Here is a 144,179-nt window from a genome sequence, read left to right on the forward strand (position 1 = left end):
GCCATCATCAGTCCTGACTTAGAGGACACTGGATGTGCCTCTAAGTGGGCTATAATGTTCAAAATCTCAGGAGATAATCTTTCCGAGGAATTTTAACACAAAGCATACAAAATGTATTAGTCTAACATCTATACTCTTGTCATGAACTGCCAACCTCTTTAACAGCCTCAAAGACTAGATGCTGTAAACGAGGACTCATTTGTCTGTTATAGGCACTGTTACATATACGGCAACGCAGAATATAATGTCTGAACCACAGGGATGTTGGTTAATCTTGCCTAAGGATAAAGACACTTGCATAGAGGACTTTCTATTTGCTTCTCCTCTCTCCTCCAACAAACCAGTGCACAAACACAGTGTGCACTCAAGGAATGGTTTTGGCCATTCCAAAACAACCAACCAATATTTCTTATTGTTAACCCTAACAACAAAAAGCCAACCAGTTTTTTTTTCTTTTCTTTTATAGGCAAAACAGGTTTATTCAGGAATAGCAAAGAATCCAGGACACAGCAAAACCATAGGCAAGTCTGGCAAAAAATGGAGAGGAACTTTATTCTCTGGAGAAGAAAGGGCAATTGGGAAGGGTTGTTTTGAAAAAAGTCCGTTGGGAGAAAAGCGAGAGTTCGGGGTGAGGACAGTTTCTCATTGGTTGAGTAGTTGTGGTAGTCTATTTCTTTACTTCTTTTTTTTTTTTTTTTTAATTTATTTGACAGAGGGAGAGATCACAAGCAGGCAGAGAGGAAGGTGAAGGGAGATGGGGAAGCAGGCTCAGAGAGCCTGACGTGGGACTCGATCCCAAGACCCTGAGATCATGACCTGAGCCGAAGGCAGAGGCTTAACCCACTGAGCCACCCAGGTGCCTGCATGGTAGTCTATTTCTTATAGGAGAAGAAATGACGTCTTTTCCTGTTGGGGCCTCTAACTGATGATTCCCTTCTGTTGACAATTTTTCTGCTGGGGTGTATAATTGACAATTCCTACTGTAATCAACCTGGAGTAATACTGAACCCACCTGGAGTAACACTGAACCCAACATCATCTTGTTAGTTCAGTCCCTAGAGGTCTGTTGTCCCTAGGCATAGCTAGACTAGCCAAGGAACTTGTAGGCCTACGTTCATGAGGCAGGAGTGCTTGTTTAGAATGGAAAGGAACATGAACGAATGCAACCCCACTAGCTTATGGATGTAATCAACACTACCCTAAAGATAAAATCTCCACACATACCTAACGAAATCTCCAAAGAACAAAGATATTTTTCAGATTCCAAACCTCTTTAATTTTTATTTTTTAATTTTTATTTTGAGAGGGAGAGAGAGAGAACGTACAGAAGGGGTGGGGAGGGGCAGAGGGTGTGGGAGAGAATCTTAAGCAGACTCCACACTGAGTGCAGAGCACAACTCCGGTCATGATCTCAGGATCTGAGGACCTGAGCTGAAATCAAGTGTCAGGTGCCTGACCGACTAAGCCACCCAGGCACGCCCAGATTCCAAGCCTCTTGAGATGTAACAGACGTCTCTGTGACCAGATGGAAGTGGCACAAGGAGTTATGAAGTCACATCTGTTAACATGACTTCCTGAGCCCCCAACTGACATGGGCCTCAGGAGACTGCTACCCCAAATGGTGCCTTTAAAATCCTCACAAACCATTAGGGAGCTCAGGACTTTGAGCCTAAATCCCCATTCTTCTGGAAGGCTCCGCACCAATAAATAGCTTTTCCTTGCAGCCAAAGCTCAGTGTCAGTTTCCTTTTTTTGGCTTGTCATGCATTAGGCAGAAGAATGCTCCTTTTGTTCAGCTACGGTATGAGCTCCTCTGTCTAGCTTCTTGTCTCCCTTTTACTGAGGTTTCATTTTATTTTCATATTATAAATCTGAACCAGAAAAATTGACATAATGAATTATTGCACAAACTTTAGTCTTAACCTTTATTAGGCACTTCCAGACATCTAGAATGAAAAGATATCTAAAAAAAAAATAATAAACTACTTAGTGCTGTCGATTGTATACAGTGAGGAATAAAATGCACTACATACAGAACAATGGCTTTAATGTGACAATGTTTCCTAAATATAGCCTGCCTGACTTAGAAGTTCCTTCGCTTTCTCTCCTTGAGGCCTTTAGCTCCCTGTCCTCCAACCAGGGAGTGACACGGAGGAGTGTCCCAAGGGATGTCGCTTCTAGAGATGGTCTAACAAGGCCTGGAGGCAGCAGAAGCTTTCTTTTAAAAGGTGAGGAGAGGGGAGGGGAACAGGAAGAGCTGGTTTTTCCTGTTTCAGGCACCAGCCTTCTGTAATCAGCCAGTAGACCTTCCTGAGGACAGCGGCCCTCCCCACAGGCCCAGGGTGCTGCCGCCTTCTGCCACCTGATGCTACCCATGGTTCCAATGGCTGTTGCCATACACCTGTTTGCCTCCCACTGGAAGGCATCTATCCACGCTATCTATAAAGAGGTTTGTTTAGTCCGAATGGGACCAAGGCATCAGGCCAAACCTGTTGGCCTGACGCAGGTGGCCCAGCTCGTGGCCCAGACCCGCCCTCTCCTCTGTCCTGCATTCCCATGTCTCCGTTACGCTCCCGGCCACGCATGCCATCCAAAGACACCGCATCCCAGGTGGCCCAATCCACACGAGCGGCCTGTTGGGGGGCCGTGGGGTGGAGGGTTGGCCACCTCAGGCGCAGGCCTCACGTCCCACCGTGCTATGCGCCCAAAATCGGCATCCTTACTGTTCCTTTTTTTCAACTGCAACAGAGCAAACAACACTCCGCTAAAGTTATTAGCATGAAATGACCTTGTGTGTCTACCCCTACCTTTTAGAATTACTCTGAGTCTGCAGGATCTGAGTTACTACACTGGGGAAGTGAAAGGAAGTGAAACTGGCATCCACGTGGTCAGACCCGAGGAAGGAATGAACACTAAAGGTCATGTTGTCCTCAGACTCAACATGACCTGCCAAGGAACATGTAGGCCTTGGTTCACCAGACAGGAATGCCTGCTTATTTAAAGGAACATTTAGGAACACAACCCCACTAGCTTAGGCATGTATAAATAGTTAGTTAGCTTACCCACTTAAGTAATCGGCACTACCTTAAAGATAATCTGCACATGTACCTAATGAAACTTCTAACCTAAAGAACAAAGATATTTTTCAGATTCCAGGTCTCTTGTGATGGAACAGACCCCTCTATGACCAGATGAAGTGGCATCAGAAGTTATTAATTAATATCTACTAACTCGACTTTAGGAGCCTCCAATCAATAACGTTTACTTTCTCAGGAGACCCCTGCCCCAAATGATGCCCTTAACTCTCACTTGTATCCTTTGCCTTTGGAGACATGTCTTGAAAGAAGGGAAATAAAAATGAAAATGAACTTTTGGGATTTCATCAAGATAAAAAGCTTCTACAAAGCAGAGGAAACAGTCAACAAAACAAAGAGGCAACCCAGGGAATGGGAGAAGATATTTGCAAATGACACTAGAGACACAGGGCTGATATCCAAAATCTATAAAGAACTCTTCAAACTCAACGCCAAAAAAAACAGACAATCGTGTCAAAAAATGGGCAGAAGACATGAACAGACACTTCTCCAAAGAAGACATACAAATGGCTAACAGACACATGAAAAAATGTTCATCATCATCAGCCACCAAGGAGATTCAAATCAAAACCACATTGAGATACCACCTTTCACCAGTTAGAATGGCCAAAATTAACAAGACAGTAAACAAGTGTTGGAGAGGATGTGGAGAAAGGGGAACCCTCGTACACTACTGGTGGGAACGCAAGCTGGTGCAGCCACTTTGGAAAACAGTGTGGAGATTCCTTAAGAAATTAAAAATAGAGCTTCCCTATGACCCTGCAATTGCACTACTGGGTATTTACCCCAAAAATACAGATTTAGGGAAAAGAAGGACCATCTGTACCCAAGTGTTCATAGCAGCAATGGCCACAGTCGCCAAACTGTGGAAAGAGCCAAGATGCCCTTCAACAGATGAATGGATAAAGAAGATATGGTCCATATATACAATGGAATATTATGCCTCCATCAGAAAGGGTGAATACCCAACTTTTGTATCAACATGGACGGGACCAGATGAGATTATGCTGAGTGAAATAAGTCAAGCAGAGAGTCAATTATCATATGGTTTCACTTACTGGTGGAGCATAAGGAATAACATGGAGGACATGGGGAGAAGGAAAGGAAAAGTGAATTAGGGGAAATCAGAGAGGGAGACGAAGCATTGGAGACTGTGGACTCTGAGAAACAAACTGAGGGTTTTGGATGGGAGGCGGAGTGGGGGGATAAGTGAGCCAGGTGGTGGGTATTAAGGAGGGCACAGATTGCATGGAGCACTGGGTGTGGTGCATACACAATGAATCTCAGAGCACTGAAAAAATAAAATTGAAATTTTAAAAACCTCTCAATTGTAAATCATTAGGGAGTTTGTGACTTTTGAGTATTAGCTCCCATTGGCAAGGAACCACAGCAATAAATAACCTACCTTTCTTCACTGCAAAAGCTCAGTTTTCAATTTTTATTGGTGTACTAAGCAACTGGGGCAGGGGGAGGGAGGTCTTATTTGGTTCAATTACAGGAACACTATTTTGTAATTACTAAGTTTTTCTAGATTTCCGGTACTTTGGGTTGTTCTTTGTTACTAGCAAAACATCCCAACTGATAAAAATCTGTCTTTTTTCCTGAAACAACTTCCCTTTTAGAACAACTTCCCGTTTAGAGCAACTTCCCATGAACCCATCATTTGGCAATTACTGTCAAAATGTGATGCATAGATAGCATTTAACTGAACACTTTTATCACTCCTAGGTCCTTAATTTCCAGAACTAGGACAAGACTGAAAAGATACTTATTATAATAGAAAAAAAGAGAGGGAATCATTTCATGTCCTCCAGTTTTGGTATCATTTCATGTCCTCCAGTAATTGGTTAAGTAAATTATGCCAACAAAATAGAACAGAACACAATGCATTTTTAAAGAAGAATGAGCTACCTCTACACTCTGACTTGGAAGGAGCTTCAAAATATTGCTTTTTCTTTTTTTTTCTCAGCAAGCGAGATAGAGAGCAAGAGCTAGAGCGAGAGCGAGAGCGAGAGCTAGAGAAAGAGAGAGAGAGAGAGACAGAAAGAGAGTACAAGCAGGGGGACTGGCAGACAGAGACAAAGCAGACTCCCCGCTGAGCAGGGAGCCTGACTTGGGACTCAATCACAGGGCCCTGGGGTCATGAACTGAGCTAAAGGCAGATGCTTAACAGACTAAGCTACCCAGGTGTCCCAATCTTTTTTTTTTTTTTAATATTATGTCTTGATTGATAAATAAAAGGTAAGATGAGCCCTTCCATGGAATAATAAAAACTCTAAATTTGTATGTGTCTATGTATAGAAGTGTGTGCACATATGTAAATAGCAAAAAGTCTGGAAAGTCATACACTATTTTGCAATTCCTAACTTTTTCTAAATTTGGGGCACCTGGGGGTTTTCTCTGTTACTTGCAAAACATCCCAACTGATAAAAATCTGTCTTTCGTCCTGGAAAAACTTCCTTTTTAGAGCAACTTCCCATGAATCCCATCATTTGGCAATTACTGTCAAAATTCGAAGTACAGATAACATTTAACTGAACAATTTTTTTTACTCATAGGTCCTTAATTTCCAGAACTAGTAGGAGAAGACTGAAAATATATTTATTAAAATAGAAAAAAAGAGGGCATTATTTCATGTCCTCCGGTTAGTAAATGGTTAAGTAAATTATGTCAACACAATAGAACATAATGCAGTTTTTAAGAAGAATGAGCTAGCTCTACATTGACGTGGAAAGAGCTTCGAAACATTTTGTCTCGACTGATAAATAAATGGTATGATGAGCGCATTCATGCAATAATAAAAACTCTAAATTTGCATGTGTCTACATATAGAAGTGTGTGCATGTATGTAAATAGGAAGAAGTCTGGAAAGTCATCTGGAAGGTTAGAGTAGGGGTGTGGGTAAGTTCAGTGGTGAAGAAGGGATTTCAATATTTTATCATATAGAGTGCTATAGCTTGCATTTCATAAGGATGCATACGAATAATAAGTGGGAACTTTTAAAAAATCAAAGGCATAAAACGGACTTGTAGTGGTTTTAAAATAAGCCTACGGGGTGCCTGGGAGGCACAGCTGATTAAGCATTCAACTCCTGATTTCAGATCAGGTCACAATCTCATGGCTGCTGAGATCAAGCCCTGCGTCGCCTCTGTGCTAGGTGTGGAGTCTGTTTGGGATTCTTTCTCTCCCTGTCCCTCTCTGCCCCTCTCCACGCTCACTCCCTCTCTCTCCCTTACTCTCTCTCTAAAGAAAAAGAAAAGAAGCCTACAAATTCTAGAATATTCCATTTAAGAGGTAAAATTTAATTTCCATCATGCATATCGGATGATTTGGGTTAAAACATACTTTTCTGCATAGACCTGGAATCAGCTATTCCTCCAAGAAGCTCTGGTTTCTTGCAGTGGGAAATTATAGAATGAGCACTGGATTGATGATGTTCGTTCTAGAATGCCACCAGATTGGTCATTGTTTCTCGGCTTTTCTATGGGGAAATTTAGAAATACATTATTTCTTTTGTTTTCAAAAGAAAACATTATGAATTCATAGTGTACAAAAAGCTATTTGGACGAAGGTGCTTTCATGAGGTAGATGAATAGGCAGTTCCCCATTCTTTTTTCAATGGTATTTTTAAAGTTTAGTTGCTAAGGACACACCATCAAATAATTTTTTCTTGTGGTAATGAATCTTCTATTTTAGTTGGAAAGACAGAAACAATTATCCTCTCTTTTTCTAATATAGTTACTTGTCTCTGAATCATTCAAATTAAATTGAGCTGTTGCATAACCAAAATTAGTATCTTTTTTTGGTCTAGCTAAATATTTTTAAAATAATATTTTTGAGACAGAAAAGTAAAAAGAACAAAAGTATTCTATAATCCTGGCACTCAGAGGACCACTATTACTATTTTTAATAAAAATTATACATATACATGATAAACAGTACTTGTCAAAGCATTAACTACTTATGGTTGGAAAGACTCGATATGGTTAAGATGTCAATTTTCCCATATTTGCCTATGTATTCAATACAATCAAAATCAAAATCACTGCAGTTTTGTTTTTTGTTTTTTTTTTTACATAAAGTAACAAGTGTATATATACAATTGTATGTATATATAGTGTTTATGGACCCAGAATAGGCAAATGATTTTGAAAAAGAAGAACAGATTTTTCAGGATTTATACCCTCTATATTTGAGGCCTATTATAAAGTCATAGCAATCAACGCCGTGGGATATTGGCAGGAGAATAAATCCATTAATCAATAGAAACACAGAGTCCACAAATAGATCCATATACATATAGTCAATTGCATTTGATAAAGGTGCCAAGTAATTCAAAGAAGGAAAGAACAGTGTTTTCAACAAATGTTACTGAAACATGGAAAAGCAGTCTGAACAAAAATATGACCCTTGATCCTAATCTCACACCATATACAAAAATTAACAGAAAATTGATCTAGATCTAAATACAAAGCTACAGCTATAAAATGTCTAAAAGAAAAGATAGGAGTGTATCTTTGCAACCTTGATTGCCAGGTTCAGCAAACTATGGACTACAGACCAAATCTGACCCACTACCTATTTCTGTTAATAAAGTTTTATTGGGACACAGTCATGCGCATTCAATTCTGTACTGTCTATAGTTGTTTTTACATTACAATAGCTGACTTAAACAGTCCTAACAGAGACCATACGACCCACAAAGCCTAAAAATATTTGCTTTCTGGCCCTTAGAAAAAACTTTTGCTGATCTTTGAAGTTAAGCATATATTTATTATATGACCTAAGAGTTCCACTCCCAGATAGGAAAAAAACAAAAACAAAAAACATATTCCCTGAAAGACCCATATGCAAATGTTCAGGGCAACTGTATTCATAATAGATGAAACTGGAAACAACCCAAATGCCCATCAGCAGCTAACTGGATAAACAAAGTGCAGTTCGTCCGTACAATAAGTGCTATGCCCCATTAAAAGAGAAAAAAAATATTAAACACGAACAACGTGGATGAATCTCAAAAACATTATGCTGAATGATATAAAAGAGTATATACTATGTAATTCCATTTATATGAAATTCTAGAATAGGAACAACTAATATATTTTTTATTGAAAGCAATTCAGGGGTTTCTTGGGACTGGGGATCAGAGTTAGGGTGTGACGGCAAAGGGCAAAAGGCAATTCGGGGGAGTAGAGTATTCTTGACCATGGTGGTAGTTACATATCTCAGAACTCACTGTAACTTAAAATGTATGTATTTTATTTCGTTATTTTTATACCCATAAAGTTGATTTTAAAAGTAAAAAATAAGGGGCATCTGGGTGGCTCAGTGGGTTAAAGCCTCTGTTTTCAGCTTAGGTCATGATCCCAGGGGTCCTGGGATCGAGCCCCGCATCAGGCTCTCTGCTCAGCAGGGAGCCTGCTTCCTTCTCTCTCTCTCTCTCTCTCTCTCTGCCTGCCTCTCTGCCTAGTTGTGATCTCTGTCTGTCAAATAAATAAATAATCTTAAAAAAAAAAAAGTAAAAAAAAAACATCGCGAATAACTCAAACTTGAACTCATACAACAGAAATAAATATTAAAGCAAGGTCACACTTTAGTACAACACTTGCAATCATCTATGCAGAAATGGATTTCCGTTCTGAAACCTACTTGTGATATAAGCACTTTGGAGATTAACCTTCGATTTCATTAAGACACTGGTCAGGAATGCGGAGTTGGTTTGTGCCAGTTACCAACTGACAAGCATAAAATAACGTAAATGTTTTGGGTTTTGCTGTATAGATTTCTCATCAAACACACTGGAGATCAGAGACAGAAGAAGCAAATGGTAAACAGGCAGACGTATAATATAAGTCTTCCTTCTAGGGAGGGCCATACGGGTATAAAAAGTCTCTCAGGTCAGGAGAGGGGAAAAGAAAAGCCTGGCAGAATCCTCGTTCTAGTGGGGGCCTTATCATCCACAGCCATACAACCAAAGGAAGGCCAGGGAACCAACCCGTGGTATCTTTGCCTATGCGTGTGTTTCCATAAACTTTCTCATCAAAGATACCTTACATTCTGTAACACTATCTGTGGGCATCTTTTAATCCCATCACTCTCCCTAACTCTGATACCCATGTGTGGTGAATCCCCCCCAACAAACGAGAACTTTGACAGGAATGGAATAATTTTGGAATTGGCAGGCTGAATGCATCCTAAACATATCTAAGCTCGTTCTATTTTAGTTGCTAAACGGATCATCCTGGATCAAGATTAGACTTAAAAGATATGTATGATTTGTTGTCTGGGAAGTCAGTAGGAAAGCATAAGAGTAGGACAATTCTATAGCCCCAATACCCTTGTATAATTCTATTTTCTGTTCTCTATTTCATCTATCTCTGCTCCAATTGTTATTATTTCTTTCCTTCTGCTGGCTTTTCATTTCAGTTTAGGAACTTCCTCCAGTTCTTTAAGGTGTAAAGTTTGGTTATTTATTTGAGATCTTTCGTCTCTTTTCATGCAGGCATTTAGAGCTCTAGATTTTTCTCAAAGCCCTGTTTTTGCTGCACCCCCTAAGTTTTGGTATATTGTGTTTTCATTCTTACTCATCCCAAAGTGTTTTCTGATTTCTTTTCTGATTTTTTCTTTGGTCCATTGGTTGTTTAAGAACATGTTGGTTAAGTTCCACATATGTGTGTGTTTTTCCAGTTTTCCCTCTGTTACTGATTCCTAGTTTTTTTCCCACTGTTGCCAGAAGAGATACTTTTGTGATTTCAATCTTCTTAAATGTTTTTGAGGCTTGTATTGTGGCATAACATCTGGTCTGTTCTGCAGAACTGTTCCACGTGCACTTGAAAATGCTTATTTTGCTGTATTGGTATGGGATACCCTTAATAGGTCTGAATTAGGTCTGGTTGGTTCATACTGTTGCTCAAGCCCTCTAATTACTTACTGACCTTCTTTTGGTTGTTCTATCCATTGTTGAAAAGGGTGTATTAAAGTCTACAATGATTCTTGCAGAATTTTCTATTTCTCCCTTCTGTACTGCTCATTTTTGATTCATATTATTTTTTAGCTCTGTTGTAAGGTATGGATATGTATATGACTGTTCCATTGTCTGGACGGATTGACCCTTTTATCAATATATAATGTCCTCCTCTGTCTCTTGCAACAGTTCTTGACTACAAATCTATTTTGTCTGATATTATTATAGCTACCCGACTTCTCTTTAGGTTGCTGTTTGCCTAGAATATCGATTTTTATCTATTTTTAATCTACTTGTGTCTTTAGATCTCAGCTGTGTCTCTTAGACAGCATAGAGTGGGATCATGGTTGTTGTTTTCTAATCTGTTCTGTCAAACTAGCTCTGCTTTTTTTTTAAAAGACTTTATTTATTTATTTAGAGAGAAAGTGGGGAGAAGCCAAGTGAGAGGAAGAGGGAGAAGAATCCCAAGCAGACTCTCTGCTGAGCACAGAGCCCAACCTGGGACTCAATCCCATGACCCTGTGATCATGACCTGAGCTGAAACCAAGAGTTGGACACTCAAGCAACTGAGCCCCTAGGCACCCCAATCTACCACTACTTTTAAAGAGAGTTTAATCCATTTACATTTAAAGTAGCTACTGACAAGGAAAATCTTACTGCTCTCAATTTGCTCTTCTTCTCAGCTTGCTATTTTTTCTTTTTTTTTTTTTCCTTATTGTTCTTCAATATCTCTATTCCCTTCTTCTATGTTTATATGATTTTTTTTTCTCATTTCTTTTCTCTGGAAATGTTAAAAGTTATTTTCTTATTGGTTACCCTGGGGGGATTACAATTAGACTCTTATACCTATTACAATCTACTTTGTATTATCATCATCTTAACTTCAGTAGTATATAGAAACCTTGCTCTTACACTGCTCCTTCCTTCCCCCTATATGTTAACACAAATTTCATCCTTACACATTGACTTTACCTGAAGTCAACTGATTCATAGCTGTCATTAAATCTAAAAACATATTTACAGCAACATCTAGAATAGTATTTGACAAAACAACTGGGCACACAGCCTTGCTAAGTTGACACATAAAATTTAACCATCATAATAATCATATTAAAAACAAAACTTCAAGATAATAAGAGATTGTCTAACTCCAGAGACATTTTTCACAATTGACAGTGCTGAGAACTATAAATAATCCCGACTTCTTTTTTTTTAAGATTTATTTATTTATTTTAGAGAGAGAATAAGAGAGAGTGATAGACCGAGAGCATGCAAGAGTGGGGGGAGGGACAGAGGAAGAAGAGAATCTGAAGCAGACTCCCCACTGAGAGTAGACCGTGATGTAGGGCTTGATCTCACCACCCTGAGATCATGACCTGAGCTGAAATTACCAGTCCAACATTTAGCCAGCTGAGCCACCTGGGCGCCCCTATAATCTTGGCTTCTAATGTTGTACTTTATGCCTGCTAAAACTCTCCAAAACACAAAGTAGTGACAATGTGCTTATGTCTTTTTCTAATCTTCTTTTTTTTTTAATTAAGTAGGCTCTACATTCAACGTGGCATTCAAACCCACAACTCAGAAACCAAGAATTGGACACTCTACCAACTGAACAGCTAGGAGCCCCAATGTGTTATGTTTTTAAGGTAGGAATGTTGATGGTAGGTTAGGAAAAAGAGAGAATAAACTGGTTTTGGTAGAACCCGTTTGGTAATCACCTGAATAGCCCTTTACAAAAAAACAGAAATAAACATTTATTGAGCACCTACTGTGTGTTAAATGCTTGATTAAACACTGTACATGGACTCAACTCATGTAATTTGATTCATGCAATAATTCTGAGGTTACTTTTTTTTTGTCTTTTTCTAAGAGGTTACTTTTTACCATGTTTCTTGTGTTATTGGTAATTTCCGCTCGACAGATAAGGAAACTGAGGTATTGGTTAGAGTACAGTCATGAAAATAGAAACCAATGTAGATATTTCAAGCATAATGTTATTTAGTACAGAGAATTAGGGGCTTAAAAGCCTTTTGGGCGGGGGCAAGAGGGTGGAAACCCTATGGAAGGGCTGCAAGAGCTATTGTCACAATGGTTTTCATTTGTGCCATGGCTTCTGCAGTCCAAAAAGTAGGGAAGTTGCTGCTTCTGTCAAAAAAGTTCAGAAAAAACACTGTTGATTGTCACAGCTGCCTTAAATCACTGAAGCAGGGCCAGGCAGGGAAGAGAGCCAAAGCTCAAACAAAATACACAGAACAATAATTTATATTTCTTCTTCCAAACCTCAGGAAGTACATCCGACTTGGCAAAATATCAATGAACCCAGAACACTGGCCATAGGGCATCTGGGAAATGTAGCTCCCAGGATTCCAGGCCAGCCTTGGGAATTGCTAACAGGAGCAGGAGAAAGAATGCTAGGATTCATTTTCTACTTTTTCCACAACGAGTTTCTACAAAGTTAGCAGCTTAAAACAACACTCAGTTGTGTCATAGTTTTATAAGTCCAAAGCTCAACGGACTCAGCCCATAGAGCATGCAGCTCCTGACCTTGGGGTTGTGAGTTCAAGTCCAACGTTAGGCATGGAGCTTACTTTAAAGGGAAGGGAAGAAAAAAAAAAAAAAAAACGCGCAAGATATACTATTACTCTAAATGAAAATGACATTTCTAAAGTCTACTTCTCACTGGTATTAAGTCTAAATTCTCATCTGACTCCAATTCACTTGCCTCCTACACCTTTTCTCTCAACAACTCTATGTACACCCTTCAACCATATTAGAAATTATTTTCCAAGCAAAAAAACTTGTGTAAATACTGGCACTGTTTTACATTTTTGCCAATTTCCTTAGTGTTTGACTTCATACAGTTGGATTCGTGTATCTGTTTCTGCGTTTGACATGTTGCAATATCACAGTGACACTTTTCCAGAAGTTTCTGGAAAATTCCAGGAACGCACCTGAGACCAACAGAATGAAAAAGGCAAATAACGTCTATTATTAAAATAATATTAATTTTGCGCACCCCTCAAAATCCCCAAACCACAGTCTGGGAACCCACTGGGTACGTTATTGTGTTCATGGCCGAGTTTTCTGGAATGTATGGTCTCCTCTCATTCTTCTCATAGCCAACAGCTCTTATAAAGGCCCACAGCACTCCCCTCAGCAACCAGAAGGGCTTTATCTCACAAGTGACCGTTGAGTCCATTCCCTGCCTTGAGCACAGAGAGGGCACTCAGAACTGACTGAACACACAGCAATCACTACGCGGGCCAATATGTGCCTCACGAAATCTGACGCAGCCCAAGGTGACAGGATCCCAGGACAATTTAGGAAAACTCAAGAAAACACAACTGGGCTAGGCCCACTCGCCTGGGTCGCAAAATTTAAGGAGTCGCCCCCAAACTCCGTAATCCAGGTAACTGAGATTTTAAAGGCAATATTCTAAAAATTCAAGTCGGTTTTTGCAAACAAAATTTCCCTGTTCACGACTTTCGGAAAACTTTCCACCGCGTCGCGCGAGTCCCTCAGATCAACGGCCCCGGCTCGCGGCGCCACCACCGGGCGAGCGCGGGCGACAGCCAGACAAAGAGGCAGCGTAACCGCCGGCTAGATGTCCGCACCCCGCAGCCGACTGCCACTTACCGGCCGCTTTTCCCCGCCCCCGCCCGGCCCTCTCCACCAGGGCACCCCTGATTGGCTGGGCCGCCTCACGTTCACGCTGCCATTGGCCGAGAGGCCGGCGGGGGCGGGCGCGGGTAGACTTACCTCCACAGGTCCTCGCGGGAGCGTTATTGTGCGCGGCTGTTGCTGTTCGTTGAGCTTCTGTTGAAAGAAGCGGCCGGCGCGGCGCCGCCGGAGGTACGTTGGGGCCGGGCGAGAGCCCCGCGCGAGCGGCGGTTGGTCGAGTCGGCGGTTGCGCGGCGCCGCGCGCCTGAGGGCCGAAGCCCCGGGACGCCGCGCAAGCAAAGCGGTCGCGGCGGCGGGGCCGACCGAGAGGCGCCCGCAGAGTGGCTCCGGGGCTGCGGCCGGGAAGACGCCCGCGACGGGCGAGAGCACGCGTCCGCGGCGCTTCCCAAGGGGGGCGGTGCGGGGAGCGGCGGCGGCCGCGGCGTGCGCCCCGCGTGGGGGTCGCGGCTGCGAAGGGACACGGCGACGGCCGCCACAGGGTTTTGTCCTTCCGAGTAAGTACGGGATCGGGGCCCGGCCGGACTACTTTTAGCGGCTCCGGGGTTAAGTGGGACCCCGCGCGGCGCTGAGCGGCTGGCTGAAGATCCAGGGGGCGGGAAGGCTATCGTGGCGCGGGGGGCCCGGGGACACAGGGGATCCCCAGAGATCCAGCGACCCAGGTCCTGGGGGGGCCCGGCGCGCAGATGTGGGCCGGACACCTGTTGGCGCTTAGGGGCGCTGGGGATGCTGTCGCCGAGTCGTCCCGGAGGTGGCTTTCCCTCTCGGGCCCAAGCTTGAATATAGATGCGTATCTACTTACGAGACCGTCTTCTTCTGACCGGCTTTCCCTCCCATTTGGGCAAAGTTGGAGGATGTGTGCGGTAGAGGAAGCGTTTAGTTTGCTTTTGTCTCTCCGACTCCAGTCCGACTGTACTTGGAAAATTGACCTCTTCCAGCTTTGCCTGCTACGGGGCCTGAAGACCAAGCCGCGGACGTGGTGAGCCGGCATCTGCCGTGGGCTCCAGGACGAGCTAACTTTCACTGCCCTAAAGACGTCGCGTGGTCAAGATCTAGAAGAAGGAGGGTGCTCGGTGGCCCTGTAGAGGAAAACGTTGGACGAATTTGCGTCTTGTCCACTGTAAACGGACTTCGTTTACGCCAGCCTGGGATTCCATACACTAACCGTGAGGATTTTGTCCTGTGTTTACTGGTAGCCAGGAACCGATCGGAGACATGGGTATTTAAAAAACGCGGTGAAGAACAGTCAAGACAAAGGTAACTTGTGTCACAGGAGAGCTACTGAAAAATGCAAAAATGAAGCCTCCGAATCAAGGAGTAATTACGTCAAGTTCAGCTTTTGTCAAATAAGCCTTCGTAGTTTATCCTTCAGTCCGGCGTTTAGAGACGCTGAGTCTCACCCTAATCAAACGAATCTACTTAATTCTCAGTCTTACCTGCAGATTTGTACAGACCACATCCTAAGACTGATTTCTGCCTCAACAGAAATGCAAGAACAGTGCCCTATCGGAAATGATTTACGTCCCTTAAGAACTGGTGTGTCTACGTACATCTTGAATTTTCTGCTCTGTTTGGCTCTCGTACCTCACCTCAGCTCTCAGTTCACTGTATTTCCTTGATCCTTGTATCTTGAATTCCGGTATGAAAATACTGTGTGACCCTCCCATCTTTGTGCATATCCTGTAATTCTCTTTTAGTGGGTGTTTACAGATGTATTTCATTTCATGTAATCAAATTTTAAGTAATATACTGGGTAGTTGTTACCAATAAAAATAAACTTTATAACTTTAAATGTGCAAGAGTGTTCTCATTGAATTGAGTGAGATTACATTAAATATAAAACTATCTTATTTTGTCTCATATTATTGCACCATTTAAATGCTCTGCTCTCTGAGTCTTTTTTTTTTTTTTTAAGATTTCATTTGAGAGAAAGAGCACATGAGCAGGTGGTGGGGGGAGTGACAAGCAGACCCCCCACTTAATGCTTGATCCTATGACAGGGAGATCATGACCTGAGCCAGAGTTAAGACTCTTTAACTGACTAAGCCACTCGGGCACCCCTGTTCTAAGAATCTTAAACCTTGATAGATACCTTTAAAATGCATTACTATAGACTCAGGTACCTAATTTCTTATCATTCTTCAGCTTTACCAATCTCAGGAAGCCAGAAAAATTGTAGTCAGGCTGTATTTGGAGAGAAATAACTGACTCTCTGAGTAGGGCAGATACTCGGATGTAGTTGGCATTTTTGAACTTCTGATTAAATTTCTTGGGATGTAAGGGGTGTTCTTATGAACAGATCTTACTAAATTTAACAATTATGTAGATGCACTAAATGTATCTACTAAATACGGTACCATTAATGTACCTCTGTGACACTGTGTATAGTGCTGCTGATACGAAATAGCTTAGAGATAACTATGGCAAAAGTTGCTGAGGCCTGTTTTGATACTTTAAGGAAAGAATGACCCAAGCTGGCTTTCCAGAAGTTAATTTTTGTAAGTTGGGTATACATTTAAGCAGCATCTTATATAGCTATATGAAAGTCCTCTTCCTGAGGATATAAAAGTAAACACACATCTCTGCCCTTAAAGCTCATCACTAAAAATATATGTTTGTAATAGGGTATTCAGATAAAGTTCTCTTGACGGGAAGCTTTTTTAAAGAGGTGATCTTTAAACATGACCTTGAAGGAATGAGGAAAAAGGGAAAACATCGATAGATGACAGTTCTGATAAATTTGAAAACAGTGAAAGGTTTATAGGAAATAATGAGATAAAATTCAATAGCTTCAGGAAAAAGAAAATAAAGGAAAGATAATCCAATCATGCTAGTCTGATTATGTAGAAAATACTTGCCTATAACAAGTTAAATACTGATTTAACTACAAATCTGATAAAAAGGTATAGAGAGCTAAATCTCATCTGTAAGTATAGAAATTTGATAATGGTTAGAATTTGTAACAAATAACTAGTGTGAACATATTACTTCAAAATATTGAGCTATTAAAACAAGTTGCTAAATTAGTTAAAATTGTCTGCCACTGGACATTAAGGAATGCTGACAAGCATCTACTTCATTTCATTATGAGCACTTTATAATGTTTCATTTTATGGTATTCCATTGATAAAAATGTTTAAAAGCAAAATTGTACTAGCACTTAGAAGGTGGCTGATGGCAGCTGGCCCATGGACCACTGAGAGGAGTAAGGATTAGTTCGTGCTCATTATGAGATTATCACCTGGCACATGATCAAGTTTTGTCATTTTGTTGATCATTATGTTGATCATTACTGGAGGTTCTAAATGTAGGAAGACAAGAAAAGAAAAAAATAAGGATTAGCAAGAAAAATCATGACATTGCCTTCATAGAAAATTCAAACAAGTGAATCTGATGACTTAATTGGAGATATGATCAGTTAAAACAGTGCTTATATTTCTCTGTAATAGGCAGACGTGAAATTTTAAAAATGTTTTATTCATTTGAGAGAATGAATTTGTAAGAAGAGTACAAGTAGGGAGGATAAAAGGGAGAGGAAGAGGCAGACTCTGCGCTGAGCGAGAATCTCAGTCCAGTGCTTGATTTGATCCCAGGACCCCAGAATCATGACCTGAGCCCAAGGCAGATGCTAAACCAACTGAGCCACCCAGGTACCCCATAAGTATGAAATTTTAAAATGCCACTTATAAAGCATTTTAAGCTGATACCTAGGGCATTAAAGGAAGGAATAGAGGATCAAAAGATACAAGTCATCTAAAGTAAAATGTAGACATAAATTGAACATCAGTAATGTCGAATGTGAATGGATTAAACGATCTAGTCACATAGAGATTTTCAGACTGGAGGAAAAACAGCATCCAAGTATGTGCTGTCTACAGGAGATACACCTTAGTTTGAAAAATACAAATATGTTGAAAGTGAGAGGATAGAAAAAGATCTGTCGTACAAAGAGCAACCATAAGAAAGAGTGGTTATACTGATGTCAAACAAAATAGACTTTAGAATAAAAATTTTACTAAAGGTAAAGAGGGATGTTTTATAATAAAAGGACTAGTCCCTTGGGGCGTCTGGGTGGCTCAGAGGGCTCTGCTTTCAGCTCAGGTCATGGTCTCAGAGTTCTGGGATGGAGCTCTGCATCGGGCTCTCTGCTCAGCATGGAGCCTGCTTCCCTCTCTCTCTCTGCCTGCCTCTCTGCCTACTTGTGATCTCGCTCTCTCTGTATGTATATATATGTGTGTGTGTGTGTGTGTGTGTGTGTGTGTGTGTGTGTGTGTATAGGACTAGTCCCCGAGGAAGTTGTAACAATTACATATATGTCCATATATGTGTGTATATGTATACGTTATATATACATATATATATAATAACAGCACCAAAATACATAAATACATAAAGCAAATATTGACAAGAATTGAAGGGAGAAATAAACAATTCAGTAATAATGGTTGGTGACTTCAATACAACGCTTTCATAATGGATAGAAAACTAGGCAGGAGATCAGTAAAGACTTGAGTAACACTGCAAACCAAGCAGACCTAGGAGACATCATGCAGTCAAAATAACAGCAGAAAACACATTGTTCTCATGTACGTAGAACATTCTCCGATATAGACATACTAAGCCATAAAACAAACCTCAGCAAATTTAAAAGGATTGAAATCAATGAAGTACATTTTCTGATTACAGTGGAATGAAATTAAGATTCAGTGCCAAGAAGAAATTTGAGAAATTCACAACTGTACCTAAATTAAAGAACTCCTAAGTAATCTATGGGTCAAAGAAACTCCTCAAGAGAAATTAGAAAATACTTAATGACAAAACATTCCAAGACTTTGAAGTGAAATTAAAGCAACTGTTTGAATGAAATTTATAGTCAGGGAGCCAGGGTGGTTCAGTCGGTTGAATGTCCAATTCTTGGTTTCAGCTCAGGTCTTAATCTCAGGATCGTGAGATTGGGGCCCAGCAACGGCTCCACATTCAGCAGGGAGTCTGCTTGAGATGCTCTTTCTCCCTCTCCCCTACTTGTGTGTGCTCGCGTGCTCTCTCGCTCTCAAATATTTTTTTTCTTAAACAGGAAACTTTTAGTGATGGACACCTATTTTAAAAAAGAAAGTCTCAAATAAAAAATTAAAAAAAAAAAAAAAAAAGAAAGTCTCGGGGTACCTGGGTGGTTGAGTGTCCAACTCAGTCTCAGCTCTGGTATTGATCTCAGGGTTTTGAATTCAAGCCCAGCATGGGGCTCCTACTTTAAAAAGGATAAATAATAAAGAAATAAGATCTCAAGTCAATCACCTGACCTTTAGTCTTAATACAAAAAGAAGAGCAAACTAAACCTAAGTCAGAAGAATGAAGGAATAATAAAGATTACAGCAGAAAGTAATAAAATTAAGAAAGAAAAAAAAAAAAACAGAGAAAATCAAGGAACCAAAAAGTTGTTTTTCAAAAAGACTGACAAACCTTTACCTAGACTGAATATGAAAGAGACTCAAATAACTGAAATCAGGAATGACAGAGGGAGTATTACTACCATCCTTCCAGAAGTTTAAAAAAATAAATTGATGAGAATACTATAGAACAATTCACTTCATACCAATCAAATAAATGGTTGAAATAGACAAATTTCTAAAGAGACCCAAATGAACAAAACTGACCCAAGAAGAAATAGAAAATCTGAACAAGCCTATAACAAGTATAGGAACTGAATTAGAACACAGAAAAGGCCAGTATCAGATGGCTATATTGTTGAATTCTACAAAACATAAAAAATACCAATTCTTTTTTTAAAAATATTTTATTTATTTATTTGACAGAGAGAGAGATCACAGGTAGGCAGAGAGGCAGGCGGCGGGGGCGGGGGGAGGGAGTAGGCTCCCCACTGAGCAGAGAGCCTGATGTGGGGCTCAATCCCAGCACCCTGAGATCATGACCTGAGCCAAAGGCAGATGCTTAACCCACTGAGCCACTGAGGTGCCCCCAAAATACCAATTCTTTGCAAATTTTTTTTACGAAACAGAGAGGAAGAAACACTTCCCTAATCATTCTGTGAGGCCAGGAGGCCAGTATTCTTCTGAAAACAAAATCAAAGACCTCACAAGAAAACTGCAGAACAGTATCTCTTACGAATATAGATGTAAGAATCCCCAGCAAAATACTAAAAAATTCAATCCAGCAACCCAGGGAAAGGATTATACACCATGACTATGTGATATTTATCCCAGGAATATGTATATGGCTGTTCTATCTTCTGGATGGATTGACACTTTTATCAATATATAATGTCCTCCTTTGTCACGTGTAAAAGTTCTTGACTACAAATCTATTTTGTCTGATATTATTATAGCTACCCCACTTCTCTTTCAGTTGCTGTTTGCCTGGAATATCTATTTTTATCTATTTTCAATCTACTTATGTCTTTAGATCTCAGCTGAGTCTCTTAGACAGCATATAGTGGGATCATGGTTGTTTTCTAATCTGTTTTGTCAAACTAGCTCTGCTTTTTTTAAAAAAGATTTTATTTATTTATTTACTTAGAGAGAAAGGGGGGAGGAGCCAAGTGAGAGGAAGAGGGAGAGAAGAGTCCCAAGCAGACTCTCTGCTGGCCCAACCTGGGACTCGATCATGACCCTGTGATCATGACTTTATCCCAGGAATGCAAGGCTGATTTCCCATCCAAAAATATATTAATGTAATCTACCATATCAATAGAATAGAAAACAGAGCCATATGATTTTGTTAATAGATGCTAAAATATTTTCTAACAAAATACAATGCTCCTTTACAATAAAAACATTAAACAAAGTAGAGATAGTTGGGAAATTCCTTATCCTGAAAGGTTATCTGTGAAAAATCCACAGCTAACGCCATACAGAATGGTTAAAGACTAAAGATTTTTCCCCTAAGTTAGAACAGGACAAGGATGTCAACTTTTGCCACCTCTGTTATTATACTGGAGTTTCTGGTCAGAATAGGCAAGAAAAATTAAATATAAGGCATCAAGACTGGGAAAGAAGAAATAAAACTACCAACATGTGACAGGCTCTTATTTGTAGATAATCCTAAGGAACACCCCCCCCCCCCAAAAAAAAGCTAGAGATAAAAATAAGGTCAACAATGTTGCATGCAAGATGAATATACAGTTTTCTGTTGTATTTCCATGTATTTGAAATGAAAAACCCAAAAATGAAATCAAGAAAAATAGTTTCATTTACAACAGTATCAAAAATAAGTGCAAAACTCTAAATACTACAATACACCTTTGAAAGAACTACATATCGAGGTAAATGGAAAGACTTCCTTGTTCTAGGATCAAAGTACTTGATAAAACTGAGGTAGCCATACACCCTAAATTGATCTATCTAGGTTCAACAAATCCCTATCAAAGTCGAGTAGGCTTCTTTGCAGAAATTGTTAATCTGATCCTGAAATTCACATACATATTTAAGGAACTCAGAATAGCCCAAACAATCCTCAAAAACAAAGTTGAGGACTGATATCCTAAATTTAAAACTAAACAGAAAGCTACAGTAATTGAAACCTACATATCAGTGGGATAAAACTGAGAATCCTGAAGTAAACCTTAAGATTTAAATTAATTGGTCTTGACAATAGTGCCACAACAATTCACAGGGGGACAGAATAGCCTTTTCAATATGGTGCTGGAACAGCTGTCCACATATAAAACAATAAATGAATGATCTTCACACTATTTATAATTAAAATGGATCAAAGCTATAAACCTTGAGACAGGAGTAATCTTCATGACCTTGGATTAAGCAGTGGTTTCTTAGATGTGACTCCAAAAGCTCAAGCTACAAATACAGAACTAGGTCACCTGGGTGGCACAGTCAGTTAAGCCTCTGATCCTTGGTTTCGCCTTAGGTTGTAATCTCAGTGTCATGAGATAGAGCCATTTGTTGGTCTCCACACTCAGCTCAGAGCTCCTTAAGACTGTCTCTTCCTCTGTACCCTCCCTAAGATAAATAAGTAAATCTTCTAAAAAACTAAAAATTGTAATTTTTCAAAGCATATGACCAAGAAGTAGAAAAGACCCACAGAATGTGAGAAAAGATTTGCAAATCATAAGTGAAAAGGGACTGAAATCTAGAATATATATATAATTCTTACAAGTCAATAATAAAAAGGCAAATAATTCAATTTTAAAGTGGGCAAATGATCTGAATAAATAAGACAAGTGGCCAATAAGCAGCATCATTAACCATCAAGGAAATGCTTATCAAAATGACAATGACATACCACATCATTCTCACCAAGATGACTCTATTGGAAAGACATAATAATGAGTGTTGATGAAGAGATTAAAACAAAATCCCTCATACACTCCTGTTGTGAATGTAAATTGGTCCAGATGTTTTTGAAAACAGTTGTTCCTCAGAAGGCTAAATAAGGAGTTACAGTATGATTCAGCAGTTCCATATAGGCATATAACCAAGAGAAATGATCACACAGAAACTTACAAGTGAACGTTTATAGCAGATTCATTAATAATAGCTTGTTTTGGCTCTGAAGTAGATTTAAATATCCAAAATTATTCTTGGAAGTATATCTAACATAAAAGTAAGGTAAAATCTGAGATGTAAAGTTCAAATCCTTTTTGTTTACTTAAGTAATTTCTATACCCGATGTGGTGATCCAACTCACAACCCAGAGACTGAGTCACGTGCTTTTCTGACTGAACTAGCCAGGTATCCCTTGAACACTTTAAGATAATATACATTTAAATAATCTTGGTTTACTCTTCAGTAGTTACTGAAACATTGGCTGAAATGCTTTTTTTTTTTAAGATTTTATTTATTTATTTGAGAGAGAGAGAGAGAGAGCATGAGAGGAGAGAGGTCAGTGGGAGAAGCAGACTCCCTGCTGAACAGGGAGCCTGATGTGGGACTTGATCCCAGGACTCCAGGATCATGACCTGAGCCGAAGGCAGTCACTTAACCAACTGAGCCACCCAGGTGCCCTGGCTGAAATGCTTTTAGAAAACTTCTAAATATACTAGAATTCATGGAATCGTGAAGCATATGAAGACCGTATAAAAAGGACATTTTCATGTTTGGGTAAAATGTGGAGATAACAACCAATAGAAAGTAAATATAATAGCAAAAAGCTATGAAAATTATAAGGCATAACACCAAGTATAAGTTAAAGCTTTAGTGGCAATATTAAATGTAAATGGATTAAATTCTATTAAAAGATTCATTAGGCTAAAATATTTTCAATAACTTACAAGAGACCTCTAAAATTGATGGGATGGACAACAGTATGGTCAGCAAGATTTACATCATCAGATAAATGAAAGATAACATTTTTAAAGTTCAAAATTAACAGGATACGGTCTAACAATTAATTATACACCTGAGGACAAAATGAAATTAGATCCCTTCCCCTCGGTATATTTTGAAATCAATTCTAGATGGATTAAGGACTTAAATTATGAAAGACAGATCTTTAAAACTTGAGAAAATATAGAGGACTTCTCTTTCCTACCTTGTGCTGCTGGACAGTACCATGATTCTAAAGATCTGTGTGAAATGTTGCTTATTTGACAGCAAAGGATTCATGCTGGTTGGAGAGAGTCAGAAGTTCTGATGATAGAAGGGATCCCCAGTTAGACTGTCTTTTTCTTTTTATTCTCCCAATAATAAATTTCACTAAACATCTCTACAATATGTCAACTGTCATTTGCCTGGAAGTTTTACTTATTTTTCCCTAAGCATACCAATGCAGAGGTTTTCCAAGTGAAAGACCTCTCCATAATGCCCTGAGTTTTACCAACTCACAAGTTGTACGCTGTTATGACCAATTTTCTCATGTTTATAAACTTAAAAATAATTCTCTCTGAGCAAGTACTCCTATCAGAGATTCACTCATGTCTGCTTTTATGTATTTTTAATAATTGCACATCCGTGATGCAGGTCTGTGTCCTGAGATAACTTAGAAGGTTTCTGTACCACCAGTCGGCCTCACTATTTCACATATTACCTAGGGGTGGGGAAGGATTTCTCAAGAGAGATTAAACTTTAGCCATTAAAGAAAACAAAGAAATCTCTCTATATTAAAATTAGGAAGATCCAAAGACAAGCCACAAATGAGAGAAGATACTTGTAACTCATACAACAAATGATTGACAGAGGATTATTATTCATAATAAGTTCTCTTAAAAAGTAAATTAGAAAAGATAACCCAATCAAAAACAAAATAAGCAAGATAAAACCAGGAATTTAGCAGATAAGGAAATATGTATAGCCAATAAACATAGGAAGATGCTACTAGTTAGGGAAATGCAAATTAAGACTGTGAGATATGTATCTATATCCAAGTAGATTTGTAAAAATTCAGTCTGGCAACACCAAAGCCTTGAGAGCATGTGGATAGTGGTAACTCAAACATTGCCCATAGGGATGTAAACTGATACACCTGCTTTGGAAAATAATTTAACTATCTTGAGAATTTAAACATTTGTGTATCTTATTGCTACCCAACAAATCCACTCAAAAAATGTTTGTAGACATGCTCCTTGAAACAGCAGTCATAGCAGTAATGTTAGTAACACTTACTGTTATTACTATCAGCGTCAAGTGCTGACAGCTGTGTTGAATCTATACTTTCACAATTTGAAATGTTAGTAAGAAAAAGAAAACTGAAGTGACTCAAATATACTTTACAGAGAACGAGATAAGTAACTTTTTTTATATTGGCCCAATGGATCATTATGATGCCATTAACATTGTATGAATTACTGCTATACACAATTTTATGAATGAGTCTGGGGATATGTGTGAAGACATGTTAGAAAACTCTATAGTTTGCTCAAAAGTAAGCAGAATAAAACTTGATTGTTTACACATCACATTTATAATGAAACTAATGTAAAAAGTAATAGAAGTATAAACTCAAAACTCTTGATCTGGGTTTAGGTCTTGATCTCAGGGTCATGAGTTCAAGCCCTTCATTGGGCTCCACACTGCTGGTCATGGAGCATACTTAAAAAGAAAAAAATTAATCAACCATGCCAGAAGAAAAACTTAGTTTGTTCATTCTCTCTATGGGAAATACTGCAAAAATTGTGTTCACGAAGAGGCAATCAAATATGTAGTCCTAGAGGGAAAAACCTTATATTGAGTCAGGCCTTAATTAATGAAGGTATGCTATTTTTTGGATTTTGTGATTTTCTTTCTTAATACATGACAGGTCTGTTTTTGTTTTTCGGAGTTAGGCTACAAGCCCAGCATGGCACCCAGCACAGGGCTTGAACTCATGACCTTGAGATAGAGTGTCGGTGCTTACTAGCTGAGTCACCCAGGCACTCCTAAACATGACAGACAGGTTTCTAAAATTTGAATTTGTTGTGATTTTTTTTTTCTTGTTCTAAATAAATATTCACCTCAATTTCAGGTCTCACAAATCTTAGAACTGTTCCTGATCAAATGACATGGTAAATTAAAAGGATATAGTAAAGGAAAGCTTCAAGTAAGATATAATGATAAATGAAAAAATTATTCAGGTAGCCTTTGACTGGGTTATTTGTGCCTTCAAAGGTCCTAGATTCTGTCTTTTCAGTTTAGTAACTTCTCTATAGTTTGTTGGATAACTGGCCTATTATGCCTGTACCTATGTATTTTTTTCTTTTTTTGTTGTTTTTATTATGCCTTTGATTGCCTTGTAACTTTATTTCCTTTAAACCATTTACCTACCTAGCTACAGCTTAGTTCAGACTTGATATAGAGATAAACAGTAAAATATTTTTCTCTGCCATGTAGATTTTTATTAAATTATGAAAAATAATTAAAAGCTAAATTAGCTTTCTTTTTTTTTTTATTATTTATTTATTTATTTATTTATTTGACAGAGAGAGAGAGAGAGAGAGAGATCACAAGTAGGCAGAGAGGAGGAAGCAGGTTCCCTGCTGAGCAGAGAGCCCGACGCGGGCCTCGATCCCAGGACCCTGAGATCATGACCTGAGCCGAAGACAGAGGCTTTAACCCACTGAGCCACCCAGGTGCCCTAAATTAGCTTTCTTGATGTGTATCTTTAAGCTCTCATTTTATACTCCTAACTATTGGGAATTACGCCTGCAGTACCATTTATTTTGGAAATTTGAACATTAGGAAAGCTTTATGAAGGTGCCACTAGGTGTAGAAAATGCAAAACTCTTCACAAAACCTTGAGTTTTGTTTTTATGAAGAAATGCAGTTAAATCTTTAGGTTATGTAAGGTATGGCCTGCTTGGATAATTGAAACCAGACTTTAATGGTTATGGCAGTGAGGTGATAAAAAACGTGGCCAGATAAAATTAAAGGCTTAGTATCAAGTAGAGGCTTACTGGTGATATAAAGTTTGAATTTATATAGAATAGATTTATAGAAAAAATTAAAATTACTTGTACATTTTCAGTGACCCATGAAAATGGATGTAATTTTCAAGAAAAATAATTATCTAAATCTCTAGAAATAATCTGAACATTAATATTACAAATAAATAGGCTTTTGTCTGTTAGAGAAGTGCACTTAAATGTGGCATTTTAAATTCTAGGGTATAAAAGATGGCAAGTCCAGATAGAAGTAAGCGGAAGATACTAAAAGCCAAAAAAACAATGCCTGCAAGTTGCCGGAAGCAAGCAGAGATGCTGAGTAAGTCAAAGAATGCCGAAGCACTGAAAACAGCAAACGGGAATAATGTGTCAAGTGATAATCAGAATTCAAGTACTGGTGTCATAAACAGCAAACGTGGACATTCTGAAAATGATGCTTCTTTATTGGACTCTAACAAAAATTCAGTATGCTCAGAGAAAAGTAAAGCATCTTCTCAAAAAGTAAGGAAACCACTAGAAATTGTTGATTCAGGAACAAGATTGGAATACACTGAAGAACAAGTTGTGTGCCCTTACCAAAAGCCAAGTAAAACAGTAGAATCTTCCAAGAAACTCTTTACCCAAAAGGCAAAAGATTCACAAAACACTTCTGAAAATGATACTGAATGTCAGACAGATGTAACAAAATCCTGTTTTGAACAACACAAAGAAGACTGTAATCTGAAATCCATTTGCTGTCCATCCAACGTATTGAGTGGTATGGTTCAAATGCCCAAAACTACGGTAAACAATACTTTGGATGATAAGAGAATTGACAAGATAGTTTCCTATTTAGAAACAAATTCCAATTCTGAGTCGTGTGATAAAAGACAACGTGACATTTTAAGTTCAGATACCCGTTTTGTGTCTATTGATAAAATACCCAAGTTGGTGAATTCAGTCCTTTCCAGTAACTGTGCTACTGACATTTTGAAAAGTGAAGAATCCTGTAGAACCTGTCATTCCAACATTTCAAATTGTGAAAGTATAGACTCAACACGGCTGTCAGCACTTGACGCTGATAGTAATAACAGTAAGTGTATACTTAAGCATATTTTGGGGAAACTAAAATAATCATAGTCAACTTTCCTTTTGGGTTCTTTTTTTTTTTTTTTTTTTTTTTTTAGCCTCAGATATAGAAACCATAGAGTATATAAAGCCAGGAAAAAAGTAAATGATGACAATAATCGTTTTGGAGTGTCTTGTTTCCAAACCATTTAGGGTGAGGAGGGGGAAATGGTATCCTCCGTATCTGAAGGGAAGTAAATTCTGCCAAAGAAAGAATCAGTCGTTTTCCCTTGAGAGTACAGAAAATCAAAACATGACTTACGGCAATTGTTTGATTTATTTCATCTACATGTCTTCTTATTTTGAAGTTTTATTTATTAATAAGGAGGCGAGCTGAAAGAGTGTTTTTTTAATTATTAGTAAACTCATTTCTTTCCATAGAATTGACCTGAATCATATGCCAAGTGTAAGCTGATAGATAATATGTATATTTATATACGTAAACATACATACATGTAGGCTTGGAGTGACAGAAACATCAAATAGTTAACCAATGAAATTCTAGAGTTATAAAATCATTAAAATAGCAAAAATAAATTTCATTCAAAGTAGAATATTTTTTGTAAGTTAATGATATATAAGAAAAAACATTTCATGGGATAAATTTTATTTGTGTTCTTGTCTAGGCTACATAGTGATTATTTAATAAGATAGATTTAAAATTGCTTAAAAATAACAGCATCACCTATTAAAAATATGTCAGACTGCCTAAGTAACTGTATAAAAAATAACGTGAGAACACTTAAGTAACTAGAGGTCTAAGTGCTATAAGTTATTCAGTTTTTGTCAGAATTAAATAGGTATTAAATAAAGTTGAAAGGGAGGTGTATCTGATACCAGAATCCTACCTATGAACCTAAGATAATAATTTTTGTTAAGGTTAGGTTTATCACAGTTTTTTAGACAATTACATTTCTTAAAAATGCTGCCTTGGTCACATTTTAGTTTTTCTATTTCCTTAGAGAGTCCCTGGATTAGAGAAGTCCCGATTCCTTCCTTAGAAGGAATATTTTTACTTTCTGATCTTTTCATTTCCCCAAGGCCATAATCAAAAGAAGAGGATGTTTTCAGAAAACAAAGAAAGTGTTAAGCGCGTGAAAACTTCAGAGCAAATTAATGAAAATATTTGTGTAGCTCTGGAAAAGCAAACAGCATTGCTGGAACAGGTAAAACATTGGTGCTTATATATTTGCTTCAGAAACTTCTGATTAGTATAAAATGATTAAAGTTCATAGACCTCCACGATGATTTAGTACAGAAGATTTTCACTTGGTGCAAAGGTGATACATACATGAAAACTGAATCAACCGATAGAGGTATTAAAGAAAGATAATTGTTTACATTACCAACACATATACAGAGTAACCTAGAGAATCATGTCAAGTAGAGTGCTATAGTAGAAAGAGAATGGAATTTTTAGTCACTATTACATTGAAATCTCCCAGAAAGTCAGACACCGCATGACTTGAAGCTTTGCTGAATAATTCAATCTCTTTTGTTCTGGTCTTGGGGTCCTCTGATCTGCCGCTACAGCCGTTTTGTGTATCTAATCACAACTGACCTCTACTTCATAGACTCAGACAACCCAGAAGTCCTGCTGCATTCGGATTTACTTGCCCTAACTTCCGGGTTTACAGAGAGAGGTTGGATTTTCTGATACTTCACTTTATAGCATCATCAAATGCACATTTTGCTTTCATTTTGCCCTATTTTATTTCATTGTCAGACAACCTCCCGTTTGATCAACTCTTGAGTTTAAGTGTAATGAACTTCAATTTTAATAGGTCCTGTAATGAGGACCTGTTTTAATGATCACGTTTTGCTATTTTACTACCTCTAGAATTATTCAACTGAAAGTTATTACGTGGTAGATTAATGTCTTATCAACATTATATAATGGACTTAAATGTCTGAAGCCAAACTATCCTGCCGTTTCAGAAACAGAAACACTACTGTTTTCTAAAGCAGACCATTATAGTTATATAGTTACATATTATATGAATATGTATTCACATAATAATTAAATGGAAACCTTTTTGAAAGAGTCATGCAGAACCAGCATGGAAGGTGAATCAGCAGTTTTTCCCTTTCTACTTTGTCTTTTCTTCCAGGAAGACCAAAGAAAACACTAATTTAAAAAGATGTAAATATTCTGTTATTGGCAGGAAAGGGGTAGCAGAATTATGGTGAGCATAGATTTAGCTTAAGAAAGAAGTTGGGGATTCCAGCTGTGTCTTATTCCCACTGATTAGTAGTTGAATTTAGAAATAAATTCTGATAGGGACATAAAGACAACATTTAATCTTTGAGTATTTTGGGGTCACCGGCATGGAAAAATCACACTTTTCATTCGTTACTATAATCTGTCTCACAAAACACTTGGTCTGAGTTGACAGAGAAAATGGTCCCTCCAACGAGGTTTGAGGAATGTGGTTTATTTTGTTTTCTCAACCACCACCTTCCCCGTCCGCGAAGTTTCTCACACATTCCTCAGAGACATCTTGGTTTTTAGCTAATTACTATGGTTTTACCTATCTCCAAATAGCTAGCTTCCCATCATTTGATATTTTAATTCCTATGCAGTTAACTCTCTAAACCACATCTATTTGGGTTTGGTTTTGTTTTGTGGTTTTAATCCCAGTGGAATAGGGCCTACCATTCTGACATTATTGTTCCCTGAGAGAGTCCCAGAGCCACTGACTCTTCTTTTTTAAGGTTTTTATAAGGATCTTGGCCTCATTGATTCCAATTAAATTACTGAAGTGGAGGAGTTTTTCTTGTAAAGTCCACGTTACTCACTCTACCCACCATCTTAGAAAGTTGAGGCAGATTGAAAATATATACTTGCTAGTCTTTCTCCAATCTTTAGGCAACTTTCACTGCCAACGGCAGACTGTACCTAGGATTTCCATCAGCTACCATAATTTTGGACACAGTACCATCAGCAGAAGACATTTATGAGGTATTTGGTGGAAGTTATTGTGTCTTCCTTCTTTATGAGTAACACTGCCACTAAATGAGAACATGTGTCCACTCTAACCAAAAGTAACAACCTATGAATGGAGATTTAGTCCTTTTAAATAACCAAGTTTTAAGAGTCTGCCTCCATCTGAATCACCCGGAGTACTTACTTATTTAAATTGTGGTTTATTGAGCTCACTAATAGTTGAAGACTGTTGTTTTAGGCTACTCTTTTCTCAAACTTACCTAATAAAAATTTCTGGTGGTACCTGTGAATTAGACAGCTTTCTAGGCCTTTTTTCAGGAAATTCTGTTTGGTAAATCCAGGCTAGGGCCTAGAAATCTGTGATTTTAACAAATACCCCATGTGTTACCAGGGAAGTTTCATAAACCCTGTGTGATCTCTGCTTGTTAGCAAAACAGTATTTCCACATTCAAAATATTTAGAAAGTTTCTCCAAGATTCATCTGAGTATCAGCTTTACATATTCACCCCAGCCACTGAACTGGCAAGCCTGTAGTACTCCATAAGAAACACACATGGGTCACAGGTGTCACCTGTCAGTAAAAATAGTATGTTATTTTGAGCACTTACTAGTTGAATCAAATACTTAAAAGTTTGACAGTAAAAATGGTGATCATGTCTAATGTTGAGAAATCACTGAAGAAATGCTAAGCATTACAGAAGAAATCAAGTAGATGATAATGTTGGAAAGCAAGAACAATTGAAAATGAGAAGGAAAAACCTGGGGAATAATCAAAATTGCTGAATACCCCTAATCATCCCAATGATAACCAGTATAAAAGAGTTAGAAACTTTGTGTTCAAAGTTCAAATTTCAAACACCGAGAAGCATGAATTTAGGGGAAGGATACAAATATTGCTAATAAATACTTGGGTATATCATGACAGGTTTTGTTATTAAGAGACATTACCTACTATGTTACAAAAGCAGCTTACTGGAGAATACCAATTCAGCAAAAAATTACAGTGAATATTTCTGAATAGATGGCTCAGGAGAGCTATTCATATCAGTGGGCATTGAGATTAATTATGCTTCCTGAAAACAGTCCCGTCTATTCTCTAAAACATAGCCAGATAATGAAATGCATTAATGTTTCATGTAATCACTACTACACACTGTTAGAACAGCGTGCATTATACCAAATAGCATTAGTCACTACCTAATTAGCCCCGACTTCCCTCCATTTTAGCAATAAAAAAGTCACCCCCTAAAAAAAACCTATGCAAGTAAAGCAGATTATCTTGCACATTTATTTCCTTTATATTAATTCACTATTTTCTATTTTTTGGAGCTCTTTCCAATATTAACCTTTTATACTCTTATAAAAATCTTATGAGCATCACATGTTCAAAATGTTGTATTACCTCCCCATATGTGGACAAGGAAGATGAAGCTGAGAGGTGTGACTTCCCAAAGGTCAGAGAGCTTTGTTAATGGCTGGGTCAAGGCTCAGACTTTCATAATTTGCTTCATATCTACTATAGGCCAACCAACCATTTTCACTGGGCTTTGGCTTTCAGATAAGTAGAGCTCCTTTTGATGGAATACTTGGTTTCAATTATGCTCATTAAAAAAATACAAATGCAATATAGGCTTTAACATTTTCTTTAATACGTATTATGGAATTAACTGAAACATTAGCAAATAAAAATTAGCACTGGGAGAATAAATGTATGTTCTAATGTATCCATATATTTAAATACTGGGTGTGTTTCACTAAATTTGATATTCAGACTACTGGTAACATAAATATAAACATAAAAATGTGAAAAATGTATATTTTATCGATTACAGTAAATCCAGAAAAGAACAAAGCTATTTTTAAGGAGTAGAAAATAAAATTGCTTTTAAGTTTGAAACATAGGGTGTTCTGGTTTTTATTTTAAAATTCTAGGTCAAACATTTGATTCGACAGGAGATCTGTAGTATAAATTACAAACTATTTGATAATAAGCTGAAAGAATTGACTGAGCGCATTGGGAAGACACAGTGCAGGAATAAACATGAAGCCATAGCTGATGAACTCTTCGTAAGTTTCTGATTTCATTTGATTTCATTTGAAGTAGAATCTGGTGATATTTTACGTGTTAGGAAAGGAAAACAATAAAGCAGACCCACATCATCCTTGACAGCAAGCTTGATGTACCATGCCGTAGGTAATAGAGTCTATTAGCAATATTTTTAGCAATACTTTTGGACTGTGTTCTTCTGTTATCAATATTCTGCGTCAGTTTAATAGGCTTAATATATAGACAGTTTCTTTTTTTTTTTTTTTAAGATTTTATTTATTTGCCAGAGAGAGAGATAGAGCAAATGAGTACACACAACCAGGCAGAGAGGCAGGCAGAGGCAGCGAGAGAAGCAGGTTCCCTGCCGAGCAAGGAGCCCGATGCGGGACTCGATCCCAGGACCCTGGGATCATGACCTGAGCCGAAGGCAGCGGCTTAACCCACTGAGCCACCCAGGCGTCCCTAGACAGTTTCTTTTAATTCGAAATATGTTCTATATTAGAGCTTGTATGGTGTATTTCAAACTGGGGGCTTTTGTTCTATGTTCCTAGGGTTACTCACTGATTGGTGTTTCCACCAACATTAATTTTATTATGGCTCAATTAAAAGTTTGATATTTTTATCTTTCATTCTTGTATGCCATACTGGCATCAAACATTTAAATCGTTGCTTCTCTAAGAACTTCTCAATTTTTTAAAAAAAATTTTATTTATTTATTTGACAGAGAGAGATCACAAGGAGGTAGAGAGGCAGGCAGAGAGAGAGAGAGAGAGAAGGAAACAGGCTCCCTGCTGAGCAGAGAGCCTGATGCGGGACTCGATCCCAGGACCCTGAGATCATGACCCAAGCTTTAACTCACTGAGCCCACCCAGGCGCCCAAGATTTTCTCATTTATTTGGGTAGATGCTTAAATCTTACAAGACCCCGTTAGCAGATACATAGTTTTTCCTTCCTCTTTATATATTATTTAGTACTCTGGTTTTGTATTTGTTTTTCTCTTTTTCTTCAGGCAAAAATATCAAAACTTCAAAGACGTATTAAAGCAGTATTGCAGTCTCAGAAGAATTGCTTGGAACCAAATGTATTAGCCAGTAATACAGCCTGCAAGGTTGGTATAAACACATAGGAGTTTTAATTGCTTCATTGACCCACCATTATAAGTAGTTGGATTTTAAGATATGAAATATATTTCCAAACTAAGAAGGCTTTAAAGAAAAATTTATATTCAGAATGTCCTGTGATGCTGTCTCTGGAGAAGATCAGCTTAGGTGGCCAAAAGTAAATGCCACTTGTATTTCTTTCATCAAGAGAGTAGAGAGGTGATTTGTGATTCCCACAATTTTATCATGATAAAATGTTTTGAACAGATACTACAACAAAGTTGACAAAATTTTACAGTGAACATTTGTATACACAGCACCAAAATTCTACCTTTACTTTTTAAAATATGTTTAATATTTTTGTCATATATCTGTCTATCTGTTCATCTCCTAAGCCATCTTTATGTTTGGTGCATTCACAAGTACTAATGTATTTTTTGTATCAAAATACACTTTGTAGCATACACTTCTAAAATATTTCAGCAGGGGTATTATTAGAGTTTGGTATCTGTTAATATTTTTATATAAAATGTAAGTATAATCTTTATTATACATTCACTGAATTTTTTTTCTCGTAGTGTCTTTATTTGCTTTGCATCATATTTATGCTAGCTTCAGTAAATGAATTGGGAAGCATTCTCTCCCGTTTTTTGAGTCTGTGTAAAATTTTCTTACTTCCTTAAATGTTTGATAGAATCCATGTCTGAAGACTATCTGGGCAAGGAGCTTTCTTTGTAGGAAGATTTTTTCTTGAAATTCAGTTCTTTAATAGGTAAGGGGCAATTCGGATTTTTCTATTTCTTCTCGTATCAGTTTTGTAAATTATCTTCACAAAGAATGTGTTCCTTTTATCTCAGTTGTTGAATTTGTTGACATAAATTATTGACAAAATTTTCCTGTCCTTTTAATATTTGTATATCTATAGTGATACACTATTTCATTTCTGATACCAGTAATCTGTGTTTTCTTTTTTTCTTGATCAGTCTTGACTAGGGTTTTAAAAATCTTACTCTCTCTTCCATGTCTCTTTTCTGTTTTTTATAATTTCCTTACTTTTACTTACATTGGATAGGATTTGTTCTTCTTTTTCCAGCTTAAGAGAAAGAGCATTAATTTTTAATCTTTTTGGGCGCCTGGGTGGCTCAGTGGGTTAAAGCCTCTGCCTTCGGCTCAGGTCGTGATCCCAGGGTCCTGGGATCGAGCCCCACATCGGGCTCTCTGCTCAGCAGGGAGCCTGCTTCCCTCTCTCTCTCTCTCTCTCTCTCTCTCTCTCTCTGCCTGCCTCTCTGACTACTTGTGATCTCTGTCTGTCAAATAAATAAAAACAAAATCTTTAAAAAAATTTTTTTTAATCTTTTCTACTAGAAAACATTTAAAGCTATGAATTTCCCTCTAAGCACTGCTTTTTCTAAGCATCTTCTCAGTGATTAGACATTGCACTTTTTTTTTTTTTAAAAGGTTTATTTATTTAGAGGGATGCCTGGGAGGCCCCGTCAGTTAAGCGGCTGCCTTCGGCTCAGGTCATGGTCCCAGGGTCCTGGGATCGAGTCCTGCATGGGGCTCCTTGCTCAGCAGGGAGCATGGTTCTCCCTCTGCCTGCTCTGACTACCACTCCTACTGCTTGTGCTCTCTCTCTCTCTGACAAATAAATCTTTTTAAAAAGATTCATTTATTTAAAGAGTTCATGAGCATGTGTGAGTGGGGGTAGGGGCAGAGGCAGAGCACCTCAAGCAGAGTCCATGGTGAATATGGACCCCAGTTTGGGGCTCAGTCTCACAACCCATGAGATCACGATCTGAGCTGAGACCAAGAGCCAGACCGCTAACCCACTGAGCCATTCAGGTACCCCTAGATATTGCATTTCTGACTACAAATATTATAATCTTTGATGTACTGGTTTTTGTTTTTTAAGATTTTACTTATTTGAGAAACAGAGCAGAAGCAGGGGGAGGGGCAGAGGGAGAGGGAGAAGCGGACTCCCACGGAGCAGGGAGTCTTACATGGGGCAGATTTTTAACCAACTGAGCCATGCAGACATCCATTTGGTTTTCATCAGTTGAAAATAATTTATAACTTCCCTTATGGTATTGTTCTTTGACCCGTGAATTATTTAGAAGTGTGTGTTTAATTTCCAAACATTTGGAACCTTTTTAAATATCTTTTATTGTACCTAATTTAATTTTGTTTTGATCTGAGAACACACTGTGTAAAATTTGTGTCGAGAGTTATTGACACTCACTTTGTAACCCAAGATATGCTTTCCTTGGTGAATGGTCCTTGTATCCTTGAATGCTGGATATAATGTGTAAATGTCACTTTTGTGTTAATTTTGCCACAGAGGTTGATAGTGGTGGATAATGACCCCCAAAAGAAATCCATGGATTAATCCCCAGAACCAGTGACTGTGTTGCTTTATGTGCCAAAAGAAGCTCACAGATGGGGAGATTCTCCTGGTGGGCTCAGTGTAATCACAAGGGTCCTTACAAAAAGGAGTCAGGAAGGTCAGAGGCAGAAAAAAGAGATGGGACAGTGGAAGCAGAGGTTGGGGTGACTGTGCTGAAGACGGAGGAAGGGGCTATGAGCCAAGGAATTCTGGCAGCTCCTAGAAACTGGGAAAAAGGAAACACTCCCCTGAAACCTCCAGAAAGGATGCAGCCCTGCAGCAATGCTGGTACTTCAGTAGTCCTTGCCCCTGGCTGTCCCAAATGAGGGATAATGGTCCTACTGCTGTTTCAGGTGTGGAGTCCTGGGGCTTGGTCCCTGGCTGGGCTTGGCCGATACTGCTACTGCAGCCGGTTACATCTACCACTGCCCCACGTGTCCGGTGGGGACCAAGATGACACTAGCACTGCAGTGAATATGGCTGCTGATTTTGCAGTGTGGAGTGGAGCTTCAGCCACCCCTGCTCTGGGTTTGGGGAGAAGAATGAGTCCCTGGCATTTGTGGCACCTGTTGCAGAAGATACATGGACAACAAAAAGAAAACCGAGAGGGCTCCCTGTGCTTCCTCTCCGCAATCTCAGGATCCTCGGGCAGTCTGCCCTTTTCTTTCCACCTTTCAGAGGCATTTTATGATTATCTGTTGAATTCTTTCCAGCGTTTTTCATTATGCTTAGATGAGAGTAGCAGGGAAAAGTGAGCCACTTTGTGCTGGCACTGAAAGGATACCAAATATTTTTTGCCATTGTTTTCCAGTGTTGTTTGAACCTATTTCTACATATAGAATCTGCAGCCTTAATAACACTTCAGAAGTCTGTCTTTGTGTACAGGCATCTTTGTTCACATTATACACCAGAAAAGCTCATGAGTTGGGCAACCAGTTTGACCCTTTTGTATTGTTTAAGATACACATATTTTTTTAAATACTGCACATTCTCAAAACAAAGCATAGACTAAAACGTCCAAGTTTTAAACAAAACTCAACTGGAAGAACAAGTTGGAAGTTTGATTTATTTCTGGTCTTCACTCATTATTAGTATAGTGAAAGTAAAAGTGTGCTTATTACAGTCGAATGTTTCTGAGTTCCTCAAACAGTCTCATAGGAACAAAATGTTGTCTAACTACTTCAGTATTTGTTTTTCCTTTCCACCCAAGCTAGGAAGTTGATTTGTACTGTCATTATTTTTATTTCTTATAAATATTTTTTAAATTCATTTTGGCAAAGACGCTGCCTGCATTGTCAAGAGCCATTGAAATACATATAATTTAACATATGTTTTGCCATATGTGTTCAAGAATATTTTGAGAACATTTTCCAAGTGAAATTTTACCTATCAAATTTGTGTGGAAGAACACAAGTGGTAACAGCCCCTTTAACTGCATTTTCTTCACCCAATTAACAGGCTACAAGTTCAGAGACCATGAATTTGGATAAGAATTCGGAGTCAGTCAGTAGTCCAGATGAAGGAAAGAATTCTGTGAGCTCTGAACCTTCTAACCCTTCAGAAGCAGCAAGTGAAAAGGTTAATTTATCACAGGATCATGATGAGGCTGTTTCGGAAAGGTAGGCCTTTCTACAAAAATGCATAAAGTTACCTAACTATGTGCTTGTAAACATACCATTTCTCAGTTAAGAATGAAACAGTTTAAAGGTTCATGTTCATTCTTGTCTGTTATGAAGGAATGGAATTGGTTGTCCAGAGCTTATATCATGGTGGTTTTAACAGTAACGAATAGAGGCGCCTGGCTGGTCAGTCCGTAGAGCATGCGACTCTTGATCATCTGGGCAGTGGGTTGAGCCTCACACTGCGGGTAGACTTTACTTAAAACAACAACAACAACAACAAGACCCCACCAGTACTAAATAAAATTTTGAATTGGCTAGGGGATTGGGTTTTCCATTGTGGTGTATTCCAACTTTGGTATGGTAAGCAGAGTGATCCCTTGGTCATTCCCATGGTTTGTGATCTATACATGGAAAAGTCAAGGTCCTATAATATAGTGGCTTACAAAAGTTACAGAGGAGAGTAAGGCTAGGAAAGTTAGGGTAGGAAAAAAGTGCCTAAAAGTATTTGATTCTTATAGGTTGAAAGCATTATCATGAATCATAACTTCACATGACAGTGAACAGGTTAATTTATTTAATTGAGTCGAAAAGCAGCCAAGACCTCTAACTTCTGATCTAGTCTAAAAGATCCAGGGCTGTTAGGGAAGAAGTCATTTAGTTTAACAGAGAAATATGAGTGGTGATTCCTGCCTTGATTAATGTTGGGGGAGGGGCATTTTAATGAGTTCTTTTCTTTGGTCTGGTGATTTGTAAGTTTTGGAGCTTTAGAGTATTATTTTATTTTTTTATTCTTACCATTAACTCCTTAAAATGTCCTCAGGTTTTCCTTTTATGTGATAAATTGTACTCCAGCTTTTAAAAGGGGAAAAATACATAACTCAAAATAAGAAATTATTTGAAGAACACCACCCTTTCCCCAAATAGCTATGCATACTCAAGGAGGCCACAAAATGAAGGAGAGGCATTACAAATCTGTACCATTTGCAGTGGCTCCTTGGTTAGGGGGAATTTACATGCAGTTTTGACTCTTCGAAGAAGCCCTAATATTGCATGATAGTGAGTCCTGAATTTTAGTTTTGTTGTTTTTTTTTTAAGATTTTATTTATTTATTTGTTAGAGAGAGAGAGAGCATGAGCACAGGCAGACAGAGTGGTAGGCAGAGGCAGAGGGAGAAGCAGGCTCGCCGCCAAGCAAGGAGCCCGATGTGGGACTCGATCCCAGGACGCTGGGATCACGACCTGAGCCGAAGGCAGCCGCTTAACCAACTGAGCCACCCAGGCGTCCCTGAATTTTAGTTTTGAACCAGGAAGCTGCTCTGAAGAAGGCATTTATTCAGTTTGTGAATGCAAGAGTCACATTTCAGTGAGTCTTTGTTGTTACCCCTCTTCATGTGTGTGCTGAAACTCATGAAGTGGCAAAAAGGAAAAATAAAATGGTAGTGATAAAAGTGAAAAAGTGTCCTGATGATTCACAGGCCTGTACCTCTGGGACAAATAATACATTATATGTTAATAAAAAAGTAACAACAGTAATAGCTTACCAAAAAAAGTGAAAAAGTGGAGACCCCATTAAGATAGCAGTATTTAGACTACTAACAAGTCAAATTTATCAATGGCTTCTATCTATGACATGAGTAATCTACCTTATGTTCTATAATGAAGGAAGAATTTATGACACTTTTGCCAGGCAGCCATGCTAACAAGTATATATAACTTGACCATGATGGGTGGATTCAATGGTGAGTTTTACAAAACACAGAATAAAGAAACAATACGAGTTTTAAACAAATTTCCAAAAAATAAAAGAGGGAATATTTTCCAGTTTGTTTTATGAGACTAGATACTAAAATCTAGTATGATTGTGATATTCTGGTATTAAAATCAATTTTAACATTTTACAGAAATGGAAAATTACAGTCCATTTTTACCCATAAAATAGATGCAGGTATCCTAAACAAGATACTGGTAAAGCCAAGTCCAACAATCTATAAAAGTTGAGTTTGTCTCAGGAATGCTACAAGGTTAGTTCAATAGTTAAAAAAAATCAATTACTGTAATGTACCAGAATAAGAATCATTATTAACTCACAACAGAGGTAGGATTTGATAAAGTATCCTGTTTATGATTAAAAACAAATTCTTTGCAAACTTGGAATAGGTAGGTAACTTCCCTAATCTGATAACGAGATCTACAAAAACTCTAAAACAGATCTGATGGCCAAATATTAGAAGTATTTTCTTTGAGACACAAAATAGAAGGATGCCTGCTCTTACCACTTTAACATTATACTGGATCTCTTGGCTAATGAAAGAAAAAGAGGTCAGTATAGAAAGGATTGAAAAAGAAGGAAGAAATATTACTATTCTTGGATGATTGGGGTAGGTATATAATGTAGGAAATCCAAAGTAACTTACAGATAAATTATTAGATTTAACAAGAAGTTAATAAGATTGCCAATCTCAGACATGTAAGAAATTATATTCTTGTATACCAGATACAAACAATTAGGGAATTAAAAGATATTTTAGAAGATATGATACCCATCCAGCAGCACCAAACCTAGGAATATATTTAATAATATTTAAAATTATTAAATAATTTTATTTAATAATTATTTGTTATTAATATTATATCTTCTTAATTAATATATTATATATTTATTATATATTAATATTATTAAATAATGATTATTTAAATTTTTAAAATATTATTAATAATATTTTAATAATATTTAAAAGTAAAACATTTTAAAATCTGACAATACTAGGTGTATTGGTGACGTTTTGAAATATATATAATAACTGAAGAAACTTATAAAATTTTGAGAGTAAAGAAGAATTCAGTGGAAAATGAGCAATGTTTATGGGTTGGACAATGCCGTATTTATAGAATATTTTCACTTTTGTTCAAATTAATTTATAGAATGCAGTTTCAATCAGTTTTCCAGTCTATAATTTTGTGGAACTTGACAAGCTGATTTGATTCTAAAATGTGTATGTAAATACAGGGGATTAAGAGACCAAGACACCCATCAACTAGAAAAACAAGAAGGAAGGAATTTGCCATCAGGTATCAGGGTACTACAAAACCGCCGCACTTATAATAATGTGATATTATTCAAGTGACAGACAAATAGAGCAGTGTCCCAGAGAATCCAGAAATCCATGCATATATGTATATGTGATATGTGATGGAGTTTTTATGTCACACCATCTGGGAAATGATTGACTTTTAGTAAATGGTACAGTTACTCTGCTATTCATGTTGAGAAAAATATGAAAGACATTGGCTCTCTGTCAGACGGCACATAAAAATCAATCTCCTGTGGATTAAGGAACTCAATATCTAAAGGAGAATTACAACACTTTTAGAAGGGAATATAAAACGTCCTCATGAACTTGCAGTAAGGAAGGATTTCACAAATTCACAAATACCTTTGCAATAAAATAATAAAGATCCATTTTACCATATTAAAATTAGAAACTTCTCTCAAGCCACTAAAATTTTAGTGAGAAGATAGTCCATCAAGTGGGAGAAAACACTTGCAGCACACAGAACCTCTAGGGGCACAGTACCAGAGTATATAGAAAGAACTTCAGATCAACGAGTAAAAGCCAGATAACACGAAAGAAAAATGGGCCAAAGACTTGTACATCTACTTCACGAAAGAGGAATTCCATGACCAATATTAAACATAGAAAAGGTGCTCAACTACATTAGTAATCAGAGAAATGCAAATTAAAGTCACAAAGAGATACCTTTTCATATCAGGTAAGGAAAAGTAAAACATTTTAAAATCTGACAATACTAGGTGTATTGGTGAGGTTTTGAAATAAAGGGAATTGATTTTATTTAACATTTTGTTGTTACAAGGGTAAACTGGTATAATGCTTTAGAAAAAATCTTGGCATTATCTAAAAATACTGAAGATCTGAATATCCTTTGACCTCACAGCCCCATCCTTTGATATGTACCCTCTAAATGTCCAATGGGACATATGTAGAGGAATGTTTATTAGCATTTTCCATAATAGTCGAAAACCAGAAGGACAAAAAGCCCATCTACAGTTGAAAAGAATAAATTGCAGTAAATCCATACAGTGGAATTCTGTGTATTAGTGGAAACAGAAAAACTGCAGTCACGTGCAGCTGTACAAGGTACTCCCACAAAAATATTATGGAAGAGCAGATGCAAATAGTAGGATTCCATTCAAATAAAGCTCAGAAATGGCCAGGAAAAAAAAAAAAAAACAATATAGGAAGTCAGGGGTAGATGGTAAATCTCAAGACTAAAACAAAGAAATTAGCACTACAAATGACATTTATGGAGGAGACTTATGATATAGGATAGAGGCATGTGGGTTTTTGAAGTGCTGGTCATATAAAATGTATTTACGTGAGCAGCAGCTGCATCCTTAGTAGTTACTTATTAACTACACATGTTTTTTTTTTTTTTAAAGATTTTTATTTATTTATTTATTTGAGAGAGAGAGAGAGAGAGCATGAGAGGGGAGAAGGTCAGAGGGAGAAGCAGACTCCGCATGGAGCTGGGAGCCCGATGCGGGACTTGATCCCGGGACTTGGGGTTCATGACCTGAGTGGGAGGCAGTTGCTTAACCAACTGAGCCACCCAGTGCCCTACATGTGTTTTTAATCTAATTTGAAAATAGCTAACTACTTATTAGAAAATTTAGGGGTTTTTTTAAAGATTTTTTTAAAAATTTATTTATTTAACAGATAGAGCTCACAGGTAGGCAGAGAGGCAGGCAGAGAGAGAGAGAGGAGGGAAGCAGGCTCCCTGCTGAGCAGAGAGCCCTATGCAGGGCTCGATCCCAGGACCCTGAGATCAGGACCTGAGCCGAAGGCAGAGGCTTTAACCCACTGAGCCACCCAGGCGCCCCAGAAAACTTAGTTTATATTTAATGTAATCCTACTGAAATACGTGGGCTCATAACTACAATCTTACTACTTGTTTTCTTTTATCCCTTCTATTTAATGGGCCTTTTCCCCTATTTGTGTCTGTGTGTCTATCTCTATTTTAGCCTTCTTTTGGATTAATCTTTTTTTTTCTTTCCCCATTACCTTGCTAATTATACATCATTCATTGTTTCTTTAGAAGTTGTCCTAAAGATCATGATTTAGATTAATTAGAATCCAATATGAATTAGTACTTTTACCATTTTTGTAGGTAATGCTTGACCCTAGAACCCTGTAACTCCACTTACCGCTCCCCCTCCCTCTTTTGTGTTTTCACACATTTTAATTTTACATTACAGTTGACTGTCAAATAATGTAGCATTTACCCCATGCACGATCAAAAATTCACACATGACTCTTGACTCCCCCAGATTTAACTATTAATAGTCTACTGTTGACTGGAAGCCTTACTGATAACATAAAGAGTCAATTAAACATTTTGTATAAATATATTATATACTATATTTTTACAATAATGTAACCTAGAGAAAAAATATTGTTAAAAATCATAAGAGAAAATACACTTAAGAGTACTGTATTTATTGAAGAAAATCTATGTGTGAGTGGACCTGTACAGTTAAACCCTTGTTGTTCAAGGTCAGCTGTATTGTAATCTCACAAAATGAAACCACTATCTTGTAGAGTCATTATTCGCTGAGAGCTACCCACATATTTACCCCTCCTGTTGCTCTTCCATTTATTCCTTTATTTCTATCATTCCATCTGGGAAAATTTTCCTTCTGCCTGAAGAACTTTGTTATTTCTTTTTTTAGTTTTGCTCAAGAAAAATTGTCAGGTTTTTTTGGTCTGGAAATAATTCCTTTATGTCTTTATTTTTAAATGATATTTTTACAGGAGCATTGAATTGTAGGTAATTTTCCTTTCAGAACTTTCAAGATGTCATTACATGTCTTTTGGTTTCTATAATTTCTGTTGAAAAGTTAGCTTCAGTCTTATTGTGGCTTCTTTGAAGATAATGTCTGTATTTCTGCTTTTAAGATCTTCTACTTCTCTTTGGTTTTCATTAGTATACTATATGATGCTAGTTGTGGAGTCTTGGGTTTAGTGTTTGTTTTTTAAGTTATCTTGATAGGGGCTCACAGTTTTTCATGAGTCAGGTTTTGTGTCTTCAATTATCTTTGGAAAATTCTTGGCCATTATCTCTTAAGAATTCCTTCAGCACCATTCCATCTCTTCCCCCCTGCAGTTTTTCCATTACATGCATCTTGGTACACACCATCCTCCAGTCTGGATATTTTCTACCAACCTATTTTCCAGTTTATGAATCCTCTCTTCAGCTGGATCCAAGTGGCTGTTAAACCCATTGTATCGAATTGTTAATTTCCGTTTGCTTAATTTTCAGTTCTCCCCTTTCCTTATTTTTTAGAGAGAAAGGGCATGTACATGCATGAGCAGTGAGGGAGGGACAAATGGAGAAGGGAAGAAGGATTCTTAAGCAGGCTCCCACCCAGTGCTGAGCCCAACACTCGGCTCCATCCCCCAACCTGAGCTCATGACCTGAGCTGAAATCAAGATTTGGACTCTTAGCTGACTGAGCTACCCAGGCACCCTGCCTTTATGTTCTTTTCTGTAGACAGAGGTGGTGAAAGTCTTTATCTTGTTGTCCATGTGTTGAACATTTTAATCACTGTATTTTCTGATCCATTTCTCATGACCCTTGTATGCAGGTCACTTTGAGCTCTGTTTCTATTTGCTGTTTTTTTAAATTTTTGCCCTGTTTGTTATCTTAATTGCTAATTTTATGTGTGAATCTTGGACACCGTGTAATGAAAATTTTAGAGATTCTAAATGATGTTATCTTCCATCAGAACAGATTCACCCTACACTCTGGCAGGCAGCAGAGAGAGGGACATAGTCTCTGTTGATGGTTTTAAAATATGGATACACATTCTTCAATATACTCTTCCTTTAAAAAAGTAGAGTCTAATTTTTGTCTTAGGCTATACTTAGTGACAGCAAATAGAATATGGCAAAAGTGGCAGTATGTAACTAGATCATAAAAAGCATCAGAGCTTCCTTTCTTTCTCTTGGATTGCTTGCTCTGGGGCAAGTTAACTGCCATATTAACATGGCAGCAAGCATAGTTTAAGAGGACATCAGGCAGCATGTGCAGAATCCCATATGGTAAGGCGCCCTGCCAACAGCCATGGGAGTGAACCATTTTGGAAGTAGGACCTTTAGCCCTCATTGAGCCTTCAGATGACTACAGCTCCTGCCATCATCCTGACTGTGGTGACAGATCCTGAGCCAAAACCCCCAACTGTAGTGCTCCATACTGCCTTACCCACAGAAACTGAGATAATAAATGTTTATTTTTTAAGCCATTGTGTTAGATAATAAACTTAAATCTAATCAGGAATTGAGCACAACTGAGGCTTATTTGTAGCCCTTATAAGACTCGGTCTGTTTTGATTTTACTCCATCTATGGCATAGCCCTCTAAGACTCCCACCAGAAAGACTGGAGTGTTTCCTAATGTTCCTTTTGCTGGTTGTATATTCCAATTTTTGTCTCCCTGATACAATCCACTGTGCTATCAGCCACCTTCTGCTTGGCTTCTCAGTATTCCCGAAAGGTTTCATTGACAGATGCCCTAAGAGGAACACCATTGGCAATTGTCTAGCCCACTTCTGTATACCCTCTTTCTCTCTGGGATCTCAGTTCCCTAAGTCCTGGCTTCTACCACAGCTTTCTGATGTCTGCAAAGATATATATATCAAGCAAACACACACACACGCACACACACACACATATATATGTATATGTATATATACGTATGTATATATTAAATTTCTTAAGATTTTTAAAAATAATAGCTTCTTAAATTGTTCAAGTGTGGGGGTTCTGTCATAGCTGTTCTACGTAGCAGTTTATGTACTTCTTTATACATATAATTTATTTAAAATTTTTCAAAAAATATTTAAGAAATAAAAGAACTTTATTTTTTTTTAAGATTTTATTTATTTATTTATTTGACGGAGAGAGAGAGAGATCACAAGTAGGCAGAGAGGCAGACAGAGAGAGGAGGAAGCAGGCCCCCCGCTGAGCAGAGAGCCCGATGTGGGGCTCAATCCCAGGACCCCGAGACCACGACCTGAGCCAAAGGCAGAGGCCCTAATCCACTGAGCCACCCAGGTGCCCCAGAAATAAAGGAACTTTTAAAAAGAAAGCAAAAACATGTTGCTCCCACTATTATTAAAACTCTAAAGAAAGCCAGGAGGTTTTATAATTGTTTTTTTCTGCTAATCCCAAGTATTGAAGGAATTAGTGCCACAACTAACTTTCTATGTCTATAGTAATGGTTGGATTTAGAAGTTTAAACATTTTTCTTTTGAGAATATGTAGGAAATGGGAAAGGCAGTAACAGCTGAGCTGAACAAGTTCATAGAAGAGAAGGCTTATGGACCAGAACACATGTTTGAAGAAAAGGAACTTGTTTAAATAGGAAGAAAATGCCATTATGTGCAATCATTTCCAAAAGGGAAAGGAAGCTTCAAGTTGTAAGGCACCCAGGAACAGACTATTCCACCAATCGTGATTGAATGAAACATTAATTATGTCTAAAACATAAGCCTGGCATTGAACTTCATGTGAAGAACTATTTGTAGAGATCAAAGGGGGAAAAGCAGTTACCAGCCACGGTATTTTAAGAAATTTCCTATAGTGTTGCATGTGCTCCTTCCTACTCATTCTTCATTAACATTAATTTAATCTTATAAAACTTCTCCGTCGTTTACAGATGAAGAAACCAAGGCAGAGTTTCTTGCCCCCAAAACCCTGTTAGTAAGTAACCAAGCCACTAAAGCCACCAGTGGAATTTAGACCCAGACCCAGACAAGTTTGTCTCCAGAACCCATAAACTGAAACTACTATATTATAACATTACCTGGAGAATTGTAATTAGTCATTTTAGACACAAATTTTTTTCCAAGGGCAAAATGCATGTAGAAAACATAGGTTAGATACATCCAGATGAACATGAAAATCATCGATGTCTTCAGTTTCCTCCCAGATATGGTTCATTTAAAATACAGCCATCACTGGGGCACCTGGGTGCCTCACACTTGATTTTGGCTCAGGTCATGATCTGAGGGTGGTGGGATCTTGCCCCCCATCGGGCTCCAAGCTCATTGGGGGAGTCTGCTTGAGATTCTCTCTCTCCTGTTCCTTCTTCCTTCTGTCCCCCTTTCTCTAAAAGCAAGCTTTTAGAGAGCTTGCTCTTGCTCTCTAAAATAAATTTTAAAAATCTTAAAAAACAAAACAAAACAAAACCCAGCTATCATTGGTAGCAACCAGCGGAACAGTTTTATAAAAGTAACGTATCAATAAATGCTCACAGAATTTCAGTCTTTAGTTTGCAGAGAGGTGACTTTTTCACGGTAAGTGAAACTTACCTACTTAACTTACCTACTTAACAACTTTACCTACACAGACATGCCCTATCTATGTATATATATAATCTTTAAGTAAAGTTAAATGACATAATGCCTTGCCTACTGAGACCTGCACAAACAAGTGTATTGCTTGGCAAATTTGGACAAAGTAAACACATTTTGTAAATATCTTCCAGATCAAATCAGTGGCATCCAGAATGCCTCATGCCTCACCCTTGGTCACTAATCCCACCCCTAACACACCGACCTGAGGAATCACTATCTGAACTTTTAACACCATAAGTTGTTTTTGTTTGATTTTCACATTTATATAAATGGAGTCATACTCCGTGAACTCTTCGGTGTCTTGCCTCTTTTGCCACCATTACGCGTTGTGAGGTTCATCTGTGCTGTTCCTTATCCATTTATCCATGTATCCATTCTTGTGGCTGTATGGTGCTCATCACACGAATGTACCTCATTCTACTTACTCACAACTGTTAATGGGCATTTGGGCTGTTTGCAGATTGGGGAAATTATGAGTAGTGCTGTTATGAACATTCCTTTACATGTTTTTTGGTGAATGTACATACATTTCTGTTGAACATTTGCCTGGAAATGGAATTGGTAGGTCATAGAGTGTATGTATTTTCAGGTTTAATAAGATATTACTAAACACTTTCCCAAGGAGGTCATACCAAAGCTACATTCCCATTAGGAAGTATAATGAAGTTTTTGTCCTTCCACATCCTTGCCACCACTTGTTAATACCTGCCTTTTTTGCTTAACCACACGGGTATGTTTACAGCATCATGTGTTGGTTTTAATTTTGTATTTCCTTCTAATAATGAAGTTTAGCACATTTTTATGTTAGCCTTTTTCATACCTTTCATGAAGTTTCTCTAAGACTTTTGCGTGTTTTCCCTTTGCGTTGCCTGGCATAAGGTTTTTGTCAGATATGTGTACTATAAATATCTGTTTCCACTCCAAGTCTTTCCACTTTTGTAATAGTGTGTTTGTATGAATTGACTTCGTAATTTCATTAAAGTCTTTTTTTCATGGTTTCTACTTTTCTGATGAATGTTCCATGTGGTTTAACTATATCCATCTTTCCTCAATATTCTAAAAAGTATTAATCATAGTTCTTTTAATGTTTTTGTTTTATAACCCCAGCATCTGGGTCATCTATATAACTGTTTCCATTGTTTTTCTGTCAGTTTCTGATCATTTGGCTCTGTCTTTTGGCCTGCTTGATAATTTCTGAAAAACCGGTGAGGCTCTGGAATAATATCATCTTACTGTACACAATATTTATTCTCTCTGGCTGAGCAGGACCCGGTCACCTGATATACTCAGAGATTGGTAGAGATTGAGGCTTGTTAATGTGGTAAGGCTCCTTCTGTCTCTAGTTAGTTCACTGTGTTTCTTAAGATACAGACCTCTATGGATTCCCAGCTGAAAGCTTGGAGTGTTCACTAGGGTCCCTCCACCTTGGTGGGTCCCAATTTGTAATCTTTACTGCCTGCCTCATCCCAATGAGAAAGCCAAAAATCCCACTCTGCTTTTTAAAGTCTTTCTGCTTGGTTTCTTAAACTCCTGAATAATGCTATATTTGATGTTCTATAGCAGCAAGGAGAAATTAAAATATTAGAAATATTGGGATGCCTGGTTGGATGCCCGATTGGCTCAGTCGGAGGAGCATGTGACTCTTGATCTTCAAGTCATAAGTTCGAGCCCCATCTTGGGGGTGGAATTTACTTAAATACATGAACTTTTTAAAAACAAAAAGTTAGAAATATTTTAGAAATGTTAAATGAAGAATTTTTAGATTGATAGGAGATTTTGACTCTACTGTAGTGAACATCTGAAAAGAATTGCTTATGGTTAAGTAACAAAACTAAATACAGTTATCAATCTATGATGACTATTACTAGTAGGAAAAAAATATACAAAATAAACTCTTTAGGTTTTGTTAAAGACAAAAAATGGAAAGAAGAATGAAATATTCTTGATAAAATTTAGATCTGAACATTTGTTTTTGTTTACTGAACTTAGTAATAATGGCTGTTAGAATCTCTTATTGATAAATTTGGGGAAAATTGTTGAATTAAATCTGTTCTAAAATGTACATGAAAACAGTTCCAAAATGAATGTGTAGGAAATGTCTGCTTCTGCCCATGAAGTATGAATTGCTACAGGAATTGTTCTTTTGTTGTCAACAAACAGAAGACCAAAGTAAAAAAGGAAAAGAATTGTGTGCAGACATTGTTCAACAGGGAGCACAAGACTCTGTCCATGGGAGAAGGGAAACAGGTGACGTGCACCCACCACTGTTCAGGCTTAATGCCTGCAGGCATTTTGCAGCTAAAGGGCAGGGGCAGGAGGAGCTCAAACAGCCTCTAGAGGTCTTGCTACATTTAGATCAGAGATTGGGGGCTCTGAGTTGGCTAGAATTTATGAGGCAGAACAATAAAGAAAGCAAATTGTGTAAAGACTGAGCTCTGATGATCTGCAGAGGGAACCTCTTGAATCATAGGCTGAATGCAGATCTGTGCCTGCAGAGGATGAAACTACAAGAGGCAGGGGAGACCCATTGGAAAGAAGACCAAACACTTTTGGATATTGTACAGGGCTGGGAACATTTTGCTTTCCCACGGACTGTAATGAACAATGGAATAACAGGTAGAGAGTCCTTAGGTGGGTGTAGCTGTAGTGAGGCTGGCTTGGTCCTAGACTAAAAACTTCAACGGGCCTGCTCCCAAAAACTAAAAGGACACAAAGGATGTGAGTAATCCTGAGTAATTTAGCTGCACTCCACAGTAGTCCAACACTGTTTTTCTTTTCTTTTTAAGATTTTATTTATTTATTTGACAGAGTACAAGCAGAGGGAGCAGTAGGCAGAGGGAGAGGGAAAAGCAGGCTCCCCGCTAAGCAGGGAGCCCAACTAGGGGCTTGGTCCCAGGACCCTGAGATCATGACCTGAGCCAAAGGCAGACACCTAACCAACTGAACCACCCCTGTGCCCATGGTCCACCACTCTTTGAAAGAATGAAACATCATCCATCATTCAACAGTGTAAATTTTACAATGTCTGACATCTAATCAAAAATTACCAGACATGCAAAGTAGCAAAAAATATAATTCATAACAAGGAGAAAACTAAAATACTAGGAACAGACATGGAAACAGTATGTTTGATGGACAACAACAACATAAAACAGCTATTATATCATTGAGTGTTCATGTCCCAACAATATAAAGGAAAATGTGAAAATAACAGATTTAAAAAAAAAACAACCCGGGGCGCCTGGGTGGCTCAGTGGGTTAAGCCGCTGCCTTCGGCTCAGGTCATGATCTCAGGGTCCTGGGATCGAGTCCCGCATCGGGCTCTCTGCTCAGAAGGGAGCCTGCTTCCTCCTCTCTCTCTGCCTGCCTCTCTGCCTACTTGTGATCTCTGTCTGTCAAATAAATAAATAAAATCTTAAAAAAAAAAAAAAAAACCCAAGTTGAATTTCTAGAAATTTGAAAGACAATAACTGAGTGTGAAGAGTACACTGATTAGGATTAACATTAAAATTAGGATAATTATTGATTTTTTAAAAAGACAGTAGAATAGCAATAGTAACTGTTCAAACAAAGGCATGGGGAGAAAAAAGACTAACAAAGAAGATGGAGAGAGCATTGGAGACCTTTGGAACAGTATTAAGTGGTCTAATATATAGATATATATATCGCTGTAGTTTCACCAGGCTGTGGGGGTGGGGAGAGAGGAAAGATGTAACAGCTAAAATTTGTCCAAATTTGGTGAAAATTCAAAACCCATAAATGTTTAAAAAGGAAAAAAAAGGTGAAAGTAGTGACTAGAAAATCTTAAAAACAGCCAGAGGAAAAAAAACCTCATTACATAGAAAGGAACAAACAAATACAATCAGGAGACTTCTTGCTGCGTACTCTGCAAACTAAAAGGCATCTCTAAAGTGTTGAAAGAAAAACTATGTATTAAAATTTCTACACTCTGTGAAAATATCTTTCAGATTGTAGGGGAAAACAGACATTTTTCAAACTAAAAATTGTTGGGGTGGGTGTGGAGACTATATCAGCAGCGGACCTGCGCTGCAAGAAATGTTAAAGGAAGTTTTACAGGCAGAAGGAAAGTAAAACCAGAGGAACTTTGGATCTGTCCAAAGGTAAAGAGATGAAAGTACTGGCTATAATAAATATGTGTGTAATATAAAATATTTTTCTGTCCTTCTACATAGGGTACATATGTGTATATATCTCATACTGTTCCTCTTATGTTGTACATGTGTGTAAGTATGTGTGTGTGTGTGTATATATAACAAAGTCATACTATTTATAGTGCTTCTGCATATGGGCAACAAACAGAATTTCAAATTTAAAAATCAGTACTGTTTACAATAATGTCAAAGAACATGATATACAAAGGGACATGATTACCAAAACATCTGTAAGACCTAACTTCAGAACTACGAGGTACATTCAGATTCATGATCTAGCATGTAAGGAGTCATCACTCCATTCTAACAAGTAAAAAGCTCAACAAACAAAAAATCAACACCTCTTCTTAGATCCATTAGAGAAGTAAGGCCACAGAGCAAAATACTGCTCCCCAAACCGGAGAGACGAACAGGCAGAAGTGGTAATCACAACATTGGGGAACTGGAGCAGAAAAGCAGAAGCTTCCGTGGGAACCAATGCCAGTTTAGGAAAATGTAAATTGTAATTGCCGGAGGCTCAGAACAGACAAATCAAGAGTTAAAAACTACAGGGGGAGACCCATAATTTTGTGTTTTACCTCCAGGAACTCTACCAGGTCCTGATGGTGAATATTGGAGAAAAGTCCCTTCATGCTTGCAGTAGCCAGTTGGCAAAAGGAACCTTTTCGAATATTCCAGACCACTCTGTTCTTAATAAGGCCTTGTCCTAGGGAGAAACCACTACTAAACCGACCTGGCTGAATGAAATTCCCAACTCCTGCTCTCTCTAGCTTTCCATATGGAGGAAGTGAATACCCAACTTCAGCTGCTCCAGCCATCTGTACCACCTAAAGGGGGTGACTGACTAAATAGTGCTAGTGAAATTCACACTCCAGAGGCACAGGCTTACTTGAAAGACTGAGAGCTAGTCATAGTATTAGTAAAACCACTTCATTACTAACGGCTTATCACAAGTCCTTTTACGCAGTACATCATGTCCACCTGTCAACAACAACAACAAAAAATCACAAGATGTACTAAAAGGCAAGAAACATGATTTGAAGAGACTAAATAAGTATCAGAAACAGAGTCAGATATGACAGAAGTGTTCAGCTTAGCAGACCAGGGATTTTGAAAAACTATTTGCTAAAGGCTTCAGTGAAAAAAAAGTAGAAAAAAATGCAAAAACGGGTGGATAAATAGCAGAGAAATGGAAATGCTTGAGACCAAAACAGTAACAATGAAGAATGCCTTTGATTGACTTAGTAGAATAGATACCTCTGAGGAAAGCATCACTGAGCTTGAAAGTCTGACAACAGAAACTTCAGAAGAGTAAACAGAAACAAGACAACAGCAAAATAAATACAAGAACATGGGACAAACTACAAAGGAACCAACTTAAGCATAATGGGAACACCAGAAGGGGAAAGGGTGTGGATGTGTAGAGAGAAAGGAACAAAAACTGTTTGAAGCCATAATTACTAAGAATTTCCCCCAAATTAATGTTAATACCAAGCTCAAAGAACACTAAGCAGGCTAGATATCAAAAAACTACATTTAGGCATAAGATATTTAAAATTCAGAAAATGAAAGAAGCCAGAGGGAAAAACACCTTACCCAGAGTGGAGCAAAGGTGAGAACTGCATCCAACTTCTCCTTAGAAACTACGCAAGCATGAATGAAAGTAAAACAGAAGTACATTTCTTTTCTTGATTTGACAAGAGTTTGTTCAAAATAATAGCAATGGTGTGTGTATGTGTGTTTGTGTGTGTGTGTGTGTGCTTAAATGAAAAGAATAACAGCAATGATAAAGGAACAGGCAGGAGAAATTAGGAATATTTTGTTATTGTAAGGTACTTGTACTACTTGTAAAGCAGTATAGTATTATTTGAAAGTGGATTAGTTGTAAATGTATATTGAAGACTTTAAGGGAACCACCTAAGAAAAAAGTATAATTGATAGGCTAAGAAGAGAAAATAAAGGGGCGCCTGGATGGCTCAGTGGGTTAAAGCCTCTGCCTTCAGCTAAGGTCATGATCCCAGGGTTCTGGGATCAAGCCCCGCATCGGGCTCTCTGCTCAACAGGGAGCCTGCCTCCCCTCCCCTCCCCGTCTGCCTCTCTGCCTGCTTATGATCTCTGTCTGCCAAATAAATAAAACCTTTTTTAAAAAGGAGAAGAAGAGGAGAAAATAAAGTCATATACAATGCAATTTTATTCATAATTGCCAAAATGTGGATGCAACCAAGATCTCCTTCAGTAGGTGAATGGATAAATAAATCATTACATTCAGACAATAGGAATATTATTCTGTACTAAAAAAGAAATGAGCTTTGAAGATTCCAACTACATGACATCCTAGGAAAGGTAAAAACATGGAGACAGGGCTGCCTGGGTGGCTCAGTGGGTTAAGCCTCTGCCTTCGGCTCAGGTCATGATCTCAGGGTCCTGGGATCGAGTCCCACATCGGGCTCTCTGCTAGGCAGTGAGACTGCTTCCTCCTCCTCTCTCTCTCTCTCTTTCTCTCTCTCTACTTGTGATCTCTCTCTGTCAAATAAATAAAATCTTTAAAAAAAAAAAAAAGATTCTCTCTCTCCCTCCTTCCCCCTCCCCTGCTGCTCTCTTTAAAAAAAAAAAAAAAAAGAAAAAAAACATGGAGACAGTAAAAAGATCAAATACTTCCAGGGCTGATGAGTAGGGATGAATAGGCAGAGCACAGGAATTTTTAGGGCAGTGACATTATTCTGGATGATACCGTAATGATGGATATGTATCATTCCATATTGTCAAAATGCATGGAATGTACACCACTAAGAGTGAACTGTGCTGTAGACTATGGACTTCGATCGTGATAATGATGTGTCAGTGTAGGTTTATCCTTTATAACAAGCATACCACCGTGCTATAGGATTTTGGTGGGGAGGTGTGGGTGGGAAGGCTGGTTAGGGATAGTAAGTATATGGGCAAATTCATTATTAGTGTCACTTCACCCAAATCATTCTGTAGTCTTTTAATGCAGTCTCAATCAAACTCCTGGCAGCCTTTTTTTATAGAAAATAACAAGCTGATTGAAAACTTAAGTGAAATGCAAAAGACCTAGAAGATGAAAGCAGTTTTAGAAGAACAAAGGTGGAAGACACACATTACCTAAGTTTAAGATTTCTATAAAGTTATAGTAATTAAGACAATGGTGTTGTCTTAGGATAGGCCCATAAATTGGTGGCCAGATTAGAGACTATTATATATCGTCTGTTGGTTTTCAGCAAAGAAGCCAAGGTAATTTATTGGAGAAAAGACCATCAACAACTATTACAGGAATAGCCAGAGGGGAAAAGCAAACCTGCCCTCTTCACCTCACACCATATACAAAAATAATTTGAAATGGAACATAGACCTAAATGCAAAAGCTGAAAATTAAAATTATCTATAAAAAAGTGGTATAACTGTGCATAGAAAATTCATTTAGACATTTTATGGGCTCAAAGAAATGTGTGTCAAGATCTTAAGAAAGATTTTGATGTAAATGTCAAACTCATGAAAGAGGAGTCAAGGTCAAATGGGAGCAATAACCATGATGAGTGTCATTTACCATCTTTTTCAGTTTAGTCAATGTATGGTCAATTTTTCTACTACAGTGATTAATGTAGAATCGTGGCAGGACTAATTTTTTTTTTTAAGATTTTATTTATTTATTTATTTGACAGAGATCACAAGTAGGCAGAGAGGCAGGCAGAGAGTGAGAGGGAAGTAGGCTCCCTGCTGAGCAGAGAGCCCAATGCGGGGCTCGATCCCAGGACCCTGGGATCTTGACCTGAGCCGAAGGCAGAGGCTTTAACCCACTGAGCCACCCAGGCCCCCCGAGGACTAATTTCTTAATAGCCTTATTTGTCACAGTCCTATATCCGTAAGAGTCCAAGTGTCTTACTGGTATTTTATTCAGTTATACTTTTCATTTTCATCAAGGTGAGTATATGTTCTAGAGTGACATTTATATATTGTATATTTATGTATATTGTATACTTATAGGTTATATATTTGGATTCATTGTAAATGGGTCTTTGGTAAGTTTTAAGGATCCATTATTGGACACTTACAGTCATGTAACTGGCAACACACAGGGTTTCTTGGGTATTCGGTTTATCTCCAGTTCCTGCCACAACTGTTAGATTAAACATGTCAGTTATGAAATGTTAAGTCAGAGAATTCTAACCATTGATTGCATGTTTCAGCCTGATAATGCATATTTAGTTTATTTTTGTTTTTAATTTTCTTTATCATTTTAGTAACAATGATGATGTTATGTTGATTTCTGTGGAAAGTCCTAATTTGACAACTCCAAATACATCAAATCCAACAGGTATCTTAAGTTGATTAAAATATGATCTATGAAATTAGAAAGCCTCAAATCAGTATTTGTATTAAAATGGACAATTGAATATTATCGTTCAATAAAATAAAAATTTTAATTCTACTTTCAGAAATGTTTCTATATCCATAATTAATATTATCTGAATAAATAAATGATTTCTTAATTTAACTGAGGTTTCTTTTTAACCTCGTGATTTTATTTATTTTATTTATTTAATTTATGGCCTTTTGTTTGTTTTCAATGTTTAATGGATTTGTAAGTTACAAAACTACTTAACCTTTTATATATTTCATTACATGAAATATTTGTTTGCCCTGGCATGTGTTGGTGGTAGTGATTTGGTTTTTGTTTTTTCGTTTCATCTTAAGATTTAAAGTTTGGCTATTCTTTAGCATCTTTGATTTTTTGAACTTTTTGGTTTTTTGAGTTGTTCCTCTTTAGAGTTTCTGTCTTATTCAACTTAGGTAAAAATCTTTACCCTCAGATCTCAAGTAAAGTTCCTTTCTCTTGAAATGGCTATCTTCTTGGCCTGTAAGTTCTCATTCAAAACTCCACATTTCCTGTTCATGTTTTACATTTTAGTGTATTTGCATCTTGATTTCGGAAAGCTTTGCCTCCACTTACACAGCCACTCAGTTGCCCCCAGGGCTCAGACTGTTCAGATTCTGAATCAGATATTTACAAGGGACAGTAAGCATTTATCTGAGGTTTTCTCCTGTTCTGAATTGAATGCTCCTCAGTCATCTCCAGAGTCTGGGTTAGAGGTACTGTGAATAAAGAATATGTACATTTATTTCCAAGTCTGTTTCCTCAAATGCCATATCTATTTACAGATGGATTTTCAAAAAAGAGTTACTAATAGTTGTAAAGTTACAGAAGGACAAAATCTTTTGAACCCAAATTAGATTTTTTTTATTATTTGAATTGGTTCCTCGGTCTTTGGAATGGGTCATGTCAATTGAGTTCCTTTTTTGTGATTATGTTATAAACGGTTAATGAGCATCGTCATTGTGTTGAGCACTCATGTTACAAAGTTCATAAATATCTAATAGTTTAATACATTTGTCAAATGTTGGTACTTTTTTTCAGATACTGGAAAAAACACATCAGGAAATTCTAGTACTTCACCTGGTGCTAAAACAGAAGTTACAGTAAGTATTAAATTTTATCTCTGAATGTTGTTCATCTGAGTATGTTAGTTCTGTGAACTTAGTGTTGCTGCCTGGTGGGGGTTGGGGGGGTCACTTAGTTTTGTCATTCATTCTCTGTAACATTAATGCCTGATTAGTTAGCATACCCAGATTTCCAGTCTAGCTTAAATATTAAAACAGTTAGGGACAAACATATTTCACAGTCCTACTTATTTACCAAACTAACTCGGACTTTGCTTAGTCATATTCTCAGAAACCATATAGTATTTCCTCAGCCCCTCACTCCTAATAATAGAGTTCAATTAAGCTATAGCGTTTTCTTTTTTAAAAATATTTTCTGCAGGGCGCCTGGGTGACTCAGTGGGTTAAGCCTCTGCCTTTGGCTCAGGTCCTGATCCCGGGGTCCTGGGATTGAGCCCCGCATTGGGGGTCTCTGCTCAGCGGGGAGCCTGCTTCCTCCTCTCTCTCTGCCTGCCTCTCTGCCTACTTGTGATCTCTGTCAAATAAATAAATACAATCTTTAAAAAGAATATTTTCTGCTATGGAGGCAAATCTTCGTTTTCTAACAATTTTTCAGGCTGTAGAGAAGAAGAAATTCGATTCTGTGATTGATCTGACGAAAGAAGCCCTATCAAACTGCAACACAGGTAAAGGATTTGTCTTTCCTTTTTTTTTTTTAATTAACATATAATTTGCCCCAGGGGTACAGGTCTGTGAATCATCAGGCTTACATATTTCACAGCACTCACCATAGCACATACCCTCCCCAATGTCCATAACCCAGCCACCCTGTCCCTGCCCCCCAACCCTGTCTTTCCTTTTTAAGAAAGAGGGAAAAGAACAGTCCAGAAAGCGTTTGACCGATTTATAAAGTCTGTTTTAGTGTGTTAGGTGTGTGTATAGCTCTATGCAATTTTATCATGTATTCATGTAATGGTCACTACAATCAAATTACAATTATGCATGGGTGTCATGTGATGATACAGTATGTATCTTTTTGAGACTGACTTCTTTTACTTAGCATGATTCCCCTGTGGGTCATCACAGCTGCCTATCAGTAGTATTGCTTTTTATGGTCGAGTGGTCTTCCATGATGCAGATGTATAATGGTTGATGTTTTCACTCACTGAAAGATAGCTGGGTTGTCTGGGACTATTACGAATCTCTTTTCCTGTACACACCTTTCTTTTTGGTATCAGTAGCCCTGTGAAAGGGTACTAGGGCAGAGCATGGAAATGTAGAGGAAGAATGACAGCAGTGCCTTCTTTCTCAGATTTAAACAGGAAGTAAAATGTAGTCATCTGGGGCTAGTCATCAGTTACAAATAAGTTTCAACTCTTAATAACTGCACTTGAATGTTCTTGTTACTCTTAATAAAATCTGGGAATGTAACTTATTTAAGCATTAGAAAATTATGTACTATTTAAAAATGGGGAGTAGCATAGTAAATATATAGCCAGTTCCTTCTCCCCTTTCAACTGGGATCCAAACAAAGGTTAGAACCATTGGAATCTCCAGGTACCCCATGATAGAATTAAAAAGCCCTTCCATTTCCAGTTCCAAGATGAAGATTAGAAATATAAATTTGAAAGATGAATTGGGAACCTATAATAATCGGTTACTTTTTAATTAAGATTATTAAGTCATTTCTAAACTATAGGGTACAGGATTTGAGATACAGTAAAATAAAAAGAACACAGATTCATTCAGTGCTTTAGAAAGTAAGTCAGACCTCTAAGTGGGGGGGGCTTCAGTTTCAAATCTAGCAGTTGGACAGATGGACCATACTCATTTATGCTGCCGACTCATGATAATGTGAATCTGTTCATCTTGTAGAGTGTCCAGTTCTGAATAAAGGTATCAGGTCAAACTTGGACTGTTTCCCATTATTCCCAGCCTTAATGAATGGTATCACCAGCTCACCCAATTTCCCAAGCTAGACATGAGTCGCTTTTGACTCTTGGGTCTGCCTCATTCTACTGTGTCTCCCCAGGTATGTCTGATGACCCCACTCTTCATTCTTTCATATTCACTTCAGACTCTTAGGCTGGATTTTTCCTTCCAGGCTCCCCTTACCATTGGTATTTGGGGCACACCTGTATTATAGCTGTATGGCATTGCTCTGTCATTGTTTCTTTACATATCACTTCCTGAAAGGACTCCATTCTCTCCGGCCAGCGTCAGTGGCTTTATTAATCTGTAAGTCTCCATCCTCTTAGCACAATGCTTAACACATAGTATACATTCCCCCCCAAAATACTGAATTAATGCATATTTTCCACTGAAGAGTTTTAAAGGAAATGTAAGTTCACATACTGTGAATGGGAGTATAAATCTTTCTGGGAGACCTTTTGTCAACATCAAAAGCTTTACAAATATGCAAGACTTTGACCCCAAAATTCTGTGACTAGTAACCTAAAGAAACTAAAGTTAAGTATAGAGGGAAGTATGAAAATGCTCATGGCAGTGCTGTTTGCGAAAAATAAAAGTCTGGAAATCCTTAAATTTCTAGAAATAAAGGATTAATTGCGCAAATTAGATTGATAAAGTATAACAGTATTCAGCCATTAAAAAGAATGTAGTAGAAGAAGTGTGTGCTAATGTAACGTGTAATGAGAAACAGGTCATAAATGCATAGAGAGAGAGTAGTGATGGAGTCAAGGGCCCAGGCTTAACTTTTAAAAAATTCCAGATACTGCAGTATAGGACTACAGTCCCTTAGAGAGGGGGATGAGTGAGATGAGCTGTACGGACTGCCCCAGCTTTCTTCCTAGACCGTGGTGCAGCGCAGGAACTCCCAAGCAGAGGATGGCCGTCTTGCCATTCCAGGTGAGGAGACAAGAGACTCATTCAGAGAGGCTGAGGCCACCAGAATGAAGGGGAAGAATATAGTGGCAGAATGAGGAAGCCACTCAGAGAAAGGGCTCCAGGACTCTAGCACAGAGTCCTCTTGAGTCCTTGCTGAAGTTTTACGCCACACATACATAGAGTAAAACCCCATAAGCCTTGGCAAAGAATGACCAAAGAGCTTTATGCTCAGAGGTGGGAAATGTTTCAGTTCTGACCAGCTGCAGTGACAGCTGTAGTGACAGTTTCTTACGGACCATCTGGGTATAAACTCATCTTAGAACAAAGGCAGCTGTAAGCCTTACCCTAATAAAACCGAAAAGCTTTGAAAGGATTGAGCTGAACTACGTATAACTTGATAGCTTATCACACAAATCCCACTGTGTTCTATTAAAAGAAGAGAATGGAATTCAACACACAACTATTTAAAATTTATAATACCCGGGGCACTTGGGTGGCTCAGTGGGTTAAGCCTCTGCCTTCGGCTCAGGTCATGATCTCAGGGTCCTGGGATCGAGCCCGGCCATTGGGCTCTCTGCTTGGAGGGGAGCCTGCTTCCCCCGTTCCCCAGCCTGCCTCTCTGCCTACTTGTGATCTCTCTCTGTCAAATAAATAAATAAAATATTTTTTTAAAGTTTATAATATCCATCATCCAGTAAAAAAGAAATCATGAGAGATACAGAGACCAAAAAATGGAATCCATAACCAGGAGAAAAATCAGTCAATAGAAATAAACTTAGAAATGACAGAGATGACAGAATTAACAGACAAAGACTTTGAAGGAACTTACAGAAATATGCTCAAAGTGGGGCACCCAGCTGGTTTAATCAGAAGAGCATGCAAACTCTTGATCTTGAGGTCATGAGTTCGAGTCCCACACTGGGGGCAGAGATTGTGTAATAAATTATTACATAATAAAATTTTTAAAGTTAAAAAAAAAGAAAGGAATATGCTCAAAGATAAGAAGTGAACAGGAAAGAATAATAGAAATAAAAGATACAAAATAGAACCAAATTTTAAAAAAGAGAACACTTAAAGTTCCATGGATGGAATACAAATTGCATATTATACAAAGAAGAAGGAGAAAGAAATGGTACACTGGAGGAAACAGTACCTGACCCAATAGTTTGGAAAGAAACTACCCAAATTAAAGAAGGATTTAAAAGAGAAGGGAAAAAAAAAAGACTGGGAAAAAGGAATCAGATTTTCAATGAACCGTGAGATGATATCAAGTGGTCCGACATACACATATGGTCAGAAGTCTTCTAAATTTAATGAAACATACAAACCCACATAATTAAGAACTTCAGTAAATTCCAAGCAGGATAAATGCAAAGAAAACCATATCGAGGTATACCATAATCCATTTCTGAAAACCAGTGATAAAGAGAAAAATCTTACAAGTGAACAGAAAACGAAACGTTTTTCAAGAAAAAAAATGTTTTATATCATAAAATATAGAGAAGAACAAAGAATTCACAGTTTTCTTAGTTGGAACTATGCAAACCAAATGTCAGTCAAATGACATCATTGAAAGGCTGGGGTAAAAAATTCCTTAACCTAAAATTCTATATCCACCAAGTATCATTCAAAAGTGGAAACAAAATTAAGACTTTTTCATATAAAAGTTGTTGTGGGCAAACCTTCATTATCAAAAAAGGGGGCCCCTGGGTGGTGCCATTAGTTGAACATCCAGATAACTCTTTGCTATAGAAGACGTGCGGACAGCGAATATTTTACATAATCCAAGAGAAGCCACAAGAAAATTCAAAGAACAAATGAGGCTAATGGAGAACAGAGGCAAGATGGTAGATTTAAACCCAACTAAACTGATAATTAGAAAACCATAAATGGTCTAACATGAAAAAGCAGACATAGTTGGACTGGATAAAAAAACAAGACCAAATTATATGATAATTATATGATGCCCTTTAAGTATAAATATACGGGTAGGTTAAAATTAAAAGGAGGGAAGAGGACAACTACGCAAAAGCACGCAAACGCTAATCATGACAAAGCTGGAGTGACTGTATTATCGTAAAACCCTTCAGAAGAAGGAACAGTACCAGAGGCAAAGAAGACCATTTCAGGTGGCCAAGAGACATATGAAAAAATGCTCCACATCACTCAGCATCAGGGAAATACAAATCAAAACCAAAATGAGATACTGCATCACGCCGGTCAGAAAAGCTAAAATTAACAAGTTGGGAAACGAGATATTGGTGAGGATGCAAAGAAAGGGGAACCCTCTTACACTGTTAATGGAAATGCAAATTGCTGTGGCCACCCTGGAAAAAGTTTAAAATGGAGCTACCCTGCAACCCACCAATTGCACTGTGGGGTATTTATCCGAAGGAAACAAACATAGTGATTCGAAGGGGTGCACGCACAACAATGTTTATAGCAACAATGTCCACAGTAACCAACTATGGAAAGAGCTGAGATGTCCATTAACAGATGAATGGTAAAGAAGATGTGGTCTATATCTACAATGGAATATTACTCAGCCATCAAAAAGAACGAAACCTTGCCATTTCCAATGACGTGGATGGAACTTAGTATTATGTTAAGCGCAGTAAGTAAGAGAAAGACAAATACCATATGATCTCACTCATATGTGGAATTTAAGAAACAAAACAGATGAACAGAGGGGAAAGGAAGGAAAAATAAAATAAAATAGAGGAGGCAAGCCATAAAGATAGTGAACTCTAGGAAAAAAACTGAGGGTTGCTGGAAGGGAGGTGGGTCGGGGGAAGGAATAACTGGGTGATGGGAATGGAGGAGGGCACGTGATGTGATGAGCACTGGATGTTACATGCAACTGATGAATGACTAAGTTCTACCTCTGAAATTAATAACAGAAAAACCTATTTCATAATGATAAAGAAGCCATTTCATCAGGAAGACCCAAGGAAACCTACATGTGTAGGCACATTATTGTAGAATTTCAAAATTCCTGATGCAAAAACTGATAGGATGAAATGATTAAAAAATAAACATTTATAATTGGAGGTTCTGTCACTCCCTTCTTGGTAATGGATAGGGCATGTAGACAGAAACAGAAGGTGTAAAACCCGAGCAACACTACCTACCCAACAGAAGCTAATTGACATTTTTTTTTAAAGATTTTTATTTATTTATTTGACAGACAGAGATCACAAGTAGGCAGAGAGGCAGGCAGAGAGAAAAGAAGGGAAGCAGGCTTCCCGCTGAGCAGAGAGCCTGATGTGGGGTTCAATCCCAGGACCCTGGGATCAGGACCTGAGTTGAAGGCAGAGAGAGGCTTTAACCCACTGAGCCACCTAGGTGCCCCCCCTAATTGACATTTGTAGACTGCTCAACCCATAGTTCATATTTAATTACCACCTAAGGCGTAAACTAGTTTTGCTTAAAGGCTATGGAATTGATTACATTTCAGATAGATTTTACTTCTCAAATCTTGTGTTCACAGGAAGTTCAGCATCCGCCGTGGAGTCACCTGCAAAAGCTGCTTTGATGTCAAAGGAGACAACCCCCGCGGCACAAAATGCAGCCCAGGTATGGATGGGAGCCGCTCTGTCAAGGAATACGCATTCCAGATTGAGTGGACGTACCCACTGTACTCGCACCGAAACACCTGGGTCACATTTCAGCTTGTACTTTTCCAAGATGTGCTATTGTGCCTCTGCTTACTTGTGGAACCAAAATAATTTAACTGAATTTTCCAGAAACTCTGGAGGTTAAATATGTATTTTTTTTAACCCAACAAAAGATTTTTAAGAGTAATAGCCATGGTCAATGAGGGTGGAGGGAAATGGGTGTTGGACACTCACACTTTTCGTGCAAATTAGCACAACGTTTGGGGACACAATTTGGAAATGATGGAATATTTATCCAGCATGTCTGGGACCTAACCCATTCTGGATCAGTGGTTCCAGAGCATGGAGATCTTAATGCCAAAAGAAGCTGATGGTTAAGAAGACTGGACCCAGCCCCACATAGTCTTGAATGTTCTCGTGATTCCGGTAAATGGGTCAGAGAACAGGCAGTGTATTTAGAACTGCAGTTGAGAACTTGAATCAAAAACGGCCAGTCCAGCTTGCTTAACTTTATAAATGTCTTTCTAGGTTCTTGAGTCCTTTGAGCACTTGCCACCTCTCCCAGAGCCGCCACCACTACTCCCTGAACTGGTGGACAAAATCCGGGACACGCTTCCTCCCCAGAAGCCCGAACTCAAAGTGAAACGGGTGCTGAGACCCAAGGGCATTGCCCTGACTTGGAACATCGCCAAAATCAACCCCAAATGTGCTCCCGTGGAAAGCTATCACCTCTTCCTCTGCCACGAGAACCCTAGCAATAAGTTGATTTGGAAGAAAATTGGAGAAATTAAAGCTCTACCCCTCCCCATGGCCTGTACTTTATCTCAGTTTTTAGCTTCCAACAAATATTATTTTACTGTCCAATCAAAAGACATTTTTGGGCGATATGGACCATTTTGTGATATAAAATCTATCCCTGGGTTTTCTGAAACTCTTACCTAAAAAAAAAAAAAAAGGCTTTGGTAATTACATCGTACCGCATTGTTTTGTTTTTTTCATTTTTGAGTTGTTGGTTTACGATGTTCCTCTAACACTGTTTGCCATCTTCAAGGGCCAGTCCAGATTGTGAACCCTTTGTATAGGGACCGTCCTCTTCCCTGTGTCAAAAGTGGCCTCTCGTTTCATGAATTTCTGATTTGCACCCCGTAAGTACTTCCAGTGGGTATGTTCTACAACATACTGTCGCTGGGCAGTGCTGCGCAAAGTACCGCTGCCCACGAACCCTGGAGTATGAGCCGCCCCCGGAGCCTCGGCCGGCAGTCCGCTGTCGGGCACCTGCGTCTGTGGTCAGTGCAAGTTGGTGAAAAACCCGCTCTTCGGAGGCAGGCTCGTCTGTGGGGTTCATCTCCCCAAGATCTTATGTAAATAAGTGTCTTCTCATTCTGTTCAAAATCTAAGGGCCATGAATTTGCCCTCTCCCTTGTTTTTCTTTTTTGGCTACCCAGTCACTTGGAAAACAAGTCTGGAGGTTTTCCCTAAATCTGTTTGTATATTTAAGTACATAATAAAATCAGTTAAACACCATGTGCTGTGTACACAAAACCTGGAGTATGTCTTATAAAACCGTCATCCAACCCACTGTTTCAGCTCTAGACAACGGAGTTGCTTGCCGTAGGTTTAAGGCTTTCATGTGTTGATTCTTCGGTGCTGCTCTGTTCTTCTCCTGGTGCCACCGTTCCTCGTTCCTTGGAGGAACAGAGCAGTAAAGCCCCTGAGAGCGGAGTCCCGGGCACACATCTGCCTGCGGCGCACGGGACGGAAGCTGTGGCTAGCCCGGCTCGCCTGGGAACTGAACAGGCCAGCAGACTGGGTGAGTGTGAGTCGGGCTGGGGGCTGCTGAGCAAAGGGAGTCACTGCTAGTGGGAGGGACAGTCTGCTCCCTAGAGGGGGGCTTTGTGGGTCCATGGTGAGAGTGCAGTCCTCGGAGCTCCGAGATTGCAAAAATTGAATGAGGAGCGCTTTTCTTTGGCATTTTATGAATGCCTTCACAGCTTCAGTCCAAAGTAAAGCTATTACTTCTCAGTCTCCTGTGTCTTTCTCTTCTAATACACTGCCCCTGGAAAAGCCAGATTCCGACTGAATGGATGAGAGAGCTGCCCTCCGTGAGGCCCGGTTTCCAGCTCAGAGCAATGGCGAGCCCCCTGCGGCTCAGAACAAGGGCTTCACTGGGGGGCCACTGCACCCGCTGGGGCGGGGGTGCAGACCAGATACTCAGGTACGTGCCAAGCGAAGCCCGAAGACTTGACACCTTAAACAAGATTTGGGTGTGCATCACCAAAGTGGAACTCCGTCCCCAGCCGGCCCGCTTCTGGAATGGGGGTGGGCGCACAGGTCTTACGAGTTTTCAGGATACCAGGATGAGGGAGGAAGGCTGACAATAAGCATTGGGGCTGGTGCTCGAGGAGCACTGTTTCTTGCCTTTTGCAAAGTGTAGGGGCGAGATCCTCAAGTGTTATCCCCTCGGTGGCACCGGCAGAGAGCCAGCCTAAGGACGACACAGATCTGGTACCTAATACGATCGCATCGTACACAAAGGGAAACGGATGCCCTGACTTTGGGCAGGAAGTGTGAGAGCACAGAGGTACTCGGTGCCTGTTTCTCGGTGGCCTTTGACTCAATGTGACCCTCATGCCCAAGCACATCTGGATTTCCTCCAGCAAGTGGAAATATCAGGTAGTTGCATCTCTCCCAACGGAACTCTCATATGAGACCGAAAGACAGGAACTGATGGAATTGGACTGGCTGCATGACAGTCCAATTTCCCTCCATCCTCTGGATTTTTGTGGTAGTGGGTCAAGTGTAAAACTGTTGATCTCTGAATTTCTGTCACCTCAGCTTTTGTAAAGATTGCAGTAAGGCCGATCTTAAGGGACACAGCTGTGGTCTGCCGTTAGCAAGCCCTGGGCCAAGGACCCATCTGGAAGTTCTTTTCCTTTCTTCGAGAGAAGGAAATAACATCTGATCTGTGAAGATAATATTTCTATACTCAAGAGTAATAGTTAAAAACTATTTCCAACCCAGTTCTCTCTCCCTGGATTAGTGTGTGCAGTTGGACAGGAGGTGTGGAACGGATTTAGCCAGGATAACACAAGAGGCAGAGGATACTTAATTTTTGCAATCGCGCGTTTTCACTCCTTGGATGCAGGGGAGTACTTGGTTTGGGGGAGGGAGTACCTAATGGTAGGCGCAGCCTGTGGGACAGATGTCCACAGTGGCCTGAAGAGAGGGTACAGGTACAGCAAGGGGCGGGGGTGGGGGGAGCCGCACATGGGGGTAATTACTTGGGGTCATGGGGTATTTTCTGGCCTGTCTGCAAATGAACCCGATCACCACAGCCCAAGGTCAGCTCCCATGGGTGAACTATGCTCTTTTTATCCATGAAAAAGGAATTTTCCCATAGCTAGGGACACACCTGTCTCTTGCTCACAGATGGGGACCCACGAGTGGCAAGCAGAGATACCTGGGTGGTCCAGCGGTAGGATATGACTTTGTTTCAGCCCAAATGGGCTCTGTATAAAGCCAATTTGGTAAATTTATGGGCAGAGGTTATACCTCTGAGCAAAGCAGAGGGCAGACATAGGTAGGCTGGGCGATAGCCCAAGACAGAGTAGAAATTCTTAGCAGCCGTGCCAAGAGGTTTATGACATGGTAAAAAGGTTTGGGACATGAAGCTCAGCCAACCCAAAATTGTTTTCACCAATTCATTAAATTTTCCCCATGAAATACTCAAGTATTCATTCAAGGAATTACTGAGCATCTGCCGTATGCCAGACACCAGGCCAGGGACTAACAAGGAGAACCAGCAGATACTTTCCCGGGTGCCTGGCTGGCCCTGTCAGTTGTGCTTCTGCCTGGGACTCAGTCATGATCTCAGGGTCCTGGGACCGAGCCCCACATCAGGCTTCCTGCTCAGCAGGAGTCTGCTTCTCCCTCTCTCTGCCTCTCCTTCCCACTCGTTTTACCTCTCCCTCCCTCTCCCTCAATCTCAAATAATAAAATCTTTAAAAAAAAAAAAAAAAAGTAGATACTGTCCCTGCCCTTTTGGAACTGACCTAAGGACATTAACAAGTAAAAAGTAAACACACAAGATTTTCAGAGAGCAACACAATGCGATCCATGAGGAAACTGAGCAGGAGATACGGTAAAGCATGATGGTGGCGGGGGTGGGGAGGCTAGTCAAGGAGAGTTTCTTGGCGGGGGAGGCCCTTGGGCCTGAAGGATTAGAAGGAACAAGGCATGAGGATGTGTGCGGGAAGGGTCTGTGCCAGGTCGAGGGGTTTAACCCTCAAGAAAAGTCTTCTAAAAGCAAGAGAATTTGGGTGTAACAGGGGATCCCATGGGCCAGTGAAACCCACTGCATGATTCTTAGTGGATCCTGATTCAGAAAAACAGCTCTAGAGGCCATCATCTGGACAAGAGGCAAAGCCCCAGCTACAGACTATACAGGTAATAGCGCCACGTTCACATTAAATGACGGACATTTGGGCGCCTGGGTGGTTCAGTGGGTTAAGCTGCTGCCTTCGGCTCAGGTCATGATCTCAGGGTCCTGGGATCGAGTCCCGCATCGGGCTCTCTGCTCAGCAAGAAGCCTGCTTCCCTCTCTCTCTCTCTCTCTGCCTGCCTCTCTGTCTACTTGTGATCTCTCTGTCAAATAAATAAATAAAATCTTTAAAAATAAAAAAATAAATAAATGACGGACATTTGACTCCATGCCTTGACGCCTGTGACTCACAAATGGTTCAAAAAGATTTGCATGCGCGCACACACACACGCACACACAGAAAGGCCAAAATAAATATTGACCACAACGTTATTAGTTGGAGAATCTAAGTGGAAAGTCTGTGGGTGTCATGTCGCAACATTTCTGTAGGTTGAAACTTTTCAAAATAAGTTGGGGGACAAAACAATGGGTCACTGGACTCTTACAGTCCATGGAGGGTCTGGAAATCCTGATTCAGGGGAGATCGGCAAAACGGGTAGAGCTCACCAGGTTAAGAGCACAGAGAACATGTGCAAGAGGCAGGGGCGCCAGGATAGCTCAGGGAGGCCCGCGGAGGCTGCAGGGGGCTAGACCGTGGACAGCAGAGCATAGAGGACCTCGCTGGTCTCCTGCAGCTTGGCCTGGCCTCCCTTCCCCGCTCCCCTGGCTCCACAATTGAGAGGGACAGTCTGTCTCTACCCCTTGGCTCTGGGCAGGTCTAGAACTGCTCTGACCAATGAAGCACGGGGAAGCGACGCTGCGGCAGCTCCGGGAACTGGCCTGGCAACTTCTACTTTCTGAGTCTTGGAAGCCAGCCACCGTCTAAAAAGTGCAAGCACCCTAAGGTCACCTCGCTGCAAGAAGCCCATTCGGGAAACCCTGGAGGACACGATGTCACATGGTGGCAGGTGGGAGGCCCCCCGTGAGTGAGGAAGCCGTCTCTGAAGCAGATCCTGGGTTTCAAATGCCCCAGCGGAAGCCAGGGGGATGGGACAAACAGTTCGGCTGAGCCCCACTCACTCAAACTTCCAACCCACAAAACTAAGCAAAACGAAAGTTATTCGAGGCCTCTAAATTTGGGGCTGTTTTTGAGGCAGCAACCGCACCTGGGACAGTGTTAGAGACTGAAGCTGGGTCATTATTGTAAGTAATGCTGCTAAAACCTAGGGGTACATGTATCCCTCTGAATTAGTGTTTGTATTTTTAAGGTAAATACGCAGGAGTGCCATTACTGGATCACAGGTAGTTCTATTTTTACCTTTTGGAGGAACCTCCTTTCTATCGCAGTGTTATTTTCAACAGCTGGACTGTGCAAACAGCCCAACTGTCCACTGATTGGTGAATGGATAAAGAAATGCATTACAGGTATATAACAATATTATTCAGCCATAAAAAGGAATGAAATCTTGCCATTTGCAATGACAGATGGAGCTAGAGAGTACAATGCTAAACGAAATAAATCAACCCAAGAAAGACAAATACTGTAGGATTTCACTCGTGTACAATTTAAGAAACAAACAAGCAAAGAAAAAAAAAGGATACCAATCAAGAAACGGACTCTTCTTCACTACAGAGAATAAACTGATGGTTCCCCGAGGGCAGGGGTTGGGGGGATGGGGATTAAGGAGGGCACTTGTCATGATGACCACTGGGTGACATATGGCAGTGTTGAATCACTACATTGTACACCCAAAACTAATATAACGCTGTATGTTAACTATACTGGAATTAAAATTAAAACTTAAAAAAAAATTTAAAAAAAAAAAAAGTTGGTCAGTATCTTGGGCGTTATGGAGAGCCAGCGAAGATTTCAATCAAGATGGTAACAGGGGAAGACAAGGTTGAGGAGATCACTCCGGCTGCCGTGTAGAAACTAACCTAGAGAATGGGTGCGGGTGACAGGTAGACCAGGAAACCGGGGTCTTGTGATTAGTCAATTACAAGTCTATTGCCGTGTTCAGATCAAGGGACAGCAGCTGGGCTGGGGCTGTGGAAGTGATGTCCAGGGGCAGGAGAATCAAGAACCCTTTCCTGGGAACCTTGAAAGCACATAACCAGGCAGACCTCAGGATCCACTTACTCTGCCCTGAGGCCAGTAAGGAGGGCAGAATAAACACGCACAAAGTCCGTCCTCCAGGAAAAATAACTTGGCAGAGGAAAATGCCAAATGACCATGAAAGAAATCACTGGAATCATTTCTCTTCCTTGGGGACTATCTGATTTTTTAAAAAAAGAATCTTTACCAGACCAAACCAAATTGTTTTGGTTCATAATGAAGATTTTAGTTGAATATAGAAATATATCTATCCCAGGTCGAGAGCCAAGGTCTAGATGCCCAGGTCTAGGGCATTGGAATTTTTGCATTTCACCTCCTACATTCAACGTCACAAATTTCTTCCCTAAAAGGCCCCAGCAAACAATTTGGAAAATTGGCCACCAGGTGGCAGTAGGCCTCTTTCCCACCTTTCTGAAACGGACGGTAAACTTTCCCTTTTTGTCCTTTTCACGTTGAAGCCAAGAGTCACAACACTACAAAATAACATACTTGAAATATGGTACCAGTGTGGCAAGTCTCTTACTTAATATCTAGATACGACATGGTCCTTACCTCCCACACCTCCACATTGATTCTGCCCGGGTTCAGAGCAAATCTCCCCCCAAATGTGCCACTTTGGTATGTGGACTATTTTGAGCTGAAGGCAATTAAGACCCAGCTGACTCAAGAGAAACTTTTAACTCTTCCTTAAACGACGTAAGAGAATGTAGAGAGGGAGCCTGGCCCAGAAAGAGAGCTACTACCAAGAGACAGCTTTGTAATCGGAATGACCTATCTGTATAGCCAGTCAGCCACCTAATTACCAGACATTTGCCCTTTTTGTCCTGTGAGTCACCCTCCTCCGCTTTGAAGCCCCAGGACCCTAGCTCATCCCTTAGCTCCAGATGACATGTGAGCCTCAACTGCCTGGGTTGTCCTTGGGTCTGTCTTTGTGGGGCTCCGGTACGTACTAATTAAATTTGTTTTGCTCCTGTTCATCTGTCCTACGCTCATTCGATTATTGGACCAATCAAAAACAAAAAAAGAAGGGCAGAAGGAAAATGCTTGCTTTCTGGCAGTTTTCAGTTGATTTCAATTTTGAACTTCATTCACAAATTATTTTTAAAAAGCCAAAGTCAATTGGTTTTTCAAAAGCCCTTCCCTGATTGTTTTCGATTTTAGAGCTTCGGTTCTACTTAGAAACAAAGCCCTGGAGGGTGGATTTTATCATCTTTCTGGTCTCTTCCTCCTCCCCTTTTGTCACATTAGCATTGATTGATGTAGATTAAAACTAATTACCTTAAGCTAACCCAACAGAGGGGAAGAAGACTCATCTCAGGAAGATTCTAGAAGCAACTTTCTCTACGTTGTCTGCCATGAAAATGGGACCCTCTTCTGGCGGACTATGTTGAATAGGGCAGAGGAATGGCACAGCAATGATTCCCATTATCATCCCCACCCCAGCTCCTCCCCTTTCCCACGACAAGACAAAGATAAAAACAAAACGAAGCTTTCCAGAACTTTGCAGCGGCACCCAGATAGAGATAACGAGAGAGACCTTCAGAGTTGTCAAGCAGATCAGAACTTGAGGAGGGGGATTTCCAATTGGCTCAGTTGTGGTGTCGAATTAGGGAAGGCTCAGAAGGGGGCGAAGATAAAGACCCACCTGCTCCAGGAAACAAACACCCACAGGGTTTTCCACCCTCCCAGAGCCCAGGAGGTTGTCTAAGAAAGAAAGGTTGATTGGTCTGGTGTGGGTCCCATAGCACAAGACACCTCATTGACTTGCCCATCAGATTTGCCCACAGGGAAGGAGAGAGGATTCTCCAAAAGGAATTTGGGGTTTTATTACCAAAGTGAGGGGGACTGCAAACTAGCCACAAAAAAAAAAAAAAAAAAAAAAAGGCAATAAATAGCCACACAGTTACTAGGTTTTGCGACCATCAGCAGATCCTGCATAGGAGGGGATATTTCCCTTTTTTTTTTTTCTTTTTTTTTTTTTAATTTCTCAGTTTTGGTCAGACCACGCTGAAGTCAGGTCATGGCACTTTCAAACCACCTTTAGGTCCACTCTGCATTTCTCCTGCTCACTGAGAGCAGAGACCCGGCAGAGAAGAAGGAAATTCCAGCAGGCTGGGCCATCTCAGGGCCACAGCACTGGCTGCCTTAGCAGACCCAGCTCAACAGTCTGTGAAACACTCCCAGTTGAGCCCCACCACTGCCACCCTGCCATCGCGATCCCTGCGAGGACTCCCGGGCCCCACCCCTGCAGGGACAGACTCAAAGCCTGGGGTGCAGCTGAGGAATGTGCAGCTCAGCACGCCTCCCCCAGCACGGAGTTCCAAGCTAGCAGAGAGTCTACGGACCCTTTAAGAAAGGCTCTTCCCAGGGCACCTGGGTGGCTCAGTGGGTTAAGCCGCTGCCTTTGGCTCAGGTCATGATCCCAGGTCCTGGGTTCGAGCCCCACATCGGGCTCTCTGCTCAGCAGGGAGCCTGCTTCCTCCTCTCTCTCTGCCTGCCTCTCTGCCTACTTGTGATCTCTCTCTGTCAAATAAATAAATAAAATCTTTAAAAAAAAGAAAAAAGAAAGGCTCTTCCCCACCTCCCACCCCCATTCACCACCCCCCACCCCGCCCTGGGCCATTATAAAGACTTTTTCCCATACAAGGAGGCAGATGTGAGCCCAAACTTGAAATCAGGGGAGCTGCGGGCACCATCGGGCTAGTCACACATTTTGCCCCATTTGGCCCCATCTTGCCTCCTGGGCCTCTGCCTCCCTTGCTGAAAACCAGCCGAGGAAGATAGAGGCTGGAGGGCGAGCCTGAAGCATCACCCTTCATTAGATACTCTGGTTACTATGTCAACTCACCCAGAGGTGGGGAGGTGGGACCCGCAACTCTTCAGAGCTCCCATGTCTGGGTTCACACCGAAGGCTCCAGATCCCTGCTTGGAGCTCCCAGCAGCCTGCTGCTCCCATTAATTCCCTGGGAAAGCTTCCACTCCAGCGGGTGCTCGGCATGTTGGCTCTACGCTTTCCTGCTCTCCCCAGGGCGCCTCTCCTCCCTGAAGATCCATCTCCATGGTCAGCTCAGCCACCACCTCCTCCAGGAAGCCCCTTCCGATTCATTCAGTCCTGCTCCCCAGGGGATCTGCCCACTCGGGAGACTTTCACACTTCTTTGAACCACCCAACTGTTTAATCGTGGTGGAAAATAAAACAGAGGAGATCTACCTCCTTACAGTTTTGAGCGTCCGCTATCATTCACCATAAGCACACCGGCGATCAGGACATCTCTAGAAGATTTTCCAAGCTCCATGAGCGCAAGTCCGTACCCCCTTCCCCCAGCTGCTGGCAATGCACATTCCACTGTCTGTTCCTGAGTCTGACTCCTAGAGGTCAAGTGATATCAAGAGGCGGTAATAAAGTAAAGGCCCATCCTCAGAGCCCGGTGGATAAAGCGAAGACGGGGTGTACACTCAATGGAGTATAATGTGGGCGCCAAGAAGAAGAAGACGTGGCCACAGGCCGCATTGTGCATGAACCCGGAGGACGTTATGCTAAGTCACATGAGCCCATCGCAGAAGGTCAAATACTCTAGCATCCTGACTTACTGTGTCACACCTGGGTTACAACGTGGACCAGAGATAGGTTCCCTGCCCCGAGCTACCCGTTAGAATCGCCTGGAGAACTTGAACAACTTCCACTCCCAGACTGCTCCCCCAGACCAGTGAATGACCCCTTCTGTGGGATCCGGGCTCAGAAGCATCCCGGGGGGGGGCTCTGGCACATGGCAAGGGCAAGAACCCGGGATCCAGGGTCAGACAATCTAGGTTCAAGCCTTGAATCGACCACGCACCAGGCAGGTGGCCCTGACAATAATAAGAGATTAACAGCCATCAGTGAGCACCAAGTGTATGCCCCCTGCAGTTGCTGCCACCACTAGTCCCATTTTAGAGGAAGCAGAGGCCCAGAGAAATCCAGCAGCTGGCTGCAGGGCACACAGCACCGAGTGGCTGTAATACAATTGGGACAGAGGCAGCCAGCTCCGCGGTGTCACCCCAACCCTTGGTCCCAGAGAGCTACTTTCTCATGATCCAATTGTCACACCTTATCCGAAAAATGGCTGGGGGGCTTTCAGGATCCTTTCTCCTGGACCCAAGTCCACCCATCCCAGGCAGCTGCGGGAGGACAGAGGATGGGGAAGGAGGGAGGTGGCTGGTCTTCTGCAGAGCTCTGGTCTCCAGCAGCTCCCTCAGCCGTCACCCCCTCCTGGACGAGGCAGCAGCCTGTCCTGGCAATTTAACTTCTCCTTCTGGAAAAAAATCACAAAATCTGTTTTTCAAGGTAACCCTGTGCCAAGGTCAGGTCACACCTCCCTTTCCTCGCATGTGTCCAAGCCTCCGGCGAAATTATGCTATTATCCTTCTACAAACACGGAGCAGCAATTTCTTCCTGGTTCCTCCTGTCTCTGTTTGTTTTAGCTGAGGACAAATATTGAGCAAATGTGCAGCTGCAGCCTGGGCACCAGGAACATCTTGTGCTGTTCTCCTGCGGGTTCAGACATGCCAAGGGCCACAGTGGGGCAGGCTGTCATTGGCTTTGCCTTGTTGTCCCAGGAGGAGCAGCAGCAGGGCCAGCCACCCTCAGAATTTCCAGCCCTTGCAACCTCCCAGAGGACTGCCCATCGCAGTATTTCCTGGTATATAAACCCTACAGCAGTAGGGAGTTCCCATCTGAGGGCAACTCTGCCTCCCCAGGGGACATTTGGCAGGATCTGGGGACCTTTTTTGCTGCCTCAGTTTGATGTGTGTGTGGGGCAGTGTCTCCTGGCATCTAATGGGTGGAAGCCAGGCATGCTGGTAAATGCCAGAGAGGTGTAAGACAGCTCCTGCAACGGAGAATTATCTGGTCCCAAATGCCCACTAAGCCCACGCTGAGAAACTTTGGTCCATACTAGGGAGCTCTTACAAGGACAGATTTTGAAAGAAAACATTCACAGGTACTTTTCATAACAATTATTTAAAATGACTTCGCAGTGGTTTTGCACTGGAAAGATATTCTGGTCTAATGTAAGAAGAGGTAACTTCTATACTGACATCCGGATGTAAGCAGCAAATCTCTCTTAATGTGGTAATATCTTGCCAACTAAAAATGAGGGTACAAAAATCACATATGAAAAGAGCCCAGATGTGCATGGACAGATGAACGCATAAAGAAGAGGTGGTCTATATACACAATGGAATACTATGCAGCCACCGAGAAAAACGAAATCTTGCCATTTGCAATGACATGGTTGGAACCTGAGGGTAATCTGCTCACCGAAATCAATCAATCAGAGAAAGACAATTATTATATGATCTCACTCATATGTGGAATTTTAGAAACGAAACAGAGGAGCATTGGGGAAGGAAGGGGAAAATGAAACAAAATGAAATGAGAGAGGGAGACATACCATAAGAGACTCTTAATCATAGGAAACAAACTGAGGGTTGCAGGAGGGGAGGGGGGTGCGGGGGTGGGGTAACGGGGTGATGGGTATTAAGAAGGGCACGTGATGTAATGCGCACTGGGTGTTACATAAGACTGATGAATCACTGACCTCTACCTCTGAAACTAATAATACCTTATATGTAAATTAATTGAATTAAAAAAAATCACATAGCTAAAAATTAATGAAGTGAGCTAATGAAAATCGGCACATAGCAATGTTCTGGTAGGATAGATTTAAATGTTCAGTAAGGAGGAATACACTCATTACCTTTGATCGGCTCTGTAGGATTTGACTAAACTGAATGTTGAAAAAGAATCTATCATTGCTGGGGGCGGGGTGGTGTTATGTTATGTGGTTATGCGGTCACTCACCACTAGGGGGTGGTAGTAGTACCTGCTTTTTCATTTTCTGGCCACTGTGCCTCCCGAAGTCTGTAAAGCAAACGCACTGGAAACAGGATACATCTGGGATACACATTTTTTTTTTTGGAGGGGTGGAGGAGATACTCATATACATGTTCTAGCGTTTACCTCCAAATGTAAAATTTAAACTCATCTGCTTTATACCTAGATCTGCTCCCTGAAAATGACGATCTGCAAACTTTGGAATCACCTGAAAAACCTTAAGTCCTAACATTCAGATACTTGGCCAGTCCCTTCAAGATTTAATAGGTCTGGAATCTGCATTTGCACAAGTATGCCTTAAATGGTGTGTGCTCTGGGTGGTTCCATTCACACACACACACACACACACACGTTCTCTATTTCATGGCCCCGAACAGAAGTCTGTGCTAACAGATTATATTAATCTGTTATATTAATCCTTTGCTCCCTCCCGCCCTCACCTTCTCACCCCCATCCTCCGCCAGGTGACTGTGTGGTCCTCTCCCTGAAAGAGGGAGCTGGTTTCCCCTCCTTGCACCAGGTAAGATCTGTAGCCCGTTTGGCCGATACGAGGCAGCAGGAGTGGCATCCCAACTGCAAGCCCGAGAGAATGTCTATGTTTCCCTTCGCTCTCCTGCATCTCTTACATCACCTTGAGTCTATACCTGAGCCAGTCTGATCCAGGACACGAGAGCTACGGAACACAAGGCTGAGTGCCCCAGCCATCTCAGACAAGGCCAGTCTTCATCCACCAACACCCAGACATGGGGCCAAGTCCACCCAGGATGAGCAGAGCTGCCCAGCCCACCTCCCGCTGAGCCCAGACCCACAAACACCAAACACCAGCTCATCCACTCCCATCTTGCAAGGGGCCACCATCAATCAAAGGAGGTGGTTTGGGGGAGAAGAGAGACCAAAGGAAACCACTCTGCCTCCTTCCTGTACTTACCTGCTCTTCTCGCTTTCCCACCAGTAAAAGGAGTGCACGGTGTCTGCTCTGTTTGACGGGCTGCCATGAGAATCAAATGTAATGATACAATTCATGGGAAGATGCTCTGTCAGCCGGGGTTCTGGGTGGCTCCGCGAGCACTCGGTGTCCTCCGCACCGTGTTCCGCACGTCGGCTTCCTCACTGAATCCCCACAACCCTGCGTAACAGCGGGTCCCGTAGCCCTGTCCTTCCATCCTCAGACCCTCCTAACGCAGGTCTCAGTGTCAGCATCACACCAGCAATGAGTCCTCACCTCCCGAGTTGCTGTCTTCCCATCACCCTGCCTCCTTCATGGGCTGTATCCCAATTTGTAATTTTATTTTTCTTGCTTGCGGTCTGTTTGTCCTCGCTACAGTGAAGTCTCCATGAGTGTGTGGGACCTGTCTGGTCCGTCCTTGTGTCTCTGTGCCTACCCCACTATACGGTGCATAGTAGGTGCTCAACACATGGGCAGAACAGGAGACCAGATGGCCGGAGCATTACCCCACTTTGCAGATTAGGACACGAGGTCTGCACCGTCTTAGTCACTTGGCAAAGCCTCCATGCAACTAGTTGCTGAGTCAGATTGGAACCTGGGCCTGTCTGGTTCTGAGGCACAAGTGTCTTAGGTGGCCTGGCCTTGCCTTCCGGGGAGGGTTTAGTTGGTCGCAGAGGTCCGGGGCCGTGGCCTTGGGTGGGAGGGAGAAATGCAGCCATCAGAGAAGACAAATCAAAGCTCCAGCCCCAGAGGCAATGAGTCAGAAACCTCAGCCCCTTAAAAAGCCAGACACACTCTGTAATTAGCCATCTGCGGGGGATTACACATCGCCCTCCTGGGTCACTGCCATCCCAGAAGCTCGAGTGGGGCGTGTGGTCAGAAGCGGGGGTGAGATATGGGGCGTGTCGGGCTTCCTCGGAGGCTGAAAACCTCTGATCGTGCACATCCAGGTATGGCCTCACTGACATCCGTGTGGGATTGGGACGTATCATTAGGCCAGCTTGGAAGAGGAGACTCAGGAAATCGTGACTGGGAGGAACAAGGCGCACCTGTGAATTCCCTCACATCAGCAAGAGCATCGGTTTACGGTTTTCTCTATTGCCATGACGAGGCAAATACCCACAGTGTCACCCAGCTAGATCAGGTGATACCTACAGTCACACCGCGTGTGGGGCAGTCACCATCTTCTGACCGAGCAGCTATGGTCCCGACACCATTTTAAGGTCCCCATCTGTTCCTAGCCTCCCTTTCTCCTTGGAAAGGACCAGTCCTCGGGCTCAAAACCTCCACCAGACTACACACTTCATAGCATTCTCATTTTAAATCATATCCAGGTGACTTGCGACAACCGATGCTGGTCTTCAACTTACCCGATACTTTCCTTCGGAATCAATGCATTTATGTTAAAAAAATAGTTGCTTGGAAGAACAATGTTCGGCAAACAATAGTGCAGACTGTACATGTCTACGAGCAAGGAGCCGTGGCTGAGAGACGCATCCATAAAGCTTGGGAAGCACGAGCGGGCAAATGGGGAACGGGATTCTCGCAGGATGCAGCAGGCGCTTCGCACTGGGCGCGACCGCCCGGCATTGGAACGTCCTTCCTCTGCTGGGGAAGTCCCTTCCTTCCGAGTCTTGGTGGGTGGCCGACCCGACCTCCCCCGGCAGACGCCGACAATGCCCGCTGCCTATTTCCCAGCCTCCCTTGCAGCGAGGGCGTGGTCACATGACGCGGTCTTCACCAATCAGGTGGACGCAGCATGCCGCGCTCCGCACCGGAAGGAGTGAGGCTCGCGCCGCTAGACGGATGCCTTCCGGTAAGGTAAGGTCTCGGCGCAGGGCACCAGCTTGTGGGGCCCCGCAGTGGTCTCCCTGGCAAACGGTTCTCTGGAAGGATCTGAGGCAGTGCCCGGGGGCTTGGCTGCCTCTTCTTCTGAAGCCCGTGCGCTGCCTGATTTCCTTTTACGGAACTCCTGTTCGGGGAACAGCAGCCGGAGTCACTGTGGCCCGCGACTAAGTGATGGGACTAAACGTGGGCGCTCCAAGCCGCAGACGCTCTAGGGAGCTGCTGGCCGGCGGAGGCGGCAGAGCCGAGGGCGGTGAGGATCCGCGCTTCCAGGCTCTTTGACAACCACATCATCTCTGCCGCTGTTCTTTTGTTTGGGTTCTTAAGATTTTTCTTATTTTGGGGGGAGAGAGTGAGTGACAGCACGAGCAGGGAGAGGGGCAGCGGGAGAGGGAGAAGCAGACTCCCCGCTGAGCGGGGAGCCCGACACGGGGCTCGATGCCAGGACTCCGGGATCCTGACGGATGTTGTCATATCAGGGAAAGTTTTAGAACCATATTGGGGCTGGTGCCCTGTGCAGCTTCCTAGAGTTTCCACTAAGCGCCTGCGAGAAAACGTCTATTTGAGACGAAACGTGGTTCATCTTATAGCAGAAGTGGAAGAAAATACGGCTTTACTGAGATTGTTTCTGCCTGAAGCCCACAGTCTAAAGTCCAAGGATTCAGAGATTGGCAGGGGTGGACGACTCCAATTCTAAGCCAGGAGTCGGCGCCTTGGCCTGTAAAGGGCCAGACGGTAAAGAGCTTAGGTGTCCCGGGGCCACCTAAGGTCGTTGCTGCATTTTTCTCCACGTTTTTTTGGCACTCTTTAAGAACCAAAATTCGTTCTTCGCTCTGGGGACTTAGAAAAGCAGGCCTTTGGCCAGCGAGCCTGTCGTGTGCCAAGCACTGCGCTAAACCACAGCTCAGGGGCGTGGAGGCAGAAAGCCGAACAGAATGGGGGAGATAACTAGAAAAGATAGGCCAGGTCCTAGCCTTTTCACCAGACAAAGCGCCAAGCTCAGGGATGTAGTAGCTAGGATGATGACAGCTTGACGTTATGGCCTCAGGAGACACAGCCACCGGTCGAGGAGACAGGCGTTCTCCAGCTCAAAGTTTACCCCGCCTCCTAAAAGACCATAAGGCAGAAGCACCCAGCTCTGCTGCTACTGGAACCTTCAGCCCCTGGGCATTGATTCTTCTTCTTCTCATGCATTTTCCAAAGAGGATCGTTTATGATAGACATCCTGTTCCTTTCCCCCGTTACATGTTGGGGACATCGGGCCTCTAGGACTTAGCTTCCTGTCACAGGCTGCCAGGCCATGAGGTGCCACATCTGATAAAGAGGATAATCAGTGTCACCAAATGCCGCCCCCCCTCCCCCGGAGTTGGAAGTACTAACTGGTTTGGGCTTCAGGCTGTTTACCTCTTGGGAAGGGGTTAGTTCATTTCATGAATATATAAGAATCTTAAAAATTCTTACGGAGTTATGTGTGCATGTGGGGCAGCCCAGGGATGGACTGGGGCACACAGTGTCTGTCGCCTCTTCTCTTTTCTAAGAGCGTGCTTCCTGAGTATATCCCTCGCTGAAGGAATCTGATCCCCAGCTAAGATGTCACTGCTCTCAGCGTGGTCATTTTAATGACCTCTGCCAGTGTCTGGGATAAGCATGAAAACTGGAATCCTCAGACCAAGGGCATCGGGAAGAGTTTGCCAAAGGGTTCTAGGAAAACTCTTCTTGTTCCTAAAAAGAGACACACAAAGAGACAGTTCCCTTCTTGTATTAGACCAGGGGATGGCAAACATTTTCTGGAACAGGCCACATAGTATTAGGGCTTTGCTGGCTGTGCGTGTCCTATGGTGACTCTGCTAGCAAAGCAAGAAGGCAGCCAGTGTGATAGCGAGACAAGAGGGCATGGCCGTGTTCTAATAAAACCTTATTTATGGACACTGAAATTCGAATTTCATATAATTTTCATGTGTCACCAAGTATGCCTCGTTTCACCTTTTTTTTTTTTTTTCCTAATGGGACTAAGGGAATTCTAGAGCAGGGCTGAGACAGTACCTAACATCGAGCACGATGCTTAGGCCATAATATACACATAGTTGGTGAATAAATATTTGTGACATCCTCATGATGAAGTGATCCCTTTACCGTAAAAATGAGTGCACCATCATTAATGCAACATCAGAGCACCTAGACACGAAGCAGTATTAACAGATCTCAAGAGAGGGATACAGTAATAGTAGTAGACTTCGGAACCCCACCATCAGCAAGGGATACATCATCCAGGCAGAAAATCCCTAAGGACACATTGGATTGGAACCAGACTTTAGACCAAGTGGACCAGACAGACGATCTCAGAACATTCCCTCCGAGAGTAGCAGAATACAGTCTTCTCAAGCACGTGTGGAACATTCTCCAGAATGAATCAGGCTAGGTTACCAAGATTTGGTGAATGAATGAATGACAAGCTTTCTTCCAAATGGAAGAAATAGATAAAATTGAGTTCTCTGGGGAGACCACCATCTACCTGCCACGTGGACCAAACCCCAAGCCAAGCCAACCAACAGGAAATCCTAGAAACACCAAGAATACAGACAGTAACCACTGAAGGTTTTAGTTTGCAACTCCCGTGTAGAAACAAGGGAACGTAGGTTCCCCAGATAGATTGCTTTTACTACCTTTGGCATTCCTTAGGTAAAAATTCAAGATCTCTCTCTCCCTCCTCATTTATCTATGTACCTACCTACCGACCTACCTTCCTACCAACCTACTTATCTACCTATGTATCCAGCATCATCTTCTTTCTGGCTGCATTTTTCATTTTTGTAGCAGAGTGTTCTGTGAAGATAGTCTGATTTTCATCATCACTCAACCCCTTTAAAGCAACAGTCTTTATCAAGCAAACTGGAGAACAGGGCTGGCTCTGCAATCCTTGGAGACCACTGCAAATACAAAATGGGGGGCTGCTGGCTCTGCTATCGTGGAGAACTTTCAGATGGTACTACCAAATCACCAAGCATGGGGTCCCGAACCCCTGCGGGTCCTTCTTCCAGGAATCCAGTTCCATGAGAGGCAGAGGGCGCTGGAGGCTGTCCTGTGATGAGTTGTCAGACATCAGTTGCTCCCTGCAAAGACCTCACACGATTGTCTTGATGAGAAATCACATGGCGCTTTGTCACTCGAAACGGCAGCGTTGTCCCCTGACTGTTGGGACGGTTGGAACACTAGAGGCTGATGGCCTGGGTGATCTGGTTCCAAACTTTGTCACCTACAGTTTCACATTATATAAAATATAGAAAATAGACTACTTTAAAGGCACATGAAACAGAACGTACCCAACTATCCTAAAATCACAATTTGTCCCCAAACCAAGATTCAAATTTATCCCTGAGGCCTTTCCCTCACATTTCCCCCCAAAACCACTGCCCCCCCAGTACACAACTGTCACCTGTTGTATTGTGAAGTAACCTCTCAACTATTAGCAAGTCATTTCCCCATCCAGGCAGAATTTTTTTTATAAAGATTTAATCATTTGACAGAGACACAGCGAGAGGGAACACAAGCAGGGGGAGTGGGAGAGGGAGAAGCAGGCCTCCTATGGAGAAGGGAGCCCGATGCAGGGCTCAGTTCCAGGACCCTGGGGATCATGACCTGAGCCGAAGGCAGATGCTTAAGGACTGAGCCACCGAGGCACCCCAATCCAGACAGATTTTGAACGAAGCCACAGCTCCTGTGGCTTTTCCAGCTATGTTTACTGTGTGTGCCTACGGCCTCGGGATCAGGGTTTCTCCATCACCAGTAAATACAGAGCATCCCAGGACTCCCATACGCACAGGCACACAACCTACAGCAGAGAGGATGTGGCGTTGGGGGCGGGATGGGGGAGAGGGGAGTGTAGGGGGTGGGGGACATCCCCAATTCTCCTGTATTCAGGTCTGAATATACACATTCACTCAGGGCAACAAATCAGTCCTCCAAACTCATCTGAACAGAGACCCAAAGTAATTTTAATGCAAGTAACAAAACAAGTTAGTCTGTCTCCATCCGTAGCCCCTCCATGCGAGAATTACAGTACTTTATAAAAATGTTCTAAAAGGCGCAAACTACAGTTCCTTCAAATATGGTTGTTACGAGTAACATGTTTGGTCCTAATATTTGCTTCTTGGGTGTCTCGGGTAATTTGCTGTGTTGGGTAACATAAGCACCGAGGGAGGGCTGGTTCTACCTACAGGTCAGAAGTTCGGACAGTTTTGTCCTCCCTGCTTTCCCGGTGCAGGTCACGCCACCGGCGGGGTCGGGAGGTCGCGGGGGAAAGCAGTTCTCATATTTCACAAAACCTTGGTGTCACAGATGGATGTGGCGACCAGCTAGAAAAATCCATGGGGTCGTCACAGAGGCTCAAGTTTGGGGGAATGATATTCACACACTGCCTGGCAGAGCAGGCTTTCCAGATTCCTGGCTCTAAGACTTTCTGTTTGTTTCCACTGTGGCTACAAGAAAAATCTAGAAAAGCCACCCAGGTGAGAAGCCCTGGGGCACGTTGCCCCACCTTCCTCCTTGAGGCTCATGTAGCATCTTGCAAACCCCAGGGGTGTGACCGACCCTCCCTACCCACAGCAGGGCTAACGGGGGTTTTCCGTGGAGGCACAAGGTGGCCACTGGTCCTGTCTCTGTCCCTATGTCACCCTGCACAGTGTTGGGGTCCTGTCTCAGAGAGGCTGTCTGAATTTGCTTGCCCTGTGTTTTGAGAGCCTCAGCCAGTGCCTGGCACATAGTAAGCACTGACTAGTCTGTTGAAAATGAACGAGCGAGTGAATGAGTGGATGGAAAGAGAACCCAGTCCTGCTCTGGTGTCTGTGGTGGCCCTAAATCACTCAAACCAGACATCTTCCCAGCTCCACGGGACCCGGGCTGATGAAGGTCCAAGGGCAAAAGCACGTACATGGCACCAGCACAGAGAGGGGGTGGGTGGGTCCCCCACACGGCCCCAGCAGCACACTCAACAACTGGGAGGCTACAGACAGCAAGGTGCGGAGAGCTTCTCCACGGGCCCTTCCTGGGGTCACCTGCCTGGCCGCACACGGAAACACTGCTCCCACACTTAAGGGCAAACTACCCCCCCCGCCCCGCCGCCACCACCCTGGCACCCTGCAAGATGGTCTCAGAATCGCCCAGAGCGCCCTTCACCCAGACCCTGCCAAAGCACGTTCCCTGGGGGACAGTGTGCGCACCGAAGTGGCAAGCCACAGCCATCTGGAAGCTTCTCACTGGCTTCGTTTGCAGTCGGGACACCAGGCCCCTCCAGATCCAGAGAAGTGTCCTCTGGGTGTACCCCAGACCACACTGCCCAGTGAAGCCACCGCGTGGCTGGCTGGAGTGGTATTTCAGCCCATCTAAGTGCCTCTGGGACGGGCAGGGACAGAGCAGGCTCCCCCCAACCCATGAGCTTCGCTTTTGAACCCCTGGTTGTGTTCTCTGCCGCCTTCCTCACCGTGCGATTACTTTTCCTAAGTTTCCAGCTGCCCTCTCCACGGGACGGCGAGCCCCAGAAGAGCCTGCCCACATGGCATCCACGGTGCTGGGCAGGCACCAAGCCCTCTGCAATTTATGCTGTTGAAGGAACGGTGGGTGGGTCCACTGAGGCCAGCAAGCCTTAGAAGGCAGGGCAGGAGGAGGAGGGCGGGGCCTTCCTACTGAGAGGAGGAGGGAGGCAGCAGCACCCCTAGGCTGTCTGGCTGGCTGTGGGGGTGCGGGGCTGGGCTGCTGTTGGGAAGGCCCACCTGTGAGCAGCTGCGGGACAGATGGGGAAGGCTGGGGTGATGGAGGCCAGCAGAGGCTGGCATTCACCATCTGGACACAACAAGATCTTTAGCATTTATGAGGCGGCTCTGCTCGCCTGGCCCCAGGGCTGTGGTCCTCAGCTTCAAGGAGTTTCGTGTCCCCAAGGAGCTTGTTAGAAATGCAGGTGCCCAGGCCCCATCCCTGAAGACCTCTGATTCCACAGGTCTAGGGAGGGCCCCCGTTACTACTGTTTGCTGGGGATCACACTGAGATTCTTCGCCTTAGGAAGGTGAGCCTAAATCCGACCCCAAGTTAAAGATTGCCTCCCCTAAGGCAAGCCAGTAACAGTGTCACCAAAGGTGGGTGGCACTTTCTTGACCCAGTCCAGCACAGGAGGCTTTGGTCTGGATGTAGACACAACACAGGGGTGACACCTGTTTATCACATGGAACTTGGCTAAACATCTGAGCAGGCTTCACCCCTCACCCCACCTCCAACCCTAACACAGACAGAAGGGGGAGGGGAGGCTGAGCTGGGGGAGGAGTGGCTCGACGCAGCTCACACCTAGGGAAGGATATCCCCCTGAGACCTGGAGTTCTTGGTCTCTTGTCACATCACATCACATCCCCAGGGTTAAGAAACCTCCTGCTGAATGTTTTTGGACTTGAGCATCACTGGATTGGGGGCTTGGTCTCGTTGAGACTTTCAGATGGGCAGGAATTCCGCATCCCAGCCTTCATCATCTATTCTCTGATCTCAAGAATGCAAAATTCTTCTCTCTCTCTCTCTCTCTCTCTTTTTTTTTTTTCTTTTTGGCTTTTAAAGGAAACAATATGTTTGCTAGAAAAACCGCACACAAAAAATTGATTATATACAAAACGGTTATCTGAACGTAGATTTTTGTACTGCAGCAAAAGCGACCTCGCTCCCGGGCTTCTATTTGCGTTTCCTCAGGATCAGGTACATGAGGCCGCTGATGAAGGTGAAGGCGAAGGCCACCCACGCCAGGATGAAGGAGTAGCCATAGCTGCCTTTCTGAACTTGGTAGAATTCGAAGTTGCTCTTGTGAAGGTCTTCACGCCGGTCTGTGTATATGGAAGCCGCAATCATGACACAGAGGCCTGCCGAGAGCAAGCAAATAAATCAGACACAGACCCCGTCACAGCATGGGCCATGGACCCGAGGGGATCATGGCCAGAGAGGAAGCACACTGGAGCTCTGATTATTGGCGGGTGTTTATTTTAGTCCAGGGGAAAGAGCACTGCTGCTGTTTCATCGCAGGTCATGGCTGCCCACTCTGTATGGCTTCACTTCCCGCTTGCGGCTAGCTGAGCCCGATTTTGCCTGGGCAGCTGGAAACCCAGCCCATAACTGGTCTAAGGCCACGGGTCAGCCAGACAGAGAATAGTTCAGGGTCTGTGCGCCACATACAACCTCTGTTCCAACTACTCAGCTCAGCCATGGTTGCGGTGGCTGCGTGGACATAGCTGCAGGCAGTATGCAAATGAATGGGCAGGGCTACAGTCCAGTAAAATGTTACAAGACCAGGCACTGAACCAGATTTGGCCTGCGCACCATACTCTGCCAACTGTGCCCCACCCCCAGGCAATCCTGTTCCTGTTTATTTCTAATATGTTCCAGTTCTGGCCACAGAGAAATGCTTCAGTGAAAAATATTACTCCCTGGAAAGAGACAGGGAGGATAAAGCACTTTTTTTTTTTGGTTGCCATGCTTTTCCTTGTTAACTGCTTCAGATACTGTTAGGTCAGGAGGAATGTTTGGAGCTACAGCAGCCTTTTGGGGGCCATGAGGAGGTCATCGCTGACACTCTGAGGATGAAAGCATCAAAGGATCAAGTGGAAGTTCTTGCTGCAGCTGCTGGGCTGCCAGACCCACAATGGCACCTTCCACCTTCAAAACAACCTTTTTGTTGTTTCAGAAAAGCAACAGTCTTTGGGGCTGAAGTCATTGTTAGTTGGATTTTCCTCTTACTTGAAGTCAAAAGCATCCTGAGTGAATCACCAACGGACGTTAGTGGCAGGATGAGGTCAAGTACCCTGATCTTCCCTGGGGAACCTGTGCCTCTTCCCTCCGTACCAAGATAGGACATTCTTGATGGCGCTCCTACTTACCCTGCAGATCTTGGCTGAGGCTTCCTGTCTCTGGCACGGCTGCTCTGACCCTCTGTCTAAATCCCGACTCTGAGGTATAAAATGTTAGGCCACGAGCATGGCGGCCGGCTTCTTTCCAAAGCCTCCCCCGCTGCACGGCTCCTGGCTCCTGCTCACAGTGGCCGGGAAGGGAATGCTTCTTCCAGGAAGCCCATCGCTGTACTTACATGACATGAGCTGGATGATGGAGGTCAGCACGAACCTCTCTCCCTGCTTGAGGCGGAAGAGTTGGAGCACAAAGATGAGGAAGGCGATGCAGCAGAGAATGGTGGACAGGATCATGGTGGCCTGGACTGCTTGCATTGTGGGGTAATCTGTGGGGAGAGGGCAAGACAGCGGGACTGAGGACCGCAGACCCCGGGGCCCCTCCAGTGGGCAGAGTGATGGGACAGCTCCAGAGTCGGGGACGATGGGAGGCAGAAGTACGTTTGCACAGTATCAGCACAAGAACAGCCAAGGGGTCATCCCAATGTCCCCTCCCCCAGTGTCCGTCTGTGCACTGGACCAGAGGGTCCCCAACGTCTTTTTCTGGAAAAGGGAGTGAGAACCACCTGCTCTGTCATTCTTCTCAGCACATGGTTGGGGATTTTTTTTTTTTTTTTTTTTTTTTTTTTTTTTTTTTAAGTACAAACCCTCGGGTTCCAACCTGGCAAACTCTGGTTTGGGAAGTCAGGATGGACGGGTCAGGATTAGGGGTCTCCAGAGAGACTCTGGGGAATCTAGGGCTCACAGGGTTGAGTGACCTTCAGACGTGCTCTGGGAACTACCTAATATACCCTGAAAAGAAGAGAGTTACCCTTGTGACCACTATTTAGGAAAAAGAGAAAGGGAGGAGCTCCCTTTTGGAGAGCAGGGGTCTGCAGAGGGAAATCTCAGCAGAGAAAGGAGCTGGTCTCGGATGGAGGCCACGGCACCCAGGGAGGACACAGTGGAGGCCCCACACTGCGGGTGTAGAGAAAAGGTCAAGGACACAGACTGCAACCACCTGCATGGTTCTCAGTTTCCTCCTCCGGAAAACAGGGATGATAGCTGCTCCCCCCGCTTCAGGCAGGAGAAGTGGAAGGAATTCATCCATGCAAGCATTTTAGGGGGTGCTGTCAAGAGGGGAGTCCCCGGTAAGGGCTGAAGGTTATCACCAGGACGCAGCTAAGAGAGGTGAAGGGACAGTGGCTGAAGTTGCCCAGGAAAACCTAAGAACGAGCCTTCTCCTTTTTTCTGACTTTTGCCTGAAATTGATAGGAGGGAAGCGTGATTCCTAAATCCTTCACGACATGCTTGGAGCAAGGGGTGCTTGTTCATCCTGGCCACATGTGGGGATCACCCACAGGGCACCCAGGCCCTTGGCCCATTCCTTATGCTGAGGAAAGAAGCTTGACCACCTCCCCCCAACACACACACACCGGATGACTCTGTCTACACAAAGTCCAAGAACAGATGGAAGGAGACTAGGGTGACAGAAGTCAGAAGCAGTTGCCCTTGGGACAGGGCCTGTGGGAAACCAGTGGAAACAGGCCCAGGGGAACTTTCTAAGGTAGCAGGAAAATTCTCTATCTTGCTTTGAATGGTCGTTATGTGGGCATATATGTAATTGTCCAAACTCTATAAGCTGAGCCCTTAAGAAGTACATTTCTTGTTTCTAAATTATAGCTGCATGAAAAATACAAATCCAGCACACTACACGGAGAGGATATAGGTCAGAATCTCCAGTGTTGGAACCAGGCACAGGGGTGAGGTGGGTAAGGTTCCCCCAGGCAAGTCCAACGTGGGGCCAAGGCTGTGACCCTCTGGCTAAGAGTGGTGTTTCCCAAATTGGCCCAATCTCAGAAATCACCTGGAGGCTTGTTAAAAATACATATTCCTAAAAAAAAAAAAAAAACAGACTCCTAGACCCCTCTCCCTGAGATGAGGGCACAGTGGTTCCAGGGCGGCCACCAGGAATCCGTATTTGGAATCCGCCAGGGGCGGTCCAAATACAGACACTACAGATCCTTAAAATGCAGATCTTAAATCCATCCTTCCATCTCCTTAAAATGCAGATATCGAAATCCTAACCCCCGACGGGATGGCCCCGGGACACGGAGCCTCTAGGGGGTAAATCAGGTTGTGAGGGTGGAGGACCAGTACGGCTCTCTGCCCTCCGCCCTGTGATGCCACGAGGAGAGGGCGCCGCACACCAGCCAAGAAGAGAGGCCTCACTGGATGCCTGATCTGCCAGCACCTGGAGAGACGCAGAAGCTCTCCTGGGTCCAGGAACAGGTAAGGGAAGGGTTCCCCCAACTCCGCTGGGCCCAGCACGCCCCCAGCCTCTGGGTTCTGCACACCCCTCCTGTCTCCAGCTTGCACAGAGCCCTCGGCCAGGCCCCTCTGGGGGACCCTGAGAGTGCAAGGAAGGGCATGAAAGCAGCGAACAAGAGTTCACTATTCACAGGGAATAGCTAAGGTGCGCTGCACCGGCTCGCCACTCACCCTGATATCTCGCATCGATTTCTGTACAATTCGTGTTGTTGACACACACTCTCCAGACGTCTGCAAAAAACTCTTCTCCTACCCACCAGGCCTGTAAACACAAACGGAAACACAGTACGGGCTGTTGGTTAACCAGGAAAACGCTCCTCCTGCTCGGCTTCGAGGCACAGTGGCCGGTCAGTACTCGGGACCCGCGCTTCTGTGTCTGCCCTGTGCATGCGAGTCACCGGGAGTCAGGTTAAAATGCAGATTCTGACTGAGAGCTCTGGGGCGGGGCCCGGGATTCTGCATTTCCGACAGGCTCCCCTATATGTGGGGTGGCTGAAAAGTAAGACACGGGCCGGGGACCGGGCCCTCCCAGGGCACAGGGGCACAGACAATGCTCAGTGAGGGTCACAGGCATGCACCGCGGTTAATCCAAAGAACTACAGGGGTGAAGTCGCGGGGGGGCGTGGTCAGAGAGGCTGAAATCTAGGGGCAAGGCCTGGTACAGAAGGAATGATCAGACAAAGCCCTCCTCTTTCTGTCCAAGTGCCTGCTTCCTCTTTGTGCTTCTGCGGCTCCCTGCCCAGTGGGCCCTCTGTACGCCTTCCACCCACCCAAACACGGGAATCTCCCTCTCCCACCCTCCAGTCCACCGACGGTCGCTGAACTCCCACCATGTGCCGGCTACATGTCAAGTGCAATTCCTAACTCCTAACGACACCCGCTGACTCCCTGAGAGGCAAAATCAAGGCTGTGTCTTCTCAGGAGTGCACAGCAGCACAAACACCCAAGGGCACCCGAAGGATTAACGGGGGCCTGGGCTGATGCTTTTTGGCCCCTGAGGTCTGTCCGTCCCTTTCACCGTTTCTGGGACCCTTTCAGGATCCCACAGGGGTAGAGGCAAGGGACACTGAAAGGAGGCTCGGAAATAACATTCACAGTAGTGAATTTATGTCGCAGACTGTGGGGTCCTCTGGGTAATGGCAGACCCAGTGCCTCAAGCCACAGTATCAGTGTGAGAGCTCTGCCCTGGACACTCACTTCCAGAACCTTCAGGAACCGAAACTGATCGCTGCATTTACCTGCCTGATGAGATCGAGGGTGGGGAGCGTTTTGAATCCCACCTCTGCCGCTTACGGCCGCCTGCACTCTACAGGGCTCACTCCCTACAGGGCAGGTGTTGTGATGGTCTGTTTGTTATGTGATGATAAATTAATAGGGGTCCCAGACGTAAGCAGAGCTGGTGGCCACTCGTGAGGTGCACCTGGGGGCTCTGGGAGCCATGTTTCTGACTCTAAATGCCCCTGAGGCTGAACTGATCGGGATTGAAGCCAGGCTTTTGGATCAAGGTGTGGGCCACTGAGAACCTCGGTACAAAGCTTCATTTCCTGCTGGGACAGACAGTAATCTATACCAATAGATCATTTATCAAATGCATCCTTGCCATATGGCTGCAAGCTGGGTACTTAAGTAAAAAGTTCCATTTTTCAGGGGAGCCTGGGTCATCGGGAAAGTTCCAAGCATGAGCTTTGCTAGGAAGGGCATAGCTCAGTGGCTCTCAATTGGGTTCCTGATTTGCAAGGGCAGGAGGGGCAGAGATCACCTGGCATGGGTCACCTAGGGGATCCAGGGCAGCGGTCCTCCACTGAGGGTGGTTTTGTTCCCCCTCAGGACATCTGGCCATGTCCAAAGGCATTTTCGGCTGTCACAAGTAGGGGTGGGAGTGCTTGCCATCCAGTGAGCAGGGGCCAAAGATGCTGCTAAGCATCCTACAGTCCGCAGGGTGGCTCCAGAGCAAAGAATGATCCAGCCCCAAATGGTTGAGGTTGAAAAATTTATCTAGAGGAGGGTTCAATCCAAGCAGCATCCTCAAAGAGCTCCCTACGCCCCAGCCACCACGCCAGGCTCTGCGGGGGGGGGGGGGGGGCATCAGGGATGAGAGAAGCCAGGTCCCTGCACACCCACACTTGATCATGAGATGCTCCCAACCTCCACACGGAGGCCGAGTCCTTGGGCCTGAGCAGAGATGTCGCCGTAGGGAGGACAACCCCATATCCTAATCAACTAGGGGAAGTTCTCCATCCTGCTTCTGTGGACTGCAGGATCCAGGGGTTGTGGGATGACCGGAAGGAAAAGGAACTCACATTGTCAATGGTGGCGACGAACAGCAGTGCAGCAGAGGTGATGTGGAAGATGATGATGAAAGCCAGAAGCACCAACATTTTCACTGCGCGTGGCGGGGCGAGGAGTCGCGCTTAGAGCCCAGAGAGACAGAGAGAGAGACGCTAAAGGGGGTGCAAAAGAGAAATACATTCGTCAATGACAGAACAGAATTAAATGGAAAACAGGCAATTTTTTTGTGGGGCTTCAGAAAATCAAAAAATGGGGCACCTGGGTGACTCAGTCTGTTAAGCATCCGACCGACTCTTGATTTCGGCCCAGGTGGTGATCTCAGTCAGGGTCATGAGACCAAGCGCCGTGTAGGACTCCTCACTCAGGAGGGAGTCTGCTTGGGAGTGTCTCTCTCTCTACCTCTCCCCACCCTCGAACTCTCTCGCTCTCTCAATAAATAAAATCTTAAAAAAAAAAAAAAGGCGAAAACCACTCTTTTCATCATTCCTCGTCTAGAGAGGATTTACTGCACAAAATCTGGCAGGAGGAGCTGCTCCTGGTTGCATCTAGATGCCAAATATTCCTCGTGGTGGAGGACAGGTGAAGACCAATTCGAATCTCGAATTCAGAAAAGCATCGCACCTCTTCAGAGCAGCATGCTTCATAAAGGCGCCTGGGCATGAAGGAGCGACCCTATGCCTCCTAAAAGGACTGCATTTCCCAGCTTCCCCTGGGGGGAGGGTGGAGCCTTGTGACTAACTCTGGCCAATGGGCGGCAAGCAAGGCAGGCAGATGTCATTTCCAGGCTGAAGAGCAGGTGTGAGTTCTACCACATCCCTCCCCTATGACATCGTTAGCATGGTGCAGCCCCAATTCCTCGAAGTCTCCCACTTTGGACAGATAGAGTGATGGACAAATAATTCCTCTGGATGTTAAACCACTGAGATTTGGGGGTAATTTTTTTTATTCTTTTGTTATTTTTTTTTTTTACTATGGCTAGACAGTCTGAATAATATGCAATAGGAAGTGACTGCAAAGTGAAATTGGAAATCTGGCAAAACAACTGGGGTTGTAGCTGGTTTTTAGAAGTGATGATGGAGAGCTCTTCAAAGGGTGCCAAAGGCATTCATCCATGAGGGCTTGTCCCATGTATGACCATGCTTATTCTCACTCATGGAACTCATTATTATTCCTTCATGGGGATGGACTCTTGTGGGCTCATACAGAGTGACTCCATAAGACCCAGGAATCCCTAACACCCAACGAGCAGCCTTGGCTGCAGAGCTCAGTCTGGGCGGTCCCAGCTGTGATTCTGCACGTCATCAATTAGAAGAACCCAACGAACCAGCTCAGAGATTTTTCCAGTTCTTCTATTTTTTTTTAAAGATTTTATTTATTTATTTGACAGAGATCACAAGTGGGCAGAGAGGCAGGCAGAGAGAGAGAGGAGGAAGCAGGCTCCCCGCTGAGCAGAGAGCCCGATTCGGGGCTCGATCCCAGGACCCAGGATCATGACCCGAGCCGAAGGCAGAAGCTTAACCCACTGAGCCACCCAGGCGCCCCTCCAGTTCTTCTTAAAAGGACAAATACTCTTTTATTGATGCCTGCATCATTCTTTAAAAAAAAATTTTTTTATTAGAGAGAATGAGTGGGGGGAGGGGCAGAAGGAGAGGGAGAGGCAGACTCCCTGCTGAGTGTGGAGCCAACATGGGGACTCAATCCCAGGACCCTGAGATCATGACCTGAGCTGAAGGCAGATGCTTAACCAACTGAGCCACCCAGGTGCCCCACACCTGCATCATTCTTAAATGTCATCATAGGCTGCTCCCAAACAGATTTCTGACCTTTGTCAAAAAGCCAACCTCATCGGGAAGGGCTATACACGCCAAGGTGATAACAGACCTCGTATGTTATCCACTTCAGATGACATAAAAGCATATGGACACATAACTAAAACTTTCCAGAAGAGGGGGGAAAGGCTGTAACTCAGTTTTCTCCAAAGTGTGGAACTCAAATGCTATAGGGCTTGATTTTTGGTTGGAACATTGGTTGATAAGGCATTAAATAACACTGAACCATGGAGTGAGAAAGTCCTCTTCTAATCCTTCTGAGTCCACCAAAGAAAAAGACCCAGTTTGGTGCTAGCCTGTCTCAAACACCTGCCATTTGAAAAAGAAAAAAAAAAGAGAAGAGGAGAAGAGAGAAGGAGAGAGAAAGAAAGAAGGAGGAAGGAAGGAAGGAAAAGAAAAAGCAGAACTTTAGGTAGGCCAGTGTAGCTAGAATTTAACAATGTCGTTTAGATTTTAATAGGTTCATTTTTAAGGTTCTTTTTATAAGAAGTAAAGCTATTTATAGACAAATTTGAAGTTTTGAAAGTGAGTCATTTAAGAAAAATATTATGTAAATAAAAGGAATGGTGGCCTTTAACGTTAACAAAAGTCCTGAGGCTGGTTCTCAAACGCCTAATTCTGGGAGGCACAGCTTTAACACCTGGAATTCCAGACATCAGCAAGGAACTCCTGCAGAGAAAAGAGTTAAGTTTTTACAAGAGGTCTTGAGTCCAGTGTAAGAGAAAGATCCAGGGGGCATACAAGGGTGGCTACAGATTGGTTTGAACTGGTAGATGTCCAGGAAAATGAGGACATAGAGAAGCAAATGCCAACTCTGCTCCCCCATGATGACGTCTGGACCTCCTGTAAAAACAAAATGGGGGTAAAAAGAACTTGTGCACCTAGGACATTGCTCGTGACCTCATCAGGGGCTTTGGAGGATATCATTCATAAGTAGAAGAGATCCCCTAAACCTTTAAGAGGGACCCTTTGCTCCTGCGTCTTTACACCAGGCGTCTCTTTAGCTACTATCCCTGAGGCCACTGTCCCACTTCCCTTCCTCCAGGGAACCAGTCTGCAGGTTTGCTGTGCGTCCCACCAGGAATAGGGGCTGCGTGGGAACACTTATTCCCCACTCTTCAGGTTTCCGTGTGGAGGGAACAGCACCAGAGTAGCACTTCTGGCCTCATGCCCCGCCCTTCGCTCCTGATTGGAGGGGGTCCCAGCGTCCACTTTCTGGATTGGTGGAGCTCGGGGGTTAAGGGCGCGCTGCCGGCTGTGCTCTCCCCCACGCCTCCTCCCTCGCTGAGGGCAGTGGCAGCGTTTGCTCGCGGGGAGCCCCGCGTCTCCCTTTCTTGGGGGGGTGTGGAGCCAAGAGCCCGTGCTCCAGCCCGGCTTCTCCCCGCACCGCTACCCTCCAGCATCACTCCCTTTCAGCCGCTGCACCACCTCGCCGGAATGGCCGCCTGCCTGGCGCCGGCCTGGGAGGCCGAAGCCGCGGTCGGCGGCTCGCTGGTTCCCATGATGGCCCCTGCGGTCCTCTCCGAACATTCTTCGACTTCAAGCTGCACTGCCAGTGGACATCCTTACGTTTCTTTCTTTCTTTCTTTCTTTCACGTTTTACCTTTAACTATTCTCTGCTCCCAAGGTGGGGCTCGAACTCAGGACCCCGAGGGCAGAGGTCGCAGCTCCACCGACTGAGCCCGCCGGGCTCCCCGCTTCCACTCACGCCCCTGCACACTCGCGTCAGTGTATCTGAGGGGCAGAGTCCTAGAAGCGGGGGTGCTGGGCGGAAGGACATGCACCAGCAGCTGACTTTGCTTTTACCCTTTTTGTACTCGGCGAAGCCTCACAGGGTGGTGCCGTGCCACCTCCGTTCTCAAGGTGACCTAGTGCACCCACGTCACCTCTTTGACCCATCCCCGCCCGGAGTTCCGCAGGAAGCGTAATCCTCGCGTCTACACACCAGCCTCCGCCATCTCCTGGGCCCTTCCCAGCGGAACACCCCTTCCCACGACACCACCCCCACCCCTGTGCACCCTCTCTGCAGACCCCGAAGACACACCGGGTCCTGGGCTGGGGGGCGGCATGAACACAGGCCCACCAAACCCAAGGTGGCACGGAACTGAACCCTGCCGTTCACAAAGATTTATTTTCCCTCCCCAAAAAATGACACACTGAATGCCCATCCCTCTTGGTCCCCTTGTCCTTGTGGGCTTCCGGCGCGGTCTCAGTTCCCAGAGCAGAGTTCCCTGGAGGACTCCCTCCTTGCCACCCTCAGCTGGCTCTCCCTTGCACGGTATAGGTCTCAGGTCCACACCCCCTCCTCAGAGAGGCGCCCAGATCACCTGCTGTGAAGCACCCACGTGCCCCCCCCCCATATGGTCTCTCCTGTCCCCCTGGCTTATTTTCTTCCAGGGACTTCCATGGGCTCAAAGTATCTCCTTTGTTCCCACATTCCTCTCTCTCCCCGCTTGCTGTCGTGCTCGGTGCACAGAAAGCTATTTCTCGTCATTCGTAGTTTTAAAAAACACGTAACTGTGCCTGCTCTTGAGAAGCTCAAAGCTCTGATAGACCGAGGCGGGAACTGAGGGCCACAGCTTGCTGCCATCCCAAAGTGAAGCAGGAGCAAGGTCAGGATGGGAGCGTGTCCTGACCTCTCCCACCAATGGCTCTTTTGACCTCACTGGGGGACCCCTCAGAGGACGGGAGACAGTCTGCCAATGTCCGTGAGCATTTCCCAGCAGCCTCTGCCCCGTGCCCCTCAACCCTCACCAGGCAGACCAGCCGCCATGCCATTCCTTGGGCCATTTCTTCAGGGGCCGAGCCAGCCCAGGTTCGGAAAGGCCGCCTGGATTTGGGCACGGATCTGGCTGCGTTCGGTGAGCTTTCCAAGCTCCTGTCTAGAGATCAAAGTCTTTTTTTTTTTTTTTTACAGATTTTATTTATTTATTTGACAGAGAGAGACACAGCGAGAGAGGGAACACAAGCAAGGGGAGTGGGAGAGGGAGAAGAGCAGGCTTCCCGTTGAGTGGGGAAGCCTGATGTAGGGCCCCATCCCAGGACCCCAGGATCATGACCCAAGCCAAAGTCAGACACTTAACGACTGAGCCCCCCAGGGGCCTCTAGAAAACAAGGTCTTAAGACTTGCAGGACTTCTCTCTTAAACATACATTTTGAGGGGCGCCTGGGTGGCTCAGATGGTTAAGCTTCTGCCTTCAGCTCAGGTTGTGATCTCCAGGTCCTGGGATCGAGCACCGCATCGGGCTCCCAGCTCAGCAGGGAGTCTGCTTCGCCCTCTGTTTCTCCCCCTACTTGTGCTCTCTCTGTCTCTCTCTCTCAAATGAACGAATAAAATCATTTAAAAAAAAATACGTTTCGACCTACATAATACATGTGATGACAAAGGGGGAATAAAAACCCCAAAGATAAAAGAACCAAAAGCACGTGGTGAGAAACCACAGCCTCTGCCTACGCCCCAGTCCAGGCCTCCGCACACAGTCACTTTTAACCCCTTCAGCTGGGCTTTTCCCCAGAGTTCCATATTTCCAGACAACATTCCTGTACTTCTATTTCCTGATTCCTCTGCCTTAAACACTGATTTCCTGCCCCCAGGGGGAGTTTCTTTGTCACCGTCACCCCAACCCCCACACCTGCCCACTCCCTCAATCCCTGCACAGTCTGGCCACCCCCACGTGGAACACCGCCCTTGACATTATATGACGATGCAACTGTTGTAAACTATGGAGCACATTGGGGGGCTGTAAGGGCTTCTTCTCTTCCCCGAAGAACCCTTCTTGTCCTTGGCATGGCTAGCTGCCTCTCCCACCCCGCAGGGGCTCCGTGGGCTGTCCACACATCTTTAGCTCTCTGCAAAATTGTATCACTCTGAGCCCTCAGTCGCTGCACAGCAAGTGCTAAGCAAATGCACTGTCTCGGTTCCAAGCCCGCGGTCGGACGTCCCTTGTGGGGCACCTGATCCAGGCAGGCCCTCTCTTCCAACCTGGTCCCCTCTGTTCCCAGCCTCAGCAGCTGCTACTGAGGACCAGCAAAGTCGCCCTGGACTGGGAGCAGGGCGCGGGAATGCCGGCATGACCCTGAGACATGGAGGAGGGAAAGCAGGTCCCAGCGGCAGGAAGGGGGTGCTCCGAGGGCTCACCCCACAGGACTCTCCAGGATTAAAGGCGGAGCGGCAGTTAATCATGGCATGTCTTGTGTTAGACCTTCACATCAACCCTGTGAAGCTGGCGGGGCAAGGTATCATTATCCCCACTTTACAGATGAAAGGCTGAGGCTCACAAAGGCGTCAGGTGATTTGTCAAGGTTGGCAGAGATGGATTCCAACCCCCGGATTTTCCAACTCGGGCTCCGGGACATTTTCTGCTACCCTCCCTCCTGCTCCCATGTTTACGGCTAATGAAAATCACACGGGGGCCCAATCTGCATCAGGCAAGAGGTCACAGGCAGTGTCGCACCCTTGACCTTCGGCGGGACTTCCCCCAAGCTCTGTAGCAGGCCAGAGGGATCTGGGGAGGCAGCGTCTCTCTGCACTTGCCCGTGAGCCCAGGCTGGGATATGACCAGGGCGTTATTTGAGAGGGCCTGATGGAGAACCGCACATAGGTCTCCATTTGCCTTAAAAATAGTGCTTCCTGCATTTTTGATCCCGGTAGCTCACGGGCCCACTGAAGCCAGCGTTGTCTTTATTGATCTGCTTGGGAGATGGGTCTGGATCTTGGAGAGCTTTTCCTTGATCACTGAAAGGATTCATTCAGAAAGTACACAGACTCAGCTCTGTTTGCTACATTTATCCCAACACAGCCCGTTCCACCCGGAAACTCAGGTGGGTCTCGCAGACCCCTCAGCCTCGATTTAAAAGATGCACTGGGAGAACCACAAGACAGTGTCTTGAGACTGAAGGCCTACATGCTCTCCATTCTAGAAAATACCCACAAAAATAATCACATAAAATAACAGCGAACCCAGGACACAAGAGAACTTAAGGTGCAAAAGAATTTTTTTTTTTTTTTCAAAAGGAAAAAGAATCAGGAACGGACAGAGGAGGAGCAGCGAATGGGTCTCCATTGGCCAGTCCCCTCTGGGGGGACCTGGAGTTGGGGTGGGGGTGAAGCACCGGCAGGTGACGGTGGGACTCTGGGAATTCCGTGCACAGAACAGAGTATCTGCAGCTCGGTGAGTTTTAAGTTTGGATGGTGGACAGGATGAGGGACAGCACTCCCCGATATGTCCAGACCTCAGGTACCAAACAGGACCCAACAAAAACTGGCATCTCCTTGCTGGCTCCAGGGAGAGATGCTGTCCTGCTTTGCCTCGGCCCGATGTTTGCCTGACATTGTGTGTGTATGTGTGTGTGTGTGTGTGTGTGTGCGCACGCGTGTGTGCACACTATGCATGTCTAGTTCCAGGTGGGGACAAGCCCTTGCTGGTGACTCACCAGCCCTCCCTCCCCTGGGAGCGACACCTGGTTTGCTGCTGATGGTGGGAGATCACCATGAGGTCTCGCAGGTGACAAGGAGGTTATGGGGCCCGCCCAGGGCAGAGGAAGGGACCCTCCTCTCCTCCCCCTGTAAAAACACTGCTCCCCACTGCAGCCCTGGCCTCTGAGGATCAAAGGAAGGGGCTCTAGCCCTTGCTGGATTCTGTGCTAGGGAACCAGAGAGCCCACTGGCCAGCCTCCCGCGGGGACAACCACGCGGCCCACCCGCTTCCACTCCCACCCTCGGGAGTTCTTCCTACAATTTAAACCACGGCCCATTCTCAGGCTGAGTTGGAGGCCGTTCCTGGAATTGTAAGCAGGGAAACCATCCTGAGGGGTGGAACTTGTCAAAACAGACCTGAGAAGTCTGGCGTCTGGAGGTCCGGGGTCGTTCCCTCGACCCAGAAGCACTCCACCCACAGCTCTGACTTGAAAGGCTGAGGAGGCTCCGGGTTGAATCCCAGGGGAAGGCCAGGAGGCCTGCTGCAGAGCTGGAGGTGCTCCCCCTGGGCTGGCTGGCAGAGAGCCAGGCTCCTCCCACCACCCACAGTGCTCCGAGGGGCAGTGGCTTTGGCCTTGGTTTTCAGGAAGGCAGAGGTCAGCTAGGCCTCCTGGCCTGGTATCTGGACACCAGCCATACTGGGATATCCAGGCGTCCCAGATGCCCTCGGGCTGGCGGAAGCCCCTTTGCCCTGGGCGGCCCAGCTTTGCGCTCACTGTGGCTGGGGCTTCTGGGCACAGCACCAACGCTGGGCTGGCGGCAGAAAGGGCAACAGGCGGGACGCTGGGATTTAGCAACACTCCAGGGCAGAAACCACTGAGGCTGACCCTGCCTGTGCAGGCCCGAGTCTTTCCGTCTACTGGAATAATCATGACCACAGCAGCACAGCTGTGCCAACATTCAGTGCCTCCGAAGCTCCTACTCATTCCTCACCAAAACACTGTGATGTCCGCGCTACAATGAGCCTCATTGAATAGGTGAAGGAAAGGCTCAGAGAGGTTATGCAACGTCCCCAAGGTCACACAGCTAGTAAAGGCTGGATCTGGGACTTGAACCCAGGCAATCTGGCACTAGAGAAACTACCACGTTGCCCACCCAAAATCTGAATTTCTTTTCTGTCCTGGGGTCCTAGTCCTTTAAGGTCTGATCAGACGGGTCCGAGATCCCGGGGCCACAGGTGGCTCTGGATGCTGGCCAGCACTGCATAGCTTTACTCTAGGTCCCACAAAGTGAGGCACAGGTCACCCAGAGTCCCCCAGGCTAAAAGCACCTCTCTTCAAGGCACGCAGGGTCAACACGTGTCAGTGAGGTGACAGCCCCCCGTCAGAAGGGTGGGCAAGGGCTATGATCCCCTTTGCAGCCTAGAAGTTGAACTTGGAGGATTTTCCCAGATCATGAAATTAGCAGGTGGCAGAAGCGGGCTCAAACCCCAGCCTTCCGCTCACTGTTTTTAAAATGGAGCGATGACTCCCACAATGAGCATGTATCAAGAACCCACCATGTCCGGGGCCCCGGTGATGCACAGAAGAGTCAGGCAGACCCATGTCCCCTGGGCGCGGCCGGGTCAGTGAAGAACACCAGGGCGGGTGGGTACATAAGCCGATGTGACATGATGCCAGGCATGCTGTGAGAACACAGAGGAAGCGGGAGCAGCCCGGAGGGGACAGCATCCGAGTCTTCACGGAGGAAGTGACATCTGAGCTGGGTCTCCAAGGGGAGGGCGGGAGCACGGGGATTTTGGCAGGAGAGCCATGGGGATGGGCGTGCTGGGAGGCCGTGCAGCACAAGGGTGAGTAGGGTGTGTGCAGGGCATGGCCTGGGGCTGGGCCAGAAGCGTCATAGGCCTTGGAAGCTTGCACATTGTCCTAGGACCCGCAGGGAGGGGCAGAAGGCTCTTGAGGAGGAACATAGTGAGACCTACCTCAGGAAGAAACACATTCCACAGTCAGAAGATGGGTTAGGAGGAGGCAAAGCGGGGGGCGCCTGGGTGGCTCAGTCAGCTCAGCATCTGCCTTAGGCTCAGGTCATCATCCCAGGGTACTGGGATCGAGTCCCACATCAGGCTTCTTGCTCAGCGGGGAGCCTACTTCTCCCTCTGCCCCTCCCCCTCCTTGTGCACCCTCTCTTACAAGTAAATAAATAAAATCTTAGAAAAAAAAAAAAAGGAGGAGGAGAAGCAGGCAGGAAAGGGACAGGTCCCTGGTGAGATACAAGAGCAGGAGCTCTCCAGAAGAGTCACAAAGCCTGGCACTGGGTTTGGGGATCGGGGGCCCCGGCATGAGCACAGCGGATGCTGGTTCCCCTGATGTGCATGGGTTGGAGCAGGAGGAACACATTTGTCGGGCAAGGGTGAGGGCGACGGCCCACTGGGAGAGCCAAGTCTGGTAACAATGTGGAAATGTGCCCCGGCAATGGGAATATGGGCAGGACCTTCCCTCCAGCGAGAATAGGAGCGGCCAGCAGAGCCCCCCATCACGGAAATGCAGGTAGGGTATGCAGTCGCACTGGGAAGAAGACTGGGGAAGGGGGCACCAGATGGGGAGAAAGCCTAGAACAGACAATGGGATGCAGAAGCAGAAGCCTCGAGAGGAGAGATCAGAGAAGAAGGCGTTGAGCAAACTTGCTGATGAGAATCTTACTGACGTGAACTGAAGCCTTTCTCTACTCTTCTCCCATAGCACCTGTCCTGGCCTGATGCTACGCTGTCGCTATCATTGTTTACCTGTGTGTTCTCGCTTCCCCTGCGACCGACCCCTTGTATGATGCACAGACAGTCCTCCCAGTAGTCGGAACAGTGCCCAGTTTGTAAATGGTGCCCAATAAATATGTGTCCAAGGGACAGCATTGAGCCAGATTTCAAGGAGTTGGGAGAGCTAAGAAGAAGAAACAGAGCTAGACGTTTCTCTCCAGTTTGGTACTGGAAGGAGAAAGAGATACTTATCGAGGGCCGGGAGCCCCTTCCCAAAGATAAAACTCCGGGCCCAGATGGCTTCACTGGTGAATCCTGACAAACATTCAAGGAAGAATAATACCAACTCTATACAAAAAAACGCCTCCATAAAATCGAAGGGGAGGGTTCTCCCCCACCACACCCACACACCCGCTCTCATTCTACGAGGCCGGCATGACCCTGATTCCAGAAGCAGGCAAGACATCACAAGAAAAGAAGAATGCCGACCAACATCTCTCAGGTTCACAAGCACAAAAGATTTTAACAAAATTTTCGCAAATCGAACCCTCCCTTTAAGAAAGAGAATCCAGGGGTGCCTGGGGGGCACAGTCAGCTGGAATATCCAACTCTCGGGCTTTGGCTCCAGTGGCGATCTCGGGGTCATGAGATGGAGCCCTGTGTCGTGCTCCCACATTCTCTCTCCCTCTCCCTCTGCCCCTCCTGCTCAAGCTCTCTCTCTCTTAAATAAGTAAATAAATCTTAATCCCCCCCAAAAGGGGGGTGGAATCTATTTCCCCACCCACTGAACCCTGGCTGCCCTCGTCAGTTCTTCCATTAATAAAAGGCAGTGGAAATGACTTGAAGCCAAGAGGTGTCACATGCTTCCAATCTCTCCGCTCAGTGACTGCAGGTTCAAGCCCGGCCCGGCCTGCTAGAGGGTACAAGACTGCACAGAGCCCAGAGGAGCCTTTCCGGCAAAGACCACGCTGGACCAGCCAGCCCCCAGGCTGACCGCCAGCTGACCCCAGACACCTGAGGGAGCCCAGCTGAGCCCAGCCCGCATGGCCCGCCTGCAGAATCGTGAACTAAATCAGCGTTTTCTGTTTTAAGCTAGTATGTTTCAGAGTGGCTTGTTACACGGCAACAGCTAACCGGTACAGCGCTTTAACAGATTCCATTCTCAAGGACAGAGATCAGGCCTTACCCATGTTCCTACGCCCAGAGCCCAAGGCTACTCAGCAAATATTTCTTGAATGTCTGCTAGTTCGGGCAGCTTTTGCGGAAGAGCTAATAGCCACCATTCTGCCGATGACCGTGCCTGAGCCCTCAGTTAAAGATCTCCCTGCTGGCTGCTGTCATCTGAGGAGCTCCTTGTAATTATGCCACCCAGCAAACCCACACCCCAGCCCACAGAGGGTTGGTGGTGTCCCTGCGGGCTCACGTGTCAGCCTGGGGGTGAGGCGGATTTGGATTCGGTGGCTAGGGGTGAAGCAGGTGTCAAACACAGGGAGTCACCCGTCCTCACAGCCATTAGGCTGAGGCTGTGCTCTCCTTCACAGAACACTCTCTATCAGTGCCTTTCAAGCAATCCCTGGGGGATCAGTGGCATTCATGATCACAGCCTTGTCATCTCTCCTAGGTGACCAGGAGCTGTCCTTTCCATAAGTGCATTCTGCTGGCAAGTCCGGGACCAGAAATCACTTCCTACAACTTCACCAGGCCGGAGGAACCTTAGACCAATAGGGAATATTTCAGGCACCATCCCAACCCGCCAGGCTTACGTCCATTTTCACAAATCCGTCACTCCTTTTCCCACCTTCAGAATCTCAGGGGTATCCCCATACGACCCTTGCTCCGACAGGCTTCCTCACCCTTTAAGCTCACATCTTTATAAAAAGAGACCCGGGATCAAGACTCACATGGAAAGTCAGCCTTGCCTGCCATTAATCGAGGGTGCCGGGAAAAAGAACTACAATGAAAACAAAACGTGATCAGATGCCCAGCTAGAAACAGTGGCTGCTGAAAGCTCATGACTAAGGCCAGCTGTCTCTTATGGCTGAAACAGGATGTCACATGTGTTTAGGAAGTGTTAAAGACATGCCAGCACAGCACTGAGACTTTCTCCTTGGAAGGCTGGGAAGCAACTCAAAAGGGGATGATTTTAAAGGGGTTCTATTTTATGTCATGCTATGTGTCTATTTTCCCTAAAGCAACTGTGATCATCAGTTGTGTGTGTCCACCTGGTTGAGCCACCGTTACTTGTGTGACGGTGTTCTTTGCAAGGGATTGACATCTAAACTGGTGGGCTTTAAAAAAAGCAGATTATCCTCCTCCCACGGTGGGCCTCATCCCATCAGGTGAAGGCATGAATAGAACAGAAAGGCTGACTTTCTCCAAGCAAGAAGGCATTCAGTCCATAGATGGCCTTCAGACTCAAGCTGCGGCATCAGCTCTTCCCCAGGTCTCCAGCCCACCAGCCCACCATGCAGACTTTGCACTCACCGACCTCTATAACAATGTAAGCCAATTCCTTAAAATAACTCTCTCTCCAGACGCACGTCCTGAATTCATTCTATTTCTTGGAAAACCCTGACCAGCACTGCATCTCCCCATCTCGGTTCCCCACCCATACAGACTCACCAACCTGAGAGCTGGCAGGCCAGCCCCTTAACTGGGGGGTCGGGAGGTGGGGAGAGGGGGAAGGACAGGAAGAGATTCCCTCCGTGAAAGACTCAAGATCAGGGCAGACGCTGAGCCAGCTGGGGAGTGAGCCATGGCCATGAACTTGGAATGGCAGAGCACCATTTCCCCCCCAGGATGCCTGGTAACGGGGGGCAGAGGATGGGCTGGGAAGGAAAGGCCATCCCCCAAATCCCTTTCCCTTCTGACTGGGGCACCTTTGATGATGTGGCGTCTGCAGCTATGACACCGTCGAGCCATGGAATTGGGAAACTGACCCCATGCGATGAAAATCACGAACTCACGCAGTCTCAGTGGAAAGGCGCTGGGTCATCACGCAGCTTCCGCCTGCCCCCTCCTGCATTCTTCTCCCAGCGTCCAGTTCCCATCCGCACATGTCCCGGGACTGGGGACCTCACTGCTTCCCGACCCCGCATCTGATTACTGGGCCCTACAATTCAGAACAAGCTTTTCCGAGACTTCATTTGCCCGTCCCCTTCTCGAGGTGGGCAGTGGGATTCTACCACCTATTGGTCCTTAAATAAATCCACTCTCTAACAGAAATAAGTGTGTTCTTAAAAGCTGAAGCGGAAAACCAGCATAATTTGCCACAAATAGAGATTGATTGTGGAAATAAATACCTCTCCCCCCGCCCCCCACAAAAGCCCACAAGTTCTGGCTTCGATGCTGCTGTCTGTCAAAGGGCTGAGCTGGAGACCTGCTCTGTCTGGTTGAAGAAGGCACATGAGGTCGGAAAGGCACGAAACATGTCAGCCCCAGCTAAGATGTGCTTGCGGTGGAATCAGAACCGTTGAAAGAGAACTGAAAAGGGGACCACGTTCTCACAAAGTGCTTTAATGCAATTGAACGTTGTGTCCAGAGCCACCCAAAGTCACACAGAAATGCTCGGGTAGCCCCTACCCAGGGGACAGCAGAGCATGCACCCCCCCCTTCCTTCCATACACGCCCCCCCTCCACCCACTTAGCTGGACCAGCCGGTTCCAGAGCCTTCGATGGGTCTAAGGGGCCCCAGCCCCCGGGAACCTGCTAGAGATGGACAGGAGCCTCACCAGCACAGGCTCCCAAGGAGCCAGCTGGCAGGGACATGATAAGATGAAGCCACTTGGTGCCACTTTGCATGACAGTCTGGTGGCTCTTCATGCAACTATGGTTACCATGGGACCCCGCAATTCCACTCCCAGGGATTTACCCAAAAGAAGGGAAAACCCATGCCCAGACGGGGACGTGAATGTTGCCAGCCGCATTATTCGCAATGCCAAAAGGATGGGAGCAGCCCACGTGGGACAGGCTGGGCCGGGGCTCAGACCAAGCTCCGGGACACGGCTGGGGGGATGCCCTGGGGTGCGGTCCACCAGCTCTGAGGCCAGGAGCATGACTTTCTGGGTGCCTCCAGAGGGGTGGGGGTGGGGGTTCTTGAAATTCTCTGGAGCAAGGGAAGCTGTGTATTGTCAGCAGCCAAAGCTCATGGCATCGGGGTGGAGGGGGGATGCCTACCACGGAGGAAAGGGCACGTGCATGCGTACCTACTGTGCAAGGACACTGCCGCTCTCGTTCCTGCCCTGTGTGTCAACACCTGTACTCCACGTGGCCCGACACTGTCTTTACAACCATTAGCTTAAATCGATTGAATCTTTAAATGGGTATTGCTCCATAAAAGGGAAATCAGTACCCCTTGCCAAGGTAATGGTAATCCACTTTGAAATAAACGTGAGCACACCCCAGTTTTGCATGCCTGCTCACGTGCTTATAGAAACCGTCGCCAGAGGCCCGTGGGTGTGCAGACCACACTCTGGGCGTGGCGGTGATGAAGCCACTTTCGGGCTCAGGCCTGGAAGAATGTGACCCCGTGTCACATCGATATAAATGGACGCTGACCGTGCCACCCGGGCCTGACCCGGCTCCAGGCAAAGCCAGCTGCAGGAGGGAAAGAGAACAGCTGCCCGGCCCGTTATCCCTCATACCCTCCCAATCTCTCCCCTCCCTTCTCACTCCCTGCAGCCTCTAACTGGCTCCCCGCCCACCCAGGGGGCCCTCCTGCTGGGACTCCTCCCCCTGGGGCCTGCTGAGATGCAGGGAGCCCAAGAGGCCGGGTGCCTCCCTCTCTCATGGGACAGAGCTTACCGGGTCCCTACTGCTTACTTAGCTCTGGGCTGCATGCCGGGGGTACCCAGTGAACTCAACAGATGGCGGTCCCTGCATTCATCAACTGTCACCTCCCTTAAGACAGAGGGGTCTGTCCTCCATAAGACAGGTTGGGGGTCAGCAAGCTCATGCCCGGGACCCTGGGGGCATAGATGGCTGACCTTGGAGGAGGAGTGCCCACCTCCCAGACACCCAGCAGAACATCGGTAACAAAGGAACTTTCCTGGCCCCAAAGGCCGGGATTACTTCAAGAGGAGGATACAGATGCAGTACAGAGAGGGAAGAGACGGGATACATCCATTGTAACATGGTCTGTGGGGTCCACGAGGCTTGGATTCAAAGCCAAACATGGCCACTGGTGGTTTTAAGCAAAAATGTTAAGGCTCCACTCTTCCATCTGTAAACGGGAATAATGACAGTCCCTACCTCATAGGTTGTTGTTCATTTTAAATAAGATAAAGGCTATGAAGCCCACGGCCCAGGAGACTGCTTTGCGTCCTACAAATCCTGTCATAACAGCACTGCTAATTATTATCCTTGCTCCTGACAACACTGGCAGCATGGAAGTCATTTTCTCCTACCCTCAATTTCCAGCCGAAAACACAGGTCCAGACCTGGGTCCTTGTGTGTCTCTGAATGCTCTTCTCGGGTCCAGACTCCCATCCCCCACGGTGTCCTGGACACCTCACTGGCATTCTCAGAATGGCCCTACTGTAGCCACTGTCCTCCCTGTGGCCCCCTATGCTGTTCCCAGTTCCCGGGCAGGAAACCCACCCCACCCACGTGGTCTTCACAGCAGGATGTCCAAGGGCACGCTCCCTGGGGGCTGGAGGGCACCTCGAGGGCTAAGTCCCCATGACTTCAGCCCCCGGCTGACTGCCCAGCCCCCACCCCACCCTCTGTCCGCAGAGCCTCCATCAGGCCACCCCCCAGCTCCTAAAGCTCCCCTCCCCGAAAGCTGCAGAACGCAAGCGGCTTGCAGAATTCAGGGAAGAACATTTTACTATTCTTGAATTTCAGGTATGGAGGAAGCTCGTGAGTCTAGTCTCTGTGGCGTGGACGAGGCTGGAGTCCCTCTGTGCCCGCCTTCCACTGCTGTTCCTCCCCACTGCGTGCCCTGCACCGCGGGCACCCCTGCAGCATCTTCTGCCTCTCTTCTCTGTGCCCGGCTGCACACCCACAGCCATCGCTGCTGGACTCTTCCCAGCCCATCTCCGGTCCTACGGGCTGCAGGAAAGCCTCGCCTGCCACACGACCACAGGCTTCCCTGAAACCTCATCTCTCGACCCGGCTCCTGGCACGCGTGTCCTTGCACTCATCATCCCCTCACTAGACGGCAGCCTCCTTTAAAGGAGGCTAAAAAAAATTTCCTAAAATTCCTAAAAAAAATTTCCCTTTGCTCCCTGCACAGAGCTCTTCAATAATACCCATCGAGAGGAAAGCGGGCTAGCCAGCCTCTCCCTCGGCCTTCCCCAAGTTCAAGCAAGCCTCTTCTGTCTTCATCAATGCACCAACGTCTCCAATACCTAGAACAACGTCCAAGGTCATCCCAGCAGCAAAATGACCCTCACTAAAGATGGAGAGACTCCCTGGGAAGCTGAGGGGCTAGGAGCAGAACACAGGGGCATCTCTGCAGAGGAGAAGCTTGGGCAAAGAGCTCACAGCTGCTCCTGGATCAGACGCTTTGTCTTAAGGGTGAACTGTTCCGTCCCATATGCTGACTCCGAAATGTCCGTCACTCCAGACTTAAGATTTTTGTCCCAGGTCACCGCGCTGATTCATGAAATCCCCCGATTACTTAAAAAAGGGTTTTAAAGTTGGGACGCCTGGACGGTTCAGTCGGTCAAGAGTTCGACTCTTGATCTCAGCTCAGGTCTTGATCTCAGGGTCATGAGTTCAAGCCCTGTGTTCGGCTCCACACTGGGCATGGAGCCTACTTTAAAAAAAAAAAAAAAAAAAAAAAGAAGGATTTTAAAAAAACTTTTAAAGTTGAAAGCATCCACTTTAGTTTCACTCTACCCATAAGTATCTGGGGATATTATGGGTCTGGGCGCAGTTTATGTTTTTTTCGAAATAGCAACTGAGAAAAAGACATTAATTGATCACAAGTAGGCAGAGAGGCAGGCAGAGAGAGAGAGAGGGAAGCAGGCTCCCTGCTGAGCAGAGAGCCCCATGCGGGACTCGATCCCAGGACCCTGGGATCATGACCTGAGCAGAAGGCAGAGGCTTTAACCCACTGAGCCACCCAGGTGCCCTCCACTGCAAATTTTTAAAATTAATTATTATTATTTTTATTTTTATTTTTAAGGGGAGGCCATTTGCCACATAAGCTGGTGATCAGAAGCTTCAGAACAGGAAATCTTCAAAGTGCCTTCTCTAAGGGAGTCTGCACTGAAGGACGAAACTGTCCATCCCTCCATCCTCTATAGCGACAGCTGATGAAGTCACGCGTGTATTTCTCCAGATCACCTTGATGCTGAATGTCACGCTGGTGACCCTTCCCCCAGCTCTAGACGTAGGAGTGCGAGGAAGCTTCTAGAAGCTGAGGTCATCCAACTCGTCCACAGGGGGCGGGAGTGTGGGCCACCTCTTCACCCTCAGTTCCCTTTTAGATCAACAGAAGCCCTGCTTCCGGGGCGCCTGGGTGGCTCAGTGGGTTAAGCCGCTGCCTTCGGCTCAGGTCATGATCTCAGGGTCCTGGGATCGAGCCCCGCATCGGGCTCTCTGCTCGGCAGGGAGCCTGCTTCCTCCTCTCTCTCTGCCTGCCTCTCTGCCTGCTTGTGATCTCTCTGTCAAATAAATAAATAAAATCTTTAAAAAAAAAAAAAGAAGCCCTGCTTTCCAAGGACGGTGAGGGCCAGAGCAATTCAATTATTCTGGTTAATGACGACTCATTAGGTAGACAAGATACTGCGTGAACAAAACCAACAGTGTCTTCAAATGGGAAAGAGGGAGGGACTCATTTAGCCGGTTTGCCTCCAGTCCCCCTCCTCGCTACATCCTACCCCAGGATGGGCCAACATCTCCAGAGTCTGCAGCTGTGCCCGAGAGTAACCCAGTGCCCAGTGGGAAGTGACCCACTGCCTAAGCATGGCTTCCTGCCCACCTTGCTCCCATTAGTACGTAAGCGTGGAAACCCAGCATCCCAAGTGGGACCCTGACCCTGGGGACCTGGCCTGGAATCCCAAGGACCAGTCCTAAGCCACTGGGCTCCTGGGCACTGAGTCCCTACCCTAGATCCAGATATAGTCCTGGTTCCACTGCCAAACTCCTGGGTGATCTTGGGTGACACCCCCCCCCCCCACTGTGGGTCTCTCATTGTCAGACTGGGACTTCCTAAGGTTCTCATGCCCTTGAAATCCCCCCAATCTTAGCCCATGGCCGGCCTGAATGCAGAGAGCTCTCACCGCCAGGCCTCCCGCCAGGCCTCACCCCAGGCCTCCGCCCAAGGCTTGGCTGCCTGGAAGAGCCCAAGTGACTGGAACAGAGCTCCGCTGGTTCTCCTGCGTCAGAGACACCCCCTCAGCCCCCACCCCGGGTATCAGGTTACTAGCGCAGCACTTTCTCTCCCTGGGTGGCAGCTCGGGCTCTGATATTTTTAGACTCCCCCCTTGGCCTGTCCCTAACGAAAGCCAGATGCGTCTGAACACGATTCCACTCTTTGCCCTCTTTGGGTAACTCCTGCAGGAAGCCAGACTCCATCCCTCCTGGGGCAAGGAGGGGAGCCTCGTCTTCCCGCCACCCCAAACCCCACCCCCATCCTTTCCCAGGATGAGCTGAAGCCAACCTCCAAGAGTCAGGCCTCCAGTCTGTCCACGGCACCAGCTGCCTCCTGTCCCCAGTTCCAGCTGCTCATGCCAACTGCCTACTTTCCTAAGCCCTGCCATGCGTCCAGAGCCAGTTTTTCCTCCCAGGAAGCTCGTCACGGACTTTCACCTGCCTCTTCCGGGAGGGTTCTGCTCCCCAGTCCCAGCGCCTGGGACCCCAACCTCCCTTTGTCACCCCTTTGAGGGATGGCTGCCACCACCCTGCTCTGCAGCTCCCCGTGGCCTGTGTCAGAGGCCCCAGCTGTCCACGGAGCTGGACAGTGGCCACAATCCAACGCCATCCCATCTGGCCTGGAAGGGCATTTCTATATTTTTGTCTCGACAGACTTCCCCTCCTGGTCGTGTCTGGCCGAGTTTACTATGGCATAGGGCTGGCCTCTGCTGGGCTCCCCATCCACCCGGAACGCGGCAGAGCCGGACAGGAGAGTCCCCAGGGATGAAAATCGGGCGGTCGAGTCAACCTCTGAATCACCTGTTGCCGTAAAATGGAGAGTCTGTGAGCACACGCACGTGGGTTGAGCTTCTGCCTGGAATAGCACAGGCGAGGCAGAGAAAGGAAACCTAGGCGAAACTTTTGCTTCCACTCCAGGAAGAGAGGGCCTTATAAAACACGCGTGTGTGCGGGGCGGGGTGACCAAGCGGATATGTCCTGCGCTTACAGTCACATGCCGGGGGCCCTGCTAGCCCCTCGTGAGCTGTGCCACGGACGCGGGACCACGCCAGCCAGACACGGTGCCACCTCTCCCCCTGGGTGGGGTGCTGCAGCGGCCGCCCCAGAGCGTCCCCACCAGGCTGGCCACCTCTGTGCCTTCCACCACCAATACCGGTCCCCAGGTCTTAGCTGGATCTCAGTTTCCCCACTTTGGGGGCAGAGGGGGCTGCAGGCTATGTGGCCCGCTCTCAGACTCTCACTCCCACTCCCCAATTCCTGGCGGGGGTGGAGGCCTCGGATCACAAATCTCTCAGTGGGAAAACAGGTTTGGCACCTTCCTGCCACCCCCATGCCCCTCCCTCCACTGTGGGCTTGGCATCTGCCAAGGCCCCCCTGGGCATCTGGGCCCTGGTTTCTCCAGAAGTTTCTCCCCCGCATTCCAGGAAACCCACCAGGGCATTGCCAGGTGAATAAAGGGAAGACTTGGGGAGAGGCTCATGGGGGTTCAAAGTCTGGCTCTTGGTACTTACTGGCTCAGTGATCTTGAGAAACTGACTTCATGTCTCTGGCCTGGCTCTCCCCACCTGCCACCTGGGAGTGGGGATGGAGGTAGCTGGGTGAGGCTTCCAGAAGGGGAGAGCGTGGGCGCCCTGCACACTGCCAGGTGCCCTGCAAATGCTCCATTAGCTTTGGTTCTCATCTTGGTCCCTTCTCGACTCCTGGGGAAACATGGGCTCCTGCCCCATCCTCAGCCTCCTTCCACTTCCTTATACTGAGGCCAAATTCTGGGCAGAGGTGACCTGCAGCAGTCAGTACCTCTGGGAGTCCTTACTAATTCAGACGGAAGCAGGAGGGCACTGGAGACTTCTTTTTTTCTTAAATTGTGGTATAATATACATAACCTCCTATCAATCATTTAACCACCTGTAATTGTAGATTTCACGTACATTAAATACATCGAAAATGTCACGTAACCATCATCATTCTCTACATCCCAAATGTTCTCACCCAACAAAAACTCCAGACCCAGTAAGCAATAACTCCCCACCCCCTGCCCCAGGCCCTGGTAACCTGTACTTTCTGTTTCTGTCCCTACAAATGTGCCCTCCTCAGTGCCATCAGCGGGATCACACAGGATCTGGGCTGCAGGTTTCTCAAACCATTCACTTCTCCTCTGTCCGTCCCTTTTCAGGCTGGTCTCTCCACAGCAGACACAGCCAAGGGTAAACATCCCCCCCCCCCCCGCCCCGCCCTACACACACATCTTTGGGAGGATGTAGTGAAGCTTTTCCCAAACCTGAAACTGGGCTGTCTGCCTCATTCCAAAATAAGGTGTTGGGTTCTTTGCCCCGCGGGGTGTCTGTCCTATCCAAGTACCCTCCACTGGCCCCTGATTATGTTCCCCTGCCAGCCCCAAATTAGGACCTCCCTGGGGGTGAAGTTTAGGACCCTGGATTTGGAGAGTGTATAGTCCCTCTATACATGAGCTCTGGCCTCCCCTTTCTCTGGGATCCACGCTGGGGTCTTCAAACACCACCCCCCAACCCCAACCAGAGTGGGGAGCGAGAATCAGTCATCCCAGCGGCGTCCCCAGGCTCCTCCAGCGCTCCAGACCTAAGGAAGTTGCTCCTCATCGCTGGGGGGCGCAACGGAGCCGCCGCCGGGGCCGAGGAGGGGACCCGCCGGTCCCGTCCGCTCGGTGAGGCTGGGGACCCTGCGTCGAGGCGCCCGGGACCTTTCCGCGACGCCGGACTGCCCTGGACTCCGAGAGCCCTGGGAGCGCGGCTGGCGGGGGCGAGGGGAGCCGCCCTGACTCCTCCCCAAACTTTTCCCGCCCGCCTCGGCGCAAAAGGCGCAAGAAGCAGTCCCGGGGGTGGGGAGGTGGAATTCGGGGTCCGGGGCGAACCCGGCACAGTGGTCGGGGGACGTCCGCGCCCTGGTCGTCTGGCGGAGGACCGGCGGGTTTTCGGTACGGATGGGCCTCGGCTCCTCCCTAGCCCCCCTCCCCAGCAGAGACCCACCTCTGTGGGTGCGGAGGCTCGCGGCCCGCTCCCCAGGGCGCCCGCTGCTCGCAGCCCCCCGACGTGGCCCCCGCGCCCCGCGTCCTGCGCGCGCCACGCGGGGAGGGCGAACCCCACTCACCAGGCGCTGGCGGCTGGACGGACGGACGGGCTGGGGCGCGACGCGCGGCCACCGGGCTGTTTTGAAGCTCTGGGCTGGGACTGCGCGCTCTCCCTCCTCCCTCGCCGTCCCCTCCTTCCCGGATCCCGCCTCCCGGGGCGTGATGTCAGGGGCAGGGAGAGCCGAGTGGGAGGGACGGCGGCAGGCGGGAGGGGGACGCTGGCGGGAAAGGCCGCAGCCCCGGGAGCGCCCCCGGTCCCCCCTTGCCGCCTCCCCGCGTTCCTCGGGCCAAGTTTGGGGCGGAGGCTGTCGCGGGGTTGGGGAAAGAGGGAGAAAAGCGCCGCTCCTTCGAGCCAGGGGTCTCTCCCCCGCGCCCTCTTTGACGGGTTTCCACTCCCTCCCCTCCCTGGTCCCAAGGCTCCCCCTTTCTTCTCTTCCCTTCCTTCCCGTAAGGGTGAAGAACGAGGGTTCTGGAATCCGACTCCCTGCTTCAGAACCCCTTCTCGGGCGCTCTTCTTCGTGACCCTGTCTTTCACGTGTCCCGCCTCAGTTTCCCCATTTGGAAACCGAGAGGACTCATGTACTCTGGAGGTTCGGGGGCGGGGGGGGGGGAGGATGGGGAAGGAGGCCAGAGGGACCCAAGCCCCATCCGTGGAGGCAGCGGTCAGTATATGGAAAAAGTGAAGAAATTCCAAAACCGGGCCACAACGGGACAGTGTATTTTAAGCTTTTAATTTAACAGGCTAATGCTATCTGGATACACCCCAAAATACAAGGCAGAAGATTGTGCTACAGAAGAGAGAATCAGAAACACCTTTAGGAAGTACTAATTCATTGTGCACTAGCTGGTGGGGCTGGAATGCCATGTTTAAATTATTGGCTGGTGCAGGACACCCTGGCGGCTCAGATGGCTGGGCGGTTGGTTGCCTTCCGCTCAGGTCCTGACCCAGGGTTCTGGGATCGAGCCCTGCATTCGGCTCCTTGCTCTGCGGGGGAGCCTGCTTCTCCCTCACCCTGCCACTCTGTCCCTGCAAAGTTTGTGCTCTCTATTCTCTCCCACAAATAATTAAAATCTTTAAAAATAAATAGTCTGATGCCTGTCTTTTTTCAATCCTGCTGGGAAGCTCTGCATGGGAAAAGCCTCCCTGGGTGAAAATTAGAGATCCTTAGGATATCCAGGTCCCCCTCTAAAGGGCCACCCCACCCCCCAAGGTCCTGAGGTTCCCCAGCTGCTCCAGTGGCTCATCTGCTATCTCTCTGTGAATTCTGGAATTTACTGGCTGCTCAAGACCACCCTCCCCCAGGCAGGGGACTTTCTGGAGGGCTGGAGCAGGGCCAGAAAGACAGTCATCTGAACTGAGACCCTGCCTTTAAAAGGGAAGGGGAATGGGGTCTAGCTGTTGCAGAAGAGGCCCAGGTCAGGGGCCCACGCACCAGCAGGGGCAGCGCAACCTGCTGTCCCATGGCCCCCTGGAGGACAGAGGGAACTCAGAAGCCTCTCCCAGAATGGACAGTCCAGGTAAGGGCTGGGGCAGGTGGTTTCTACCCTTTGGGGAGTGTTTACTGTGTCCCATCACTTTGCAAACATTACCTTCGTTATAACACATGAAGAAACTGAAGGAGAGAAGCTACTTAAAAGCACTTGCCAAGAGCCCCGTGGGACACATGGAGGGTGGATTTGAACCCAGACGGACAGGGGCAAGCCTCACTCTTCTGTTCCTACCACATCACTATTTACCAAACACTAACCATGGCCAAGCCATCATTCCTGCCCTGTTGCCCTATCAGACATGGCACGTGGACAAGCATTCACTTTTTTTTTCCCTTTAAATCAACTCTGTTTATTTAGCTATATTTATTTCAAAAGGAAGCCCTACAACATCCCAGTAAACAGGACACCAGTGCCATTCACCAGAGAGGACAAACTTAACAGGCACAAACATTACCCCCCCCCCCCCCGCAAAAAAAACCCAGTGTTAGTATATCCTAGCCAAATCCCGTTGCCTGAAAGGGTCTGTGAACCCGAGGTTTGGGATCTATCAGCCAGCCTGGGAGGTATCGGGGACTCGCTACCCCAGAAGGAGATTCCCCTTGTCATCAGAATCGTTGCAAGATCACCAGGAAAGGGAAACTGGCACTCACTTTGATTCAAAGGTAGGAGGTGCCTCCTCCCCATATCGTTATCATCCAAACCACCTCCCCTGCGCCTGCCAGTGGGGCGTGCCTCCCCGTGGGAAGAACCTGGCCAGACACCAGAGAGCCTCTATAGGACCCAGAGAAAGGAGTGGATCCACTGCTCCTCTCTATTGTTCCCAAAGCCACTCCAGAGCACCACCTAGCCTGCCTGTGATCACCTGTTGCCTGTGCCACATTGTTCGGTTTCTCTAAATACAGTCCTTTCTCTCCAGTGAGACTCGAGACAGAGACCTGCCTTTACCCACTTGTAAAGTGTAAATGTTTCCATTCCGGGTGCTTCCATAAGCCTGAAACCTCAATGCGGTACAGGGAGGGATGGGGAGGGGAATAAGCTTCGGCTCCATTGACTTCCCCAGCCTCAGAGCCAGCAGAGCATACATCCCCCCACTTGACCTTGAGCTACACCACTGACAGACTTTGGCCAAAGGGATTCTTAGCAGACAGGACATGCACACAAAGGCTGGGAATGTGCTTAGGCACCAGGACTTGCCTTCTTATGTTCCTGCCCTTTCCATAAGCAGAATATACATCCAGGAGCCCACTATTCCCAGAAAAATTAAAGACTTGGGGAGCAGAGCTCCCCTCGATGACCTGCAGAACTTCCATCCTGGACACAGAGCTCCTCCAGCCAAGCTGCAGACACGTGAATGAGAAACGCCTGTCTACTGTTGTGTGCATCAAAGCCTCATGGTTGGTCATTTCATAGCAGTAACTGCGTGAGAAAAGGCTGGGGGTGGGGAGTCGGGGTAGAGGAGACAAGGTCTCCTGAGAACTCTGTTATCTCTTGTGTGTCCTTTCTGGCTGGAAGATTTTAAGGTTCTGCCACTTCTCTTGACTCCGTTCTTACAGGGAATGACTAGGGGCTGCAGCGGGATAGGTCATGGAGAACGTGTGGGCTTTTGTCAGGAAGGATCAAGACCTGAAAGAAAATTACCTCAATCCAGAAAGTTAGGATGGGAATGGATCAAATACGAATGTGATCTGACCGTGGAAACCTGCTTTTGGTTGGCGGGCCTGTTTAAATTTGACAGATGGCGGGCGGGTCTCTAGCTCCCAATCAATCAGTATTTCCTTCGAAAACAAACTGGTGGATAGGCTGCTAGGACAGCCGCATATGACCCGGCCTCCCCCAGGAGCTCAAACCCCTTGTGTAATCCCCTCCCCTGGAGAGCTGGGGGGACACACAGGTGGCTTGATAAGACCAACACAATGGATGTCACTTCTGTGAGTAGGTTAGAAGAAGGGTGACTTCCGTCCTGCTAGCAGACCGTCTCTTGCCTTCTAGGCTTGCGTGCTTCCGTGAAGCAAGGAACATGTTAGAGAGGCCCGTGGGTTAAAAAAACCAAGGACGGCTCTGGCCAATAGCCAGCTAGGAACTGAGGCCTTCAGCTCCCTAGCCCCTGAGGACCAGAGTACTGCCCACAACCACGTGCACTGGGAAGCAGATCCTTCCCCAGCTGACCCTCCAGGCGACACCCCAGATCTGGCCAACACCCTGATGGAAACCTTCTGAGGTTTCTGGGGCAAAGAACCCAGTTAAGCCATGCCCAGATCCCTAACCCACAGAGACTCTGAGTTAATACACATGTGTGGCTTTAGGCTCCTACGCTTGGGGGTAATTTGTCATGCTGGGATAGATAACTAACACGCGAAGAAAAGGCTTAATATCCACCACCTCGGATGTGGAGGGACAGGGTTCTGGTTGTGATCTTTGTATTGGTCAGGATAGGCTGGGAGATGCCATGGTAACAAACGACCCCATGATCTCTGGCTTGCAACACAGGTAGTGCTGTATCTTCTATGTGCATTATGGGTTGATTGGGACCATGTGCCTGTATCATCTTGACTTCCGGCTGCAGGCTGATGGAGCAGCCTCTATGGGGACCATTGCTGGTCTCAGGGAGGTGGGAAGGTAAGACAAAGCACACACTGCCTAGTAAATCATCGGCATGCTCACATTTCATGTGCAAAGCAAGTCACGGAGTCAAGCAGCAAAAAGAAAAGAAAAGAAAAGAAAATCTCCCACTGGCCATGTTATCCTGGCAAATCATTTCATCTCCCAGGGTCCAACTCTTATCTTTGACCTTGGCTTATAGCTCTATATGCCTCTGGAGGTAGGAAAGCAGCGAGCACAACCGTAGAGCTCACAAGCTACATTTTCTCTTGGCTCCTCTTCCAGAAGCAGGAGCCTCAGACAAGGGAAATCCTCAGACCCAGGGAAAATCCCAAGCATGAAGGCGACAGGCAACTACTGTTGGGCCAAGCCCCTCCCCACAACCTTCCCTAACCAAATGCCCTGCCATCAGCCCTTCTAGGCTGGGATCAGCTGGCTGCCCATCTTACCGTGAGAGAGACAGCTGGGAAAGCTGCTAGTGCTGCTCTATGGAGAGCCAGGGGACCTGAGTTCCTGGAGTGGGATCTGAGAAATACACTCTCTTGAGAGCCCATTTCCTGTTTGTCGCCCACCTCCACAGACCAGGCTGGGCAGGATGGAGAGAATGGTTTCCAGCAGAGAAACAAGCGCCTGCTCCCCACACCCGCCCCATGCCCGAGGCCTCCAATGACAGCTCGGAGCTCTGGATCTCATCCTTCTTCCCAGCCATAAAATCTCCTGCAAGTCGTGGTACAAATATTGCCCGTTTCCCTTCGGACTGAGAGATTTGACTATCGTCAAAGTCAGAGGGGGCATCGCAGAATTTCCAAACCTCTGGAGATACAGCCCATAACCGCATCATAATGGGCTTTCATGTCTTTTCAAGACACCACGTGTTTCATGAATGCAAATGTACAGTGAGCACAACACACCTATAGGGGTTGGGTCTGGGTTTTCCCCACGATGGCAGTGTCTGGCGCTCAGCCCCAAAGCCTCTGGCTGCTTCACTGTTGGCCCCAGTTTCCCCCAGGAGGTTTGGCACCAGAGGGCCAGAGTTTGGGAGCCCTCCCACATTTGAATATCCCCGAAGTACAACCAGAAAGAGTAACAGGAAGTGTGGGGGGGTTGCTCTCCCCAGGCAAGCATCATCACCACCCAAACATCTGGAGCCCAGGTAGTCCCGTGGGATGTTCTTGGCACGTCACAGAAGAATGCCATCCAGTGTCTTGCCACATGCCAAGGCCGGCTCTCCTGGACCATCTTCTGCAACAATGGAGTCCATTTTAAAACCGAAAATGTAAAGGAGATAAGAGCCCCTGTTGTTAATAGCGTCCCAGGGTGTGCTCTCGTTTTCCTGGGATCTTAAGCATGTTTTCCTGGGATCTTAAGCACGGTCATAAATGTTATTCTTCAGGGTACGAGAGCATCTTTGGTGCTTTTCTAAATATTTTTTTTTTAGATTTTTTTTTAATTTATTTATTTGACAGAGAGAGAGATCACAAGTAGGCAGAGAGGCAGGCATAGAGAGAGGGGGAAGCAGGCTCCCCGCCGAGCAGAGAGCCCGATGCAGGGCTCGATCCCAGGACCCTGAGATCATGTCCTGAGCCGAAGGCAGAGGCTTTAACCCACTGAGCCACCCAGGCGCCCCTCTAAATATTTTTAATTAAAAAAGATACAAAACCTTTCCTTCCCTTCTTCCTGCCAAACAATGGCTCGTGGAAATAATGTTTTCCCAATCACTCACTTCAAGTATACACAAGGTGTGAATGTCCCATGTGCCAGACACCACTTGAGGCCCTGGGAACACCGTGTTGAATAAGCAAATCTAAGAACACTTGGTCTCATGGAACTTTCTAACCAACACTGATCTGTTCTCTTCATTACGCTGCTTGACAGGATACAGGTTTTGTGTTGTATTTCTTCCTAAGATTCCTGGATATCTTTGTGTCTGTATGTGTGTGTGTGTGTGTGTGTGTGTGTGTGTGTGTGTGTGTGTGTGTGTTGGGGGGGGGCGGTTGTCACTTAAGCTGTAAGCCCACGGAAACATTCCCCCAAGCTAAGGACCCCTCGGCCCCACCAGGCAACCCCAGTCTCACGACTCAGGCATGGGCTTTGGTTATGGGGAAGTAAGGGCTTCTCTTTCCAGTGGAAGTCTCTCTCTCTCTCTCTCTCTTACACACACACACACACACACACACCCCACTCATGGTGCCCTAGTCCCAGATTCGAAGAATGACAACTCAGGAGGGAGGAGACCTAGAAATTCTTGTCCATTCCCATGCTCTGGACAGGAAGGTACTGAAACTCTCGAGCTTGAACTTACACTTTGAACAGCCTGGGAATTCCCACCTTATGTGGGATTCAAAGTTTTTGGACACAGCCCATTTCTGTTTGCTCTTTTTGGTCCCTCAGCTGCACGACATACCCTGAGTGCTGGTGGCCCTGGGTAGGCAGCTTCATCTCCAGACTCTGGCCTCTGCCTCCAGCAACCAGCACAGAGTAGAGGGTCAGCAGACGGGTTTTCCCCCATAACCATGTTTACAATCTGTGATTATTTTTTTTTTTAATTTTTGTCTATGCACATTTGCACTCATTGTCTTCTTTCCCCCAACAGAACTCAAGCTCCGTAGGAACAGAGGCCATCTCTATTTTGCCCAGGGCTTTTGCAATTGTCTGACACACAGTGTGGGGATGAATCTGGGTTTCTGTTGGTCTTTACAACGCCTTTATGAAAATTTGAAAAAGCCTCCTCTTCCGAACCAGTGACTTAGAAAAAGGCATCCTTTCAGTGCAGACAGCTTGGCACAAAGATGTCACCTTTGTGCAAAGGAAAAACCAAACCAAAACACGCCCCTTCCTCTAAGCAAACACAACCCCAAGCCAGGCATGTGGCTGGGAGGACCTGCCTCTCAGTAGGAAGCCTTGTGCCCAAACTATGTGACAAGAGGCAGGAACCCTAGAACCAAGAAATATTTGATGAATAAATTAACAAAATTCAAATCCTTGCAGATAGGTGGTAGTTTTAAAACGTCTTTGCAATTTCTCTGACACTCAGGTCCATTGAGAGCTTGGGCTCACTGATGGGCGTCCAGTCTACCAATTGAATATGGTGGAACCGATGCTGTATCATTCTCAAGAGTAGGCCACAAATAGCCATGCATGCAGGATCTGTCTGGTTCTCTGGAGCCAGGTGCTGGGAGCACAGTGATGAGCAGAAACAATCAAAGGTCTGGTCCTCACGGAGCACACAGTCTGGTGGGGTGGCTACCACTGGGACGGCCATGTGACTTACCATCCAAAATAAGACACTTTGGAGAGCAAAGAGGGTGCTATTAATAATTTCAATGGGACAATAATCATAAATTGATCAAAACTGTCCCAGGAAGCCTGGGGTGCACAGTCACCATAACTATACTGAGTTGATGAACTAAGTAATCACTGAACTAAAGGTGAACATGCTGGCGTGACAAGCAAGCGATGAAGGAAGGGCTAGACAGTGCTCTGAGAGCCTGCAAGAAGGGGATTTGACCCAGGCAGAGTTCTCAGGGAGGGCTTCCTTGAGGAAGTAGTGCCAGAGCTTCGACCTGAGATCTGAAGAGACCCAGGAGTTGGCTTGGCAAAAGAGAAGGGAGAGGGCCCCAGGGAGAGGAAGCAACAAGTTCAAAGGCACTGTGGTTGGGTGGGAGGATCTGAAAAGCCAGCGTGGCTAGAAAGGGGGAAGCAAGGTTGAGGTTGTGGAAGGCAGTGGGGCTAAGGTAGGACTGGGGGCTTCGTTCCAGCTGTGGTGGAAAGAAGTAAAGGGGCCCGTCCTCCCTGCTCTGTGCGGGGGGGAGATGGGTGCTCGTGTGTGCCACATCGAAGGAAGGAGTTATTCTAGTGGTACCCACTCTGGTTTTCTTCTGCATTGGAGATTTGAGGCTACATGATATACTTTGTAGTCATAATCTGATGTGGCTCGAGAATTAGTATTGAATTTATAGCATGCACAGAACAGTGAAGTATTTTATGCATGTCCATAAATGGAATGCCTGTTCTTGCTCCACAGAGAACGGAAATTAGAAGTCAAACACCCTTTGTATTCTAAAATAAAGTCTTAAGATATTCTGAAATTTTCATCTAAATTGTTAGAGGAGGCTTGGTGCCCTTAGCTAATCTATCTTCCAAAACGCTATCTGATACAGCATCAAATCAATGAGGCAAGTTCCCAATGGGGAATGATCAGCCAATAACTCTGCTAGTAAATGAGATATTTTTCTTCAATACAGTTGCTTGATTGAAACTAACACAAGGAAAAGCAATGACATGGTCGGCCTGACTGCTGTGTGGAGGTGAAGGAGGGAGCCAGCATGGGCTCAAGAAGAGACATTAGGAGATGAGAAAGGATAGGGATATGGAATGCAAGACTGCACTCACACTTCAGAATGGCACTGGGTCTAGGAGAATGAGCCAGAGGGGACTCGGATGTCCCTTTGGGGACATGTGTAAGGCAAATATCACCAAGAGAAGCCTGAAGAGTCTAGGGCTCAGAAGAAATGGCTGAGCGTGTAGGACGTGGTTTGGTCCACTGGAGTATTTGCTGGTGCCGATATGGGCTGCAAAGATGGGCTGGTCTCAGGGGACCAGTTGGCTTGATGTATAATAGAGAAGGGTTCACTGGGTTGCTTCTATGTGGGCTGCACTGGGATGGTGGGTTCGCTGGCAAGAGGAGCATCAAAGGGGCAGGATGACTCCCTAGGACACCTAGTCACGTATAAAGGCTGGTGTATTTACTCTACTCTCTGGCTTCCAAAGGGGTTTGAGGTGGCTTATGGGCTTACGATCAAAGACAGTTACAATAGAGCTGACACAAAAGGAAATAAAAACCATGTACACAGACTCAGGAGGAGACAAATATATGAGCCCAGAGACTTTGAAAGGCGAAAGCACCTATGAATCATCTGGGGAGCCTATGAACCATGGAAATTCCTGGGCCCTGCTTCCAAAGGCACTGGAACAGGAGGTCTGGGGTGGAGTGTGTCTGCATATTTTGCAAGATCTTTCCCGGCTCCCCAACCACAAAGTGACTCTGATACCAGTGCTGTGGACCATGTTTTAACACTGTATTAGTCCTTTAACCAAACATGGTCAAAGTCCCTGAGCATCCAATTTAACACTAGGGATGTGTGGTGAGTTGCCCTCTTGGCTGGTGGAGGGCCACCTTACCTTCCCACCAATGTGAGCCCCTAGGAAACCCCATCGGTTCAACTGAACTACCTTGTCCTACTGCTGTACCTTTCTGTGTCCAGAGAGGGCGCTGGTTGGGTCCACGGGTAGGGTGGAGACCAGATATTGTCACCACTGGCAGTGTGGAGGACCCATCCCTGGGACAGCCAGGCCAGGTGCTTTACGCTGGTGGCTGGGTGTAGTGAGCTTTGCATTGAGAAGGGAGGCAACCTGGTGAGGCAGGGGTTAACCTATCACCTTGCAGGGCGATACCCAGGGTGGGACCATCTCTGTTCAGACTTCAAGGTCATGTATGCTGGACACCTCCGAAAGCCAGCTGTGCCATTCTCAGCTATGCCTATGAAGCTTTGTTAGTTCTGAGCTCCTTGAAATTTCTCCTCCTTCTTTATGAATGCTTTCTTGGGCTTCAGTAGCCCCTTCCTTGCTTCTGAAACACTGGACACCTCTCCTCGGAAGTTGAGCAATGAGAAAGGGGACAGGGGGTGGTAGGAGGGAGAGACTTTACCTATGACATCACTCCCTAAGGCATGATCCACAGACCAGCAGCATCCCTTGAGAACCTTTGAAAAATGCTCAGGCCCTACCCACTCAGGGAATCAGAATCTGCATTTAAAAAAACTCTCCAGGGGAATCCCATGGGTGTTAAAGTTCAGAAGCATTGCTATCCTCATTTCTTCATCCAGTAACCGCTTACTGAGGGCCTCCCGAGGGCCAGGCTCTGTACTGGGTGCTGAGAGATGAATGAAACACACAAGTCAGTGAAAATGACATGGTCCCTGACCCAGTGGAGGGTACAGTTTGGCGATGGAGCCCTGAGATAAACAAGTGAAGAAACAAACATATAATTATAAGTTGTGGCAGCTGGTATTAAGGAAGTAAAGACAGACCAGTGGTCAGAGGGAAAGGTCAGTGTTCTTCCAAAGAAAGGACAGACACTCTTAAGAGCTGTCTTTTAAGCTTGGAAAGGCAGCTGATCCTTGGAGAAGGAGTTGGAAGATTCCAGAATGGATGCCCAACGCTTGCCCAGGATCACTCAGTGAGCTGGAATCAGTGTGTGATCTCAGGGTTGTGGGATCAAGCCCCACTTCCGGCTCCATGCTCAGCACAGAGTCTGCTTAAGAGTTTCTCTATCCTTCTTCCTTTGTAAACACCCCCCACTCTCTCTCTCAAATAAGTAAATGAAATCTTAAAAAAAAAAAAAAAGTTCAAGCAAATCAATAGAGCCAAGCATTGACCTGAGGAGTCTCAAGACGCTTGGCCATCATGCAAAAGTCTAGGAGAGCCGACCTCTGGGCATCATGGGCCCATGGGCTGTCATGGACCCAGGGTGGTCCTAACTGGTCAGCTTTATAGTCCCCAAAGCAAGAAGCACGTACTCTGGCAGTCAGGGAGATGGTTTCAGGCAATACATAGGCATAGAATTAATACCATTAAGTTATGGAGTAAGAATGCTATTCTCTTCCAAAGTCCTCTTCAGTCTCTCTGATAACCACAAGGAGAGAGTCTCAGTTGGGTGCTAGGATGCCTTCAGGACCTACAGATGGAGCTTGGTTACACCTGGGCTCTGCACCTCCGTGTGAGTCAGCTCGGGCTGCCCCAAGTACTACAGACTGTGTCGCGTGAACAACAGAAATTGACCACCTCACCGTTCTGGAGGCTGGAGGTCCAAGATCAAAGTGTGAGCAGGGTTGGTGTTTCCTGTGGCCTCTCTCTTTGGTTTGTTGATGGCCATCTTCTCCCTGAGTCTTGACATCATCTTCCCTGTGTGTGTGTCTGTGCCTCCACCTCCTCTTAAGAGAATGCCCATCAGATTGGAATAGGACCCACCCTAACAACCTCATTTTAATGTTAACTACCTTTCTAAAGACCTTATCTTCAAATAGAGGCACATTGTGAGGTACTGGCGGTTAGGACTACATTGTATGAGTTTGTGGGGACCACAATCCAGCCCCTAACACCGTCCTTAATTGTGTAACTTTCACAGATCTCTCAACCTCTCTGTGCCTCAGTTTATCTATCTGATAAAGGGGATGATGGTACGTACCTCATAGGGCTATAGAGTCTAACAAATGAGCACAGATGAAATGCCTAGGACAGCACTAGGCACCGAGCAAGTCCCAAAAGGGCAAGAGCCCTTTAATGCTTGGCATACAGCAGATGCTCAATAATGACCTGCTGAATGAAAGAATCTTATCCTTCTAAAGAAAGAGTGCTCAGGGGGCGTTTGGGTGGGTCAGTGGGTTAAGCCTCTGCCTTCGGCTCAGGTCATGGTCTCAGGGTCCTGGGATCAAGCCCCACATCGGGCTCTCTGCTCAGCAGAGAGCCTGCTTCCCTTCCTTTCTCTCTGCCTGTCTCTCTGCCTACTTGTGATCTCTGTCTGTCAAATAACTAACTAAAATCTTTAAAAAAAAAAGAAAGAAAGAAAGAAAGAAAGAAAGAAAGAAAGAAAGAAAGAAAGAAAGAAAGAAAGAAAGAGTGCTCAGGTCACAACTCAAAATTTGGTTAGAAGGGGGAGAACAGCGGGGGGTGAAACAGGCAAAGGGGATTAAGAGGTACAAACTTCCACTTATAAAATAAGTCTTGTGGATGTAACATACAGAACACAGTAACTTTGTAGTAACTTTGGCAACAGATGGTAACTAGACTTATTTCATAATGTATACCAATACTGAAGCACTATGATGTCCACCTGAAACTTAACAGGATATCCTACATCAATTAAACTTCAATAAAAAAAAAGAAACAAAAGCAAACAGTGAAAAAAAATTTTAGTTAGGCAAGAGCAACTAGATAGAAATGAAAAATATTCTTTTGCTTTCATTACATTTATTTTCTCCAGTGCCCTTTCATTCACAGGTAGGGAGGCTGATTTTCAATTTATAGCAGTGTTAAAAGTTTCTTTTTCTTTTTCTTTTTCTTTTTCTTTTTCTTTTTTTAGAGAGAGCGATAGCAGGAGAAGGGGTAGGCACAGAGGGAGAGGGAGAGAGAGAGAATCTTAAGCAGGCTCCACGCACAGTGTGGAACCCGACACGGGGCTCAAATCCCATGACCTGAGATCATGACCTGAGCTGAGATCAAGAATCAGACACAACTGACAGAGCTGCCCAGGCACTCCAAAAGTTTCATTTTAAAGTTAAGTCTATTTAAGTAAAAAACACATGTTGATTTTTTTTTTTTTAAATAAAGCAAAATCAAGAGTTGGCAAACTTTTTCTGGCAAGGACCAGATGGTGAATATTTTCGGCCCTGGGATCCCAGACCTCACAGGGTCTGTGTCTCAGGCTCACAGCTCTGAGGCCAATCCTGGATGAGTGGGCATCCCAATAAAACCAGTTACCAAAGCAGCCATGGGACTGCATTTTGCCCCCAAAGTTTAACAAGCTCTGAAACGACTGCAGAGGTCAGAGGTACAGAAATGGCAGTGAGGTTGAAGGTGATACTCAGAAGAATGGATTCAGGGAAACTTGTTCTAGAATAAATCCAAGTAATTAGGAACAAGGACTCAGAAAGAGAGGGACTCTCAGGGCCTCTTCCTACACGCAACCCCCAGACCTTTTCCTGGCATAGCCTTTTTGATCCTGTCCTCGTGTAGCCCTCACGCGGGATATCACTGGGATCCCCAAAGAAATGTTATAGGAAGCTTTACTATCTCCCCACTTTCCTCCTGCCAGATGTGTGAGCGCCCGCCCATTCAATACCTCCAGGGCTGGATACTAGTGCTCCCAGGAGAGGTGGGAGAACCCAGGAAGCCCCCTTGGGCCAAACTTCTCCAGTCTTAACCCCACTCCCACCCTGGGCTCTGTGGAGAACGTTCCTTTGGCTTCTCCAGTTGTCACTGATTAATATGTAAATATTCCTAGACAGGGAACCTCATTATGCCATTACCCCATTAGCTACAATCCACCATTAACATCTTAGCTAGAGCCATTACCCACGAGTATTCCAAAGTCACAGGACAGATTACGGAACTGGAAGAGTCCAGAAGGGTGGGGCCCTTTCCTACATATCCCAGGCAGGGAAAGTAAAACTTTGCCAGGAGAAAAAGCAAGAGTTATGGGAGCAAGACTGTGCTCAGTAGCTCACCCCTAAGCGCCTCTTCATGCTAATTTTATTGAGCTAGTACTGAGTGCTAAGCACCTTACCTGTCCTAGCCATGTAGTCCTCACCCCACCATGAAGAAGTGGGCACTGTGATCCCCATTCTACAAACGAGGAACCCGAGGCTCACACAGGTCATTAAATAGGTGGCAGAGCCAAGATTCAAAGGTCTTTGGGGCTCCAAACCCTCAACGCTCTTATTTCCCCCACTGAGGCTTCTCTCCTGACTGCCCCTTCCTTCATCGACTTATCTAGAGCCAATCTCTATGCTCCGGGCCACTCCATTCCAGCCCAGAATGCTTCCTCCTCGCCTTGTACCCAGATGAGACGCTCTTGGGAAGCCCTGTTTGGGTCATCATAGCCCAGCACCTCCCTGGCTCCTGGAAGGATGCCAGGGAGACTCCGGTCTCTTGTGGCGATGGTCCCACACCAGAGCCAGTGCTGAGGAGCTGGAGATATACCGGGAGGTCAGCTGTCTTCCCAGCGTGCCTCTCCATCTCCAGGATGGGGCTGTCACAGTTCACTGGCGGGCACCGTCACCAGCCCACACCCCCGCACTCACCCAACCGGTCAGACCACACCACCCACATGCCAGCCGGATCCATTTGGATGGCTGTATGGCAGGACCCAGCTCGCCTGCTGCCTGTCCTCCCATCCTCCCACCCTCTCAGGGTTCTAGGGCTCCTCTGTCCACACCAGAGGGCTTGGTGTTTCTCACAAAGAAGAGACACAAAGACTCCTTCCTGGAAGCTTGGGGAGAGGAGAAAGGGAGGCTGAAGGTCAGGGATTCTCTGCCCCTGGGGGACTTGGCTCACGACCATAGGAAGTGACCCCAAAGTTGGGGCAGTCCTGCTTCCATGGTGAAGGAAGGCCAGATGAGTCCTTGATAATGACCTCCTCTCCTCTCCCTAAGGGTCAGCTTTCCCCTCTGGAAATAGGACAAAGGATTCCCTCATGAGCTCTTTGAAGTACTCCCTGCGAGGATTCCCCAGGGTCAGGCTTAACCCCATTGCCTCATTCCTTCATTCAAACGTGATTTCTTGAGCACCAACCACCTGCCAGGGGCTCAACCATGCTGGGAGAGGTAAGACACACAGAGAAGGGCTCTCACAGGGTTTATGTCAAGTGAGGGAAGACAGACAGAAAGATCCCAACAAGTAAGTCGGCCAAAGGACCCAAGCCATCGTTGTGCACCATAAAGCAAATACAACTGGGGGATATGGTAGGACACTGGCCAGCCAGGTGGGGCAGGCGCCTGGCTGGGTCATCTCAGAAGGACTCTCTGAAGACCCCTTCTGTGAAGGCTGAAGTACAAAAAGAGGCCAGCAGTTGGAAAGAAGATCCGGAATGGAATGTTCCCACTGGAGAGGACAGCAAGTGCAAATGTCCTGGGGTGGGGAGTTTGCCCTGCCTGAGGAGTAAAAAAGTGCCAGGGCAGCCTGACTGTGGTGAGTGATGAGCAAAGGACTGGAAAATGAGGTCAGAGGGTTGGGAAGGGATTTCTGAGGCTTGTGAGCATAGCAGGGGGCTCCATTGCTGCCCCAATGGGCACCTTGGGAGGAGTCTGGAAGTGGGCATTGCCTTCTTCCTTCCCTCCTGTTTCCCCAAACTGAAACTCCTATTTGGAGAGGGGATTTGACTGGCTCCGACTGGGTCATGTGGCCACGAGTGGCACCTTGTTGGACAGCCCCCTCCCTTCCCTTGCCCTGGTTCAGCCAGTTCTTCATGGGATGGCCCAGGGATAGTTCCCAGAAGAGAATGGGGTGCTGCGAGCAGAGGGAGGGGCCCAACACCATGTAGGCAGAAACTAAAGGCGTGCACTCCACCCCACCTCCAAGTTCTCTGATCTAGACCCTCATGCCTTTCCCTGCCATCGGAGCCCCACTCCCCGTCATCGCCCCAGCCCCCACCCTGGAGTCTGTGTGACACTTGTTGGTGACACTCATTTGTCACTAGAATCACATGAGAGGAATGCCCATCTCCTTTGCACTTTAGTAATGGGGAAACCGAGTCTGGGGTGGCAGGAAGCAGATGGGGCTGCTGATTTACCCCATTGTGGGATTCTGCTCCTCCTCCTTTCAGGGTTTGCAAGAGAACCCCCTTGTTCCCCTACCCCCTGCCCTCTGCAGCCTTATGATGGCTGTGTGGGAGTGGCCACAGTATAATGGACTGGATTTCCTCTGCCTGTGCAACCAAGCCGGCTCAGCGGTTTGCATCCTACCTCCTGCCTCCCCACAGACAGCACAGCATGGGGAGCTCGCTGCAACCTGGGTTTGACCAGCTGTGTGGCCTTGGCCAGGTCACTAACCTCTCTGTGTCTTCATTTTCTCATCTGTAAAATGTGAATACTACAACTTCGTAGTATTCAATGACTTCACAGGGTAGTTGCAAGAGTAAGTCTCCCCTTAGAACACCCCCTGGCACGTACTGCATTTGGGAAGTACGTGCATTCTACAAACCCCTACCGTACCTTGCCCACACTCCGTGCTTTGAAACTCTGTCAGTTTCTCTTGTTCATTTATTCAGCCGAAACCTACTGAGCACTTGCCAGACCCAGAAACTCAAAACAAAAGGGCCAGACAAGGTCCCTGCCCTTGAGGAGTTTACTTTCTAGGGGTAGAGAAAGACCGTGAAGAAAAAAACCTAAGTGAATAAATAAGACATTCTTAATAGCGACAAGTGTTGGGAAGAAATAAAGCAGGGTGAGAGACAGAGTGGTGGTGGTGGTGGTATTTCAGGAAGGGTGATTTGCTCTGGGAAGGACAGAACAGAAGAAAGACCAGCCACAAGAAGAGTACTTCATGTAGAAGAAATAAGTGGCAAGTCCCAAGGTCCTGGGGTAGGAAGGAGCTGAGTGAGGAAAAAGAGGCTGTTGTACAGGCAATTCGCAAGGGGGAGGGGAGAAATCAGAGAGGCTGGGGCCACATGAAGCAGCTTTCATGGCCTGTAGCAGGAGTTTGGATTTCTCTTCTGGGCAGCAGGAAGCCCAGGGAAAGTTTAAACAGGGGCGTGATGGATCCAGGTCAGTCAGTCCAGCCATGGCCCCATCCTCTGTTCCTTCCCACCTCTGGGGAGTGCCCGGGGCAGAAATCCGGCCCTGCCCGCCCTGGGCTGTGCTCTGATAACCTTCCCAAAGGGGAAGCCGATTGTTTGGAAGGAAATGGTGCAGAAGGAGGCAGGCAGTGGCCACGCTGAAAATAGGGCTGGGACCTGTTTCCAGGGCTGAACTGGGAGCTTGAAGGCTGAGATCCCAGGGGAGAAATCAGGAGGACTTCCGGGGATTGTGGCTGTGGGACCCCTCGAGGCACCTGCTCTGGCTGGTCCCGGGGGCTCAGAGCCACTGAGCTAAGCGATGATGGACATGATGGCTCTTAATCCCCAGTTCTGTGAAGTGGGCTCTGGGAAATATCCCAGCCCCATGGAAGGATCCTGAGGGCTGACCCAGAGGGCAGGTGAACCCTCCCTGCCCCTGCCTCTTTCTGCTATCTGGCATTTTCCTGTCCGCATCCCACCCGGCGGAATGGAGAAAAGGACCGGATATGGCAACTACAGTCTTATGAACGCAAACCCCAGAGAGATTTTAAACGTGACCCTACCTCCACCCAACTCAGTGAGGCTCCACGGTAGGGCCCAGGCTCTGGTCTTTTAAGGAAAATCTCCACACACACACACCCCCACACAGAAAAAACTCCCCAGACTACCCTAATGGGTAACCAAAGTTGAGAACCTCTGCGTCAGAAAGTTTCAATACTGTGCTTCTCAACCTTGATGGACCAGCCCAATCTCCTTGACGGTTTGTTTTGTTTTGTTTTAAAGAAACCCATGTCTGGGCCCTTCCCCGGGCCCCTTAGGCAAGGGTCCCTGAGCAAGGGTGCAAACACCATATTTTTTAAAGCCCCCCCCACCCCAGATAATTCCAAAAGGAAGCCACAGTAGAGCCCCTCTGATGGGCCCATCTCCCAGGTGTCCAGACAGGAAGACTGAGGCCCAAAGAAAGGTGACTGGCCCAAGGTCACACAGCCCACTAGTGGCAAAGGCAGAGCTCCAAACCAAGACTCCAGCTTCTAGGCTAGTTTGTGCCCTGCACCCTAACAGGGGAGGTCTCAGAGGACGTCTCTGCGGCACTCCTGGGACCAGCGGCTTGCCCATGTTGGCAGAATTAACAGAGTGGTCCCCAGGAACCCTCACTCTGGGGGAAGCCCTTCCTTTAGGTGTGGGGGAACCGCTGGGGGGTCTGTCACCTCACATGGTCATTTCCTTGGAGTTCATTCAAGGGGCCACTATCCAGATGAGCCTAAGTGAATCCCACGAGCCCTTGGAAGGCAAGAAGTCTCCCCCCGCTGGTGGCAGAAGGGGAGCTCAGACTCAGGCGGGCCGTGGAGGACCTGGTTTGCCACTGCTGCCTTGGGAAATAGGGGCCGGGTGAGGAGGAGCCAACGGTGCCCACCGACAGCCAGCAAGGAGATGGGGACCGGACAGCCACCGCCAGAAACGACATTCTGTGGGCAAGCAAGCAGGAGTGGAGAAAGATTCTCCTCCAAGGCCCCCATATGAGAGGCAGCACCCTGAGTCCAGACCCCTGAGGGCCAGAGCAGAGAACCTGGCTTTCTGACCTACAGAATGTGCAGTCCATAAATGCGTGTTGCTTCCTGCCGCGAAGTGTGCGGGGATTTGCTCTGCCGCCCTAGAAACCCAAGACGCTGGCTACAGCTTAAGGAGAAACTGGGGAGGCCTGGCTGACCCCTAGCCCCCCGAAACCAGGCTTTCCCCAATGCACCTGGGAAAGAGGGATGTTCCAAGCCGTCAGGAGGAGGATGGAGCCGGAGGTCTGTTGCCAGCGGCCAGGCAGACGGAGCAGCCAAAGGGATGGGCACCAACAGGTGGACATGGAGCCCGGCCAAGGCCCCGCGCAGAGACATGCCATGGCGCCCCCACTCCTGCGGGGGGCCCTCCCCCGGGGTCAGCACGTCTCAGAACTCACGTGGGCGCCTGGCTCGGAGCATGAATACTGTGGTCTGCGGGCGGGAGGGGATGGTGTGGGCAGGGGTGTGGATGCCAGCCAGGGACCAATCCCATTCCAGAGACCCCACCCCGTGCCTGGGGTGAGATATGGGGCCCCTGGGAATGTAAGCCCCCTACAGGGCAGGACCTTGCCTCCTCTGCACTTGGGAGGTAGAGTAGCTGGGCTCCTCCAGCAGGGGAGCAAAGAGACAGCAAGGCCGACCTTGAACTTGGGCAGGGCCCAGGCCCCTTTGGGAAGCTTCTTCTTTCTCTCCACCTTTTTGTCCTTCTTTCTTTCCCTGAGCGTTCCTAGGATGCCCTCCTGTGCCTTGTTAAGCTGTCTAAAACCCCACCACCTTCTGTGGATAGCATATTGTCCCCCCTTCATATGCTGCACCCCCAAGCCCACCCGCCCGGGGTTCCCCAGATGTCCACCAGACCAGACCTACTCCTCGCCCCTCAGGGAAGCTCTGGCAGGTCCCTGATGCTCCCAGGGATCTGAGCTCAGAAACTAAGGGAAGGAAGGTGAGGCAGCCTATGGCCCTGACAGCTCCCAGGGCAAACATTCCTGCTCGGCAATCCCCAGAGCTTGGGGCTTAACGAGCCATTTTCGGTGAAGGACCAGTCTGCTTGTTGGGGGGGGGCAGGCACCACGAAACCCATTCCATAACATACAAGAAAAACAACAAAACTCGCCACATGCCTGCAAGTCACAGCGATGGAGAACAGCTCCCCAGATTTCTGAAGCTGACTCCCCCTGTGGTGCTCAGCTTCGTGAAATGTGCAGATGGACCACGTGCTGTCTGGGCATACAGACGATGGACGATGGCACGAGAGGGTGGGTGCTGCCTGCTTCAAGGCCCCAGATGACTGCCCAGAGGCTGAGGACACCAGAGGACCGGGAACCAGGGAGGGAAGGCCCTAAGGTTCACACAGTCTGTGACCCAGACAGGAAGGAGCCAGGAGAAAACCCCAGAAGGCAGGGCTGGGGGAGGCAGCCTGGTGGAGAGGGGGCTCCCCCAACCCAGATGGGTCTCTGTCTCTGGAGGAAGCTTCTGCAGGGGAGGGAGCAGCAGAGTTGCCCAACTACAGGCCAAACTTCTCTGGAGTTGTTTGTCAAGCACCTTCTGGCTCAGATTCCAGTCGGAGAGGAATGCATACTAACAACTGGAAAGCAGGGTCGGAGGGCCTCACAGTGGCGTCTCTAGGCCCAGCCTGGGGACAGCTGGCTTCAGAACTGCCTGGTGTCGGGTCCCCCTGGCAGGGTGGGGTGACACACCATCCCTGTGTCCCTGCCCGGTGTGCACACAGAGATTGCACCTGAGATCACCCCGCCCTGCCCCTCCCTGGGCTCTCAGAGGAGAGGTGAGATCGAAACTGTCCCCACTCCTTCCAGAGGGGGCTGAACCCGCACCCCGCGGGCTGGCTGCCACGGTTTCTGGGCAGGGAGCACAGGAATGCCTCTCTCCCACCCCCATCTTGCACACAGTAGGTGCTCTCAGAGGATCTGCCCAGGCCTGCGCGAGGTCTGCAGCCAGGCCTGGATGGAACCCGGCCCCGCCCAGAGTCACCTCCTGAGCCTCTCAGTGCATGGTGGCTGCATTGTTCCAATTCCTCGAGGTTTGGAATGTCTCTGTTTACCATCAAAGTCAACCTGACTCCAGAACGTCCAGCTCCAAGAGGCCGGCTGGGGTCTGCGGGCAGAACATGGGGCCGGGCGACAGGAGCAGGCCACACACGCAGCCCCGAGACCCCTCACGGTCTGCAATGTTGTAGTCCCCCCACCCAGGCACAGGCCACTCTGGGCCTTGGAATGGAGCAGCCAGGTGGGAGTCTGCCGGCGGGAGTTCTGTGGGTCCTTGCAGTTCCCTGCCTGGGCTCCCAGCTCCTCTTCTCTTCAGTAGGAAACAAAGAGTAAAAGCTCTGCCCTCTCCTTCTGTGTCTTGGATCTCACAGGTCTCCACGTGACACGACCTCTCACCTATCCAAACCCTCCCACCCGCGTGAGATCTCAGCTCTAATTGCTAGCTGCATTGGAATCTGACCTCCACCATTTTAACTGTGTTGCCTTGGGCAAGTTACTCAACTTCCCTGTGCTGCCATCTCCTCATCTGTAAAGTGGAGTGCCGGGGTTGTGTGTTTGCTAAAGGGTCCTCCCCGATGTTATGTGTAGCCGTGTACTATATAAACCTAGTTTGTCTCCCCATCCCTGAGTTCGCAGAGCTACCTAATATTTTTTAAGGAGAACCTTTTCTGGGGGCGCTTGGGTGGTTCAGTCAGTTAAGCGGCAGGCTCTTAGTTTCGGCTCAGGCCGTGATCTCAGGGTCGTGGGATCGAGCCCCGAGTCGGGCTCCACGCTCAGGGCAGAGTCTGCTGAGATTCTCGCCCCCCTCTCCCTCTGCCCCATACCCCATGCACACGCGCTCTCTCCCTTTCTAAAATAAACAAATCTTAAAAAAAAAAAAAGCCTTTTTTGCTTAAATTAGCCAGAGTGCATTCTGTTACTTGCAGCCATATAACAGTGCCCGCCCATATAACCTACAACAGTGCCCAACCATATAACTTGCAACCAGTAACAGTGCCCGCCTCCCAGGGCAGTTACCAGGATTAAGTACCCCAGAAGGAGCTAGTTGAGTACCTGAGCATGTCCCTTGTATTTGGGGTGTGTCCAGCTTCACGGTTTGGGGACAGTGTGCTATGCCTGTGTCCCGGGGCACACCTCCCTCACTGGTAGGTTGGTTTTCCCTGCCACCCCCGCCGGAAGGCCAAGAACTCCAGGGCAGGGGTACACATATGACTATAAGCTGAAGGACCCCATTCTCTGAATCCAGCATTGAAATAAGACCTGTTTTCAAAAAAAAAAAAAAAAAAAAAAAAAAAAAAGACCTGTTTTCTGCAGAGGTTGGGGGGGGGTCCTACAGCTGGGAATAGCCCCCATCCCCATGGGGAGGAGTTCAGTGGCAAGAGAGAGGCGCTGAGTTTCCTGACCCAGGGGCACGGTTCCCCGCCCCAGAAACCACCGTCTGGAGTAGGATTGGGATCTCAGGGTCCTAGCGAAGTAGGGACTCAGTCAGTCCTCGCACGTGGTTCCCACACCCAAGGTCATTGCCCTGAGGCAGCAAGCAAGCCATGGGGGGCTTGCTGGGGGCATTGCTTAGAACCTCTTGTCTTGTGGTCCTGGATCTAGTGTCCCCCAACCTTCTGCTCACAGGCAGTTGCTCCCACACAGCCGCTCTGGGCCAGGGCTGGCCTCCCAGGCATCCTGAAATGACCTAATAGTCATTGAAACAACTGACGGAAACCCACATCGGGGGCTATGCCCACGCTGCTGCTTTTCCCCTTCTGCTTCTTTTATTCACCACAACAGGTCACCTTGAATACCTCCCTTGCCCTACGCGAGGAGGTCCCTGTCCCGAGCTGGCCAGCATCCCCCCTAAATTCACGTCTACCTGGAGCCTCACAATGTTACCGTATTAGGAAACAGGGTCTCAAAAATACAGATCAAAACCACCATGAGACACTACCTCACACCCATCAGAATGGCTCAAATTATCAAACCAGAAACAACAGGTGTTGGCAAGGGTGCAGACAAAGGGGAACCCTCCTGCGCTGTTGGTGGGAATGCTAACTGGTGCAGGCACTGTGGAAAACAGCATGGAGGGTCTTAGGAAGTTAAAAATACAACTACCCTAAGACCCAGCAATTGCACTACTAGGTATTTACCCAAAGGATACAAACATAGTGATTCAAAGGGATACATACACCCCTGTGTTTATTGCAGCATTACCTATAAGGGCCAAGTTTTGGAAACAGTATCCATTGACAGTATCCAAGTATCCATTGACAGATAAGTGAATCAAGACGAAGTGGCAGACACACCCCCTGGACTGTGACTCAGCCATCAAAAAGATACAATCTTGCCATATGCAGCAAGGTGGATGGAGCTAGAGGGTGTTATTCTAAGCGAAACCAGTCCGAGAAAGACAAATACCATATGATTTCATTCATATGTGCAACTTAAGAAACAAAACGAACATGAGGGAAAGGGGGAACAAAGAGAGGGAAGCAAACCGTAAGAGACTATGACTTTAGAGAACACGCTGAGGGTTGATGGAGGGAGGTGGGTGGGGGATGGGCTAATGGGTGATGGGGATTAAGGTAGAGCACTTGTGATGAGCCCTGGGTGTTACTCGTGAGTGATGAATCACTATATCTACTCCTGAAATCAATATTACACTATATGTTAGCTAACTAGAATTTCAATAAAAACTTGAAACAAAAAGGAAACAGGGTCTTTGTAAATGTCATTAGTTAGTAATTAAGAAGGGTTCACCCTGGGGGGTACCTGGATGGCTCAGTGTATTAAGCATTGGACTTTTGATCTCTGCTCAGGTCATGATTTCAGGGTCGAGGGATTGAGCCCCAAGTTGGACTCTGCACTGGGCATGGAGCCTGCTTAAGATTCTCTCTCTCTCCCCCTTGTCCCCCACCTCCAACTTGCTCTCATGCTCAATCTCTCAAAAAAAAAAAAAAAAAGAGTTCACTCTGGGAAAGGAATCGTAGATACACACACTGCAGAGAAGGCCATGTGTTAGCAAGAGCAGATGATGGGGTGACACAGTGCAGGCCAAGGGACGTCAAGGACGGCTGGCTGCCTACAGAAATTGGGAACAGACTCTCTCCAGAGCCTGGAGGAAACTGCTCTACCCACAACTTCATTTCTGACTTCGGGGCGGGGGGGGGGGCCCAGAATGAGAGAGAACAATACACTGTTGCCCTTTTCAGCACCCCCCACTCCCACATTGTAGTCATTTGTTACAGCAGCCCTGGGAGACTCATACAGTTCCTGTTTTTTTAAACTAATAGTTAGGAACAGCGCAGAGGGCACTGGGGGAGAGGGAGCGTGCCAATGGTATTCTTGGTATTCTTCTGATGGGGGCTTGCAGGTACCTGAAGACAAGTCACCCATCCCTGCCTCCCCAGGATGTGCATAATTTGAAGATGGCTAGGATACAGTTAGGAAAGTTTGCATTAAGGGATTTGGATTGGATTTGGATTCCCTCTGGGAAGGAAACAATGGGGACGCTGTCCAATAAAAAAGGAAACAGCAATCATATCTACAATTTTCTATTTTCTAGTAGCCATGGTAAAAACATGGTGAGATTAAATTTAATAATATATTTTCTGTAACCTCCTAGATCCTAAGTAGTATCATTGCAGCATGCAACTGACATGCAACATATCAAGATATATTACATCTCTCTCTCTTTTTTTTAACTAAGTCTTCAAATTCACACTAGCCGTGCTTCAGGCACTCGGTGGCCACCTCTGGCTTGTGGCCCGTATAGTGGACTTTGCAGCCTGATTCCTTGTTGCAAATGGAGTGTGTTTTATCTGCAGTGGATGGGACATTCCTTTTCCACGCTTGTCTGCGTGATCGCCCAGCGGCCCGTGGGGCAGGCTGGTAAGTGTGACTGTTTATCCGCACACCTTGGTAAGTGATCAAACACCAACCCTTTGTGTCGTAAGAGGCTGTGCACGGGCTCCTTCCCCTAAAACCCATCCCCCTGCACGAAGTCTGTTTCATCCAAACCTGTACAACAAACAGGCAGACAAGATCCACACGCACCTGGCACATTCAGCTGCCTGTGGGAGGGAGGGCAGGTGGAGAGGGTGTGGAAGGGGAGGGGCTGAGGTGTCCTTTGGTCCCAAAATGCAGGTATGGGAGTCTGGACTACACGCTCTGGGAAGAAAAGTCCCATGCACCGACCATCCTGGTGTTGGAAGACGTCACACTGGGTGAGCTGGAGATGGGTTTGTCTGTGGTCACTTGGGACCGAGGAGAAAAACTGAGCCTTTAGACTCCCCAGTCCAGAGCTGCTTGCTAGCATGCCACCCAGTTATTGTGAGCACCCGGGGACTAAAGCAATGCTTCTCAGAGCATCCGTCCCAGGACTACCAGTGAGGGAATCCCCCTGTGTGGGGAACAGGGGAGTGCCCATTAGAACACAGAGTCTTGGAACCTACAGCCGTCCCACCTGGACAGCTGCTGCCATGTGAGAATGTGGGCTCAGGGCACCAGCACTTCCGATTTTCCAAGAGGGAGCCAGGAGCCGGACTTTTCTATAAACCTCCTGATTTAAAGATTGCATCTAATTTCTAAAAGTCAACGCTTTGCGTGTAAAACTAAAAAAAAAAATGGAGAAGCCAGTTTGCAACCTATCATTTTCATGAAGCATCTGGCCTGAAATTAATAGTATAACCATTTCCAAGCCATAGATAGGTAGCTTTCCTTGTTTATACTCAGCCAAAGTCTCCCTTCCTTATGGGAGCGGTTTAACCGCTGACCCTGCATCGGGGACCCAGCCCTTCTCTGCCTGTCTTTCCTCATCTGTAAAACAGAGATAATAAAGGTCCCTGCCTCATAGGGCTGCCATTAAGATGAAGGGAATTAATTTCATGAGGTGTTCACAAAGTAAGCCCTTGGTAAATATTTGCTCTGTTATTGTTGTTACTAGTAGCCAAAGCAGCTTGGAGTGGGGACATTCTGCGTCACACACAGGACCTGCCCAGTTTAGCCCACTTGGAGTCCTTGGCTTTTCCCCTCCCTCTGGAGGCTCCGCCAGTGGAGATCCTCCTGACCCCCAGCTACCACTGTGTGGGAACCTCAGCAAGGCGCATGTCTTGTAAGGAGAGAGAAGACATCCTTTCCAGACTCTGCCCAAAAGCTGTGTTTGCGAACGTACTGCTGAAGACTAACAGTAGGGATGCTGAATGGTTCAGGGTGGTCCAGGCTCAACAGTGGAGGAGAGGGGTCCCTGGTTTCCCAGAGGTAGGAGAAGAAAGGGCTGTGAGAGAGTAAGAGGTGTGGCTGGGATGGAGTGCTGGCAGAGGTGGAGGAGGGGGGAGTGAGAGCTCAGGCTCTGGGCCAGCCCACTACACCCGCACCCCAAGGAGACCACTGGTCAGTCTGTCGGTCTGCTCCCTTGCCTGACGTCATTCAATACCTCCTTGAGCTCTCAGGTGAAGTCCACATTCCTCAGCATTTAGGACTTTCCTGGGCTGCCCCCTCCTCTCTCGTGCCACTTGTGTCCCCTGGCTTTGAACTTGACGCTGGAGCCTCCTTCATAAGACACCCTCTGGCACACACACCAGTTTGCACCTGCTGTTCCCTTCGTCCGCTCAAAAAGCTCTTCCCCAACAGGTCTCACCTGGCTGGGATTCCTGTGTTCCTTACAGCACCTCCTCCAGGAAGCCTTCCTGACCCTCCCCACTGGGGTCAACACTCTTCTATGATGAGGAGGCAATTTCTGTTCTCTTGGCCATTTCCCCTGACTAAGCTGTCAGTATCGCAGCGGGGCGGGGGAGGGGGAGTTAGTGTCAGGTGGGGCTGAAGAACCCCGAAGGGACACTTTCCATTCCCTGCCCCTGAGTCTCCTCCTTCCCCACCCCGCCCCACTCCAACCTTGACTTTGAACAAAGATTATCGGAGAATCTCTGCAGGGGAAAGGGGCTCTCCCTGACTCTGAAGAGTGTTTTAAGCCTAACTGTGCTCCCCTCTCAAATTCATCTGCAGAAGTCTCAGGTCCCAGCACCGCAACCTGGGACCGTATATGGAGACAGGGTCTTTGAAGGGGTGAGTAAGTTTGAATGAGGTCATGGGGTTGGGTCCTCATCCAAGATGCCTGGAGTCCTTACAGAAGAGGAGATTCGGACACAGGCACAGAGGATGCCCAGGGAGGAGCTGAGGAACCGATGTGGGTCAATCACAGGATCCCCGGATTTAAGAACTGGAAAGGGGTCGCCTGGGTGGCTCAGTGGGTTAAAGCCTCTGCCTTCAGCTCAGGTCATGATCCCGGGGTCCTGGGATCGAGCCCCGCATCGGGCTCTCTGCTTAGCAGGGAGCCTGCTTCTTCCTCTCTCTCTGCCTGCTTCTCTGTCTGCTTGTGATCTCTGTCTGTCAAATAAATAAATAAAATCTTAAAAAAAAAAAAAAAGAACCGGAAAGGCCACTTGGGTGTCCCCTTACCTGCTCTGGTGAATGAGGAGACTGAGGCCAAGAGGGGGTAAGGGACCTGCCCAAGGTCTCCCAGTAACAGGAGAGCCTCTAGGGCTAGATCAGAGCCTCTGGGCTGAGCTCTGGCCACACCACCCTGCTGCTTGGTGGGTTTTGACATTAAACAAAATTTACTCTGGTTCTGGGTGGCCCTGCTTGCCTTGGGCCAACCGGTGAACACTGGGCCTCGGGCTTCAAGGAGGAAGCTGTCTGGCCACTGGGGCGGGGGACATGGTCCCGGCTTCGCATCTGCTAAGATACTTCCTCCAAGGCCCTCTCCATGTTTCCAGGCAGCCAAGAACTTCCCCCATTTGGGAGCTCTGCCCAGGATCCGGGGCTGAGCAGAGAGCAATGGTTGGGGGGCTCCCTCAAGACTTTGGGGGCAGGGGAGAAGGGAGACCTCACAGAGCTGACCTTGAGCTGTTCTAAGCCACAAGGACACAGAAGGCAGGCACAGCCCCATCCTTCCTCTGGCTAGCCGCTGCCCCCTGAGCCAACATTATGTCATACTAGACTCCTATGCGGAAGAGCTGGGTCCTACTGGGTGGGGAGGGAGGGCAGCCTTCTAGGTCACCTGCAGGTGGACAGTCACGGTCAGCTGCCTGTCAGCATGCACTGGGCTGCGGCCCCGGGAGCCCCTCTATGGCCAGGAGCTCAAGAAACCTACAAGTCTCTAGCTCTGTGTCATCCTACACCACCCCCAATTCCCTATCATGCATCCTCGGCTTGAAGCCCTCTCAGGATGGGGAACTCACTACCAACAAAGCATTCTATCCCACTGTTGCAGAGTCCTAAATCAAAACCACGCAACAGAACTACAACGTGAGCACATTCATGTTGCTGCAATCGACGCTTTAAAAAAATGTAGTCTGATGTTTTTACATTCTATTTTTCGCACCAAGTCTTGAAAATCTGGTGTTTTATTTTACACGGAAGCACTTTTCCACCACCGGGCTAGCTCTTCCGGTGCTCCAAGGTCACATGGGGCTGGCGCTTGTAGGACCGGACATGGACTCCTTTCTTAGGCTGCTTTGAAATCGAACATGCTGCCACTGGTTTTCTTTTTGTTCACTGTGCATACAGGCTGATTGGCTATTTGGTGACAATGAGGAACTACAAATAAACTGTTATGCTCTTAACTCCGTGCCAGCCAGTAAGCCAGATGCCTTCTGTGAATTCCATTTAAAACCCACACAGACCAATAGCGCCATTTTTCAAAGGAAGACGTGGAACATCAGAAAGGTCACATAGTTCGCAAATGAGAAAGCCAGGACATGGCCCAGGTCTGTGATCCATTCACTTTGTTAGTAACACTGGGCTGCCCAATGTGGTAGCTGCCACCATCTATCACAGTAGAGCATCTGAAACGTGGCTGGCCCGAGCATGCCGTAAACCTAATATACACGCCAGATTTCCAAGACGTAGTACCAAAAACCAATAAGTAGTTTTTATGTTGATAACATGCTGAAATGACACCATTCGGGATAAGTAAAATATGTCATTAAAAATGATCACACCTGTTTATCTTTGTTGTTGTTGTTGTTGTTCTAGTGGCTATTAGAAAATTTAAAATTTCTACACATCTGGCTAAGTTATATTTTATTGGGCAGTGCTACTCTAACCTGCTTCCTTCCAGTCTAAATATTTTCCTTTCCTTTAAGGGTTCATGCACGACATCATTTCCAATCCTTTCCCTGAGGAACCCCTTTGAATCAGAGCTTCTTGCTATGAGCAATGATCCGTCCGACCATTCTTCCATAACTTGCCTGTTCGTGTCCTTTGCCCAGTTTGGTTTAGAGACTTGTCATTAGAGGCATCTACGTCTATCTGTCCATTGCAATATTGCAAATATTTTCTCCCAATCGCGATCAGCCTTTTGACTTTTTCTGTGATCTCTCTGGTTACATAGATTTCTGTTCTTATGCACCCCATCTGCGAATAGTTTCCTGTGTGGGGGGTGGAGGTGGGGGGAGGCTTTAGGATTGTCACAGAAATCCAGGGAAATCTAAGATTTTGCCCATTCCCAAATTTATCAGAAAGTAGCCTGCATTTTCATCTACTACCTCCACTTCTCAATCCTTTTTTCTTTCATGCAACTGGAACTATTTCTGTTTGTGATATGAGGAAGGGATCTGACTTAATTTTCCCCTAAATGTGTAGCCAATTGTCCCATTTAGTGAATAATTCATCCTTTTTTTCTTTCTTTATGAAATGCCATTTTTAAAAAAATCATCTTTGGGCTGTGTTTTCCCTCTGTTGGCAGGCAAGTCAGCTTCCAGCAGCTCCAGAGTTATATCTGATCAGCTCAACAAGCTCAGCAAACAGATGTCTTCTCTAGGTAGTTCCAGCAAAAGTCCCAGGGCTGACTCTCAGTCAGTGGACACTTGACCCAATGTGGTGGCCAGGAACGGATTATGCTAACAGGCCAAGTCTGACCCACTTGGGTGAAGGACACTTGAGAAAGTGGGGGAAGGGGGTCGTTCCTCAAAGGGAAACTGGGATGCTGGAGACACGAGGAAGAATGGATGCGGGTCATCAAAAACACGCCTAGCACAGTGTGGAAACTCTTAGCCTGTCACTGGGTGCCCCAGAGCCCCGGCAATATAACCATTTTGAGGGAAGGTCCTCAGGTCCCCTCTGTTCTAGTCAGGTTCCCCCCTCCAAGATCAGGTAGGGTTGTATCTGCCCCAGGAATTCAGATCTGACTCCAGATGCCTCTGCAGGGGGATCCCCATCAGCCTGGAAGAATCAGCCCAGTGGGATTGGTGGGGGGTGGAGACTCTCTTGCCCACTCCTGCCTCAGGACCCTGGGCCAGGTCCCTTCTTCCTGTCCAAGGGGGTAAAGCTTGCGGAGGGCAGGAAGAAGGAAGGGTGACAGCAGGGCATGGCCACCATTTACAAACAGAACGTGGCTCCTTCCTGCCCACTCCTGAGAATGGTGCTGTCTGGGCTGGCTCAGGAAGTCAAGCTCCTGCAGGCAGGGTCCCCAGAACGCCTCTTCTGGCTTCCCTCCAAGGGCAACCCCTGGGCCACTAGGGAACAGCCGAGGCTGAAAACCCAGAGATCAAACCCTTCTGCAGAGAGGTTTTACAACACAGGCCAGCATGTTGACCTTGGGGAGCAGAAGCCCGTGTTTCTGCATAGGGTGTCCCAGCCCAAAGCGCATCAGGCCACAGAGGCGGGCACTGCGAACCCCGCCCTCTAATCCTACAGGGCAACAGGGCGTGATTCCAGGAGTCCTCAACACAGGAGGCCAGAATCCAAATTCTCTTGGTGGCTCCCCATCTCCATTGACTTCTCCAAAGCAACCGCCCTTCATGATAATCATACACTGACCAGAACCAGTGGAACCGAAAACACCCTATAAAATGAGAATAAAAGTCTCTTTCGAAAACTTGCCCTGTTGGACGACATGGAACATTATCAACTCAACAAAATCAGGCTGCTTGCTACGCAGAGGGAGGACACCCAGGGTCAAAGCTCAGCACTGCCCCTTGCTGGCAGCAGGCCTGGTAGCTTGTTCAATATTTCACACCTCTGTTGACTCCCCTTCAAAATGAGGCTGAGGACTGCCCAGGTCCTGTGAGGCTCTGCAAATCAAATGGCCGCCATAAATGACGGGGAACAGCAGCAAAGTGTTGGGTGACTGGAGCACCTAGGAAGGGACCTGAGAGGCAGCCCTGTTGTAAGGGAGGCAGTGAGAATGTGGGAAGACTCCATGAAGCAATAGAAAATGGACTGAGATTAGCTGTCAGTGCATATTGCAAAACCTCTAGAGCAGCCACTAAAGAAATTTTTTTTAAAAGACTGATTTATTTATTTTAGAGAGAGAGCAAGCAGGGGGAGGAACAGAGGGAGCGGGAGAGAGAGAATCTCAAGCAGACTCCTTGCTGAGCACAGAGCTCTAGGTGGAGGGTTTGATCCCATGACCCCGAGGTCATGGCCTAAGCCGAAATCAAGAGTCAGATGGTTAACTGAGTGAGCCACCCAGGCGTCCCTAAAAATATTTTTAAATGAGTATAATTGATATACCAGGAGAGGAGGAAAAAAATGAAATCACATAAAACAATTGAAAACAGAAAAGGCAGAAAAGGAAGGGAAGTTGTTTTTTGTTTGTTTGTTTTTGTTTTGTTTTGTTTCATTTTGTTTTTAAAGATAGAACAAGTGCTCTAAGTACTTTTGCAGACATGGTAGAGATTAATCCCACTGTACCATTATATTAAATGTAAATGGTCTAAATACATCAGTGAGGAAACAGAGACCGTTGGAGTGTCAGAGTGGATAAGAAACAAGACCTAATTGTATGTTGTCTACAAGAAAGCCCCTTTAAACGCCTATGAATGGGAATGGGAGGTGAGGAGCTGGGAAGCCAAGTTGCCCAGGACTGACCCAGCCGCTTCCTTGACCTCGCCAAGACTCCCATTTTCTCTGCTGCGAAATGGGTATAGGAGTGGTTCTTGTCACACAGAGGTGTTGCAAGGATGAAATGAGTTAATTCATAAAAAGCATGTAAGACGATGACTGGCCTAGAGTAAGCACTATAGGACTATAAGGTCTTCAGCAGCATCAGTATTATTATCCAAGAGCAGTCTCAGGACTTACCCAGCTCTCACTTCCAACCAGCCTTTCACTGAAAAGCATCCCCTAAATGGAAACTCTAGACCAACCGCTGTTTCTAGAGTTTTAAGACCAGAATCAGCCACATAAATTTCAGTGTTCAGGGCGAGCTGAAAATGTAGTGCCCCTGGTTCAAACTAAGCATTTCGAGAATGTGCATGGACAGAGCATGAAATGGAGCACAGGGCCCTTGTGAAACTCAGAGCCTAGTGAGGTTGCACAAATCAAAAGGGCAAAGTCAGAGTCTAGGACGCCAAGCACAGTGCCCTTCCCCCCTCTGCTGGCCCAGGCTGCTCTTCCCCATTGCAGCAGGAATACAGTGACCTCGTGGCTGGGAACACAATTCACCCCTCCAGACCCATGCAATCCCAGCCCAGACAAAACCCCAGCGCCCCTTCCAAAAGCAATGCTTTGCTGCCAGCTTTCTTTCGAAATCCCAGAGTGACCCAGGATTTCGAAGGGGGCCTCCCTTCTGGATCCACCAGAGCAGGAGGCCAGGTTTGTTAAGGGAAAGGAAGGGGCTAAGACTGTTTCTGGGAGCCTTGCTCAGGGGTGGGCTGGGAACCCCTGGTCCACAGACTCCTAACCCTCCTCACCCACTCCAGGGGCTTGAGGTTGGCAGAGACCAGAGGTGGTTTTTTTGTTTTGTTTTGTTTTGTTTTGACCTCTGAGAGCTCTGTTTACCAGGTCTGGCAAAGTCCAGGGGCTCAGCTCGCTCTGGTCCATCACTACCCTGTCCCAAAGGTCACCACCCAGGGGTCCTTGCCCTTTGGGGCACTCTCAGAGTGGCAGGGGGATGCAGATCTGGAAGGGGGGTGTCTCCTGGCCCAGGCACTGGCGTAAGCAGCAGTCCTGGGTGCCCAGCCTAAGGCGATTCCCAGCGAGTGTGGGCAGGAGGCAAACAAGCCTTCAGTGTCAGCAGGGCCCACCCAGCTCAGAAACACAGCCCTTCAGTCTGGGTGGGGGGGTGGGGTCTGATAGTAACCCCTCTAGGCTCAGCGACTGCAGGTCGACCAGCCCCCAAAGCCTGCCTCCCCCACACCCACCCCTGTTTTGCATACCCATCCCTCCCCTGCTGCCCCAGTGGGGAGGGACTCCCTGCAGGCCTGGGCACCAGCCAGCTGGGTTTTGATCTGGAAGATACCATCCTTCCCAGCTTGGGCAGGGCACTGGGAAAGCCTCT

The 144,179-nt window shown here is 46.0% G+C and overlaps 2 protein-coding genes across 4 annotated transcripts; one reads left to right on the forward strand and one right to left on the reverse strand.

Moving 5' to 3' along the window:
* Positions 1-13,749: 13,749 nt before the first annotated feature.
* Positions 13,750-64,777, forward strand: ATF7IP2 (activating transcription factor 7 interacting protein 2). Of its 3 annotated transcripts, none has more exons than XM_047714469.1 (11): positions 13,750-13,910; positions 26,283-27,133; positions 28,210-28,334; positions 32,048-32,182; positions 33,172-33,270; positions 37,104-37,264; positions 55,133-55,206; positions 56,308-56,369; positions 56,947-57,016; positions 62,668-62,753; positions 63,323-64,777. In XM_047714469.1, exons 2-11 carry the CDS (start codon positions 26,293-26,295, stop codon positions 63,734-63,736), a joined length of 2,067 nt encoding a protein of 688 aa, XP_047570425.1. In that variant the 5' UTR covers positions 13,750-13,910; positions 26,283-26,292; the 3' UTR covers positions 63,737-64,777. The 3 variants fall into 3 exon arrangements, with proteins under 3 accessions (XP_047570425.1, XP_047570426.1, XP_047570423.1); XM_047714467.1 differs by lacking the exon at positions 13,750-13,910 and adding an exon at positions 13,962-14,233; XM_047714470.1 differs by lacking the exons at positions 13,750-13,910; positions 26,283-27,133 and adding an exon at positions 13,936-14,233.
* Positions 64,778-81,965: 17,188 nt separating this feature from the next.
* Positions 81,966-112,088, reverse strand: EMP2 (epithelial membrane protein 2). The gene is made up of 5 exons (XM_047714113.1): positions 111,956-112,088; positions 90,528-90,668; positions 88,399-88,489; positions 86,100-86,246; positions 81,966-84,882 (listed from the first exon to the last, which is right to left on the reverse strand). Exons 2-5 carry the CDS (start codon positions 90,603-90,605, stop codon positions 84,698-84,700), a joined length of 501 nt encoding a protein of 166 aa, XP_047570069.1. The 5' UTR covers positions 90,606-90,668; positions 111,956-112,088; the 3' UTR covers positions 81,966-84,697.
* Positions 112,089-144,179: the final 32,091 nt, after the last annotated feature.

This window comes from Lutra lutra, chromosome 18 (assembly GCF_902655055.1).
Source record: "Lutra lutra chromosome 18, mLutLut1.2, whole genome shotgun sequence".
Taxonomy (NCBI): Eukaryota; Metazoa; Chordata; class Mammalia; order Carnivora; family Mustelidae; genus Lutra; species Lutra lutra.

Excerpts from the sequence above, each read along its gene's own strand:
- ATF7IP2 (XM_047714469.1), top strand. The coding sequence starts at position 26,293 with ATGGCAAGTCCAGATAGAAGTAAGCGGAAGATACTAAAAGCCAAAAAA. Across the intron at positions 37,265-55,132 it reads GATGAGGCTGTTTCGGAAAG|TAACAATGATGATGTTATGT; the intron begins GTAGGCCTTTCT and ends TTATCATTTTAG. Across the intron at positions 55,207-56,307 it reads AAATACATCAAATCCAACAG|ATACTGGAAAAAACACATCA; the intron begins GTATCTTAAGTT and ends ACTTTTTTTCAG.
- EMP2 (XM_047714113.1), bottom strand. The coding sequence starts at position 90,605 with ATGTTGGTGCTTCTGGCTTTCATCATCATCTTCCACATCACCTCTGCT. Across the intron at positions 88,490-90,527 it reads TCGTCGCCACCATTGACAAT|GCCTGGTGGGTAGGAGAAGA; the intron begins GTGAGTTCCTTT and ends TTGTGTTTACAG. Across the intron at positions 84,883-86,099 it reads CATCATCCAGCTCATGTCAT|GCCTCTGTGTCATGATTGCG; the intron begins GTAAGTACAGCG and ends TGCTCTCGGCAG.